Below are 126,391 nucleotides of genomic sequence, written 5' to 3'. Positions count from 1 at the left end.
AATCTCTTGCTTTGCCAGTTGGCAATGAGAGAACGAAATACACCCAATCTGCATTGGAAGGAAACAGATTGAGGTGGTGGTCAATATTTAAGCTGCACTGCATTAAGGAACCTCAACACTGTCCGTGTACAAGTTGTGGAGAGATCAAATGCTGGAGAAGTGTCACGTCACAGGCAAGGACAGAGGCTTCGGCAGATGGGGGGGAACCAAATGGAGCTTTATTAAACAAAAACCAACCAGCAAGACAAAAGGATTTGGACCACAAGGGGTCAAAACAGGGAAGGGAGAATCAGGCGAGAAGAAAGGAATGCAGGGCGTGACAAGAAGTCAGTCATACAGAGAGATGGGACAAGGGAGTTACAAACAGGGAAGTGGAGCCAGGAGTGGGTAGGATCAGAGAAGTGGGAGACCTTGACAGACACAGAGGAACTGCTTAGCAGACATCATAGAACCAGCAGTACTTTGCACCGAAACACTTACATGCTGTTGGAGCCAGTGCAGGTGGACTCACTGATTGTCTGATTGCATGTGAACTGTGACACATTTTTAAAAATCATTTTTACAAAACCACCTTATTATGTCTAGTAATGTGGCCTATTATGATATATGAAAAATTAAGAGCTTAATAACTAATGTATGTTAATGTAAAATGCTAAATTTGTCAGTGGTGTTATTGATATTTTGATGTTTATTTTCAATTTATAATTCAATGCATCTCTATTTAATGACTTTTCAACTAAGATGCTTGTCTTAATAAAGACAATATTTAATCAAAAATAACTCCTTGTCATAATTTTATTATAACACCAGTGATTCCATGTGACACCAGTGATGGAAGTTTATTTTATTTTTCAAAATGCCAAAATTAACGGACAAAATATTAACAAAGATCAAATTTCTATGTTAATTAGCTACTTTGTTCTTCTGGTAATTCATCTCATTAACATCAGCCACTGGTGTCACAGGTAAAGCGCAAATATTTAAAATAAGACCTGAACATGGACATGCAGTATAAGCGAATGCTAGGGGCACCTTCCATTCACAGGGGGTGCCTGGGTACCCAAAGGGTAGAGGGGGGATGCTAATTTTAAACTTTTACTGTATTTATGTAGAGTTCTGCTGCTCTTACAGTCACAGTGACTTCTGCAGAAAAGAGCTTCTCAGAGCTCAAATTTATTAAAACCTAAGATCTACAATAATGTAAAAGCATCACAGTGGACTCTCCGTAATAAGTGTAAGTCAGGAGGTCTCACGTCAGTTGTTTTATGAAGATAGATGATAGATGAAGTTGCTGCAGGAAAGGTAGACTGAGTAAGAATAGATCAATCATGCATTTTGCACTGGGGTTTGTGCAGTATTAATACAGTTCTTTCATTTATGTATTTTATATTTATAAATCTTTCCTATGTTTGTGTTGGTTTCTTTACTGTAGTAGTCTTTACAATATTTTTTATTTAGATTAGTACGTTTTATGTCTGTGCACTGTTTTCTTTAATATTTTGTTATGTGCAATAACATTTTTTATATTGTAATCATAATTGTCCACTTTATTCTTATCCAGTTTTTATTTTGTGTTTATAAAATAAAAGCTCAAAGACATGCAGTTATTCAGTTTGTGTCTGAGTGCATGAACACAAGGGCGAGGGGGTGAATGGGGCAGCAACCCAAAGGGAAATAGCTGCAGTAAAATCCTCCCTAGGGCAACAAATCGGTTATGGCTGGTCCTGCATTACACGAGTCACATGCTGAAATTATGTAGAAATATAATATACTATATTAAGCAGGCCAGTAATGCCAGTGACAAAATATTGTTTCACATTAACAATGGATTCTGAAATGTTGAAATTTCATTGTGTGATGAGTTGTTCTTGTGCGTACATGATAAAAAGTCAAACAAATCACGTGGGAAATGTGTTATTTGGTCACACATCAATTGCACATGCTGATTCTTGGAGCCGTGTCTGACATTTTAAGCATGTCTTTAGGTCCTGCCACCACTGTGACATGATTCGCCACTCCACATGGGGAATGACCAAAATATGACATTTCCGTAGATGGTTCCCAAGTCTCTTCGAAGTTTTCAGTGTGGTTTCAGTTTAAGGTTGTACTTTCTGAGTAATATTTACTTCATATGATGGTATTTACTACTCTGCATGTTTTCCTTTTTTTTTAAAAAAAAAAAAAAAAGGATTATTTTCGTGTTGTTGTCGTGGCCGTTTTTGTATTGAAGATTAATCGCTTATTAGAAGCTGCATTTCCATTAGGAATCCAGGAATTAAGAATCTTGTTGGAATCATACAAAGTTTTACAGAAGTATGTCTCTAGTGTGAAAACCTGCAGAACCTTTTGACCAATATTGCCTGGTACTTTTAAGCTTTTGAATGCAGATATTTAAGTCCCAGGCACATGTGAGACGTCTCTGCTCATGAATGTCTCCTTCTTTATGGTTCTCTCTGAGCAAAGAGTCATGTCACGTTGTTTTAATCTGCCCTCTTTCAGTTCTCCTGTTTGCTATAATTACTATAAATAAAGATAATATAAAACACATTTGGAAACATGTGGTTTAATGTAATCTAGCTGTTTCGTAATGGAAAATAAAACAAAATGCACATGTAGCCCTGCTGGTTTTTTTATGAGGGAAAAACAGTATTGTTGTGGTTTGAGATTTCTTGGGAGGTCAACGTTTCACTCATATTTGAGAGAGCAGAGGGGCTCTTCCTGGCTGCATAGTTAAGGCTTTTGGTGTTTTCATGTGGCTCTTGGCAGATGAAATCGGTGTAAAGCCATTTGTAATGTCAGTAAAAGGCCCAAGAGAAGCCTGAGTTTTTAGTAGGGAAGGAATAGTCACATTAGCTGGTCCACTGGTACCGGCAGGGACAGCATTGACATGGAAATCTAACTGCAAACCATTAGAAGCTCCTGGCTCTACAGGATCCATGGCATTCTGATTGTACGAGTAGTATCAGGATTCCAAGCCCACTAGTGAGTCTGAAGATCTAAGCTGGGTTGAGGTCATACATGCTCTTCAGTAGAGGTCCTGTCATCTCATGATGAAATGTTTTGAGCTTACAGTGTGTATCTCCATATGTTTGTGTTCACACATACGCACAAATAGATGTCATTCCACAATTAATGGACCATCCCATTTCTTCCTCAATCAGTGCAGATCTGGAGGATAAACACATGTAAGCAGATGAGATATCAGCGTCCAACTCAATCATTTTATGCGTCTGATTGGTGATTAAAGTCCCATCATCAAGGTAGGTCCATGAAGCCAAAATAAACCCTGATAAATATCACAGTAATTGCAAACCCTGGAGGCCATTTCCACTCCTTCTGTTCTGCATCCAAGAACCAGGCAGCTGTTTAAAAAAAAAATCAAAAGCCTCATTGTTTCTCAAAGTTTTTATCGCCGTTCAGAGACGCTGGTTATTTTGCCAGAAAGCATTCCAACTAAAACAAAGACTACAGCATTTATCCTCTAAATGAATTAGCACTCTGGTACACAGTAACTTAGCAGAACCCAATGTGCCGGTAATGAAAACATCAAGCAAAGAGAAGACAGACATTCTATTTATTACAAAAGAAAGGAAACTGGAAATGCATTATTTTTTATTTAGGTTTAAGAAGATCAAAGTAAGCTCATTAGAAAGTGGATTGGACAGACATTGTGTCGCTCCCTTTCCAATATAAGCTAAGAGTTTTCTTTGATGAGTTATTTTGGAAGACTTTGCGTTGGTTTTTAAAACCAAATTATGTCACAAGTAAGACTGGCTTTGCTATGGAGGGGTACTTGTCTTGGTGAAATCCTTACAGCATGGGGTGGGGGCAGGCAGTTTCACTTCTGTGGGCCAAATCCCACTTATTGTCAGATGAGATACTTGTTCATCTCCATATCGGGCCTGTGTTGGTTTTGTTTCTCCATGGTGTTGATTCCGTGGTTTGCAGAATTTTCACCAATGCTTTCAGAGTACTCACTCTTTCATGAACAGTAATATAAGTACAGGATGGTATAACTGATCAGTTACAATCCTGACAGTAACACTTTATATGAATGCCTTGTCCTTAAGAATCTATGAACACATTAGTAACACATATAATGCATTCATAAATCATTATAAACATGGATACAAATATTTTGACAATGGAACAACAAATTGTAGCCATGTGTATTGTGCATTATGAATGCATTATGATGCTCTCATCTATAATGCACTATATATACCTTCATAATGCATTATAATAGTCAGTATAAGAATTAATAAAGCATTGCAACATCTTCTATTGACAGTCATAAGGCATTATAGTGCTAATTATAATACTTCTTAAGCTCCAGTGAAGCCGTCATCTACAATGCATGCAGAGGGAGAGGCTGGCAAGGTGGGGTAAGAAACCCAATAATTTTGACTGTCCGCTTTGACAGGAGCCAAGGAGAAATAATTGTGAAAACTGCAGTCACTTACGCAGGGCCTGTGTTTAGGCAGAGCGCGTCGCTGCGCATCCCCGTGTACGGAGACGGGGCCGGTGGTCCACGGATGATGACATATCCTGCCAGCACGAGCGAGTGATTCAACAAGAGGCTTCTGTGGGGCAGATGGATCACTAATCGCCCTCCGTGTGAGTCAGCTCTCCTGAGCCTAAACCACTCTTCTCCATTACCTGCCGAGACACTGAGTCTCCACTTAAAGATAATATTTTGTTGAAACAATATGCGCATGCAACAGTTTTTAATTATGATTTATTATGATCCCCATTTTCATTGTATTTGTTCTAGGCCAGAAGCATTAAACCTGAAACGATACAATACATTAATGTTAAATAGCAGAGTTACAGTACAGAGAGAATTAATGCTGAAATCCAGTACAGAGAGAAATATATAGTGTGTCTGTATATGTCTGTGTGTCCTTTGATTTGTGTGTGTGTGTGTGTGTGTGTGTGTGTGTGTGTGTGTGTGTGTTTGGGGGTGTGTGAGAGACACAGAGGAGTAACATAATCACGTGTGATGAGTCTCTCCCAACAAAGGAGTATTTATGCTGCAGATGAGGCTGCATTTTTCCGAGTGACAGACTGGAATGTCCTCTTGCTCAACCGCCCTGCTCCTCAGTGAATGATGGCTGGCTGGGGCCCCTGGCACTGCTGCGCCCGCAGTGCTTACTGCCGTTTCACACCTGAAGCTTTATGGCACTGGGGGCGGGAGTAATGGTGGGGGGGGGGGGGGGGGCTGGGGGACTTGGCCTGCCGTCAGAAGTGTTGCAGCTTGAAGTTTACAAAGCTCAGGGAGTGGTTTGAGGGCTCCAGCATGATATGCCAGGAGAATTACAGCCCTCTTCAGCTTGTCAGAAGGAAAAATATGGCCCCATAGCAAACGTACTATGCCTTTAAATTATATAGAGAATAATAGAAACAAGAAACGATATATTGATATAAAGGTCATCAGAAGGTCAGAAGGAGCAGAACCACCCTTTGGCTTCAGAAGAGCTGGAGTCCCTCGTGGAATGCCGCCAGACAGGCCCTGAACTGCGTGTAGTGGGACATTGGACCAGCCGTCAAGAACGAAAGCCTCCAGGCCTTTGAGGGATGAGGGATGTGGAACTCTACTGTTCAGTTTGTGCTTGTGAACCTCCCATAAAATGTCAGTGATTTTTTGATCTCATAACCAGGGAAGGGAGGCCATGGAATTTGGTGTCTGACTTGATGGTTTCATGACTCTTCATTTTATTACTATATTGTTACTCTTCATTTCATGCCATTGTCATGTTTACATTTGTTTTTTATTAATATGCTCTCGCATCTCTGCACAATATGTTAAAATTTGCAACTGTAAATATCAGAACTGGGCACTGGTTGGCGCCACATTGTCTTGTCTTATTCCATTGTCCTGCAACAGCTGCACATGTTAGCACACACACGCACTTCATGTCCTTCTAGGGTGCGTTTCCCAAAACTATGTTAGCAACTATGTTAGCAACTACGTTAACTACGTTAGCAACTTGCGTGGTTCGAACTATGTAAGTACGACGCAGGTGTTTCCCGAAACCATAGTTCAAACTACAGAAGTCCCAACTAACTAATGTGATTCAAACTACTGTGGTACGATGGTTTTGGAAAACAGTCGTACTTCGGATGTTGGTTAGTTCGAACTACCATAGTACGATGCATCGTTGATGCTAACTTCCGTCGTTGTTTTGGGAAATGATTCGCTGTTTAGCTTTGTAGTCCTGTGCTGTTATTTTTAGCACCATGGTCCTGGAGTAATGTTGTTTCATTTCACTGTGTACTGTACCGATTGTATATAGTAAAAAGTCAATAGAGTTGATGTGAGTTGACTTGACTCTTGAGTTTCTTTAGCGGTATTCATGGGTGTATTACCAACTGGGAATAAGTGAACATCATAGGAAAACATTGTTTTCTTGGACCTTTCAAATGGCCTCATATTCTTTGGTTATTAAATATCTCGACAATGGAATCATTGGACACGATGATTCCTGCAAGATGGCTGCCCATACCAACAGACATTGTGGCCTGAAAGCATCGTTTCACTTTCTCCAAAGATAAACCCAAACGTACATAGGAAAATAGACTGAATTATCTCAGTTGTTTCCTAAGTGGTAGTCCATGCATGAATTCCAGATTTGTGAAGCTCACGACATTTAGTTTGTCTTGATGCAATCGTTGTTAATTCAGTTCTGTGGTGATTTTTGTTGCTGTATTTTTATGGTGTTTCGCAACTAACCAGTTAAGTCCATCCCCACTGGCGAGCTTCTCATTCACCACTTCTCATTGTCCATGCAATTTGATACACGCTGTCATGATATGTGACACTCTGCCACCTGACACATTAATCAATTTGGAGTTTTTGAGACCAGGGCTATAGGTTGGATTCTGACTGTTTGGCATCTTTGGAAATCTGTTAGTTGCTACATTTTGCACTGAAAATTTGCAAGTACTGATTTTCAACAGGGTTCACCAGAGAGTTTGGGCCCCATGAAAGTATGGTTCTGATTTAATTACATTGGACCCTCAACACAGACTAAAATTTTTAGTGTTCCTGTCACACAGCGCCCTTTGTAATCATCCATAATCGCCCCCCCCCCCCCCCCCCCCCCCCCATGATTATCAAACCCCTTTCCTCTTTTGTAGCTGACACATACTGCTAATTTTCATTTAGCCTAACCTAATAGCTGAAATTGCTGTTCGGATTTAATTACAGCTAAGTTAAAATACTTTTCATGTGGTACTTAGGTTGTTTTCTGTCATGTAACCCTGTGACAGAGGTTGGTCCACAGGTGGGTCACAGGCCGCTTAAGAAACTGAGAAGAAATCCTTCGATGGTGGAAGAGTAAGCGTTCCACCAGTAGGGCGCGCCATTTACCCTGTGGCTGCCTGTCTGTGGGCGCGGAGCGAACTAAATGAAAGTTACGCGCTCCTTGCAACTTGGGTTCAGACACCTTCGTCTCGTGTGCAGTATTTATTAAAAACTTCTCAAGGACTCCTTTACGGGACTATTCATGCTGGTTTGAAGGCTCGGCTTCTCCTTCGACATTGGAATAATGTAGTCTCCGCAGCCAAACGGCCGCAATATGATGGGTCAGTGTAACAGCGTTTAAATTAATAAGAAAACCAGCACTGTTGTAAGAAACAATGGGCAAGTTCAATTCGAAACACGGTAAGAACCGGAGTCTGCGACTCGGTAACAAATTGCATCCTAAAACTACATGCTCAGAATTTTAAAAATTGAATTTTCTTTAGAATAATTGTTTTTTTATGTTTTTCTTTTTTGCACCACTGGGATAAGCCTGCAAACGCAGGGAAAACCCCGAAGGTGAGAATTATTGAATTGTTACCAACTTAAGAAGCGTCTTGACAGAAAAACTGTTGGTGTTACAAGCGGATGACTGCTTCTTTCCAGGGGACAGTTTCGTTGCGGGCGCGTCCGTGTCCCGGAGAGGCGAGGAGGACAGCGAGGGGCGCAGAGTCAGGGACAAGCAGGTAAGACGGCCGGAGTCACCGGCCCCGTCTCTGTACGCGGGGATGCGCAGCGACGCGCTCTGCCTAAACACAGACCTTGTGTAAGTGACTGTGGTTTTCACAATTATTACACATTAGTATTGCGTGGGGGAAAAAAATGACATACTTGGAAATTTTAAATTCTGACTTTTTAAAGTTAATTGAAAATGTCCTTGTTTTATTTGCTCTGTTTATTTTTCCGCATGCAGTCGTGTTATCGTGTGCAACTTTATAATTTGTGTTTCATAATGCAGTCGTTTTTAGTTTTTTTTTTTTTGCCTTCTTGCCTGCGTTTCTTACGAATGTATTTCGTGTAGATTTTGAACGAGGTTTGCATTTATAGTTTTCCACAAGTAGGCCTTTTTGCTGTCTGCGTAATGGAGATTATCATCCATATTATGAAAATGTAAATTGTAAAAAATATAACTATACATTGTGATCCTAATAGTAAAGATTGTAAAAATAATATATATTTTTTAAATCCCCACCGCGTATATGGGATGTGTTTCCAAGTGGTTCAGCGAGCGCCTACCTAATGAAAATCAATTCGTGGCATACTGTGTTATTAATAGTTAATACATGCAGTGCAATTATGTAATGAGTTGCGTTAGGCTATATTCTTTATGGCTTTGGTGGAAAGCAAAACAAGTCGAACAAGTTTTTAAAGGAAAAACAACATGTCTATGAAAAAATGACAAGCCTGTTTGTTAGACGTGCTGTGTGTGAACCAATCAATTTTTCCTCGTTTACAAAGAACAGCTTTTGAAAATCTAGGAGGTTCTCTGAATGTCGTGGTGTGGACCCGCTGCAGGTCCATACTGGCTACTTGTGGATGTTAATCCAACAGTAAGCTTTCATCAGACACACACCAAAAGCATTTTCAATGCAAAATTTGCTGGGACGATTGTGATTTTCACTGTGCTGGAACAGATAACATGATGATTTTCAAGACGTCTTATCCTAAAACAGGGCTTAGAATTGTTTTCCTTTTCCCCAAAAACGCATAATTCTATGCAAGGCCAATTGTGCATTGAGCTAAATGAGTACTGGGTGGGGTAGAAGCTGAGAGCTGCTGTACCAAACCACCTGGGTCGGATCCTCTCTTTGCCCAAATTGATGGGCATGATATGGCTAAGTGGGTTAGCACTGTGTGCTCATGTTCAGAAGGTTTTCAGTTTGAATCCCTTGGCTGGCAGAATGATTTTTATACTACACTTTGGGGCGCTGTGCAGTTTAGTACTATAGTACACTGCATCGGTGATTGGATGGCTGTTGGTTCAAATCCCAAAGTCAGTGGAATGTTTTCACCATTTGGTCCTTGAGCAAGACCCATAACCCCCAGTTGCCCCGGGATTGTCTCATGCTGTCTCATGGTGAAAATCATCTGCTAAATACATTTTTTTGTTTTTAAGTTGGGGGGGGGGTGTCTTGATTGTGATTCAGATAGAACCTGCTGAATGTCTTGGGCTGGTGACAATCTAGTAAATGAGGCTTTGGGGAATGGAAGGATGAAAGTGTCTCTGAGACCTATCTGCGTTTGACAGTCTGTCCCTGCAGCTGTCACACAGGGGGCTGGAGTGGACTGCGCTCCCCAGCTCACGCTCAGCTGGCCCCCCCTCTCCCTGCCAGGCATCACCCCCGCCTTTCTCTGGCGGCAGAAGTGGAGGTTCACGGATTTCTGGTTCAAGTTACTTGGCATTTGAAGGTCTGGAGTGAAGGCTATCCCACCTACCCATTTGTTCCTGCTTTTGTTTCTCGGCTGGGTTCAGGCCCCAAGGGGGGTTGGGACATTGGTGGTGGTGGCGGCGGGGGAGGGTTCTGTGATATGGGCCCCAGGCCAAAAACCTCCTACGAAAATGCTTGTAAACCAGGATAATGACAGGATAAATGGGTGATTAAAGCAGTCATTTCAGAGGTAGAGGTAGAGATTTAATCAGAACCAGAGTGATAGAGCCTCTTCTTATAAGCCTGGGGGGGGGGGGGTTGAGGTAATGGACTGTATGGGCGTAGTGAGGAAGGGGTGTTCAAGGGGCTCAGAAGTTCCTGAAGGTACTTTGACCGAGAGGGTTAGTGCGGTGCCACAGCTCATACACACACTGCAAGCACCGATGCGATGCGCACGACTGAGCCGGTGGCAAGGGAGAGTCTGCCCTACCTATGGAGGACATTCCTATTGTCCATGGTCTGTTTCAAACTGTAAACTCGGCATGTGCAAATTAATGGCATTATCATTGTTTTTCTGCCTTTCCCCTTATATTACCTAAAAAAGATCTTCCATGAATCTCTGCATGTTTTGCAACAAGAAACAAATGTGCTTCACAACTCACAGGGAAAGGGGTGATTACAGAAACAGATTGGCAATGATATTAGAACATGAAAAGTTTTATTCTAACGGTACAGAGATTTTCTCCCCTGAGCTGTGGCGATAAATGCTTGATTAAAAGTGGCAGAGATCTGTACTGACCCGTGCATTAAACGCAATGAATGACTTTGTTTCTTTCGACTCAGTGGGTTGCAAAAATGTTTCTGAATGATTTTATATTCTAAGCCAGTCCTCTGAAACAGCCACATGGTGATACCTGCAGCTCATAGACTTGTAGCATGTGTCACATCTTGATTAAAAGCCTTGCAGTGATATCAATTAGAAAAATTGTAACAGTACAGGCTTCTGGTAACCTGCAGACATGCAGTAAGTTTCCAGGTGCTTAGTCAGCTAAGATGCCCCAGCCAGCTCCGGTTCCATCTCGCACAAGCGCTACAGTCCCTGTCGTGTGCATAGCTGTCATCTAATGACGTAGCATCAGATCAAAACCCTGTCTGCCTCTCCTGTCTAACCTGCCAGAGGTATGTGCACCTTTACTCACCGAACAACCCGAGAGCTCTTCTCATCATGACATTTTTAATGAAATTCTAAACCAGCTGCAGCTCATGAAGACTGATTGATGACTTATTTTCTGGCAAAAGGTAGGATCTTTACTAGTTCTTGATAGGTTTCCAGGGTTTCTATAATTATTCCGTATGAGTATTCATGTATCAGGCACCAAAGACTTTCTAGGAAAGCTGCAAGATTGTAACCTTTGGGTGCATTTTTTTAATGCCTCGTGTTTTTAAGAGCTCTTCATTTCACAACACAGAAAGCACTTCTATGAAATCAAGCCCCGTACATGAGGTCAGATAGCAGAAAATGCAACTGTTTCATGAAGCAAAGCAGTGTAATCTTGTGCCAAAGTAGTTAGAGTAACACAAATTATTCTACTGAACGTCTAAGACCTTTGTTGAAGGTAAAAAAAAAGTACTTCAACCTCTACAGGTATGTTTCTCAATAGTCCTTTTCTTTGCCACAAGGTTCAGTTATTAGCTAAGATCTGCGAGTCACCAAAGCAAATTTGTCTCTGACATAAAAATGGCTTCTGTTTGGCTGCTGGGCGATTTTTCATTTATTTCAAGTCATTTTTTCATAGTCACATTCTCAATTGTAGACCTGATTTGGTCTGCATTGATCGCTGCTCACACGGTCCTGCAACTATACCTTAAACAGGACATTCCTGCCTTGGAAAGGGTGCAATGTAGGGCTACGAGAATGATTCCTGGTCTAAGAGGAATGTCTTATGAGGAGAGGTTAGCTGAGCTGAATCTGTTTAGCCTCGAGCAAAGGAGACTAAGGGGGGACATGATCCAGGTATATAAGATTCTAACAGGTCTGGATGCTGTTCAACCGAATGGCTATTTCAATATTAAATACTAGAACTTGTGGCTATAAGTGGAAATTAGCGGGAGAACATTTTAAAATGGATTTGAGGAAGCACTTCTTTACACAGCGTGTAGTTAGAGTATGGAATAGTCTTCCTGCTAGTGTAGCGCAAGCTAAAACCCTGGGTTGCTTTAAATCAGAGATAGATAAGATTTTAGCAACACTGAGCTATTAGTTAAGTTCTCCCCAAACGAGCTTGATGGGCCGAACGGCCTCCTCTCATTCGTAAATTTCTTATGTTCTTATGTTCTAGGTTTGTAAGCCTGCAGGGTCAGGGGTCGGGGGTCAAAGTTGAAAAGTTAGCTTCCAGGAGCAGCTTCCTGTGAATCTGTCAATATGGGGTCCGGGGAGCTTCAGAGATACGCAGAGGGTTTGTGCTTTGCAGTGTATTAGCATGTATTTTTCCACCGCAGTTGATGCCTTTAATATAGATATTTTTGGATCTTTCCAAAAGCCAGCAACACATTGCACGTAGGTTTTCAAAGTTGAAAGAACTTAACGTGCCAACCAGACAGACTGGCATTTCCAGGGAAATGAGTTATGGATACTCAGACGATTCATAGTTCTGTTTTGTCAGGGAGGCTCGCGTACATTGGATTCCTCAGCTGCCTGGCTTTGACTTCAGAGTACCGAGACCTGAGTTATTAGGCATCTCTGATATTACTGGAGCCAAAGTGGAGGTACAGCAGGATAGAAGATGAGGGAGACCGGTGAGAGGCCATGGAAAACTAGGATCTGAAGACGTAAAGAGTGGGCAAGTCAGCTCCTGGCCCTCTGGATCAGGTGGCCGAGGGGCATGGATGGGATGCTAGTTATTCCGGAACATTCACTACGAAGAAGGAGCTGTGGTACTGAAAGGAATCGTGCGGGAAGATGCTAACACTGAAAGGAGGTCTTTAGTTCAGGTGCCTATGGATTGTGGCAAAACAGAATAACACAATGCGAGCATGAGATGCCAGTTAAATTAAATTTCTTGTTTTGGAGGGAGTTTGAATACCCGTTTTTATTCCATCCCCGCTGCCCTCAACATTTGTTATTAAAATTAACCGCAGCCATAATTTCCGCAGTGCTCACACAACACTTGCACAGTTAAGCGTTTAACCTTGTTTCTAGTTTAGCCTAAGATGAGCTTTTCCTGTTCACTGAATGTAAGGTAAGCACTTCTTCCAGGCTTTGCTATTTTGTCTTGCTCAATGCCAAGGATTTTTCATGAGGGGAGTCTTTGCCCGGGGTGTGACCCCTTTCCCCTACTTTTTCACTCAGGCCTGGTCCAATATGATGAAATTCAGTCCCTTCAGGCTTTGCTGTACCGATCCCTCAAATTAAATTTGAGAGTCTAAGCCCCTTGGTACCTGGAACAAATATGGTTTCTGCTCCCTTCAGCCCATAACGTACATCTGCACTTCAGTGAAAGGAACTCAGTAATTTAGCAGCATTTTCTCTGGAAAGGAGATCCCGCTAAGCGTTCGGCTAGAGCCTCAAATCAGTCCGTTTCACCTCGATCCCGCTTCTCCTGTTCCAACGTGCCCTCCTGTGCAGATGTGAGCTGCATTTCCCAGCCGTGTGTTAAAAGACCAGGCGACTGTACTTTACCTTTCGTCAGCGTCGCCCTCGCTGTCAGCCATTCCACATACTCTGGCGGCCACTGATCCGTGTAACGTGTGTGACTGAACCTGCCCATCGGCATCGGATGGGGCCGTCAGACTTGGTGGAGGGGGCTTCTGTGGAAAGGAGCGAGGATGTGAGTGAAAAGCCTCTGGCCGACTTCCAGGACAGCGAGGTCTTTCAACACGGCTACATCACACATCTGCTCCTGGTTTGGACTTTTTGGGGGGGGGGGGGGCGTGGACATGTAGACACTTTGAAACGTGACCCTAATAAGTGTACGTGCATGTGAGGGGCTCAGGGTCTGGTTTTTTATAAGGCTGTGTGTGCCTACATCACACAGTGTGTGTGTGCGAGTGTGTGTTTGTGCATGCATGTGTTTGTGCTTGTCTGCATTTGTGCATGTATTTGTGCATGCATGTATTTCTGCATGCGTGTGTTTGTGCTTGTCTGCATTTGTGCATGTATTTGTGCATGCATGTATTTGTGCTTGAGTTTGCACATGCGTGTGTGCTGTATGTGTTTGTGCATGCATGTGTTTGTGCATGCGTGTATTTCTAAATGCGCGTGTGTTTGTGCATGCTGGTGGTTTGTGCATGCGTGTGTTTGTGCCTGCTGGTATTTGTGCATGCGTGTGTTTGTGCCTGCTGGTGTTTGTGCATGCATGTGTTTGCGCATGCGTGTATTTCTAAATGCGCGTGTTTGTGCATGCTGGTGTTTGTGCATGCGTGTTTGTGCCTGCTGGTGGTTTGTGCATGCGTGTGTTTGTGTATGCTGGTGGTTTGTGCATGCGTGTGTTTGTGCATGTGTGTGTTTGTGTATGCTGGTGGTTTGTGCATGTGTGTGTTTCTGCATGCTGGTGTTTGTGCATGTGTGTGCGTGGCACTTTGATGCTGCTGGCCCGCCGCCAAAGACGGCTTGCTGACGGGATTCATGCTCAGCCGGACACTGCAGCTGGAATGAGATCCGGCAGGTTAAAAAGACAACATTCATCGCTGCGACTGCTTAGGCCATCAGGCTGCAGAACATCGCTCCCACGCCCGCTGTCAAACGTGTTGTGCTGCAGTCACACCTGCTTTTTATGGGCTTTACATTTTGGCTGCACTTTGGCCTGCTTGGAGGAGGCGTTCTACACATGTAGCAGAAACATAAAAAACACCTACAGTGAACACAAAGGGAGATTTAAGGCTGCTTACACAATAACACACCCTACACAGTAATGATGTAGTTAGCTAGCTGTATATAGGTGTTAGGCATTATTAGTCACCTTTGAATGCTTTAGCTGGTTTTAATGGCAGTCTGTCGTCCTTCTTTGCTTTGTAAGTGCTCTAAGCTGCAGAAAGAGCAGCAGCCAAAGCATCTCTTTGATGTATTTTTGGTGTTTTTTTTCTATGGCAGGTAATGACTGTTTATTTAGTCATTTTTCAGTTTTTCCATATAGCAGTTTTTAGGCTATTGTGTCTAATTCTTTTAAAATTTATACTTGGCTTCCATGCCCATGTATACAATAGTTATAAAATTCCCACACAATTCCCACAGACATGCAGCATATTAGTCGAGGCCTTTTCATAAGTCTTTGGCAGAACAAAGTCATTTTTAGGACGTCTCAGATTCTTTGTGGCATCCATGAGGAACGTATAAGAAGATCAGTGTGTGAGTGCCATATGTGATGATCGTTATTAGCATATTTCGCCATTTTCTGTTGCCAGATGTTATCAGAAGAAAAAAAACGAGTATCGAGCCATGCTACTGTGATATCATCAGGCACCACAGCATTGTTTATGAAATTCCGAAGTATTGCGACACACAGCATACAGGATTTGTTCAGTGTGAGTGACTTCCCAGTATTAAATGTGTGTAGCTGGTGTGAGATCGATGACCGCAGATATGCAGCGTGATAAGGAAGTCTCCTGTACTATAGTCCCTGAGGCAGAGCCTCAGGTCTGTCTCACAGCACCCCCTGCAGGTGAGAGGTGAGACTTCAGTAAGGTGTCTTGAAAAGTTCTGAGTCAAGAACACTTCACAACACTTTATTCCCCCAATGGAATTCCCCGTGAAAAAGTTCCAGACAAACTTTCCAGTACAATTCAGGTGGCACTTTCCGCTGGTCTGGAAAGGATGCTTGACCATTTAAGTAAATTATTGTTTTTTGTACGTACAGTGGGGGCGGCATGGTGGTGCAGTGGTTAGCACTGTTGCCTCACACCTCTGGGACCTGGGTTCGAGTCTCTGCCTGGGTCACGTGTGTGTGGAGTTTGCAGGTTCTCCCCATGTCGTCGTGGGGTTTCCTCCGGGTACTCCGGTTTCCCCCCACAATCCAAAAACATGCTGAGGCTAATTGGAGTTGCTAAATTCCCCATAGGAGTGCATGCGTGAGTGAATGGTGTGTGAGTGTGCCCTGCGATGGGCTGGCCCCCCATCCTGGTTTGTTCCCTGCCTCGTGCCCATTGCTTCCGGGATAGGCTCCGGACCCCCCGTGACCCAGTAGGATAAGCGGTTTGGAAAATGGATGGATGGATGGATGTACATACAGTCTGGTCTGTGCATCGAGCACACGGCCTGTTTCATAGCAGCTGATAAGTCTCCCGGTGATTGAGGCTTTGCCTTTCACCAGGGTCCGAGCAGGCAGGCCTGAGCATGTTACCATGGAACCCACTGTTACTTTAGCAGACGTGACAGCCATCAGGATGGCGTTATATTACTGTGATACATGCCTCTCAGATCCAGTACCCATCTTACGTCCCACAAGCCCCCGGCGAATACCGGTGTTTGGCCTGGGAGTCGACTACTCCTTACGATGACATTTTGTTTAACGCAAGAAAAACAGAATTCCGCCGGCTGCCAGCAATTAGTGTCAGGCGCAGTGACGCTTTTGCGTTCGTGGATGTTTTCCTTCCAGAGGATTTTGAATTAGAATGATGAGCGCTGGAGGAAGGGAGTAACCCTGCCAGAGGGATGCGGAGGATTCCCTTCTCTGCCATGTGACTCCGGTCCGTCAAAGCAATGCAGGGCGGCCCGGGGAGGGTTAATGCTGCCGCAGCTTCCCCGCTGTTTATTGCGGCAGGAATTAAAATAGCCAGAGTCCAGGGCTCAGAGCAGACGTTTCTGGCTGGGCCCCCTGGATCCACGTCTGCGTTTGATCTGCCGCTTGGCCCAGCCAAGTCAAACACAGGGAAGCTCAAAAGGTTGTTACATTCTAGGGTGTTTGGTGTGGTTCCTCATAAACTCCCAGCTCAGCTATGCCTCTCTTCCAAAACGGAATTTGTTGCGAGGACCATTCAAAGCCCTGCCTGATTTTCATAAATCACGCCTGGACAAGCTCTCGGTTAGTGGTACCGAGTACATTGCGCTTGAGGCTTGAGTAAAAACATACAAGAGTATCCATCTGTCGTCCGATGGTGTCCAATGAGATGCAGAAAATGAGTATCTATCGTGTGCCTCCTGCTCTGCTTATGCCTGAACCTGAATGGTTTGGCCCGTCCAGTATAATGTAGAGCTGACCACACATTAACACAGACAGAGAAATGAAGACACGTGGCATGTATCTGTACTGTGCTTCACATATTAAAGTCAAGAGACCTTCCCAAGGAAAAGAAAACAGTGAATGGTCTAGCGGTACCTCTACCCACCGACTTACTGCTGGAGCTTTGTGGCTCACATCACCGAACATCCACATCAGAGAAGAACACCCAGGACATATGTTTTGGATCCAAGGCTTCAGAGTGAGAGTCAGGGACATTGCTGGCTTTCAGTACAGCCCTCTCACTATGTCATTCTCAGTGCTTGGATCTCAGTTTTCAACTTCTAATGGAACCGAGATCATCACTGGATGAAACAAGCTGTTATTGGTTCATTTAGTGCAATCCATCACAGGGCATGCACTCACACACAAGCATAGACTGTGGGCAAGTTAGAAACCCTGTTCATTTAAGTGCAGGTACTGTGTATGTTTTTGAATTTTGGGAGGAAACTTGAGCACCCAGAGAAAAGCCATTCAAACGAGCAAAGAACTTGCAAACTCTACACAGAGTCTCGGGGGCAGGAATGGAGCCCCCGGAGAGAATGTGGTCTCATGTGTTTGCGTTTGTTCATTATACCTGCTGTTACCCTGCGGTGTCCGCTTGCTGTGTTTGTACTGAGTGTCCTAACACCTATCTCACATTTTGGGTAAATTCAGAAGAGAATGAAATCTGGCAACAATTTCTAGGGTGTTTTTGCAGGAAGGAAAAGGCTGAAAGTGGGTCTTAAGTTTTTAAAGCTTCCTGGATTCAAGTGAGGTTTCTTTAAGAGAGGCGTAATACTTATGGTTTGAAACGTCCATGAAAATGGGGCCATATTAATAGTTTTGTAAGTAGCGGATGGTTCCTTTGAACTGGTTGTTAACAGTGAGTTCATATTACAAACAAAAAGTTTATTGGTATAAGTTTTCTTCCAGCATTTCAGGTTTCATACTTCAAGGCTATAAATTTCACGTTGTAATAGGTTTTCCTTCATAATCCATTTCTTATGTTTCAAGCCTCTTTTTACTTGTATGACAGTTTTTAAGCATCTTGGAATACAACTTTTTTTGAAAGGTGGGTTTGAAAATTTTGAGGCACTCATGAACACAAATGGCTAACAGGTGTCTTTACACATCTGAGTCCTGCACTTCACTGTCAAATGGACTGTGATTTTTGGTGTTTTTAAGACCCTGGTTTTAATAAGACATCCCGATTTCTTTTTCTACTTCAGGATTTCCTGAGCAAATAAATGACTTTTGGAAGATAAGGTCCAAGATGGATTATTCAGTTTTACCTTTTTGAACTGCATAAAAACGGTTTCAGCATAATTTGGGACATTTATTATTTTACAGAACATGTTTACCGTAAAAAACTGCACACATTTATGGAGCTCGTTTAACAAAAGTTACATTGCACAAACAGAGAAAGAGCTGCACGAATGAATGCATTGCAGTTATTTATGCATAATGCTGCATTATTTCTTTGATATAAATGTACAGTAAGACGGCAGACATAGCATAGCAGGACGCGAGATGCGGAGCCTCCGATTTACCCAGTCAGATTCTAATTGGATGCTTAGTTAATCTGCCATTCCAAGCTAATCGCGTCATAAATGTGAGGACAAGAGGAAACGCATTAACACCATGGACGAGCCCTCCCAGGTTCCTGTCCCGATTATTGGGTGTTGGCGACAGGGACTACCGCCCGCCCAGTGCAAAAAGTTCTGGCAGGATGTTGGGGCCCAGGACAGGGCCAGCTGCCTCCCACTATGGCCCCCTGCCCCCCCGGGGCCCAGCCCCTGTCCCCAGTTCCACGGGCCGTCACATCTGAAAGCAGTTAGACTCTGAAACGGACTGGCAGCATCAAACGCCAAGCTGGCTCACCTCCTCCTGCACAGCGAATTCCTCGCAGATGGGGAACAGCACAGTCTCGCCCTTTGTTACCCAATCCCGCGCCTCCGCACCCCAGGCAAGCAAATAAATAAATAACCCAGTATTGGCACTGAGCCCCCGCCAGATGTGGACACGCCATTGCTCCCCCATTCCCACATTTTATGGCTTGATAACGGCGCCATGATTCCGGCCCCCTCGTGTTCGCGATCAGCTCTGGACCCCAGCTTGCCGTAACCCCTGTCTGACTTCAGGATCTCTGCCTGAGGTGCTCTGCGCCCACATCTATGTGTTTGGTGTCCATCTTTAATGTCAACATCCTGCAGCTTCACTTCACCGTAGGGGGGTGCTGAGGACCCTGGAAGGGGGGTGGGGGGGCATAAAGGCTCTGACATGGCATGAAAGGCTCCAGTGTTTCCCTGAAAGAAGTCCCCTTGTCTCATTTCTTTCCACGAGCCCCTGTGCTTCAAAGGCTGTGGCTTGTCGTTTATGAGGCGTTTTTGGGCAGCATGTTTACCCAGAGGGTAATTAAAAATAAACAGCGAGCCTGCTGCCTCTGGAGGTATAGGAAAGTCTGTAGTGCCCACCCGTCTGCCACCATGAAGAGCAGGCAGGTGGGGGCCTTTCGGCATGTTTATTAGCATGGGATTCTATCTGCTGCTCCTATAGTGAAGGCTGTTAATAAACTGCATGGAAATAATCATAGTCCTCCTGCCTGAGCACATCTCTAATCCACTGTGATCCTGCTCCTCCCTGATCTCCTCTAAGGTCCACTGTGATCCTGCTCCTCCCTGATCTCCTCTTCAGCCCACTGTGATCCTGCTCCTCCCTGATCTCCTCTTCAGCCCACTGTGATCCTGCTCCTTCCTGATCTCCTCCTAGGCCACTGTGATCCTGCTCCTCCCTGATCTCCTCTTCAGCCCACTGTGATCCTGCTCCTTCCTGATCTCCTCCTAGGCCCACTGTGATCCTGCTCCTCCCTGATCTCCTCTTCAGCCCACTGTGATCCTGCTCCTTCCTGATCTCCTCCTAGGCCACTGTGATCCTGCTCCTTTCTGATCTCCTCTAAGATCCATTGTGATTCTGCTCCTTCCTGATCTCCTCCTAGGCCCACTGTGATCCTGCTCCTTCCTGATCTCCTCTCAGGCCTACTGAGGGCCTGCTCATTCCTAATCATCTCCAAGGTGTGGACCTTATTCATCACGATGTCATTCTCTTAGTTATTGAAGAACTAGTAGGCACACACAGTGTAACTGGGGAGAAAGAGCAGAATCAGATGAAAGTTGAAATTTTAAGATAAGAATAAGATTTTTGGACTATGTTGGAAAATGAAGAGGTATTTCCATTCTGCTGCAGCTTGGTAGGATGGACTCCGCACGGCTTTTGCGGCGGCTTTAATGGCCGCTCACACACGTGCGTTTTGCGCCCCTGTGCCCACACTCACAGCTGCCCTGTACTCCGCGCCACTTCACGCACCATTAGCTGTAAATATGCTGCTGTCTCCAATAACTGCTTTTCTTATCTATGGCAGCCGTGTGTAACTACTGTGAGGCAGTGATCTGCAGCCAGTATGTCCTGGGAACCGGGGAGTTGGTGCGGAGGGCTGCTTTCTGCCTGCCGGCGTCCCACAGATCGCTCTGCACCCCGTTCTCTCCCTTGATAACGTTCCAGTGTGCCACCACTGGGAACGCTCTGGTATCCCCTTCCCCCTGCTGGTCATTTTTCTGTCTCCCCTTCCACCTTTGCCGGGACTAATGATCCGGGGGTCCAGGACTTAGAGGGTAACTTGGGGAATTTCAGGTGGGGGGCCAGAAGTAGGGGTGCATTCCTGTCAGGGGCGAACAGCTCTTCCCCCACAGATGCTGTGTCACGCCTCAGCGTGACAGCGAGGTTCACAGGAAGTGACTGAGAGTGAATGGCTTATGAAGGGGGGGTGGGGGTCTATAACAAAGCCTGAAGAAACCAGCCATAAATGCTGGTGAGTCAGCAGCCGAAAATGGCGGGAACCATGTACCAATTGACTGCTTTTATAGGACAGGATCAGGCTTCGTTGGTGTGTGTGTGTGTGTGTGTGTGTGTGTGTCTGTGTGTCCAAATGTCCATAGTGTAATAAAAACCTTTTATTTTGACATTGTGGAGACCATTTTTCAGGTGCTCAAAATTCCGAAAGTCTCGTATTTTGTTAGGTTAAGGTTAGGGCTGGGTGGGGGTTAAGATTGTCATGTTGGGATTAGAGTTTACCCCATAGAAATGAATGGAAAGTCCCCACAAAGATATAATTTAAAACCTGTCTGTGTGTGTGTGTGTGTGTGTGTGTGTGTGTATGCGTATGTGTGCGCGTGTGTGTTGACTATGTGAAGCATCTTGGCTGGAAATTACTCAGTAAGGTATCGGTTAGCCAAGTAAGATGTGCTAATGGTCGACTGAAAAAATACATGGGTGTGATGAATGGTTCCTGCAAACGCTCACACGCCATTCTCACACACTCTCACACCATTCTCACACGCTCACACACTCACACGCTCACACACCATTCTCACACACTCACACACCATTCTCACACGCTCACACACTAACACACCATTCTCACACGCTCACACACTCACACGCCATTCTCACACGCTCACACCCCATTCTCACACACTCACACGCCATTCTCACACGCTCACACGCCATTCTCACACACTCTCACACCATTCTCACACGCTCACACACCATTCTCACACACTCACACGCCATTCTCACACGCTCACACACTCACACACCATTCTCACACACTCTCACACCATTCTCACACTCTCACACCATTCTCACACACTCTCACACCATTCTCACACACTCTCACACCATTCTCACACGCTCACACACCATTCTCACACACTCACACACCATTCACACCTACGGGCAATGTAGTGATGCCAGAGAGCCTAAGCATGTTTTTGGACTGTGGGGGGGAACCCACATGGCGACCCGAGGAGAACATGCAAACATCACACATGGAACCCTGGCAGAGACTCTAACGCTGCTGTGAGGCAACAGTGCTGCCCACTGCGCTGCCAGCATGAAGATCATTTCAACTTAATTTTCTTTGACTGCCTAAGACTTTTGCACAGTGTTGTGTATGAGCTGGGGTTTGCATTAGTGCTGCAACGCGGTGTGGTGCTGCTGTAGAGGCTTCAAACAGACTGAAACAGCAGCTTCTGCAGGGCAGCTGAAGCTGGTTCAGTGGGAGAGACTCTGCTGTGCTGCCTGAGATTTTATTCAATACAAATTGAATAAAAGCACAAATAAATAACAGGATAAAAGTAAATGGTGGTTCTCTTCACATGGACTGTTGGAGCATGTCAAGGAAATCGATTCGCCCGAAACCTGCAATTTTCTTCATGGTTTAGAAGAGCGGCGATTTGCAGAAAGCGAAGCACACATGCGAGCACTTTTGCTGGGGAGACCGAGATGCTCCGCAGGGCAGCATTGCAAACTGTCCCTCCATCATGTCAGCCATGCGGAGTGGCGCCCCCCGGTGGCCGCCAGACACTTCTTTAGCACCGATGGCTAATTAAGAGCTGAGTTCGGCACACCCCACCTTCTAGCTCCTCCCCCCACCAGCCCCTCCAGCACTCCCTCTCCCAGCCACTGCACCACATCCCCCCCCCCCCCCCCCCCAAAAAGAAAAAAAAAAATCTCACATCTGGTTTTGTGTGCAAGGCCAGGTCTCCCCTGGAATTAAGGGCTTTTGTTTCCAAGCCGTTTCACTCCTCCAGTCACTCCGAGCTGTAATGAAGACGGCGTTTGCTTATTTAAAGGGCTGCTCCCCCTCTCCTCTATACCACATCCAGGCTCGGGACAATGGTCCTTTTTTTCCGAGCTGCTACTGAAGCCTTTTTCCTCAATGGCCACAGAGAGTATGGAATCATCCCCTGCCACCCGAAGCTCGATTGGGCGCCATGCTGTGTCACCCACAGTACCTAGTACCTAGTACATTCTTCCAGCAGTCTGTTACGGAACCTTCACACCCTCCTTCAGCTTCAAAGTTTGTTATAAAAAAAAAAACCCCATGCAGGAATATCGCCCATTTGGAAGCTCCCTGTATCCTCCAGTGTGTTTCAAGAGTGCAGTCAGTGGTGCCTCTGTTTGCAAAGCATTGTGGGATATTGTATATGAGCCACTGGGCTGCAGGAAAACAGGCCTCATTCACAGCATCTTCCACAGCCACACCGCACCGCCAGTGTAACTCACTGACATCATATCCTGGATTTTCTTCAGCTAGCTGTCTGGGCGACACTCTCTTCCTGTCAAACCCCCTTCTGAGGCTCTGGTAATGCTAAGCAGCGTGGGGGCACCATCACTCCCCCCCCCTCCCCCTCGCTGTAAACACTGCCATTGGCCGCTCTTGTTCTTGTGCAACAAAACACTGTCATAAAAAGTAAAAGCAAATAAAAACGGCCGATAATGATAATGAAAGAAAATGCCCCAAAGAGCTTAATGAAGGCTGACTCCTGCTAAGCAGATTTCTTCATACGCCGTAATGAAAAGTAAATGTGGAATTAAAGGGACGGAAGGCTTAGAGTGGAAGATCCTGTCCCAGTTATGCCTATAAGGGAGCAATTGTCAGTATCCTTAACAGCTGTAAGGCTCTTTGGAGTGGGGAATATAAAGTCCGCAGCTCAGTTCATGTTCATTTGTAAGAATTCATAAACAACACATCCATTTGCCATTGTGATGACGTGCCGACAATTCAGAGATCTACGGCGTCCAAAGACACTCATTTGCGACATGATTGAAGTCTGTTGTACCTTTAATCTAAATTCCTGCAGGATTGGGCAAATAAAGTGACTATTCTTGTGGGGGTGGGGGGTCAGTCTGACCCCCCCCCCCCCAGGGATGGAGCCCCCTTGGTTGTCCTCCCAGATCAGCATGCTGCCCGGGCAGGATGTCAGGTGAGAGGAAGTGAGGGAGAACAAAGCAGGGCTGTGTTCTGTAGCACTGGCGGGCTGGGGGGATGATGGGGAGGGTTCATGTCACTGGGCCCCCCACCCCCACTGGTAACCTTACGCCACATGAAAGGCAGGCAGGCAGGCGGGCGGCTGGAGGCCGCAGAGGCGCCTTGGCAGTGTGGGCCCCGTGGAGCCGGGATGCCGTCAGCATGCCACCCTCCTCCGGCCCTTTGTTCTCCGCTTATCTGTCAGGGGGCTCCCTACCCCCCCCCCCCCCCCCCATTTCGTTTACCTGATTATTACGATGCATCAAATGCCTGCATTTTTTTGCAGTTACGATATTTTCTGCTACAGATCTGGAAGCATAAACGTTTTTGCTGACTGCTGGTCCTCGTGTGATTTGCTTGTGTCTTGTTCTTGGTGACCCCCCCACCCCCCCCCCCCCTGCCCAGCCAGGGGGTGTTTTCCTTCTGCATGTTCTGACCTTTGGATGCTGTCTTGCATTTTTTCTGCCTTTAAGCGATAAGGGGCAGAGATAAAGCCCTCGGCTGATGTCCAGGAACGCTTGTGGTGAGCAGATCCTAAGTAGATTTGCTTTGTCTGATGGGAGATTTGAGGCGACACGGTCATGTGGGGGGGGGGGGGGGGGGGGGGGGGGGGAGTGGGGGGGGCACAGGTGTGTGGCTTTGAATCAAGGAAACACACATGGCTTAATAACAACAACAAAAAAGGAAATGATGCCTTCAGACTGGGCTCTTAGGTAATGACACATTTAGTTCATTAAACCTGTGGGATGTGCGTTTGGACTCCCTGGCACAGCCCTGCAGCCGATGTGGGTTTATAGGCAGGGGAGCACATGTGACCCAGGCCTCTGCGTTTATGGTGTGGGGGGGGCACACAGCTGGCAGCCATGCCTGCCGCCCGTGCGATAGGCAGACCTGCTCTGCCCGCGGACTCGTCGGCCCGGCCCCCCCTCCGGCAGACGGTGGGAGTGTCGATAACTCACACGCCACCCACCGAGAGGGACCCGCAGGTGCTCACTCTCTCACGGCGTGCAGATGCGGGCCGAGCCTCGGGTTTCGAATGGAGAGAGACGCCATGGACCGGCGCTGTCCTGTGGGAAGCGCGTTTGGGCCGCAACGCAGAAGCTGATCTGTACTGAGTCCGGCGGATGTGTATCCACTGGGTTGGTGCCGGCGTCTCTTTACTCCACAGGTGCAGACTGTGAAACATAACCCCTGGATTTTGCTCAGAATCCACGCAGATCCCAGCTCAGGTGCTGCTTGGACCGCTGCCTGGGAGGTCCTGACTCTGAAACTTGTTCACTACTGATTCTTCCAGGCGCCCTGGCCCCACTGCTCACTCACACGCACCAGGCCTTGCTCTCTGCTGGTGGCCGGGCTCCAGTATCTCCCCAAAGTCCCTCCAAGCAGGAAGTATCACTTCTCCAGTAACTGGCCTTCCAGGTCCCAGTATTGTTGTTACACTGGAAAGAGGAAAGGGAGGTAATCAGGGACGCAGTAGGTCAGGTATTTGGGTGCCTTCAAAGTCAAGCTTCTCTATTTTGCTTTCATCAATCACTAAACCCTTGAGAGGCCATGCAAAGGATCTTGGGGCTTCTCACAGGCGTGCTGATGATAAAATGATTTGCATAAGCAAATGTGGAATGCTGGAAGCCAGAATTGTGATTTACTCAGCATATGTCTGTAGTTTTGGCCAAGGGGCTGCATACATTTAAGACAATAATTTTAGCATTCAGTATTATAGTACAAAGCACTAAATTAAAACTGAGTGTTTGCGGAACCACATTATCTTAATAGCAGTAGCAGTGGGAGTTATGGTAGCCGGACTGTAGAAGTTTTGTTTTGTAAGTAATAGTTGTAATATCCTGTAGTTATTGTAATTGTTGCTGTGGCACAGCTATTTGTAGGAGCTGGTGTGCATTATGGGTGCAGTAATGGTAGTTGGTGCGTGGTGTTGGTGGTGCTTGTGATCGCAGAGCCTCTTTGTGAGGGTCTGTTATGGAGACATAATGATCCACAGAGACTGATAGGGAGCATATGGCTGTCTTGGATCTCTGTCGAACCCGGAACTCACTTTAAAGCTTTGGCAGCAGCAGTGATCTTTTGACCCAGACAGTGACACACAAGAGCACTGCAGATGTTCAAAGCCTCCCGGTGCCCTCATCTCCTGGCCCACTCGGGGCAAAGTGCCTTCCCTGCAAGTGTTTATTTACTCTGCTTCTCTCTCTCTCTCTCTCTCTCTCTCTCGCTTTCCAGGATCTAAGCAGACAGCTGAGGGATGGGGGGCAGTTCGCAGGCCATGACTGCCCCCTAGAGGGTAAGTACAAACCCGTAGCTTCCGATTTTGGGGAGCAGTGAGATTGTTGTTTTGTTGTAAATTCCTATATTAGTTTCTCAGACCTTCTCTGCTCTTTCAGTTGTATGACTTTTGTATCTTATTTGCATAAACTACGTCACCCTGGTCCAGATCTGTGTATGACCCAGGAGAGATGAATCTCGGTGTGGTTCACAGTGGCGATGCGGCCGGAGAAAGGGGAGAGGAGCGACAGCTACCCGCAATACCTCCATTCCGATGACGGAGGACGCCACCCACCGCGGGACCTGAGCAAATGCTCTGGGAAGAGGAGCACCAACTTGGATGTGAGAGCATTACTACAATCCCAGCCATCACTTAATGACACAGGAACGCTTGGCAAATTTCTCAAATGTCCGACACTATAGGCAATTTAGAGACACCATTAGCCTAACCGTAGATCTTTGGACTGCGGGGGGGGAGACTGGAGTACCCAGGGACATGGGGAGAACAAAGACTCCACAGACACAGATTCGAACTCCCGACCCTGGGGGTGTGAGGCCTCTGCTCCTCCCCTCCATCCTACTCAGTCAGACTCAGTTTTGTGTAGACGTGCATTTTTGTCTCAAAACAAAAGAAACTGGTGAAAATACGAGGAAGACTCTGGAGTCAGTGTGTCAGGCATTAAAGGTCAGCGGCGTAGCTCCGCTCTCGGTGTGCTGGAACGCGTGTCCTTTGGAAGTGTGTCACAGAGGGACGCGTCTCTCCCGTTTCTGTGACAACAGGAAATGGAGAACGACGCCCTGTTGGAAGATGACAGTAGGCAGGAGTGGGTTTTCACCCTCTACGACTTTGACAACAGCGGCAGAGTTACCAAGGAGGTGATGAGTCGGCTTCAAGCGTGTCGACGGGACATAAGAGAGCCTGAGCGGAATGGCTGGTCTGCTAGCAGCCTGATGCCAGCCTGATATGTGTCTGTGCGTCCGTAGGGCTGCGTGTCCGTGTTTCTGTGAGTCTGCGCGCGTGTCCATATGCTTGTGCTTCTCCCTGGCACAGGACATGTCCAGCCTGATGCACACCATCTACGACGTGGTGGACGCCTCCCTCAGCCACCCACCCAGCAGCCACTGCAAGACGCTGCGTGTGAAGCTGACCGTCACGCCCTCGCCGGGCGTCCGCCGCAGGGACCCCCTGCAGCACGGGCGCAGGTCCGCAGAGCGCGGCGCTGCCACTAACTCACACTACTCTGCATGTACAGGGCAGCTCTGTCTTCAGCATGAGAGACTGGGGTTCGAGTCCCACCACGGAGTGCCTACAGACAGCAAACGCCAACGTACATCTACTGCATGTACCCAGATGCTCAGTATACACTCCTCCATTGCTGCAGTCACTCTTCACTCTTTGTAATATGCTAAGTTTGCATTATGATGCCTTTTTCATGTCAGTCGTAATGTTATGGATAAACGGCATCTTAAGCTACTGTACAAGTCACAGTTTAATACCCTATAGAGCAAAAACTGAGCATCGGAATAAATAACAGGGGGGGTGGGGGGATGTAACTCCCAAATAATCAAAACTGGGCAATACAGCCCCCTAGCCCCCCCAAATGCCGTTGAGACTGAGTAATGTCACTCTAAGTAACATCATCAAGTGATGTTGGAACATCCGTTAATCACTGGGGTGTGGTGGTTCCATGCTGCCTTTGGAATCTCTCTGTTCCCCCTCACTGACTTCCTCACCCCCCCCTTAGATGGAGATGCAGGGCGCTGTCGAGCTGAGGACCACCTGGACAGCGGGCGCTGCTCCGACCGCAGGCACTCGGCCTTTTTGAGGTCAGCAGGAGCTTCTGCGGTCGTCACTGGGTTCAGCTCTTCCTCTACTGATTATCGCATCAGTCAGAACCCTGTTGGTGTGTTGGAATATTCATGCTGTCTCAGAGGGAGCCGAACTCGCAGGCAGAGCCGTCAGTGGTCTGCATGACATCATGTGATGGGTGCTTAGCTCATCATTTGCGTACATGTCTGTGTGTCACCAAACATCAGTGGAAAAACCACTGGTTTTCAGAGCCTATTTACTTCTGGACGAAATTCTTTAAGATACGCAGACTCACTGCCTCTGCTCATTGCAGGGGTCACAGTGTGGACTCGCCTGTAAGCCCGGAAGGGAAGCACTACTGCGTGGATGAGAACACCGAGAGGAGAAACCACTACCTAGACCTGGCTGGGATAGAGAACTACACCTCCAGGTTTGATGGAGGTGAGCCAGTCGTGGCCTGTAATGCCACTGTACTGTAAGTCCGACAGAGGAAACTGCAAGTGACCCTTGATTTTTATAAAGAATCAATATTTGATCCAGTGCTTTGCACGTGTGAAGATCAAAAATAACATTTCATGGACAGACTGATGGCTGAGAATGTCAGATGGCGTGTAAGTAGATGCTAAAATGGAGCTCATGTACGCAGTGGAAGCAGAGAAAGGAGGAAAGATGTAAAGAGGAATGTGCCTGGTGCTGGGTCCAGTCATGTGATCTCCAGCCCTCCCCCCACAGAGACCCCTCACCTACAGTCCCAGCAGGAGCAGCACGGGCAGCCCCCGCATCCTGCCCCCCAGCGCCGCTCACATCTCCTAGGCGACAGCTGCCCCAGCGCGGAGCCCCAGAGGGGGCTGGCCCAGTTCCTGCGGTCACCCAGGGGGAGCTCCAAATCGACAGGGGGCGGGGGGCGGCCAGCTAGGTGCCATAGTCACCATGGGCCACATGGGGGCGGCCCAGCCCCCAGACACCAGTCTCCCCAGCAGCCGCAGCCTCACCCCCTGCAGCACAGCCACAGCCGGAGGCTCCGCACCAGGGCCAAAGAGGCCCCCTCCCCCGGGAGGCAGCCCCCACCCATCTTTCCCAGCAGCCCCAGCATCCCGGTGACCCAGCGTCATGAGCACCACCACCACCACGAACACCACCACCACCACCATTACCACCACTACCCTCATACCTGAGCCACCCTGGGCACTTTCAGCCGGTCGCCTCGCCCTTCTGCTCATGACCGTCCTCCATGCTGCTCAGGATCAGCAATTACGTACCGGGAAGGTGATTTTTTGCCTGATATGAATGTCGGTCAAAATGTAAATGAGAAGGAGATGGTGTTGTTCTCCAAAGGACTATCCCGTTTTCAGAAATAGGCTCCGCTGTTCAGTAATACCAGAGGAACTCTCTCTCTCTCTCTCAGACTCCTTCAGTACACAGTCGTGTTCTGAGCAGCAAATGTAATGTTATGTCTCTTGGTTTGTCTTTTAATGTAATCCAGAGGAAATGTAACTCAGAGTGGGTTCCAGTTCTGTGGACGCTGGTGTGTTTGTCCGTGCGCTGGCATGAGTGGAGCTATGTCTGATGAAGCGTGTCATGTTAATTTGCATGATGTGACTGTTAAAATGAGTGGCGCTTTTCGTGTGGTCGTGACTGTGGGTGGTGATTTGTGTGGGTGGAGCTATGTGTGACATCATGGTCACATCAGTGCTGATTTGTGTTGTGTGGTGAAGCTTGGTATGACGTAATGTTGCTGTTGATCTGGCCAAAGAAACCATGGGACTGTAAGATCCAAGTCCCAATAGCTGCTAAAAGAGTTTTATCTTCGCTTTTTCCGTGGGAACGTGAGAAAAAGTTTGAGTGAAAAGTTACAGCATTTCTTTTGTTAAACAGTTTGTGACTGCATGAATGTTAAAAGCGGGCGCTGTCTGACGTATCAGATCGCATTCTGCACACTTTGCTTGTAGGAAACTTTGTCTGCTGGTTCTCTAAGCGTCTGCTGCTACAGTTACGCGGCGCGTGCGTTTGAAGTTTCTACGCTAAACGTTTTGCACTGCAGGTGATACAAGTCAAACACGCCCAGATTAGCAATGCGATATCTTATTTTAAGGTTAATCTTTATGGTAGCCTATATTATAATATTATTCAGCTACAAATTAACTTATTTGACAGACACGTCAAATTCATTAGGGAAGATAATAAGAGGCATTCATCAGTCGTACAAATATACAAGTCAACAGAAAGTAATTTAACAAAAGGCAAGTCAGTTATATTTTATACAAATTTGTAAACTACTGCCTCTATTGTTTTAATGATCCTTTAACTGTTCTTCCCGGTCGCGGATGTGTCCCGTGATTTTTTTGGAGATTTTACTATGACACCGTGGTTTTTTAAATACAGGGCTCTCGGATAACCTCATCAACCTCGACACATACCGGAAACCTGACAGCACGTTATCTGGGCCTGAAAGCCTTGCGAGCAGCGAAGTGCTTGACGCTGCGCCTCTTACTGGGGGTTCTTGGAAAGCAAGGCGGCCAAAGCTCCGGCTTGGTGCTCCGTGGTGCCGATCGGCAGGCTGCTCTCTCCCACATCGGACACTGTATCACTCAGGTGTATGTCGATGTACTACCTGCGTTCCGTATTGTTTTCTCTGTGCTCTAGATGTCATATACTTTGCATGGCATGTCTTTTGTGCTAAATGATCAATATTGATTTAAATAACGATTTGAGTTTAAAATTGGAATTGATTCGGAATGTCTTAGGTTAACGTATATTAGATGGGTGTACATTTGTTATACACACCTTTATATTTCACTGGTGTCTCTGAGTCCGTATCTGTTAATTGTCTCAGCTCCGACTAACTAATTAAGTAAAACCCTTCCCGACTCCCGTACGTCGGTCTGGCGAATCGATCGTCACTGACCAGTACTGCTGATGAGAGGATGGAGCTGCGTGTGAGGATGCTGTCCAGCCCCGGGGGCCACTCCTGCGCCCGATGGACTGTACAATGTCCCCTCAGGATTTTCTTCTTTCTACATTTCTTTTCACCACTGCTATGTTTAAAAACATAGGATCTTTGTGTATAAAATCTGTATAAATATACATATATTGCAGTATGCAATGTATAATGTGTATCTTTTAATGTTTTTACATATGCATGGGTTATGTTTCATTTTATATATTGTAATAAATTCGTATTTTCTATTGAAAGTACCCTTACGTTTACCTGGCAAATATTTACTTGCAGGGTGGCACAGTGGCGCAGGGACCTGGGTTCGAGTCTCCGTCATGTGGCCGTGTCGTCGTGGGGGGGGGGGGGTCCTTTAGGTACTCCCGTTTCCCCACGGTCTAAAACATGCTGAGGTTATTCGGAGTTACCAAATTACTCATGGGTACGCATGCGTGAGTGACTGGTTTGTGAGTGTGCCCTGCGGTGGGGTGGCGCCGTATCCAGGGTTGTTGCCTGCATTGCGGTCATAGGCTCTAGATGCTCCGCAACTCTGAACAGGGCAAGCGGCTTCAGGAAAAGGGATGGATGTTCATTTGTCCTCAAAAATAGGTGGCCCAAAAATATAGTTGGAGCCATACAACTGAATGTAATTCGCTACGGGCGCTTTTATAGGAAACGTACTCCTATTACCTCCTGGTAACTTTGTTGCAAAGGTTTGTGTGTTAAATGTAAATATTGGTACACTACTGGCCTCTAGTGGTCAATAAAAGCAGTGACGCACTAGGAAGAAGAGAAAACATGTTGAAACAATCTTTCAGTCTTCACAGTCTACGTTATGTTCGGATAAACAACTTGACAAAAATATATTGAGACTAGAACTACGGGTTAAATTCGAAACCTGCAGAATTAAATAATCTTGAAGTTCTTTATGAGTTCCTATGACCAGTAACACGCAAAATCCCGATGGTTTCTGCTACCTCTGACAACAGCAAGACAACAATCCCTTTCGTAATACCTGTACCCATTGGGGGGTGTATGTGCCTTTGGGCTTGATGGTCCATCCCCTTCAGGTGCTCCAGGTTTCTCCATAAATCCGACAGAGGAAAAAGACTGAAATTGGTTTGAGTGAGATTTCCACATCGTCCACAGTATGATGGCATGCGCCTGGCAATGAACCAGCCCCCCCAGGGTTACACTTATCTTGGGTCCTCTGACCCTTGCAGTGGGCTTCAGGTGAACCTGTACATCAGTTATTAGATGGAGGTGTCGCTTTGTGACTGCAGGTGAGGGTGACCAGCGTTAATTTTATTTTAAGGTGACCTGAGGTCATGAATCTGGTAAAATTGTGAAAACCAGACATTACACTCATTTTTAATCATACTACGTTGACTTTGAATATGATTAATAAAATGTAATCACAAGCCCCTGTCTGTAGACCAAATGTAGTAAGACAGCACATGCCCTTGACTGTCAGTGTAAGTAATGACAAATATGACATTGGATACACACGATAAGTAAGGAAGGAGCAGCTCGGGCATTTCAGATCGATTGATCTTGTCAGCTGTTAGTTTTACTTTGATATTGTTTTTGCGGACAGTCCTGTGGCAGATCTGTCTGTCATCGGCAGGGGTGACACCAGGCTGAGGGTGTAGATTTAGGTATGGATGCTTGGGGTACGTGGCTGCCAATATTTGTGGGGGTACCGTGTGTGTTTTGGGGGACGAGGAGGGGATGGGGGGCTGATTTAGATCCTACCAATGTTGCACCCAAACCTACAGCAGGCCCCTGTCGACAGTTTCGTATTCTTTGCCTTTCGGCACATAAGGGTGGATTTATTTTTTTAAGATCCTAAATTTTCTGCAGTTTTATTAGATTTTGACATATTTCTCCAGCTGGGTCAGTCAAAATTGTCTTTTTGGCTGGGAAACTCAAAGTATGAAAAAGAATGACAATGTACTTTATAATAAGAGGACTGTAAGTTCATTCATCGTTGGTCATTAAAAATATCACCTGCACTGATCTGGGCTTGAATGAATGATACAAGCTTCACATACATTTTCTTTAATGCATGTCTTAGACCATGTGATGAGAAGCTAGTTGTCCTGATTATTTTGTTTTGTTTTTCAGCCTCATACTGGTTAATTGTTATGGTTTAGGGACTCAGCCCAGTTATGCAGAAGGTTTTTAGGGGTTACACTGTGAACAGCAGGTCAGAAATAGAGTGTCCGTATGTGACCGACTGGCTGAAGGCAGAGGACAGCTGCCTCTAGGAATAGCTCCTTTTTCACCTCCCTGAAGAGCAAGAGAGGGGGCTAGAAGTGACAGGGCACTCCCTAAACACAAGCACAGAGTGAGGTCCGGAGAGAGACGGAGACGTGTGCGGGGACACAGCGGGAGAGATGTGCTTAGTCACACCCTGAGTGTGTCACACGGGAGCCTCAACTGACTGCAGGGGGTGGGGTTAGGGTGGGGTGGGCCGAGGAAGAGGGAGAGGCTGACTGCTGCTTGGGGACGACAAGTCCGGGGCCACCATGAAGACTCTGAAGTTCCTCGCCGCGGAAAGTTTTGCGCGGGGTGGCTCCCACTCGGCCAAGAGCATTGGCTTCCTGTCGCACAACCTGTACCCGCTGCTGTTCAAGGCCGCCTACTTGCACGAGCGGCCGCAATTGCTGCATGCACTGGTGCAGGCCTGGCCGCTGGTCCAGCTGGACATGCATCGGCTGCTGGGCCGCACTGCGGACTGCGGTGAGGACCTGACGGAGCGCACATGCCGCTGCTGCCTGGAAGCGCTGCTCTATGGTCTGCGTGACCACGTCCTAAGCTCCGGTGCCACCTACGCCAAGAGCCTGCGTTCTGTTGACCTGACGGGGCTCCGTGACGTTGAGCGGCAGCACTGCCCCTGTGGACGCACGCTGGGCCGCTGGGGACGCACACAGCTCGCCGCCCGCATGTGCCTGGAAGCGCTGGTGAGCTCGCAGAAGGGAAGCGAAGACCCGATGCAGCCTGTGGACATAAGGCTCAATGCGTTCGTCACGGGCCGTAGCTACGAGGAGGTGAGCCATGCGCTAGCGCTGAGGGTGCACTCACCACTGCGGCTCTCCTGCGTCGCCCTGCGCACCGACTCCCTCAGCCTCAAGCAACTGGCCTACGTGATGCGGCTGGCCGAGCCGCCCGCCCTGCGCCGCCTGGAGGTCGTCCACAACGTGCACCTGGAGGCCCCGCACCTGGAACAGCTGCTGTTACGGGTGCCTTTCTGTGAGCTCTGCTCCCTCACGCTGCCAGCGCGAGCCCTGGACGTCCGGCGCCTTGGACCTGGGGACGAGGGGTTGCTGGGCACCATCGGCGAGCTGCTGAGCCGCCTGAAGCAGCTCACGGAGCTCTACCTGGCCTTCTCCACCCTGACCGGGCACCTCAGGAGGCTGCTAAGGTGGGCTTCGGTCCACCTTGATGATGCGTAATGTGTGCGGCTGGGTCACTTTGTAGTTTTTTTTATCACAAAGCGAGGTCGACCCCTGATTTACAGCTCTGTCATGGGTGAGGCAGTGTGGATGGGACCACAAGTGAGTTATACTCCCATAGGAGTGAGATTTAGGAAATGCCTTTAAATATTATTTCATTGTGTTTTGTTGCATAATGTAACTATAATTACTACGAACACACTTTAAATTTGGAGTCTTTAGAGGGTCTCATGAGTAGGATAGTGCCAGCATTGTATTTTAAACTACAAAACATATGTCTCCAGCCATCCTGTGATGGGCTAGAATCCTGTCCAGCGTGTCCCCTACAGTCCCGTGATGAGCTGGCATCCTAACCAGGGTGTCCGCAGCTTTGCCGTGGTGGGCTCTGGGCTCATTGAAACCCTTCTGTGGAATAGTGCCTAAAGAGACCAGATGAATGGTCGTATGGATAAAGCATAATAACACTGATAAACTACACAATGCTCTGTATAATCAAAGAAAACTAACCTGTACTGAAAATAATATATGATCAGATTTCAGGTTTCAAGGTTTCAAAGGTTTATTGTCATATGTGGGATGTACTGGTACAAAGTTCAATTAAATTCTTACTTGAATGCCTTCTTGCACACTATAAGCAGGCAACAACCAGCATGTAGTGCAACAATACAATAAGCAGTGCAACATTACAATGACACAAACTGTACAGTATATATAAACAACAAAACACTAACAGACAGGATATATACGGTATTATATGGATCACAGAAATAAGCCAGTAGTAAAGTGTCAAAGTGTCACAGTGATATATTTCAATAAAGTGCACGTGAGTTCAAAACAAAAGTATTTATTACAACATACTTGAGCAAAGAGCAAAACACTGCTACCAGCAAAGTGACCATGCAGAGAAGTAATGTCCAAGGCAGTAGGTAACTTCAGTACTCATACTAACATACATCCATCCATCCATTTTCCAAACCGCTTATCCTACTGGGTCACGGGGGGTCCGGAGCCTATCCCGGAAGCAATGGGCACGAGGCTGGGCACACTCACACACCATTCACTCACACATGCACTTCTACGGGCAATTTAGCAAGTCCAATTAGCCTCAGCATGTTTTTGGACTGTGGGGGGAAACCGGAGTACCCAGAGGAAACCCCACGACGACACGGGGAGAACATGCAAACTCCACACACATGTAACCCAGGCAGAGATTCAAACCCGGGTCCCAGAGGTGTGAGGCAACAGTGCTAACCACTGCACCACCATTCCGCCCCTACTAACATACAATAACGGTATAATTATAATAATGGTAACATGACAGTGCAGTAGAACAGCACCAATGATCAATCACCAGTTTGACGCTTGTTAAGCAGTCACTATGTAAAAAGCTCTCCCTAAATCTCATAGTGCATGACGTGATGGTTCACAGTCATTTAGAAAAGTTCTAAAGCTGGATGACTGGGGTCCTTCACTGAGCTGCGTGCTTTTCTGAGGCAGCGCGAGGTATGAATGTCCTGGATTCCTGGAAGCTCAGTGCCAAGGAATTTTTGAGCTCTTTCCACAACCCTTTGTAGAGCTTTCCTGGTCTCTCTGAAACAGCCGCCATACCAGGATGTAATGCATCCAGTCAGGAGGGACTCTACAGGAGAAGTGTCTGCAGGCACCTAAGGAAGTGAAGGCGTTGGTGGACCTTCTTGATAAACTCCGGTGTGTGACTTGAGGCTATCGGTGAGGGTTACCCCCAGAAATCTGAAGCTGACCCTCTCCACAACATCTCCTCCGATGTACATGGGGGCACGTGCTACATCTCGTCTGGGAAAGTCAATGACCAGCTCCTTGGACTTGCTGACATTCAGAGAGATGCTGTTGTCCTCACATCAGACTGCCAGAGACCTAACTTCTTCTCTGTAAGCTGTCTCATCATTGTTGGTGGTTAGATGATAGAGTTGGTGATGCTTGATGATAGAGTTGGAGCTGTGTCTGGCCACCCAGTCGTGTCTGTCCAGGGAGCAGAACATTGGACTTAGAACTCTTCCCACAGTGCTAGTATTGAGAACCAAGGTGGAGGAGGTAGTTCTGCCAATGCGCAACAGCTATGAGGAAATCCAGTGTCCAGTTGCACAGAGTAGCACTGAAACCTGGTTCAAATAACTTCTGGCTTAGCTTGGAAGGGATCACTGTGCTAAATGCAGAACTGTAATCCAGAAATACCAGCCTAGCATAATAGTTTTTATTTTCCAGGGGGACAGAGTGGCATAAAGGATACGGCATCTTCAGTCAACCTGTTGTGACGCTAGACAAACTGCAAAGGCTTTAAGATCTCTGGTGCAATGCTTCTGGTATGTCCCAAAACCAGCCTATGAAAGCACCTCATTGCGATGGGAGCAAGACAAACTGGACAGAAGTTTCTTCGGTACTGGAATCATGGTGGTGTTCTTGAGAGAGGTGGAAACTCTTGAATTGCAGGAACTTCAGGGTCTTCATGGAGGCTCCTGTTGAAAAATTTCAGTGAAAACACCTGCTAACTGGTCACTGGAAGAATTTAGAATGCAGCCGGAAATTCCATCGGGTGCTGCTGATGTACGGATATTAACGTGGCTGAATGTTCCCCTAACATTGTCAAGTGAGATAGAGGCAAAACTGGTGTTGTGTAGCCCTGCGGGAGCTTGTGTTGGAGGGTCTGTATTTCAGAGCTCAAAGTGACTATAAAAGTCAGGAAGTGATGGACCAATAACCAAGTGAAGGTGACGGCAGATTGTAATCCGTTATTATCTGGATTCCCTGCCACATCGAACGCGTGTCTTTTGCACAGGTGAACTCGGGTTCTAGCTCAGTGTTATATTTGCGTTTTGTGCATTTAATGGCTTTCTGGAGATTCCACTCCATAGTGAAACACATTATTGCAAACCTGCTTCCTAGTTTCACACTAATAAGTGAGAAAAGCAATTGATGTCTAGGGAGGTAGTTTGGCTGTCTGTGCCTTTGGTTGGACGGGGGGCAGGTGGGGTTGATGTCAGACCTCTTGCATCAGAAGGTGTCACACACTTCCAGACAAATGTGCATCTGCCAGTTTTTCGGCGCAAAAGGGTCAGCGATGCAGCAAAATAATATGAAGTACAGTCTTGCTTCACTGCTAGTGTTACCTGACGTGTATTGGTACATCCACTCCATCATATATGTATGTTACTAACCAAAGAAATGGTGATACCACATGGTTCAGTGCAACAGGTTTTGGGACCAGACTGTGCTCCTGGGCAAAAAAATGGGCCAAAGCCAAAATTTCCTGCTCAAATTCCAGATTTGAAACTATATTTAATTAAACATTATCCACAAACTAACCAATAAATATTTTTGAACTATTCATCAACTCTTTAAAGCCATTAACATTGAGTGGAACGTTGACTCTTCTTTTTGTAAAGGGCAGTTTGTTCTGTTCTTTTTCCGTTAGGAATTTCATGCGACAAAGCATCAGTGCATGTCCTGTTTATCTACAACACTTAAGGAAATCAACAGAAAAAAAAGCAGTTTAATCCCTGCGAATGTCCTGACCGATTATTTACTGTCGAGACCATTAAAAGCTCAATGTTTTGCAATTTCCAGTTTGGCCCCTTGTTTTGCACACACACAGGTCGCCTGATGAGCCGTGTCAAGTCGTGGTTTTTAGTCAAGTTGCTTAATGACACTGCGTGTGCTTGTCCAGCCCCCTGGAGACCCCCCTACGGTGCCTGGAACTGGCCAACTGCAGCCTGAACAGCGCCGACATGGTGTACCTGTCTAATAGCCTGCACGCCGAGCACCTGGTCAGCCTGGACCTGAGCGGCCACGCCCTGGCCGACGCTTTCCCCAACCCCTTCCTTAAGCTGCTGCGCCGCTGTTCGGGGACCCTGGCCAGCCTGACCCTGGAGGAGTGCGGCCTGGAGGAGCAGCACCTGGAGCTGTTGGCGAGGGCCCTGGCGCCCTGCCGCACCCTGCGCCAGCTCAAGCTCCTGGGCAACCCACTGAGCTCACGGGCCCTGAACGTCCTCCTCGCCGGCCTGGCCATGCACCGCAGCCTGCGCTATGTGGAGCTGCCGGTGCCACGCGAGTGTTACCCCCGCTGACGCCGCCTACCCACTGGACGAGGCCGAGCTGGTAAAGTACGACCGCACGCGGTTCGAGGAGGCACGGGCAGAGCAGCTGGCACTCCTGCAGCAGGAGGGCCGCCCCGACGTGGAGGTGTGCACTCCGCTGCTAGGTGCCTACGACCCAGACATCAACGAGACCAGCAACGAGCTCGGCATGCAGATGTTGCATTCCTTCCAGGACATCCTGGGTAACTTCATGGACACCATAACGGCCCAAAAGTAAGCCAGTAGGGGGCGTGATGGTTATGCACTTCGAAAGCTAAAAACACTTAAGCTGAATTGATCCAGTCAAATATCGGACTGTATAAATGGAGATCGTATCTCAGTCACTGTGCATGAGTCTTTATTTAGATACGACCAAAATTGTCCGGTACAAAGGACAATTTTAGATAAATACTTTTTACAATACTTCTTAGATAAAAAGTAAACAAACGATACGACTTCAAAATTGCAGGGTCGCGCTGCACTAAGATGATGCCCCCACTAGGGGTGTAGAACAAATTTTAAACTGAAAGGAAAAAGTCTTGGAAAGTCTTGTGGTTTTCTTAAGGTTTTAAGGAGTCCTATAGGACATTTACTTGTAAGAAAAATTTACCTATAAAGTCACATAATAAAATGACACAAAATGACGATAATGTATGGTTTGCCAGTATTTCTCCCAAGCCAGGACCTTGATTATAAATAACAGTGACATTGGCTTGTTCAGAACAAACCAATGCAGAACTGAATAGAAAGCTGGGTGCAGATACAGACAAGGTCAGCTATTTGATTGGCTCTGCGGTCTCATGCAGCGCGGACAGACCACCTGCTGGGATTCCAGCCCTTACGGTCACCGTCCTCAGCCGTTTATTCCCCCACGGCTCTGTCTGCCAAGACACTCAGCAACATTCTGCTCTGCGGTGACGTAAAACCACCATTCAACAAGGTGGCTTCAGTGCGGATTTCATTCCGTCAAGGGCGATTCCACTGAAGGTCGTCATCACTTTTAAGGATGGGGAATGACATTTCTTGAAGCTAATCCAGCGTTACCCATACCTCTGTTGGTGCACCCAACCTAACTCAGGTATCTGCTAAACTCCACTACCAGGCTCTGATTAAACTACATAACAGATCTTCAAGCCCATAATTAATTAATGCAGGTTAAATTAAATATATGGCGATGCTAGACTCTGGGATAAATTTCAGAACAAGCAAGAAAACTTCAATGTCCCGTAACGGGCAGGAAAAAGGCAGTAGAGACAGAGTGAGAATAGCTTTAATGGTCACACATCTCAGACCAAGATACAGGTTAGATATCGCAAGAGGGGGAAAGATGCACAGACAGAGGAGGAATGCCACATCTGAGCTGCTATTTCTTCTGCCAGTCCTCACGCTCTTTCCTCTCCCTGACGACCTCCTTCAGGTAGGGCTCCAAGTACCGCACGTCCTGCGAGAGATCACATGACACTTTAGGGAACAGAGTTAAATCCTCCACAAGAATGTCTAATGCGAAACGGGCACATCCCCATCGCATTGGGAAACCTGGGTGGCTCTCGCATACCTAATCCTGTTCGCTATGAGAGTCCAGGAATATTTGGAGTTAAGGACCTTGCTCATGGGTCCAGCAGTGATATGATTACACTGTCACTGACGGGATTCAAACCACCAGCCTTCTGGACATAGGTACAAATGCCAAATCAACTAAGCTACGCGCCACCTAATTGAACTGCTCTAAAAAGAAGCCAGTCTGCTGTAATTGGTATAATAGCAGGCCACGACTTACAGTGAAGAACAGCACTGTACAAAGTCACTGCTGTGACTGACATCCTACTACTAACTCTCTGGTGATATTTAGCCATAGTTAAAATAACAGGGAAGGACTTGTTGCTGTGAAGCAGCTAATATTCTCAGCACTATTTCAATTACATATTTTGTCATTACCCATTGCAGCTTTTTCAAGCCTTTCCTGGAAATGGTTTAGTACATTCGGACACATACTGATGGTTCTTTTTTATACAATATTTAAAAGCCACATAGGGATATGGTTGGGGTGTTTCAAGAATTCCACCAATCAGATTGCACTGTACCTCTTCATATTTAACCCACTGGTTCTTGGGCAAAATTTGGTGCTTCATGGACAAGTCCAGGGCACGTTTAATGCGGAAAATCCTTTCGTTATAAAGGTTCTCCGGTAATCTCTTGACGGCCTCATGCACGTCGCGATCCTCATGAAGCACGTCATCCCGCATCAACCCTGAAACGAGTCCAGTTCAGCTCCATGCAAGGAAACTTTCACAAGCATGATGTGATGTCCCAAAATGCGCAGCGAGGATTTCAAGGAACATAAGCAAGCTTACCGATTTTGTTGAATCCAGCAGCGTTGTAATACCATTTGTGGAAGGCAGTAAGCAATCGGCCACTGGAAGCTACAGATAACAGACGTTTAGTAAATCTGAGTTCACTGGATTCATTTTGTATCAAGATGCCATGGCATCTGCAGCTGGCGAGGGATCATGGTTGTTGCTGACATATTTTCAACACACACACACACACACACACACACACACACACACACACACACACACACAGAGTTAGCACCTTGTCAGAAAGTCAGGCTAACACGACGAGATACTGACACAAGCTAAAATAAAATAAACGGCTGCTTATGCATTCAATTTGTGCCTGGAAAACATTAACATCAACTATCTGACAAAACGTTACGACCAGTGCTTGTTCACTGTCAAAAACCATCGCGCTGTTTCTAGGGCACGGTAGAGGACACACATATCCAATGCGGACTGCTGCCAACGGCAATACCGCTGCCACCGCACCACGACGTACGTGTTTCGACAAACTACAGTACGCTATTCAATCACGCACGTAGCCACAATATTTCAATCACATTCAAACTCAAAACCTTACGGAGAAGAATATCACCTGGTACTTTCGACGCCATCTTGATGTATGATTTGACAGCGCGCAGAATTGTGGGATCACTGACGCAACGACGGCTGCTGCTAGGGGACATTTCCGCTTATAAACCAAGCCATAGGTGTGTGGTGCTTGGAGTGTTTTAATCACCGACCAATTGATATAAAGATCACCAAGTTAAACCAAGTATGTAATAATGCATTTATGGACTGACGCTGAGTGAAAACCATTGTTTTCAATCCATTGTTGAAATGACGAACAATCTCCAATGACAAAGTTTATTCTGAGCTGGAGCATAAAAAGTCTTTTTTCAGTTAAAAGACTCTTCAGTCATTTATGTTTAGATAAATAGTTAATATATATTTAAGTTTAATTTTTAACCAATATTCATAGGATCTAGATCTCTTAGGTTTCAGCTTTATGATGTATTCCTGATTTAATACTGCTTTGAACAACGGAGCATTTTGTTTAGTGCATATAGTCAATGTTAATGTAAACTGCTCATGACAAAAGCACACCAGTGCGAAAACAATGAGGAATGCAATCAGTATTGGAATTAACAACTTATTTTATTGTATAAATTATAACTTAATAGATCATCATTCCTGAACCATTAGGTGGTTTATCTAGATTAATAAAGTTGAACATTCTTTCTTCAGGTTTTATATTTCGTTTCCACAGTTAAGCCCATAAACCTGTAAGTCACACTTAATCTTTGAAAGTGAAGAAAAAATACTATTGTGATCATCATCATGTGTCATTTCAGACACAATATTTTAAAAGTGCATGAAGACATTGTACACAAAGGTTTTAAAAACAATCAGTCTGTTCTGGAGGTAAATGGCTGGAAATGTAGCAGTAAAACTGCAAGCATTGCTTAAACTGACAGCCCTTATTAGCTAAAATAATTATTAAATGTAACTGAAAAAAACCCAACATGGTAGCCACATAGCTGGTCCAACACTCTTTAATTTTACAGAAGAAAACAATCCTTAAACGTCTGACCTTACTTACTAACTTATTTACACATTAACATTTCCTACTGACATACAAATGGGAGAGAAACAGCTGGTTTTAAAATTACAGGGTCTTCTGAAACAGCTCAAAGTCCTCCAAGGTTGCTTTTGCCACGTCAGAGCAGAAGACCCGGTCTGGCAGGGACACGAAGCAGTGCAGGGAAATGTAACTGGGCTTTGCCGGGTCATACTGGGCCCTTTGTAGGTACTGGAGGAACAGGTGTCTCTCCCGGATCCGAAGAAGCCTTGAATTGAAAACCTAGGCATGTAAACACAAAGGCTGTAAAGTCAGAAAGGGTTAAAAAAAAAGTGTATTAAGAGCCCAACATCTCTCCGTGTTCTGCAGACCTGGGGGAATTTGGTGATGAGAGCGTGAGGGATGCCCATCGTGTTGTGGACATAGTTAAAGATCTCAGTCAGCTTCTTTTTGTTAGCAGTGAGCACCTTAGGGACTGCGGTGACAATATGCTGGATTTCATTGGGACGGAAGCCCAGCTCCAGCTCACAGACCTGAGGGGGGGGGGGGGGGGGGGGGAATGGCATCAGACAGGGTGGAAAGAACCAAAAGAAACAAGGACAGGAAGTGGAAAAGATGCCTCAGACCTTCAGGTTCTCCTTCACTGGTTCCAAACTCCTACACAGCAGCCCTGGAAGACGAACCACAAGGTTTCTGGTCTAAAAAAAACACATAAAAATAGTTACCATCCATTACTGCTTTGAGGAAAAGTGTAAGCAACAACAATTAGACTGTTAGCTAACTGAGTGAAGCAACTTAGATTACACTTTTTAAATCATTAATTAGTGTGTCTGATGCAGACGAAAAGCTTTCAGTTCCATAATATCATCTGCTGAAATGTACTGCATGGGATGGTAACTTCTCCCGAAACCCAGCAAGAAAATGAGAAACTTCATAGTGCAACTAAGAAGTCTCAGAAGAGTTGTAGCTTGGCTGCACTGTGGTCAGCGACTCTCTAGTCCAGGGGTGTCATACTCCAGTCCTGGGGGGCCAGAGCCCTGCACAGTTTCTGGGTTTCCCCTCATTTAACACACCTGATTCACCTCCTCGTGCTAATTACCACACAGCTCTTGAGCTGAATCATTTGTGGTAGAATAGGAAAGAACTGAGCTACACAGGGCTCCGGCCCCCCAGGACTGGAGTTTGACACCGCTGCACTAGTCTATTAAAAAGGCTTCAAAAAGGATTGGCATCTGCCTCCTGCGACCCTGCGCTGGGCAAGGAGCTATGGGCGCTGGGCAAGGAGCTATGGGCGCTGGGCAAGGAGCTATGGGCGCTGGGTGGCTGGTTTGAAGCTTCCACTCTTACCTTCTCTGTGCTGAGGCCCAGTGTTTGCTGGTAGAAGTTCAAGCGGTTGTCAAGCCTCTCAATGCTGAAATTGAGTAAATAAGGGGCTTTGGACACCATGGTTGCTACAGACTCCCGGCTGAACTTCTTGGACCTCAGGTATGTGGCCCTTTAATTGAGGGAAAACAAATGGGGGGATGACAAAATTAAATATGATGTTGAATAATATTGATATTGAACTCAGGCCATCAGACTGCTGAACCGGAACTGAACACAATCCCCCCCCCACACACACACATACACATCTGTACATCTGTATATAATATTTATTGTTATTTATTGCCTCCCAACTCCATTACTCTTCTATACTACGGCATTTTTGCACAGCATTTTTGCACATATAACCTTCGCTGCTACCATACGGTAACTTAAATACTGTATCCAGACTGATTCCACCGTTAATTTGCACTGTCTTGTCTTGCCAATCTGCACTGTTATGCTGTCCTGTCTGCACTTATGATGTCGCTCTGTCTTTGTCCTGCTCTGTGTTGCACCATGGTCCTGGAGAAACGTTATCTCATTTCTCTATATACTGTGTGTATGGTTGAAATGACAATAAAACCTACTTGATTTGACTACTTGACTTGACTTGAAAGAAGATACCAAACATACACACACAACACAAACACAATCCCTGAGAAGCAGAGTGCGCCGTGCCTCACACACCGCATTTGCAGAAGCTAATGGAGCCCACCTGGCTCGAAGGTTCTCCAGGCCCTCTGTGAGGATGAAAGGGTTATGGGTGATGAAGGTCCCAAGCCGTGAGTCTCCCACACCCACGTCCTTCAGGAAAAGCAGCCGGTCCTTCACGTCGGCATGGAAATCCAGCCGAAGCAGCATGGATCCAACATTGGGCCTCTGCTCCAACTTGCTCAGGTTAACACCTTGAAGCACATACACAGGTGTCAAAACGCAACACAGCAAATCCATTCAAAGGTTACCATGACAGCGCAGCTAATGGGTACAAACCTGCACTTAAGATTCTGTCGTCAGGTAAAATACACCCATTTTAAACGGTAACTGTCAAATATTCTCCTGCAGGCATACAAGTATCTAAATCAAATAGAAATTAAATTTATAATAAACATAATAAAACAGGAGAGAGAGAGTTTAAAATTATCATCGCCGAATAGTTCATCTACATTAAAGTCCCACTTTTAGATACCTAACTTCAGCAGCTGCTGCAGCGTCTCTGATCGGTCGACGTAATCCCCGAGAGAGACGGAGACGGTGGGCAGGGCCGGTGCGGCGTGAATCTGCACAGCCTCCTCCTCACTGATCTCCTCAAAGGGAGCAAGGGGCGGGGAACCATCCAGATCTGAACAGGCGAGAAGCAGAGAATGACATGTCACCGATTAGGAGGTGGAGGCCAGGAGAGCATTTCAATCACGAGCAGATCCGGGGTTTTTACTGTCAATAAACTCTTTTATTTTAAAAGTTCTGCAAAGCTGATGTTCAAGTACAGCAATAATAAGCATAATAAATGATGTCTGACATACTCCGGCAACATTCTTATAATGTAAGGTCACGTCGTGTTTCTTAACTGCATGTATACCATCTGCTAATTTATTACTATTCTTGTACTTAAATATTTATTTCTGTGACATTACAATATTCTGTTTTTCAGGGTATTTGTGTACCGTTTGAATTTATTTACACTAAATTGTCTTTGCACTTTATCCGTTTGGATATTTATTTTCGTCTGCGAACTGTGTTGTCACTGCTATATTTACCATCATTTCCCCTTGGGATCAAAAAAGTTCATCTTAATCTTAATGCAGAATATCCACGCTTTATCATGTATGAAAATGTTCCAATGGCAGTGCACTTACCCAACAGGGGTGCCTGGCTGTCAGAAAGGGGGAGCGTGCCAAACAGTGACTGCTTGGATATGAGGCCAGTTTGGGCAGGGTCAGCAGGAAGCTGCTGGTTATCTCGGCCTGCAAGGGTAACGCCGGTCGTGTCGCTATACTGGCACACTGTCACTTTCCAGGTCTCAGTTTGGGGAGGTTTATGGAAACGCCCAGTGATACCAACAGGCCATGCTGGACCGCAGGCGGGTCTAGCAGCAAATGTACTCTGAGGGATGCTGGAAAACTGTACATTGGCTGAGTGCAGAAATCTTGCGCTCTGCTGCAGATCCGAGCACAATTTCCTCACACCAAGGAAAAAACTGCATTTCTTGCACAGGTGAAGACCACCAAGTGCCATGAGGAAATCTCTAGAACAGAAATATTACATCAGAAAACGAAATAACTTAATAATAATTAATAAACCTGATTTCTCATTCAAGTTTCAGCTTTTTCTTTAAATTAAAGAAATTTATTATCAAACAAGTACTCCATCCGTGTATTTATAATTGGCGAAACGCGTATAAATTTCTGGATTATGCGGGTCTATGGATGTATAATGGGCCGTCGCGTTTGAACATAATACTTACGTATCCATGTTTATCTAATCAGAATCAAAATCAGAATCTGCACTGCCACACGACCAAAGCCGGTGGAAATTAATTATGTGTGAGACAAAACGGAAAAAAACATTACGTTCTTGATATGACATATTTAACTTTACAGTTATTATACAGACAAATCCTTTTCAGATACTTAGCTAGAAAACCATATATTCAAATCTATTTTCATTTCGGGAACGCATTTAAAAGGCCGTATTTATTTACGACTTGTTTACTAGCAGCCCTCGATCACAACACTGACTTGCTAGTTACTTTAGCTTTACCATGTAAAAAACACCCGTACAAGCGGAAAAAAATGTCATTGCGTCAGAAGCGTGCGCTGCATAATTTTACTTCATTTGGCCAAAAAAGAGAGTAAGAATTATATATTCGTCGTGAAGTGAACACCACTGCCCATCCTGTGTCGACCGAACCCATAAAGTTACCTGAAAATCCTTGTAACGCCGCTGAAACCAGCGACACTCACCTTTGCGACAGCGGCGCCGAGCAGTCAGTCAGACCCATGTGGCGCCCAGGAGGCGTTCATTACCGGGTCATACCAAATGGAGTCAGGATAGAGGGGTTCACCTTTACCAAGACCAAAGAAACAATCAACAAGACAAAAGCCTCTTTAGATTACGTTTAGCACTGCTAAAATTTTGTAAGAAATAATGTGATTATGGTAATTGCATTAATGTTTTGGAATCCCAGTCTGGATTACTTGAGCGCTGTTGTCTCTTATCCCCCCGCAAGTACATCAAATGGCATTGCCGTTTCCAGGCTAATTGACACGGGGCTTAGCGGATGACAGACCCTGACCTAAGTGACTGGTGTGCCGGGGGGTTGTGAAGGGCTGACTGGGGAAGCTGAGCGACGATGGCGTCCGCCTTGGGGTCCCGGACGCTGAGCAAAGATGATGTCAACTACAGGCTGCATTTCCGCATGATCAACGAGCAGCAAGTAGAGGACATCACTATCGAGTTCTTCTATAAGCCACACACGATTACTTTGCTGACTTTCACCGTGGTCAGCCTGATGTACTTCGCGTTTACCAGGTACGCGATACCGCCCCTGGAGGGCTTAGCTGGCTTAGGTGGACATGTGGGTTCTAGGGGTGGGTTTGTGTTTGCCAGCTAGGTGCGCCCTGCCGCTGTGGAGGAGACGGGGTAAACATGTTGTTGAAGTCAGTAATTTTACTTGATGGTTGTACTGGTGCTCGGATGTCCATTATACCTTTTGACTACCATATTTCTGTCTCTCTTCCCCCTTCTTTCACGACACCGTGTTGCATCGAGTGCTGGGTCCCGCCTTCCTGCCCTGCCATCCGAGTTCCGCTTTTCAGACTCTGTGTTTTGCCTTCCACACTGTCGGATTGCCCGAAGAGTGTGGAAAGTACGTCTTTGCCATCGATACCACGCGTGCAGTACTTTCCATCTCTACGAGTGGTTATTTCTTAAACACGTCAGTGTGTTATTCGCATTAATAACACGGTCGGAATAGAAACATTTCTCCTTTCATCGCGAATTCATCTGGTTCCTCTCCAGCGTCTCAGAAATAAAACCCCCTCACTTAGTGTCTATTTCACTGAGCACATGGCTTAGTGTTTTTATTTTATAATTATAAGTTATAGGTTGGATGACGCGCAGGGATGTTAATGGGGCTATTTTTGGGACTAGTTAATATTTCTAGACAAAGACAAGCCATTAAAGCGAACAGCGAAGGAATTGGCATTTGTTATGCAAGGAGGATATGTACTGAAAGCCGGAGATGGTTGTTACCTGACCGATCACATGTTCAGTTGTGAAGTAACCGGCCCTCGGTAACAGTGAGTACGGCCCTAATAGTGTAGGATGCCGACCGGCAGTCGACATGTTGGGGAGGATGGAGGTGTGGGGATTGCAGTACCATTTTAAACGTTATGTGGCGTTGTCTGCAGCGCTGATTGCTTCTTTTAACTCGGAACTAACGTTATTTTCAGTATGTATGAACCTGCCGAATTGTTTGTGGTCTGGTGCCAAACATGAATTATAGGACAAAAATGACAAGACCTACGGATAAACCTTTAACAGGACATGCACGTGTACAACTAAGTATACAATATAAATTACAGATTAACAGAATACAACAACATCAACAGAGCACATTATGCAAAACGTTTTAAGATAATAAATAACATAATAAAATAACACACATTTGGTCACTGTTATAGTACAAATGAACCAATAGTGTAATTTGAGCATGGAGGTAAAAAGGCAGGCAAGAGAGGAAGGGATTTGTCCCTGGATGAGTGGATGTTACCTGGGTGTTGCGTTTCTGAGGTTCTAGGTGAGTTTAGGAGTTGGATGGCTGTGGGGTAGGAGTGGTGGGGATGTCGTGATGATGTCGTTATGATGTCGTGATGCACTTGTACCTTGTCTGATGGCAGTTTGGGGAAGAAGTGACTCTCTGGGTGGGTGGGATCAGCAGCAATCTTCTTAGCTTCCTAGCCATGGCGTTGACCAGGATGTTTAGTGTTGGCGGCTGACAGCCTGTGATCTTCTCAGCTGTTCAGACCACACGTTGTAACCTGGTCATGGAGAGGGTGGAGGCAGCAGGAAACTGGATGGTGATGGAGGATGTCACAACACTCTCTGTGATGGCAAAGTAGAAATTCTGCAGTGTGCATTTTGGAGATATTGAGCTTCTTGATTTGACGTAGCGAGAATAGTGTTTTCTGGACTTTTTTGGTGATGGAGGTGACATGCATGTTCCACATCAGTGTGTCGGTGATGGTGGGTCCCCAGGAATTTGATTGACTCCTGTCTGGCTGTTACTATCCAGGGGGCGGCAGGCAAAGGGTTTAGTGGCAGACATTTCCACTGTCTTGACCACATTGAGTCCCAGACAACGCTGCCCTGGGGGGATCCTGTGCTGAAGGTTAAGGGCCAGATGGGTGGGGGCTCAGCCTTGCATACTGCTTCACATGAACTGTAGCTTATTATCATATCTGACTGTGACCTTTTTTGGGAGGTACACGTCTTCACAGAAGGAGATGTATGATGTCACAGTGTTGGGAGTTTAGGGGAGGGTCTGTACGTGGCTGACATACTTAGCAAGGCGGCTAACATGCTTAGCAAGTTTAGAAATGTAATAAAGCTGTGTGTGTGTGTGTGAAGGTGGGGGGGGGTTATATACCACCCCACAATATAATCCTCAGTGTTATGAGAATTTATACGTACAATCAAAATATTGAAAATATAAAAAATCATCTGCTTTTGTTTGGTTACTTATGGTTGGGTAGGGGTTAAGGTCGTCATAGTAGGGGGTTGGGGTTTTGCCCATAGAAATGAAAGGAGAGTCCCCACGAAAATGTACATACCTAATCTCTCTGCGTGTCTGTGTCTGTGTGTGAGAGAGGGGGAGAGGGATGGCGAGCAGTAATGAACTTTCATCCCCTCATTGTGTAAATGGTTATAGGAAATGGGTAGATTTTTGAAGGATTATTATATATCCATCCATCCATTCCCCAGCAGAGTGTATTCCAGGCGGCTCACTGCACAGGCAGGGGTTCACGCTGCACAGGGTGCCATCTCTCACAGTCACCCCCTACAGGCAGTGCAGGAAGGCCGCTTGCAGCCTGACTGCATGTCTTTGCACTGCAGGAGGACACTGGGACAACATGCGCAATGCAATCTCCCACAGCAGGGCGGCTGTCTGCCTTGGCTGATTTACGCTGTAGCATACCTTTTCCTACGGCAGGGATGATGCAGACCCTGACAGCAACCTCCGTGTCGGCCTCATCCTGGTGGTGTCCTTCTTCCTGGTTATCAGCACCCTCGCCTTCCCAAACGGTATGTTATATGCAGCCAGTCACACCTGCGTCTTATGTAAAGCCCTGGCGTACTGCTCTGAGGACCGGTCCTCCTTTTCTCCTCTTTCAGGTCCGTTCACTCGACCTCACCCGGCGATATGGCGGATGGTTTTTGGTAAGTCTTCGTATGAACTCCACCAGCCGAATCTGTCTTTCTGACTCTCGTGTCCAGTCAGGAAATTATGGTGCGAATCTTGCGTCACGTGACGTCATTAACGGAATGTGACCGAGATTGTGTAGATCGGGTGGTATTCGAAGGCAGGGGCCTCAGCGGCCGATTCTGATAGGGCAGCACTGTTTAACCCACGTGGCAGGAAGTTCAAACCATGAAGTGTGAGAAGCAAAGTGTGAAAAGCATTCTTCCGGAAGGGTGACTAGCCAGACCACCTGCGTTCCCCGTCAGGTCTGAGTGTCCTGTACTTCCTGTTCCTGGTCTTCCTCATCTTCCTGAACTGGGACCAGGTGAAGACCTTGATGTACTGGCTGGATCCCGATCTGCGCTATGCCACCCGCGAGGCAGACGTCATGGTGAGCACCCCCCCCCCCCACCCACTGCTAAAAGGAGATGGTTGCAGGTGTATGACTGTGCCATTTACTCTGATCTTTGCCGAAATCACCTTTCCTTTGCCTTGTAGCCTTTCCGGAAATTTCTCAGCTATGCCTCCATACCTGTGTTCCCCCAAAGGGATTATGAGGCATTTGAGAAAAGCAGTTAAATAATCGTCATATTTAGTGATGTTTTCAGACACGCGGGCCTGTTTAAATGCTCTGTGTACCTCTCTTAGCGTGGTGGGATTTTAGTTGAATGAGAAAAATACTTTTACACTGACTCCTCATGACATTAAATCACATTAAGATGGTGAGTTTTGAACCTCCAAGCCTCAGTGCCAGGGGTATAATCCCATGAAATATGATTAACATGCATACAGAGATAATCCCAACTTTCCGTAAGAGGCTTCTAAAAGGACAGAGCAACTGGCTAGCTGTGAACTGCAGGCTGCCCTGGTAACCGTTGCCATGGATGAGTAACAGTCGGCGTTTAAGGCTGTTAATCTCCCTGGCTGCATCCAGTACAGGCATCTATGGCTGTTTAACCACGCAAATCGGTGAATACAGCTGTGTAGAACTTCTTACTTTCAAAGGGGACAGTTTCCCATGAGACATATTAGCTTAGATTCTTACTTTTTCTGTGGGCTCATCAAAGAAATCAAGTATTGATTTGCATGAGTAGCTCAAAAAGTCGTCACCGGCTGGTCAAGTGTGTTTCTGCCCTGTTGCCCAAAACCACTTCTGCAAATTAATACATTTTGTTGAACATTCTCTTCAGTCCCCTATTTAGAATATCCTTTAATCATGCCTCACTTATAGGGTTGGGGACGGTTGAACTTGGATTCAGCAGTACATTAATGTGGGTCATGTGACCCTGTTGTCCTGCTCACCTGCCTACTCTGAGTAGGAAGTGGGAAGGTGGGGTGGGATTGACTCCCAAAAATTAAAAAAACAATTTGTTGGCAGTGGTGGCTTAATGGTTAGGGAAGCGTACTCGTAATTGCAAGATTTGCTGGCCGGGGATTCGAACCTGCAGGCACCACTGAGGTACCCTGAGCAAGGTACCGTCCCCCAAGCACTGCTCCCCGGGCGCTGAATTAGCTGCCCCCTGCTATGTCACACTGTCACATGTGGGTTAAATGCAGAGGACACATTCTGTTGTTGTGCTCTGTGTGCTGTGGTGTGTCAACAATGACAATTAATCACTAAATTCAAATTCAGAAATTCCGTGTATGGTCCCGCCCACTCTTCCTGCAGGAATATGCCGTGAACTGTCATGTGATCACCTGGGAGCGAATCCTGAGCCACTTTGATATCTTTGCCTTTGGTCACTTCTGGGGCTGGGGCATGAAGGCTCTGCTCATTCGCAGCTATGGCCTCTGCTGGACCATCAGCATCACCTGGGAGCTCACCGAGGTACAGGGAGCCAAGGGCCGGGACTGGGGACCTGGGGGGCCGTGGGTGGGCTGGGTAACTGCAAGGGGTAGCTCCTGAACTGGAGGGCCAGTTAGGGTAGGAGAAGGAGATTAAAAAAAACACATTGACTTAACGACCATGACAGTGAGAGCACCTGCTCTGTTAGAAGAGAGGTGTCTGTCTTTCTGCCAGAGGTTCACAGATGATGTGAGTCCTCACATATTCTACCATTACATTGCATGCAGACATACAGTACTGTGCAAAAGTCTTAGGCAGGCAAAGAAAATGATGTTCAGATTATCCTCGTGTTTGTGTGAAACTATGATATGATGCCTGTCAAAGTGTGTCAGTTTAGCCGTTTCAGAACCTCTGCTAAAATCATCCTGGTATTTGCAGCGACCGTCCAGTGCAGCCATGTATTTTTTGACTTGGCCACTAGCACACCTCATACAGCTAGTCAATCTCTCACTGACTTTTTAAACCAACATATTTAATTATTTAATCGAGCTGTTGGTGAAATTTAACAAAATCTTTGAACGGCTGAGGTGCCCCTGAGGAGAAGTTTGGGAACTGAAGTGGTGTTCATCTAGCTATCCAACTAGATATCAGTAACTTTTTAGAAAACAGAAGAAATCGTTAGTAGTTTTTATTGTGTTACACTTAATTTGCACATGTTCTAATGTTAAATTGTGTTTTTTGTTCTAAGCCAAAGTACACTTGCAATACAGATAAGCATTTCTTTGGACTGCCTAACACTGTCGCACTGTACTGTAATTTTCCAGTGATGCTAAATGCCTGTGTTTTCCCTGTGCCATCTGTCTGCCTGATACCATGAGTTTATGTCCCAGAATCTGTGTTTGTGTTTGTGTCTGTGTGTGTGTGTGTATGTGCGTGTGTGTGTTTCCCTTTGAGTAATAAATAAGTGAATTTATGATCAAATGATTCTACCAAACGTAGTCAAAGGACTGATAAATGGGATGTTGATGTTGCTAGATGCACAATGAGTCATCAGTCCTGTAAAACACAGAAACACACACACACACACAGAAACACACACCCCGACATGGTTACTGCCGCGAGCACCCTATCTCTGCTGGGCCTTTGCCGGTCAGCAGTTCACTGGTCAGTCCCATGGACAGAGCTGCAGCTCCTGCTACATTTACTGCAAGACGGGCCTGGGACAGCCCCCCCCCCCCAACAGTGCCGGCAGCTGCTGGCTGTTCTTTGCTTTTCTTCGTTCCCTAGCAACAAGGAAGCAGCCATGTCTGACGCCTTGCCCACACGTGGAAGCGCTTAGCGTGATAGCTGGTCCCTGCTGGCGGGAAGGCTGCAGCCGCGACTGCTCGAGAGAACCACCTCATGGGAGGGAACTTTCCAGCTGTCCTCTGACAAAAGCTTTATATAAGGCGACAAATCTACAGAATGAGCTAAGCAGAGGGAATTTCCAGGAAGCGTCCTGCTTTTGGATCTGTGCCTGTGTCGCTCGGCCTGTGTGTCCGTATGTTTACCTGTTAAAACTGCATGATACTCGTTAAAACTGCATGAAGGACAGCAGTTTCCAAGGAAACCAGAGGGCCTGCTGGTTTTGTGTTGCATTATTTTTTTTTCCCCAAACCAGGTCAGCGCAAATCATGCCCTACAGCCAACTAAAATGCAAGCCACGCCCGGCAACTCTAACAAACCGCGCCCCCACGACACTGACGAAACGTCAAGACTGATTTCATTGGCTGACAGAATGAGAGCACTGATCCAAATTGTAGCGCTGAATGCATCTCGCAGTCCTGCTTTCATCTTTGATAGACAGATCCTTTATTCATCCTGAAATAAAGCTGAAAGCTGAAATTCTAACCAACAACGAAGGTTATTCCGGCTAAGAATAACTCTGTTTGATTAGCAACAACTCACAATTTTAGCTCCGATATGAAAGATAGGGCTAATACTTTAATTTGGGTTTTATCGTTTTATGATCACTGATAACTAGCTAACCTTAAGTGGAATGGCTTTATCCTCATCCCACCCAGAACAAACATCTTCTTCTAAAGGATGTTGTGTGTTCTAAGATCTGAGATCATCAAGAGAAGAATTACTCATGCAACCAACATTTATTTATTTATTTAAAGGGCCATTTACAATTCTGACATTGTAATGTCATTGAAGACTAATGTCAGTTTGTCTTGGCACAGAAAAGAATTTGATACTGGGGAGGAGGGGGCAGCTTCATTTAACCCCCCCTACCTTCCTACGCCCCTATGATCGTTTATTATTCTTCACGTCACAAACAATCACATCTGTCTTAAACTGTGCTGCTAACCCTGTAATAACTTCCACATTTGTGTGACACTTCGTATCCGCACTAGCTGTCATCGGATTCCTACAGTTAGCCAGTGAATTCCAGCTTGAGGTTTCTGCAGAGTTAGTTGGTTGTGCTGGGTGTGGTTTGCGCTGAAACTGGTTTGGGAAAGAAAATGAGGGTTTTGGGTGACCAGCCTGCATTTCTTTGGGTGAGCTGGGGCCAGGTGGGGGGCCTCCGCTGCCCAGCAGCGGGTGAGCCTTTCTTGGGGCCACGCCTGGCTTTCAGCAGCCTTAACCTCTCGCCTCCTCCAGCTATTCTTCATGCACCTGCTGCCCAACTTCGCCGAGTGCTGGTGGGACCAGGTGATTCTAGACATCCTGCTTTGCAATGGTGGAGGCATCTGGCTGGGCATGACGGTGTGTCGCTTCCTGGAGATCCGCACGTACCACTGGGCCAGCATCAAGTAGGTCCCGCGGGGCCCTGGAGGAGGCTCTCTCCGCTGCCCGCTCGGCACATAGCGAGTCTCAGGTCACCCTAATCTGCCTTTGGCCTCTGTGACTGAATCGTGCAGTGAGACAAGAAGCCAAGGAGGGAATGTATGGAGAAGCTAGTCTGGCAATCGGTGCTGATTTACAGGAACAGGTTTCAGTGGCACACCGAGCAGGCCAGCCCATATTAATGTCAGGAAACAAAGGCCGACCTTTGGCACACTAGTTGTACACTAGAATAACTATATGTTTTATCTAGGCATAGGATTAAGTCGGTGTCTTTCAATCAGTGTGCTGTGCGTGTGTGTGAGCGATACAAACATAAACACACTAAATAAAATAAGTTTACATATAAATAGCAAAATTATAAATGACTTTAGACAAAGAAAAAGCTTTGTGTATAAAGCACCTTTTTTTCATTTAATTGCCCAATAGGCTGTTAGTGCACTTGTCACATGATCAAATGCAGCCAAGAATAAGCCCTACAACTGACACCCATTCATGTACATTACCCTGCAGTAAAAAGACAAGATCATGGACAAATTGAGTCAACTGGTTAAGAGCAATGTGTTAATGTGGTAAAGTAGTATGTGTTAATCAGTGGTGGACTAATACATGGCATACTAATGCATCACATATACACACGTCACAAGTAAGTAGTAAGTCCTAACCGTCAAGTCATGGGTAATCTTTAAGTAACTTTGCGATCAATCTTGGTGATTGACCTGTTGACTGCGATTGACCAGGTGCAACCACTGCTATACATGAACACATACATAAGTTGTGAGCAGTAAAGTTACGGTAACGGAATAAAGCTTTAAACCAGCACTGCAGAGTTTAGCCTCCTGACGCTACCCCTGAAATGTGACTATTACTAATATAATGTCTTCAAGAGCACTGAGTCTTGAGTCATAAAACCTGAGATTCGAGTCAGACTTGAATCATGTCATGTGATTCGATTTGCTAAGCTCTGTTTCATCTGAGATATTTGTTATTTGCATCAGTCTGGAATCTTGTTCCTTGTCATGTAGGTTAGCCAGTTCAGGCCTCAGAGAAAATGCCACGCTTGTACTTGCACTGTTATTCTTTTAGCCATTTCTGTTATTCTCCCGTGTGCGACTGTGCTTGTGATTATCACTGTGTGTTTGTGTGCTTAGGGACATCCACACCACCACAGGGAAGTTGAAACGTGCAGTGTTGCAGTTCACACCCGCCAGCTGGACTTACGTGCGATGGTTTGACCCCAAGTCCTCCTTCCAGAGGGTGGCAGGCATCTATCTCTTCATGATCGTCTGGCAGGTGAGCCAAGTCAACCACCCTGTAGGCAGGCAGTGGGGGGGCGGGTATGCTGTGAATAGCAGATGGGTCTGGATACTGCTATCCTGAAGGTTTCTTAATAATTTTTATTAATTTTGGAGATACTGGGAGGTTTGGATAATGTTGAGGGAGTTTGTTGGGGGGTGGGGGGTAGTGGCAATGGTGTGAAGAGGCAAAGCAAGTTGACAGAGATTCCTTTGGGAATGGTATACAGATCTAGATCAGTGATGCTTCTTCTAACAGGCTGATTTGTCATAGCCCTATAAGGTTTACACATCCTGGTCCTTGTCATAGCCCTATAAGGTTTACACATCCTGGTCCTTGTCATAGCCCTATAAGGTTTACACATCCTGGTCCTTGACATAGCCCTATAAGGTTTACACATCCTGGTCCTTGTCATAGCCCTATAAGGTTTACACATCCTGGTCCTTGTCATAGCCCTATAAGGTTTACACATCCTGGTCCTTGTCATAGCCCTATAAGGTTTACACATCCTGGTCCTTGACATAGCCCTATAAGGTTTACACATCCTGGTCCTTGTCATAGCCCTATAAGGTTTACACATCCTGGTCCTTGTCATAGCCCTATAAGGTTTACACATCCTGGTCCTTGTCATAGCCCTATAAGGTTTACACATCCTGGTCCTTGACATAGCCCTATAAGGTTTACACATCCTGGTCCTTGTCATAGCCCTATAAGGTTTACACATCCTGGTCCTTGACATAGCCCTATAAGGTTTACACATCCTGGTCCTTGTCATAGCCCTATAAGGTTTACACATCCTGGTCCTTGTCATAGCCCTATAAGGTTTACACATCCTGGTCCTTGTCATAGCCCTATAAGGTTTACACATCCTGGTCCTTGTCATAGCCCTATAAGGTTTACACATCCTGGTCCTTGACATAGCCCTATAAGGTTTACACATCCTGGTCCTTGACATAGCCCTATAAGGTTTACACATCCTGGTCCTTGTCATAGCCCTATAAGGTTTACACATCCAGGTCCTTGTCATAGCCCTATAAGGTTTACACATCCTGGTCCTTGACATAGCCCTATAAGGTTTACACATCCTGGTCCTTGACATAGCCCTATAAGGTTTACACATCCTGGTCCTTGTCATAGCCCTATAAGGTTTACACATCCTGGTCCTTGTCATAGCCCTATAAGGTTTACACATCCTGGTCCTTGTCATAGCCCTATAAGGTTTACACATCCTGGTCCTTGACATAGCCCTATAAGGTTTACACATCCTGGTCCTTGTCATAGCCCTATAAGGTTTACACATCCTGGTCCTCGACATAGCCCTATAAGGTTTACACATCCTGGTCCTCGACATAGCCCTATAAGGTTTACACATCCTGGTCCTTCAATGCTAGTGCAGAAAAGAAAAGCTGTGGTGCAGTGAGGACCAGAACATCATGTTGATTATGAGGACTGGAGTTCCTGACCAGCATTACGCCAGTGGTGACTGAGCAAAGTCAGCCAGGAGTAAAACCTGTCTCACTGCCTGGCGATGTGGGCAGCGGGACAGAGAGCATTGCTTCACTGACCGTGTCTGACGGAGCCGTATCGGCTAGCTATAAAATGCTATCGGTGCTGTCAGCAGTACTGCAGTTCATCAGAGGGTCAGTAGGCGGTGCTGTCACTCACCTGCTGGCTGAGCAGGCCACATGTCAGGCTGTCTCTAGCCCCCTCCCCCTTACCAACATGTTTCAGCATGGTAAAGTCATTGAAGCAGAAACGGACAAATCCGTCAGCAGAAAGACGCATTGGTCTGCATGTGTACATAAGAGACTCACTCTTGCTATTTAGAGAGGAGCAAGCATTGCTTATCTTGAGGAATGACTGTAGAACCTCCCTCATCTTTACCAGCATAGATCAGTGCTAGTCAGAAGTTCAGCTCATGAGCAGAGCACGTTGAAAATGTGGTTGGCTGGTCACATGGTGCATTTAAAGAAGAAGAGTAGTTGAAGAGTTTAATTTACTGCTTGTGTCCCTCGTCTGCCAGGGGAATGGTGGGGAGCTCTGGGGCATCCACAGTAATGTACTCTACCTCCCCGCAGCTTACGGAGCTCAACACCTTCTTCCTGAAACACATCTTCGTATTCCAAGCGTCTCATGCCCTTAGCTGGTGCCGCATCCTCTTCGTTGGGGTCATCACCGCCCCCACTGTGAGGTGAGTTCCTGGGTGCTGCCACTAGGGGTCGCCAGAGTCAGCACTGTCTGAAGCAAAGGTCTCAAGATCAGTAATGGGGGTTGCAAGAATGCTTACGTTAATCACTGATGTGGGGTGATGTCAGGATTTTTTATTTTTCTTTCGTAAATGCATAATGGTCTGTTTTTAAAAGGGGGTTTTCTAAAATCTGGTTATCGTTTTAGACTCAGGTGAATTGGTGCAAACATTTTGTACTGGAAAGTTGTAATGGTAACACTTTACTTGATGGGGCAGAAATACTTGTTTGTGGTTAATTAATACATAAGTAATAGCATAATACTATATTTTTTGTGCCCTGTCAAGTAACGTTTTACTGTTATAGTTTGCTAATCAGTCACTCGAATTTAGCAAAATCTGCTAAATCAGAATGAATATTTTCCATTACAGCTTAAAAAACAGACAAAACACTTTTTCTAGATCCTGTTACTCCTCTACTGCTATCAGACAAAAACACAATGCAGGCTACTATGGAAAGCTGTCCTGTTTTCTGGTCCATTTTACATCCTGAAAGCAATGAACGAGCGCCTTACAGGACCCCCCCCAAGGGTCCATTTGAGCTGTCCTTTACTGTGAAGTAAACCTAGAGCACTTTATGTTCACAATAAACAGATTAAGTGAACATCAACACAGACCTGAAGCGAACCACATTGAGACCATCTCCCGAGGTGGTCTCAGTTTGATTCATTTCTGGGGGGTCTGAGATGTACATATATGCAGAACAAATGTTGATTAAACGCTGAAAGGGACCAAGTGTGAAAACACCCCCCTAAAAGTATGTAATAGTGATTGAGGGCTTGGCTGTGGATGTCTGTCTGGCCCTGCTGTCTGCTTTGGGCTGCAAGTGTGTGTCATGTATGAGCTGAAGTTCAGACGATCTCTGTACTCTGTGGTTCTTTTGCAGGCAGTATTACGCATACCTGACGGACACGCAGTGCAAGCGAGTGGGAACGCAGTGCTGGGTGTTCGGGTGAGCTCCTCTCACTGGCGCAGGGCCATGCTGACCAATCACGGGCTCCTGCACTTATGTCACGCTTGCATTCATTGGCCCCCGACGAGACATTTAAGGAGGATCCCAAAGATGAAATGGGGGAGGGTGGTTTGCGGGGAGACCAGGAGCTACGTCCAGGTTCACCATCCCTAAAATCTACCCTGTCAAGTGCGTGTGTCTGTCTGTGTCTGTTTGTGTATGATGGACGTCTTCAGCGTGTCTCTCTTTAATTTTAACACAAAGCGTCTCCTTTACTTCAGTAAGAATGATTAGCAAACACACACAGGAACCTCTCTCTTGCTTTCTGATTGGCCGTGGCCTTGTTTGTCTGTCCATGGTCCCGCCCCTCGCAGCAGCTCCCTCACATCCCGTGGGCCAGTTGGCACGATACATTTTTAGTGTGACATGCGGTTCAGCCCCGGGCTGCCGTTCAGAGCCGGGGCGTCCTTCTGGTGAGCGGGCCGGCCTTTCATTGGAGTGTTTAAGCTGCCATGGTCCTTGCCCGCTTGCTGGACCTGCATATGTGCGCGTGCGGGACTGCAGTGCCCTTATCCTTGCCTGAGTCTCCCCAACTCCCCTCTAGGGCCATTGCCTTCTTGGAAGCCCTGGTCTGCATCAAGTTCGGTCAGGACCTGTTCTCCAAAACGCAGATCCTTTATGTCATCCTCTGGCTTCTGTGTGTGGTAAGCTGTTCCTCTCCACTCCTCTTCCTCAAGTCTTGCTCTCCTTCACTCTATCCTTCCTGGACGGTAGTAGACGGAGACGGCGGTAGTTCTCAGACTTGCTTGCGACCATTTCCTCATGTCAAGCCTCATCTCCTCTTGCCTCGTTTCTCCAGGCTTTCATCACCTTCCTCTGCCTCTATGGGATGGTGTGGTACGCGGAGAAATACGGACCGAAGAGGCCGAAGGTAAGACCCCCTACCCTGCCCAATGGAGCATGCCTTACTGATGACCTGTGGCTCATCTGGAAACCCAAGAAGATGGAGATTTACTGCCACCGTATCACCTGCTGAGTAAAATGCCTGGATCATTCAGGTCAGGCGTCATTTGCCATTTCAGACCCTGTCAGAGTGTGAAGACAGCAGCTACACTAACTCCTGCGACCATGCCCCCACCATCTCCAAGGGTAACGTGAAACGACACCCCCCCACCCCCCCCACAGCTCTTCGACCGTGACCTGTGCTCCCCTCGCCCCTGAGGACCACCAACCCCTGCAGTTCCTCTCTGATCCGTCTGTATGATAGGAAAATGGCGGAGCCGGATTGGTGATTTGGTACATCTTTCCTGTTTGGTCTTTTTTTTCCCAGGCGATAAAGAGTCTGTGAGCGGTCCACCCTCATCACGGAAGAGGAAGGGATCGGGGAAGAAGAAGACCAGCAATGGCCTGGGGGGCAAGAAGTAGCAGGAGCCTGCAGATATAGGGGAGGGAGAAGAGTGACCACAAGTGACAGACCTGCAGCAAGGACAAGGGCTAATTGTCGTATTTTTAGGGGAGTGGGCCACCGAAACACAGAATTGGGCCTTGACCATACGAACACCTGGGGCCAGTATTACAGGGTGTCACCCTGCCAACATTACCGTTCTCTATCCCCCATTGTGGGGCTTAAATAGGGGGAACCCCCACTTCCAGACACACAGGCAACAATGCACTAACTAAACACCCACCCCCAGGCAGTCAGTCAGCTGGCTTCCCTGTCTGTACTCATGCAAATTCTAAATGCATCCTGCGCTCTGGCTAAATAAGGCCTGGAATGTAAGCAGGAAGCAGCCCCAGCGAGCTGTGTGTGTGACCGGCATGTTTATGGGTTACCGTGGTGACAGGACGCCATCTGTGCACATGGTGTGTCTGGCTGGCCCAAGGTGGGGGGGGGTTCAGATCATTTTGGCCCCCCAGGCCCATTTCTCGCCAGCCCCTCTCAACATTCCCCCCCCGTGACAAATAGACACATTTTATTTAAAAAAATTCTTAACGGTTTATTTACAGCAAAAATTTCTGCAGGATTGTTCACTCTCCTCCTCATCTGAGCGGTCGTCCCCGTGGCCGTGATCACGTGGCCTGTCTGTTTTATCTCTCCCCCACCCCTTAACCCCCCCCTTAAACCTGTGTGTGTGTTTGTCTGTCTATGAATAAGCCCTCCCGTGGACTTGAGTGTCCTCACTGCCGCATTCCCTCTGACCTGGCGAGACTAATGGCAGGTTATCATAATGTCTGTCTGTCTTTCGCACTTCTGGGCAAAATCCCTGGGCCTTTCACTCCCCTGGGTGTTGGGGCCACTTTTCTGAGGCCAGATGTGGAGCCTCAGTCTTTTTGTGGATGGGGGGGCCCGGCACAGAGATGCAGTTGGAGCACTTATGCCCTTTGTCCATTAGTAGTGCACATATGGGACAAATTTATCAAACTTTTGCACCAGTAATATTCATACATTCCCCAGTACTAACATGTATGTCCTGTGCAAATTCAAAAGGAAAAAACTAAGTTTACAGCTTGTTTTTAACCTTAATTTTTATTCCATGTTAAAAATGGGTATAAATTTAGCAAAGTGTAAACTCCCCCCCCCCCCCCCCCCATTTATTTTTCATTTCCTGTGTGGTACGGTTATCTCAAAGCGATGTGGGTTTTTTTTTGTTTTTTTTGCATGGTTATGTAATGTTACAGGATAAAGAGATTACTATTTGCATGTGTTTTTGTATTAGCAGGTATCTGTATGTTAATCACTAATGTCTGTCATGTGATACATGTTTTGTGCCTGATGGGAAGATGATGTGTCTTATGGTTCCCCACACCGTGTGATCCCCGTTAGTCTTCCCACATTATGTGTGAGGTCACCCCGTATTGTAATCGCCTTTGCTATATTCACAAGAGGCCATTTTGCTGAGTGGCGCCGGGCATCACGGACAGGCAGGTGACATTACCGAGGGCGAACAGGCTGATTGCCCTCCCAGGCCTCAGCAGTGACGTGTCCCAAGCCTGCACGTGTCCTTTAACTGCCTTGCTCAGTATGAAGAGAATGTTATTCGCAGCTGTGACAATGTTAGTGTTATTCCTACAAAGGATCGAAGCACAGCGATGAAGTGGTTGGCATTTAAATACAGTGAGTGAGAGAGAGACTGAATGAGAGTGAATGTAGGACTGTTTGGACATTATGCCCTATGACTGAAGAACAGGGAGCGGAGACCCTTTAAAAAGATTTCTTTGTATTTCTGGTATTTTAACGAGAGACGGCTGCATTGGATATGCAAGTGGCACTATTTTATAGGTAGGAAAAAGGACAACAAAAAAACTGTATGAAATTAACCAGTATGTTTGCTGGTGGGCATTTGTGTAAAAATACCTGGAGTGTGTACAGATGCATTTGTAATACGTGACCCTGACTTTTGAATAAATACTGTAAACACTGTGCTGGTATCTGTTCTGTTGAATTACACAATACGGCAGCTTGTGTTTTAGTGTGAGCTAACCTCTGCATGTGATTTTAAAGTTCATGTGCTGTAATTGTTCAATATGGATTATGCTTCAGGGCACTTAGCATCAGACATGTGGTCATATAAAGGATTCAGCAGGATCTGGCTAGTTTTTAAATAATGGGATTTTAAAGTAAAACTTACCCCGTAGCGATTGTCATGTACTGAGCATATCTGACCAGCAGGGGGAAGCAGAAAGCCATCCTGCAACATTAGGCCAGTCTGATGGTACTTAGATCATTTGGTCTCTTTCGCTGATGAGGTTGGGGGGGGGCTCCACAGGTGGTACAGGAGGCCAAGGAACTATGTATGTTGCTTGGATGGTCTCACTTTTTGCCGTCATGCTCCTCTGGACAATGGTACAGGGGGGTGACTAAGTTGCCCATGACAACAGAATGGGCTAAGTTTTGGGGGGGTCAGGTGGGGGAGTCAATGCCCTCCTTTCCTACAGAAAACAAACTATTGTAGGGATGCAGATTTAGTCACAGAAGCAAGGAGCAACATTCATCACATCCGTAAAGGTGGGGGAGGGAATGTTCCGTCATGGGGGGTTTGACAGCCTGAAAGGCCTGTGTTTAAGCATTGATGCCATCCATTAAAATGCATAACTCGTAGATCTGACAGCATCCTTTGAGTTACAAGACAAAGTGAAGAGTCTATAAATTACTGGTATCATATTGCAGTATACAAAGCAAAAAGGAAATAGTAACTTTTAATACCACCTTAAAATAGTTTGAGCCTCTGGAATAAACAGGTCTGTCGCAGAGTGTAAAATGTTAAAATTAATTTTAAATAATCCAGATGACTCGTCCCGGTTGCCCCCGCCGCCCCACTCACTGGCCATGACCAGAAGCGGGTATATGTTTCGATTGATACATAAACATTTTAAAACAAATCACTCTGACATAATGATTTTATTATTGATTATTCACCAGAGCCGTGAAACAGTAATTGTGCGACGGGGCCTGGGAAGGTAACGTTAAGCGCGAATCCCCCGCAATCTGTTTATGCCGATTGCTGGCTTTCATGCCGGGGTGGATGATAAGGGGGGTGAGGTCGCCTTGCGGTTCCTGCTGGCGGGATGGGGACGACGCGGCGCCCCGGGCCAGGCCGGCACGGCCCTTCCCCTCGGACTGGACACGCGTGTCGCCGTCCCCGCCTTGACGGTCATTCCTCCGCCCGATCCCCATCCCAGCAGCGCTCCGCTCCGCTCTCTATGCAGGGCGCACATCGTCGCCATCCCCCTTCTATTCTCCCTGCCTCCTTCTCTTTTCTTTGCCTTCTCGTCTTTCGCACGGCGTCCCCCTCTCTCTCGCTACAACGTCCTCCGCCAGTGCGTTACTGCCTTTCCCCCCGCGGAAGATGGCGGTCGGGATGCAGACGAGGAGACTGAGGAGCAGCCGCATACCCCGCCGGACGCGTTAGGAGAGCCGGGCTTCGCGCTCACAGACATGGCTTTTCGGGGCTGCTTTTCGCCACACTCGCCGATTTACTTGCCGCAATCCGGCTGGCCTTTTTAGGAGGGATCTGGTGCACTTTGTCGAAACTCGCTGCCGCCGTCGGAGGCGATAGTTCGCCGATCCTACCGGAGGGCTGGAGGGGGGAGGACAAAAAGTGGATAAAAATGTCAGATACGAAGGTAAAAGTTGCAGTTCGTGTCCGGCCGATGAATCGGAGAGGTAAGTGATTCGATCGTGCATCTTGATGCCCTAAATCGGGGAGCGATTCGCAAACTTAACTGCCCGTTATTGACTTTTTTTTCATCAAACTGCGTAATTGTAGTAACATCTATCTGGCTACTTTTTCCGACTGCGGGTTTGCAGATGTTTAGTGTTTTAGTAGCAATGCTTGTAGTTGCTTTAAAAATAATATATATAAAAAAAGTTGGAGTGCAAAGTTGCGAATCAGGTGCACAAGGCAGTGCTTTTGAGCCGAGCTGTTAACACTTTGCTCTGAAACTGCAGAGATTGAGCTCAACACAAAATGTGTCTTGGAGATGGAAGACAACCAAACCATCCTGCACCCGCCGCCCTCCAATGCCAAGGGAGAAAACAGGTAAAAATGCCATTTTAAATAACACTTTCAGTGGTGATCCTTTAATGTCCATGCTTGGGGAGTTGCTGCTCCTTGTGTTTTGCTTTGTGATTTTATGGGTGTGCTAGATTTTGAGAGTAGGAGCGTCCTGAGCTTCTTTTCTGCCGTGTCATTTAGTGGGTATGGAATGCTAGCTGCTTTTCTTTTTTACCATCTGGGCAGTAGCGTTGCAGCCCGGATCAGTGAAGGGCGTCTCTTTTGGAAATGACAGTATTAATAAGCGATCTCTGAACCCAGGGCCCTTCAAGGCTCCTTTGGGGGAGCCGTCAGCCCGGCCTTCGGTTCCTCAGCGCCCAGCTTTTCCTTTAGCTGTCCGGTTGACGGTGTAACCTCGAGAGATCTCTCCTCTTCGCGATTGGCCATGACCTCTATGAGCCCTGTGCTGGCTTGGGCTGGAGATGTAAACAAGGCAACTGGACTCTTCTGGGGGGGTTAGAAAAGAGGAGAGATAGAAACAAATGTCTGGGTGCCAGCCAACATTCCGATGCAACTGGCTGTAAAAATAGGGTATGATGGGATATGATGGGAGACTATGGCGGCCGGTGACAGTGCAGCCGGGCCAGATATATGCGTCTGTTTGCGAATTAATTGCACAAAGTTAATGTAATTTTTTGTATTTGTTTCCGTAAGTTACCGGTGCGTAATAAACAACGGGAGAACAGCTCTTGTTCACCGTGGTGTGATATCCAGACTAAATACATCTATATTGTTTATCATGTCCTACCCCAATGGAAGAGATTCATTAAACGAATGAAGGATTGTAATGTCCTTAATCTCTGTCCTTTTTGATTCCTATGTAAAGGGCTTATGACACGAAGCTGTTTGGTAGAACATTCTTATGAGGTTCCGCTTATGGTTATTTCCTCAGTTTTTCTCTGTACGGTTGTTAGCTTAGTGCCGAGTAATAATTTGTTGGTAATTTACATCGCCCTGGGTTTCGCTGTGTCTAGCTAACTAGTTTGTCGAAGTCTTAGAGTGTTGTTCTTGGAAACGGCTTCTTAGGGGTGGATATCGTGGCAGCACATGTCATTTATGTGAGAAAGTCATACAGCATAAAGTATGATTGCATTTTTTTTGTTTAAGTTGTCAAATGGCTTTTACTTGCCCCCTCAGTTTCCTTTACATCTGACCTGCAGTTATAGCGTTTGCTGGCTTTTTGTGTTAAGCGTTGAGGATTTGGTCGTGTGTATTATGACTATCAGCATGTAATAGTAGAAACCTTAGAGACTTTCCGAAAGTTTTGCTGGTTATAATATGTAAATTCTCCTCGCCGCACTCTAGTGTTTTACAGCGATTGCTCGCTGTTGCCAGCGTCGGCTGAGATTTCCCCTTGGCTTCTTCTAAATGCTTTCCTTAGTATGTCATCACCTGTCCTGTATGCCGTCCGCTGGTGTTCCAGACCCACTTTGCTCATATCTGTGTAATGTCAGACACGGTTACAAGCCACTTGCTGTTGCCATGGTGAATCCATTGTCAGGATCTTGGCGCCCTCAGGCTGCCCGTGTCTCTTCGTGCTGTTCCTCCGTCCTGCCCCCGCACCAATCAATCCTGCTATGAGGGGGACCCATTTCCCATCAAGCACTGCGATGGGACAGAAGTTGCCAGAACGGAAGGCCTCCACTTGTAACGGCACTCTTCATGAGGCCGGGCGCCTGTATGGGCTCCCCTGCTCCCAGTGGGCTGCTCTCGGCCAGGCCAGGGACGTGTAATGGCTATCCAAGGCTGAGCCACGGACTCCTCTGTAGCTACCCCACCCTTATTTCCTTTTGTGGCAACTGAGTTGTTGTTTTGTATCCTTGAATAAAAAATGCGGACACTCAAGACCCAATAAAAAAAAGCCTCTAGCAAAGCAGGTTCTCATCCAGGCTCTTATGAAAGAGGAAGTAATTTAATCTGCAGGGTACAATATAACGCATTTCATTCTGTGAAATAACTGTAAATAGTCATCTTCTAATGATCACCTTGTTAGTTTCTGGCCAAAGCCACGTTGGCGGCTTTTAACTGTGGTCATGGTTGGAACAGTCTTGTTCTGTCAAGTCTAAACAGTCAAGCCGGCGAGTGTAATTACCAGATTATATCAAAACAAGTTCTGCTGTGAATAAAGAGACCAACCCGAAAGCCACTTCTGTCATCATTTTGGAAGATATTGTCGGACAAACACAGGGTTATTTAGGCAGGTAGCCGCCTCCTATGGCATTGTGGGATGTGGAGTTCTAGAAGTGGAGCAGCCATTTCCCCCGGACTGTCCTCGTTTTGCCATAGGCCTTAGATGTGCATGTTTCAAGCAGGAAATCAAGGCAGGAGATGGAGAGGCTGGGGGGAGATGTGACTCCACAATGCCTGTCCTTGTGCTGAGTCTGCAGAGGATTGCTGCACTGAGTCTGCCAGTTGCTTCTGTCCCTTGTCAGGGTCGATGAGTCTGCAGGTTTGGTTGTTTGCGGGGTTTCATCCAGCTTCCATCTTTGTCAAGACTGCACCGCTATTTGCCGACTAGCATGAATATTCCATCGATTCCACCACATGATCTTCACTGTTGTCTTGGCCAGCTGACATTTAATCAGTTTGATTGCTTTTTTCTTTTTTTACACGTAGAATGAAATTTTCAGATCTGTTTAAATAATAATAATCATCCGTATGTTTGTAATTCTCGCCTAGTGTGTAGCAAGAGTTCTGCTTGAAATCTCCGCTTCTTGAATACCTTTGATCACTGTTGCATAGAGAGTGATGGCTCTGATTGATTATCTCGCGCATGATCTTTTTGGTGAGGGTGGTAAACGTTTGGGGGGGGGGGGGGTGTTCGGTTTACAGTGGGTTTCTGGACTGCAGCAAAGTGGATGGATGAATGCTGCTGTCATTAGGGCTGCCGCTAAGTATTTTTACCGAATGACTGATTGATCTAAACGAGTAATTTTCCTCCAGATAGGCCATTTAATTTAAGTTCATTTTATTTTGAAAACAACAAACTGCATGTTATTGCAGGGCTTCAGATAATGGATGCTGGCGTTTGAAACAAAAAGCAAATTAACAGGATGTCTAAAATATTAAAGACACGCGTACTGTGACGCCCAAAAGTTAGTAATATGTGTAAATTCGGCGTATCCTTTTGCTTTTTAAATTCGATTAGCACGTCACATGCGACTTAAGTCGGTAAGCAATAAACACTGAAGTCAAGGAAGGGACAGCTCAGCAAGCACGTCTTTTAAAAGAGAAGATATTGTGGATAAACAAGGTGAAAAGAAGATGGTGGTGTGGTGGTACTTTTCGCTATTAAAGTCGGGCACTTTTATAAATATAGTTTTCATTTTTATTACGGTTCACAAATTATTTTTATTTATTTAGAGTCCGTCTTCATTTCAGTTTTAATTTACTAAAGTAACACTGGTCCCGACGAGCCCCGTGCGCATGAACACACACTGGCACCATCAATCCACGTGGAATAAGCCCTGATTTTAGCCTAAACATTTTCTCAAACATTTATTCAATGGAAATTTTAAGGGAGCAGGCAGACAATATTCTGGCTTTAATATGTGTTTTAAGTATATTTAGCAGCTACAACGACAAAAGAAATTTTAATGCTCTCTGTAATTTAATAAACATGAATAGACAACACTTGGTGGTTTTGATAATCATGACACACACTGGCAGTCAGAGGTGGACATTTCAGGTCCAGACAGTATAAATCTAGACCAAGATTTTGTTTCGACCAACCAGTTGAGTACTCTGTGACTGTGACTCTTGATGACTCTCGTGATTATTGCTTACCTGGTTTTATGACAAATGTGGTAGTGTTTTACTCTACACTAGATGGGAAGACCCCATCATATGAAGCTATTGAAGCAATGTGGGGTCTGGTAGGTGGCAAGGAGATGGTTTGACATGAGGAAGAGGTTGGATATGATGGGTGAGGTTTCCAGCATACAAGTAGTCAATGTCACTTTCAAGAAATCTAGAACAAACAGGGAACATTCAGAGTCGTGTGTAGTGTAGGGCTGGTATAGGTGTGGGTTGGGTGGATGGGATCTTATGCTCTGCTGATGTAAACTTATTAGGTGGTGTGAGAAGGTTGGCAGAGCCTTCTGCAGTGAGAACCTGTAGAACACTCACTTGACAAAGATACAGAGCCCACCGTATCCACCAGGCTTTAAATTCCAGCAGATTGTTCTACTTGAATTTAATTGCTAGAAGCATACCATCCTGTGAAGTCAAATGTTTGAACCGAGTGGTGTTATTCCAATAGCTGGCAGGTCAACAAGAGGGTTGCAAAGGGGTGGAACTTTCCATGAGAAGAAAGGTTGCAAAGGGGTGGAACGTTTCCAGAAACTTTCCACGGGAAGTTAAGCTGGGGAAATTTGGAAATATTGAACTCCACACAGGTTGTGATATATGGCAAAGAAAGCAAACTGAATAATACAACACTGGATATAACTTATAAGCAGTGTTTTTTGATGCATATGCTTATTATGGGGTGTTTTTACACATACAGGCACCCACTTCACAGTTACCCATAAGCACTTGTTTGCAAAATAATATAACTATTCCCTTCCTTCACTGTGGAAAGTTTAATAACTATTTAATAACTATTAGCAGAACGATTAGCAATCTTTGTAAATAAGTTTTGAGAGGTTGGAGTAGCGTTTAGTGGAAAATCCTGCTAAACAAAGCGCAAGGACCTGTGTGAGACAACGCGGGTAATTTGAAAAATTACTCTTTTTGGAGTTGCTAGCTTGGGCGACTTTTTTCGCACTTGCTACAGCTTGTGTTACATGAGGGACTGCTATCACAACAAAGTAGGGATGTAACGATACACGATTCGATACGATTCACGATCCTGAGTTCACGATACGATTCTCTCACGAATTTTTTAGCAGAATGAGCTGCAGACAGATTTATTCAATAATATTCCTTATTTGTCTTTTTAAACTGTGCAAAACGTATCCTCTTCTTAACAGTGTAACTGAAATTGAATAAAATACTGTTTAAAAAAATCCCAAATCAAAATAAGAAAAAAAAAATCTTCAAATAAATATACTAAGGCTTGCACATGCAGCTTTTTAGCATGCTTTGCCCTTTTAATAATCTTCGCTCTGGTGGTGGTGAGTTGAGCTCACTGTGGTGCCGGTGGACATGCTGAAGCATGTTTGTTGTGCTACTTGTGTATGTTATCAGTCTTTTACAGTGTTTGCATGCAGTTTTTGTCTTGTCTCTGCTTTTCTCGCCGTTTTCGTTTGTGTTTACCGGAAAGCTAAAAAGCTGCCACACCACCGATTTAAGATCAGGCGGTGCGTCCATCCATCCATTTCCTGAACCCCCTTAATCCCAATTGGGGTCGCGGGGGGGGACTGGAGCCCATCACAGGAACCAGGGGCGCAGTCGGGAACCAACCCCGCGCAGTCGCCTACACACCACAGTGCGCACACACTCGGCAGCTGTGTATCGGAATCGGATCGGAACTGTAAAAATGTGGATCGGCCCATACCTAGAGGAGATGGAGCCCTTGGATTTCACTAACACTCTCGCTCTGTGTGGCATCACGAGAGCTGCCTGGCCACGAAGGAACCTCCTCCAGGCGTCCTTTGTGAGCAGCTGCCGCCTGCCGCCGGAGTTTTTCTACTCCGTGCCGTCCAACGCCGCGGCAAAGAGAGAGCACCATTGTTCCACTCTTTTCCAAAGGCGGGTGGCAAACACACGAGATCTGTGGCGCAGAGGTACTGGGTTTGAAGGAAGTGGAGCAGGCCGGCCTTTAATGGGGGCCTCGTCTGGCAGGGAAGAAGATGCACTTCCATGAGTATCATCTGAAGCAGTCAGTGTTTATTCTTGTCCAACCGCATGTAGCTGGCATAGCTAGGAAGTTTGGGCTAGACGAAAGGATGGGGTGATCTTTTCTAGACAAAAGGATGGGGTGATCTTTTCTAGACAAAAGGATGGGGTGATCTTTTCTAGACAAAAGGATGGGGTGATCTTTTCTAGACAAAAGGATGGGGTGATCTTTTCTAGACGAAAGGATGGGGTGATCTTTTCTAGACGAAAGGATGGGGTGATCTTTTCTAGACGAAAGGATGGGGTGATCTTTTCTAGACGAAAGGATGGGGTGCCTCTGAAGTTGCTCAAATCTGGTCCAGCAACTTTCATCTGATAACTTTCATTGGATAGCAAGGTTTTGTTAATGGTGCTGTTATGTGGTCTGATCTTCTACTGTTCATGCAGCAGTAACTCTGGGATTTGGAAGCCTTTGCTGGTTCATAAGAGAATTTTTCTGTTTTATTTGTCCTGAAAAAAGCTTATTATTATTTTTTTCTTTGAGATCCTCAAGTAGAGGATCCCCTAGCGTTAGCTGTCGGACAAGCAGTATGCAGCTCTTCTTGAGAGCTTAACCACAAGCAGGAGAGGAAACCTTATGGGGTCAGTCTGGTGGGAAAATCCGGCTCGTGGGGCACCCTCCAGCGAGTGCCGCGATGACGGCTGTGTCCGTTGAGCAGTTCGGCTGGCCCGGGACTCGGCAGGCAGCGCCAGGCATGTTGCTAGCCTTGCCTTATCTGTGAGATCATAGTCAGAACGTGTCTTTGCTGGGTCGCTGAGCTGTCTTGGTGCCACACTAAGCTGCCCTAGGCACCCCAGGGAGAGTGGTATTTCCCTCGGCCTGACCTCGGCATTTCAAACTCTCAGAAAGATGTACGATTGCATCTTGTTTCTGCCTGATATAGACCTAATATGTCTGTTCAGGCAGCCCTGCCCCGATGAGTCATTTTCCCTTCCTTCACTGTGGAAAGTGATGAGACCAGAAGTAACTCTGATATGGAGGGGAGGGGGGGGGTAGGTCTAGCACTCTCTCTCTCTCTGTTCTATCTGTTCATGGGCCCAACAGATACATCCTCCCCCTAGAGGCACTTTGCAGAATTACAGGCACCCTCAGCTTACCTAATTGCCTGGATTGGGTCCAGCCCAGGTGTGTTTATGCTGTCCACTTCATGCTTGAGTGAACTCACACTTCTTAGCTTGACAAACCTCATTTTGTGTTGTGGGGCTTTTTGTTGCTTTTGTTTATAGATTTCCCTTCTTGACCTAGATTTTGGGTTTTCCCCTTTTGTTTAACACAGTGTAACTTTGTATGCCATGTGTGGGCGGCAGGTCACATGACGAAGGTCAGATTCATGCTACCTGTGTGGCGTTTGATGCTGTTTCCTGCATGACCCCCGCATGGGATCGTGCCAATATCCACATGGCACTGAGGAGCAGAATGACGTAGCTCCCGCACCCCCACCCCCTCCCCAAAGTCTTTATGCAAACGCTGGCCAGGACAAGAGGCCCCGGAGATCCGTCGTCGTGGATATTTCCATGACCCGATGGGCTGGGTGTCGTCAGCCGGGCCGGAATCGGCGCAGTGGGCAAATTCGGTCTCTGGCACGTCCAGCCGAGTGGCTGCTGAGCTCAGACTGCAAGCGGTGATACTCAGCAGGTCGCCAAGGGCTGATTACTGCCGTTTGTGTGGCATGGCAGTCAGACAGGCGGGCCCGGCAGGGAATGGTTATCTGGTGCTCACTCCAAGTGTCGTTGGACCCGTAGAAGAAACTGGTATGGGTGTGTAAGGCATTAATTTGACGGGTATGCATGGGAAAGGAACCAGGCTGTTACAGTGTAGAATAAATGAGTGTATAGATGAGGCACACCCAGGAACAGCGGCCTGCTGCCTGCTAACATGCAACGCCTTCTGCCAGCGATTCTGTCTGGAGCTAATTTGTCAGTTTTTTTTTTTTTTTTGTTCCCAGTCGACTGCTCACGGGTTCCTCACACGGTTTCTGATCCAGAGGGTCTGGTGAAGCAGCTCTCCTTGGGCTGCACCAGGTCCCTCAGGGAGGTTTTTTACTTTTGGGGACCCTTTTGTAAAATAAATGTTCCTCTCAGGATTTAATCCATCTGCCCCGGTTAAACCTCCCTGCAGACCATATTTCAGCACGATGTTGAGGGTCCTGCTAAGTTATCACGCTGTTCCCCATTGTGCCCGCCTGGCCCTTCTCGGAGGTCCCGTTCCATCTCAACCTAGTTGCTAGGTTCTGGACAAAAGTTCAACGTGGGATTTTAATGCCACTCTGATCCCACGTCCAGCATTACAACACGGGTGCCAATTTTTTTTTTTCCCTACCGCTCCCCCATCCCTCTGGGATGATAATGGAATAACGGAGCTTCTCACTGCTGTGATCTTAGAAAGCTGTTTATATGGAAGCATCATGCACTTAGGAGCCACACCTGGTAAATCGATGGGGAACCTTTTCCGAGAAGCACAGGTCCTTTGACAGTGTGGCGGGTGCGGACGACCAGCCGGTCCCTAGAGGGCGCCTGTCACCGGACGCTTGTGTAAAAACCAGCTGTTGCAGTGGACACAACGTCATTAGGGGTAGAAGCGTCCGTCGAGTGCTGAGAAAAATGAGCGGTTTTGATACCCAGGCCACGGCGAGAAGATCCCTGCTGAGAAGTGTGAGCAGAAGGGGCCACGACCCTGAGGGCAGAGCAGCCTTCCCTCTCGGCTCGGGTCCCGGATGGCAGAGCTTGTCCGAATTTAATGCTGCCCGCACGCCTCAGGGATGACGCTGTGTTTTCGCCGGTGCGGTTTGGTTTTTATTGAAGCCGTTTCGGGGCTGCTGAGCGAGGTGAGATGGGAAGCTGGTCAGGGCCTGCGCTGGGCCGCGGTTCCTGCCTCTCCCTTGTGGCTCCTGCTGCTCTTTCTACATGCCCCTGTAGTAGGAGATACTCCAGCTTCATGGTCAGGTATGAAAGTTCTGTTTTGATCGCCTGGGACGGACGTGGCGACCTTGGGCATGTCTGCATGCTGATATGACAGAGAGCGTAGAGCAGCTAGTGAGAGCCCCCCACCCTGTCCGTCAAGTGAAGTGGGAGCTATACTGCCCCCCCAGCTTACGACTGGAATGTGAGCCCTGTCACCTTCCTTGGGTTTCCCTCCTGCTCTCCACCCTCCCTGGCTCTAGTGCTTTCTTCGGTGCTGCGGTCTCCATGCCGGATGCTCTCCGGCCTGTCTAGCATGGCCCCTGTGTGCAGGTCACTCAGTGACACCTGATAATGTAAAACCTTTTTAAAAAAATCCATGTTTTTTTTTTAATAACCTATTTGAGGTTTTCTGTAAATTTAAATGACCTTTAAATTAAAACTCTATATTGGATGTTTGCACTTTGAACACTTTGTGCCCCCTAAAAAAATGTAACTGATCAACAAAAAAATTTCACTGCATGTCCTTTCATAGGAGCACATTCATTAGATGGCAGGTGATAGCAGGTGTACAGGGAGCTGGATGCTGATGAAGCAACATGCACAGCGAGTGTCCCCAGTGTGCCGTAGGCCTGTCAGGGGAGCGACATACCGGTGGTGAAATGCGACCCCGCAGCCTGTGGGCAGGCAGCCTGTCCAGAGTGCAGCCTGTCGCTTCAGGTGTAATCCCGATCGGATCGCGCCCGGACAGAATTCCCGCCGCCCGTCTGCCTGCCAGGATTCCTGGGGCTTTCGTTTCATGGCCACCTGACACGCGCACAAGCACAAACATATATTCATGCACACACACACACACACACATTCTCGAATGAAGGCATACACACACACATATTGTCAAACGAAGGCATACACACACACACTCAAGCCATATACACACGCAAACTCAGATGAAGGCATATATTGGCACACACGTACATGGTTTTATGGTTAAAATTGTTTGAACTTCCCTTTGACTCGCATTTATTACTTACCAGTTGTAACCCACAAACCACCAAAACTCTCAAACGGACGACAAAACTGGTGAAAAACAAGGTCTGATTATTCTTTAGGCCATATGTAGAATTCATTTTCTAAAAAGTGTGTCTTGTTGGGGCAGATGTCGTGGACATGGCTGTGTAAGCCTTGGGAATGAGAAATGTCAGGATGGAGACCTGTCACTAATCAGCATGGTGTCCACCATCGGGGATTACACCAAGATGTACATGAGAACGGGCTTATTCCAGTAAATCTGCTAACTGCGCACTGTGAAGTGGCGACCTTCACTGTGGCCCATGTTTGTAAACTCTCCTTAATGTTTAGATATGATTATAGTGTCATCTTTTCGTTGTCATCTGCTCCTGCTGGCTGACTGTAACCCAGAGTGATGTGACTCTGGGTGACCACGGTGTGTGTGTAAATAAGAGTGTGCTGAACCCAGCCTGTGAGAAACCACTAACCCGTGTCTCGCCGGTCGCTTATGGCCCGACATTCGAGCCACTGACCAGGACCTTTCCGTCCAGATGATGACACGTCAGCGAGTCGGACAAGGGCAAGCGGGTCAAATGGGAAGGAAGCTGCGGAAAGAGGCGGCTCGTATGCCAGGGGTGAGCTAGAGAGCAGATAGGCCGCCACACTGGCAGTGATTTTCCACTTTTACTGGCCTTTTCACAACATTTCAGTTAAATCTCTTATTTAAGTGACGGAATGAAATACAAATATTTATCAGGAGTGTGAAATGTTATCTTTTTTTTGGAGGGGGCGGGCAGGGGAAACTCCCCATCACACAGCTGCTGGAATCTGTGGGATGGATATGGTCACTGCTTATGTGCTATAGATGGGCAGGATGGCCAATGGGTGCGACCCTCTGTGGAGAGAATGGGGTGGAACCTGGACTGCAGAGAAGTAAGCCAGGCCTCTGAGAAGCAGCATTCTGCTCCTGCGCCTCCATCCTTTCCTCATGTGGCCTGGGCTCTGTGGAGCAGCCTTCTCCTCCTGCACCTCCATCTTCTCCTCATATGGCCGGAGCTCTGAGGAGCGGCCTTATCTTCCTCCTGCGCCTCCATCCTCTCCTCTTATGGCCAGAGCTCTGAGGAGCGTGCCTTCTTCTCCTGCACCTCCATCTTCTCCTCATATGGCCTGGGCTCTGAGGAGCAGCCTTCTCCCCCTACGCCTCCATCCTCTCCCTATGCAATTATGTCTGCAGAGGCAGCGGAAATAAATCCTCTTTGATCTCATTGTGAGAAAACGCGGCTGTCTTACGGAAAGGGTCGGAATGAGGCCGGTGGAGGGATGGGGTTACTGTGCTGGGGTGTTGGTAATCTTGTCACGGAGCTATTTTATTCTGTAACTGGCTCTGAAATAAGATTGTGGGAAAGGAGAGCCCAAACGTGAGAGGAGGAGGAGGAGGAGGAGGAGATGCAGGAGGAGGCAGGTGAAATGTATCTCTCATCTATACATGACCATCAGGTCGTTTCTGTTGCAGCACACATACTGTTCACTTTCAGGGGTCTTTGATTTATTCTGGTTCAGCACCAGCGGTTACTAATTACGCTGTAGTACAGGCTCAGTGAGCCTCATTCATGTTTAGTACAAGCAGCAAAAATGCCTCTGACACGCTATTGAAATGTTCACTGCTGGTTTACATCATATGTTCCTACGTGTCAGCAGGTCTCATAATAGTTGTTAGGGTTTTGGGGTTAGTTTTAGGACTTTTTTTTGGTAGTTTGAAACAAGGTATGCAGGATGCTAAATTTCACTTGGAGAGTGGTACAATAATGCAGCGGAGATTCCAGGGCTAGCTTGGAACTGATGGCAAGGAGGCAGATCAACAAGGTGGGCCAGTATATCCAGGGTCGATATTTGTGTGTGGAGGTTATGTTGTGGTCTGTGTTGGGTTCTTTATTGGAGGTGTGGCAGCGACAGACAATGCCAGAAGGGCTATTGGGCTTGTGGACCAAGAGTGAGAGACCCAGCTGTGTGAACCTGGGTAAATTCCGTAGCCTTTTGTGGTAACGCCACCCTTTCTCAGGCAGCTTTCTGCTCAGATACCTCCGTCCCGTGGGCCAGGCCACTGGAGAGACACAGTAGCTCTGGATAAAATCGCTTGGGACGGAGATGGCTGAAGTCAAGCTTGTAATTATCTCACTATCTGCTGTATCGCTGTCCTCTCATTTCCTTTCTGCTATCCCTCAATCTTCAGTGCTCTTTCACAGACCCCAAGGGTTTCTCACTTTGCTGTGAGCCTAATGTTCTGTGACAGGGGTGACTCGTGTCCCGGAGAACCTGGATCTGTGGGGCCAGCAGCAGGTTTTTCATGCCCTGCTGCCTCGTGTTTAATGGAAAAAAAATGGCAACTGAAAGGTGAAGTCTAGGTCATTCTGTGACCATTTTTAAAGTCTGTATTAAAACGTTTTGAGTAGTTTATGACATTGTACTCTCGTATTTGCCGTTTTTGTAGATTTGCGATGCGTCATTTTTCACAGTGAGAATTCCCGTCTTAAATTTGCAAACTCTTTAGTTGTTTGGGCAAACTTCAGCTCTGAGTCCTAAACTGTGTAGAAGTGCCTAAATGTGGTGGTGACCAGAGGTGAAATTTAGGCAGAAATACCTCTTGACTGTATCAGTCAATCTGAACCTCAGTGATGGATTTATGCAATTTGGTTTTGTTTAAGGGTTATCGACTATGCTAACATAGGGTTAGCATACCCAGAGGATACAAAGGGGGGCTGGGGATCTCCTGGGATCTTCTCAGCCCAGAGGGAGAGATCTGGGAACTTTGCGGTTCGACTGGAGACTATTCTGCAGCAAGTTTGACAGGGGTTAGAAAAAAAAAATGCAAAGGAAAAGCCTTCCTCCAGTTGCTTGTTGATTTTGTTCCTACAGCGGAAGGTGTTGACTGTTGCTGATAATGCTGCTCTATTCCCTGAAGGCACATTGGGGCGAGGGCGGGGTCCTGTTTGTGTGCCGCTGATCTGTTATTGTGGTCATGTGATATATAACAGAAATGTTACCAGTGTAAGAAAAAGTTTGTGAACCCTATCTGGATTTCTGCATGAATGGCTCCTAAAATGTGATCTGACCTTCATCTAGACCAATGTCATAATTATAATTGGCAATTAATCAATTAACATCCAGCATCTTACATTTCCATGTCGGTGATGAGAAAAAGTGTGTGAGCACTTTTTAGGTAGCTAGTGGAACCTCCTTCACTGGCAGCAGCGTCTACCAAATTCAGACCTGAGCAGTGATTTGCTGGTTCCTATATACAGAACTGTTTGAGTTTTAGGGGGGATTAATTGCCCGTTTCAGGTCACAACATGGCAGATCAAGGAGACTGGGCTCAGAACTTTCCGATCATTCTAAAGTCTATAAGTATGACATTTACTCTAGTCATTTACTCACCTTTGCATTGCTGTTGTCTTGCATGCATCTACTTCTGATGAGTTTTATATCACAGATGAATGTCCTCATATTTTTCTGTAGAACCTGGATTTGTTGGGCTCTCAATGAGAGCAAAGCAGTCTTTCAGGCTCTGATAGAACAAAGCAGTCAAACACCATTATTCCTCCACATTTCGCGGCTGGGGTAATGTTTCAGGCTTTGGAATGCAGTGTGTTAGTTTCTCCAGACGTGCAAAAAGTTCAGCTTTTATCTCCTCACAGAACATTGTTTCAGTGCTGCTGAACATCCAGATGGTCTGTAGCAAACTTGAGATGGACAGCAGTTTTTTTTGGAGAGCAGTGGTTTCCTCCATGGCAGCCTGTCATGAAAATCACTGTTTTTCAGTGTTTTCTTATGGCAGATTCATGAACACTAGGCCTGTCACAGTTATTAAATATTCGCCTGACCGTGATTATTTTTAGCATAATCGCTAGAATCGTCTCCATTCATCTGTATGAAAATGGCTTGATGATACAGAACTGTTATATTTCTATCACTATTTCCATATAGTTTTCTACCGTGTAATGTTTGACTAGCGCTGGTTTAATTAACCAAATTCACCAATCCCTGCTTCTAAAACGCCATACATGCGCAGCTTTATACTTAATGGCAAATATTACAACGGTGCCCGATTTGTACCACTTCGTTTTTCAGGACCCAACCTGATCCCGTTAATATTTCTTTTCACTACGTCGGGTTAATTTTACCATGGCTTTTGAACGATCTCCACCATTCCAGAATAGGATATTCAGTCAGAAATTTCGATTTTGGATTCGTTATGTTCTCTGTCTAATAAAAAGTTCTGCATAGCGCCTGCACTTTCGTCGGAGTGCGTGTTTATAGGTCTAGTTACGGTGGGATGACTGTACGTGTCCCTGACGGCGACCACTATTATGCTGCAACAGTCGTTATATTATGGACAACTAGAGAAATGTATGTTATTTTTACATTTATTTCCGATCCCATTGTTATGTAGTGAGATACCTGGTACACAAGTACGCATTTTATTTATACACGTTTCTTCTTGTAGCAGCGTAAATGTATTTTATGTGCATTCGCGCTGTTATGAGAATTACCTTGTATTTTAATCTTTACGTGGCTAATTTGTAGTTATTTTGCGGTATAAATGCTAAAATGCACACCGATTTCTTCTCATAACAGGGCAATTACACGTAAAATAAGTATTTGTATATATCACGAAAGCGTACTTGAGTACCGGTTATGTGCAGCCCGGGATATAAATCTAGCTGAAACAAGCACAAAATATGGCAAACTTCATTTTTCGGTTTAGAGTGAACGAAAGCTATAAGTATACCAAAATAATGTCATTGGATAGCAGCAATTTTAACTGATGTAAATATAAACTAACATGTCAGATATGGCCGTGATATTTATGTAATCGTATTGATCGGGATTTTTTGCTTAGTCGGATAACTTGTCAGATTTAAGGCACATCGGTTTAAATAGATTATATCTTGGTTCACTTATATTTACTCCAGACCAGCTTAATTTCAGTAAATTATCCGACTCACTTTGCTGTAAACGTACACAATATGAGTAGCAGTAAAATGGCAGGATGAATGGATAGGCCGGTGCAGACATGCCAGGTAAAATCGGTTAGTAACAACACTAACTATTTATATTGAGGCATTTAACTTCTTATTTGTATTTTATATCATATCTGTATGACATACTCTAGGCTGTTTTATAAAATGAACAGAAGAAGAAAAATAATCGCAATTATTTGTATGACAATTAATCGTCAGCTAAAATTGCATGATCGTGACAGCCTTAATGAACAGACATTATCAGTTGCAGGAGATGTCTGCAGACCCTTGGCTGTTACCCTGGGCTTTTTTGTTGGAAACCTCCCCCTTAGAGAGAGTAGCAACTCTGTTGAATTCCTCCATTTGTAACTGTGCTGAATTGCTCCGTTTGTCCTCATCTCCCTGACCGGCCTGGTGGAGCCCCATGTCATTAGCAATTCTTCTGAACATTAATGACTCTCCTTCACAGGTCCTTTGAAGTTTGTCTTCAACCTTAATCCCCAGCATTCTAGGTTCTCAGTTTTTCCATCATAACCTTTGTTGTTTTTCATTATCATGCACATGAGTTTGCTGAATACGATTATTCGTTTAGACTACAAATAGAATCCTGAAAAATAAACCGTAATATTATATAGGTCTGCGTAATATATTGTCTGTATGCAGAATAATCACATCGCATTTATTGCTGCAGCTTTGTCTGTTGTGGCGATACCAACTTATTTGACAACATAGATAAGTTCTGTTTGGCTATAATTTATTTTGGTTGATTTCGTCTCCTTTTTGTTTTATGAAAAGCACAACGTTACTCATGAAAATTTCACATCGCAATGCGATACTGCGAAGCCATAAAAAATACATATTTATTACTCGGATGGAGATTAGATCACATTTTACTAATCATGCATGTAAAAGTTCAGCTAATTTTAATGAAACATTTTGTCACAACTATACATTGTACAGGTATTTAAAGTAAAGTATAGTATTAAATTACAGGATTAAATAATCATGGATGACACTCATTCAGGTAGTGGGACAGGGGGGGGGGTGTGAAATGCACATGGATCTCTGGGGTACTTACAGCTGTCAGCTGTACTTGTTGCCATGGCAGCGACCCAAGCAGAGTGCATCAGTCTACAGAGTGACTGGAAGTCCAGGGGTCAAAGTTCAAAGGGCACTTTTACATAGCAGGTCACAGTCAAACACATGTCAGGCTAGCATATGCTGCAGTGTACAGCCATCCAAGTCTCCCAGAATCCTCAGCGTCCTGGTGATGGGATCATCTGGTGTGTTTGTGCTCCTGTTTGCTCAGGAGCCATATAGTATTGACTGATTTATATTGTTGTTTTTGGTGTTTGCTGTAAATGTGAATGTGGACTCTATCCCTTATCAAACACCACAGCCCCCCCTGCAAACGTTCCACAAGGGAGAGGAGTAATCTGCAAAAATGGAGGGTTGAGAGAAGGGTAGTGATTGTCCCAAACAAAAAAACAAATTTTTTCTTATCAGGTAACCAGTGTTGCAAATAAAATTATGCAGGGGCAATTTAGGTAGAAATTACAGCCAAGAGTAATTATTGCGATTAAAAGAAATTCTTCGGAATAGTAATTGTATACGTCCATGGCCAGTGTGGCAGGGAGCCTGGACCCCATCCCAGAAAGTTCAGGAAAGAAGGCAGGGGACTCCCTGGCTGGGATGCCGTTCCATTACAAGCCAACCAAGGAACACACACGGTCACAAACATGGTTTCTGTAACGTTCTCTGTCCTGTTCAGAGAAGATGTTTTATGAGCTGTAGACTCATGAACACTTGTCGCTGCTTGGGCGTTGCCCACTTCAGGTGGGGTCTTCATTCTAGACGTGCAGAGACCTGTCCTGGGCTTTTGTGTGATCGTGTCATTTGGAATATGGCAAAGTCCAGAGCCAGAGGTGCCTGTAATCTTGGAATGATTAGCACAGGCTCTCCTTTATTTGTCATTCTTCTACAGTCTTTCTACCGCATCCTTCTCATCCCCCCTTCTTTGACTGTGGTACATGGACAGCCCCGTCCTGTAAGAATAAACCCACCTAGGGCTCTGGGGTATCACCGGACGGCCCCCTCCTGTAAGAATAAACCCACCTAGGGCTCTGGGGTATCACCGGACGGCCCCCTCCTGTAAGAATAAACCCACCTAGGGCTCTGGGGTATCACCGGACGGCCCCCTCCTGTAAGAATAAACCCACCTAGGGCTCTGGGGTATCACCGGACGGCCCCCTCCTGTAAGAATAAACCCACCTAGGGCTCTGGGGTATCACCGGACGGCCCCCTCCTGTAAGAATAAACCCACGTGTGACTCTGGGGTATCACTGTACAGCCCTGTATGAAGAGGGTGTGCTCTGTGCTGGGAAACCTCAGGGTAGCCTCAGGTACAGGCAGTCTTATCTGATTGCTTGCCAAAAGCTTTACCTGTCCAGCACATGTAAGAGCAGAGTATGTGGTCAAAACCATGTGTGTAATGCCAGTGTCGCACTGTCACTAAAAAGATGCTGACAGACAGTGATAAGACTCGTTTCTAAATTTGAAGTTTGGGTCAGCCGGGTTGAGGATGCCCCCATCGTAACAAGTGCCGCTGACACTGAGACTCTGCCCTGGTGCCACCGTGACCGATATTGGCCCTGAGTTTCCACAGATAGCTTGGTTAGTTGGTATGGAGTGATATGGAGTGATGCGAGCAGCCCAAGCGCCTGCTGGGAGCTTGCAGCCATCCACTGTTTCCCTCCATGCACACATGGACATAGTGTTACAAACACGTCCCTATCGAACTCTGAGCAGCCCGTGCTGTAAATATATACAATAGCTAAGCTGTGAGTACACCTCCAGCGCATAAAGGATGGAGCATAAAGGTGACGCATTAGATGTCTGAACCGAGGACGTGGCGAGGGCCCCGGTCCTCGTGAAGGCCAGGCGGGGCTGAGGATCAGGCGAACCGCTGAGATTGGTAGCAGGACACTGAATAGAGGGCAGTTTGTGAATCTGACCATTCCCATTGAGGCAGGCAGCTCTTTGTATAGATGTAATCATGTCTCCATTGGATTAAAACCTCCTGTGCAGTTTATGAGATGAGACTTTATCTCAGTGACGTTTCACAGTTCTCTGCACTGTAGTGGAGTGATTCCCCCCTCTGTCGTCTATCATTAATATTGGAAGGAAGACGCCTGCTACATTACTGCTTGCCCTCAAATTCCAGTCAAACCTCAATGGCAGCTTTTTAAGGGTCCCTTTTGAGTCCCTCTCCATGCAGGGTTAATGTTTACAGCATCCAGGCCATTTCCTTATGTCGCGTGGATCCCAAAGGCACCTGTCACTCCAGGGTCGGGGTCTGGGGGGGGTGGCAAGTTGCAGAACAGAGTGATTCCAGATTCTTCCGTAAGAAGTCAGTATTCTGTTAGGCGGTCTGGCCCTGAGCTGCAGTTTGTGTGTGTGTGTGTGTGTGTGTGTGTGTGTGTGTGTGTGTGTGTGTGTGTGTGAGATGCCTCAGAATCTTGCTGTCTGATTATTAATGACCCAGACCCCCCTTTGTCTGTCTCTAGCTCTGAGTGGTAGGACAGAGGACATGTGTTTGTGTTTAAGGTCACCTCAGAATGGTTTCTTGTCTTCCGCTTTGGTACATTGTTGTGGGCAGTGAGAGAGAGAGAGGGGATGTGGGTGTGACTTCATTTTTGACTGTCCATTTCAGCCCCAGGTCCCCCACCACTTTTGCCAGTCTGTAAACGGCTGCTCGTCGCGGTGTTCAGCTGTGCTCAGAGTGTCCTGGTGTCCTTGAGGGCTGTCATTACCTCTCTGAATGTGGTCTCTTAAAGAGGAGGTTTATGTAAACACAGTAGTGGGGTCGGCAGCTGTGCCCTTAGCGGTGACCGACCTCGGGTCTCTTGTTGCAGCGGGAGCACCTTGTTACTATAGAAACCAAAAGTATATGTATGAGCCCCCAAGAACAGAGGAGCGTTTCCTGACGTTATGAAGCGATTTGTGAAGTTGACGATCTGTTGGTCCTCTGTCTGCCATGCGCCCCTCGTCTTTTCGGGCTACATCTGCTGTGGCTGTGGTGGGATGTGTGTGGCTGCGTGATGGGCTGCTGTCTGCCCCTAACCCGGCACTGTCGGTAGTATGGAGGGGCAGGGAAACCTGCGCACCGGGCCTGGGGGCTTCGGGGGAAAACTGACTCATGCAGCACTCAAACTAAGCTGGGGGTCGGGGGCGGTGGGGGCATGTTTAAAGGTGTTTTAGTGACATTTCATACAATACAACACAGAGTGACCTACCTGACACATATGGAGCTGCAGGGAGCTTCATGTTTCCTGTAAAATAAAGCACCTGCAGGGCTGAGGGTTTGATTCCCACCCCGGGGGTGTTTAAGGGTAGTTCACATGCCCAGCTTGCAAAACATTTCCTCCCATGGTTCAAATGTAGATCGGATGGTTTGGATCCAGCTACCTGCTGTGCATGGGAGACAGTGTTGACAAATGTTGCGCAGGACCCAAGTGCTGTACCATCTCACAATATCTGAGACGGAGGCTCTGTGCTGTGTCACTGTATCCTGGACATAGGTGTTGTACCGTCTCGCGGTATCTGGACGCTGTGCCGTCTCTCTCTATTGCTTTTTTGTACCCTCATTAGTTTCAGTGTCCGGCTTCACAGGCTGAGGAGGACATCCTCCAGGCTGGAGCAAGGCCTCATTAGGGAGGGATGCTAGATGGAAATGGGAAGAAGAACAAGCCCCACCTCCAACCACAGCCAGCCTCCGGGTCCTCTAATCCCTCCCTGAAGGAGTGGTGTTATTTTCCAGACAGCAAGCCACCCCACAACCCCCCATCCCGTTGACACAACTGAGCTCCTTGACCACTGATTACCAAATAGTTTCCCCCAGTATTGTGACCTCTCCTGGCCCCTGACGCCATTGGGGGGTTGAGGGGGGTGTTCCGGCAGGATGAATAAACTAGTGAATGGGCAAATGACAGAACGCATGAATGGGTGAGCAGCTGAATGGGACAGTTTCTACTGGCAGTAGATGCCTGTGACCCAGAGCAGCTGTGTTCCTCTCGCAGTGAGCTCCCCTTCGTCAGCGTGGTACAGCCCTCGCACGTGTTAAATCACTATCAGACAACAGTATTAGAGACCACTGCAATGACTATAACATATGTTACTAGATGTCCCAAATGTCTGTTGCATCCTGCTGTGTCCCAGGATGCTCTGTTTCCTGAACATTTTCGCTCTTCTTTGTCCCTTTCCGCATGCTCCTGGTCCACTTTGCTGAACTCGTCTCGCCTCCGCCGCCTGCATGTCTCCTCTCCATTTGGCCAGGAAACAGCCCAAGGTAAGCGTCTCCCAAGTCTCTCTTGACTGTCATGACTTGCCGGGAGGGGTTTGGCTGCCAGTTCTCTGCTATTAATCTGCCCACTAGAGTCCCTCCTCTTCTCTGAAACGGTAGACGTTTGTCACCACAGACGATACGGATGGTCTCAGGTGGCTGTTCCCTCCAGGCCCGTCTGTCACCTGCAGACGTTACCCATAATGCACGCACACACAAGGTGATTTAAGTTTCAGTGCTTTAGACGGCACCGGCATATAGTGACACTGCTTTGCACTTTTGACTTGTGGTTTAGTTATTACAATAAGGATTACCTTGCATTGTCATTAACCCCATGGGAACTGGGTTAAACTAGGGAGCAATTGACACCGTGAGATGATCCCACCTGCTGTGGGCTTCCAGGCCTTATCACGGTGATGGTAAGCGGCTCGGGGCAGCAGGGTGGGGTTTTCTTTCTTCAACAATGGAGAGTGCAGGTCTAGGTTGGAGCCTGGCTGCTGTCCCTTTAAGCCGCATTAGCGGTGGGCTCATTGTTATTTTGTACTCCCACCCAGAGCTCACTTATCAGGACCACGATGTTCTCCTGACTGTGCTTTTTCGGTACAGTGTGGTTTTTAGAGACCTTTTTTTAGTGTTGTCCTGATGATGGGAACCTATCTGCTGCTGGAGTTGGTCCAGATTCCATTAAGGTGCTGCTGCAGATGGATGAGCGATGTTTTCAGAAGACTGAAGAGGATTGGGGGATCTCTCTTGGGGTTTCCCCTCCCAACCTTAATCCAGTGTAATGAAATGCACAATACGTAATTGGGGACCTCTAGCTGATTGTAGGGATGGTGCAAATCTTGGGCGCCTACTTTTTCTAGCTGGTACTTGGATGGACCGGGTCCCGCCCATACTTTTTTAATCATGATTGCTGACCTGGGCTGTTCTCGGTGAAATACTGCGAGATAGTCAGCAACACTGGTAGCCAGCTGATGCCCATCTATCCCAGCATCCCCAGTGCCGGAACCCGCCTGCCAGGCTGAACATGCTGGTGCGCTTAATACACGGCTGAGGAGAAATATCTTGTTGGATGACATGGGGAGGAGTGGCCCAAACAAAAAGAGATCAGGGCCCACCATGGTGGCTTGGGAGCCTTACTGATCCTGGGCTTTGGGAGTTCTGGTCCTCATCTATTTTATAGAAAGTTGAAAGCATAAATGTTTTATTTATACGTTTTACAAGGTGCCTTGAATTTCTCTGGGTGACATTTCTGCCAACGGCTTTTTTGCCTTTCATGTGGAAGAAAGTTCTGGAAGCCTCATGCTTACTTGGGGAAGCCATCTTGTATCGTCAGCTTCGGGATGCACTTGGCCTCCACTGTCCCTGTCCACCCTTCTGCCCGGGCAGCTGGTGGCCCCCTTCGGTCCCGGGCAGTGGGCTCTCCCGCATGAGGCTCTATTCGCCCAGCAGGACACCCAGCTGGCAGGGAGGCATGCAGGTGATGGTTGCTTGGGAAACAGCGTCTCGCCTCAGATGTCTTTCACCGTTGATTCATGAGTTAATTAAGCAGTTTACACTCCCCCCTCCAGCAATCAACCACCCACGAAGAGCACCAGTTTGTCACCTAGGCTTGCTGCTGGTTGTTTCCACTTCTGACTGGAGCTGCGTCCAGCCCTGTCACAGAACTACAGTGCACTTGTACTTCAGAAACGGGGACAGAACATGCACTCAGTGGCCACTTCATTAGGTACACCTAGCTAATATCAAGTGTGTCCACTTTGAAGGCAGACAAGATTTTCTGCACACCCTGTTGCACTGAGCGATTATTTATTTTTGCATTCGTGGCCTTCCTATTGTCCTTCAGAGGTTCAGCCATTCATCTGTGACCTCTCCTTAATGGCTTTCAGGCATACACTGCCACGCTGAACTTCTGAAGAATACAAACATCCGATGACAAAGAAGGAGGGTCATTTAGTCCGGGACTAACTGGACGCGCTGGACTAACTGGAGAGACGACGAGATTCGGGAACTTCTGTCACTAGTACTGCAAACAAATTTTTCCACAGATTTCCACTTTTTCCATCATGTCCCGCCTCCTGCATGCTCAACCCAGGTGCCACCCCTTGTCTAATCCAGTCGGAGTATTTCCAGTAAACGTGAGCACATCTGACATTGGCAATATCTGGTTTTGTGGCGCTTGAAACGGGAACTCCAGAAAAAGCCTGGGCTTGATTCTCCGAAAAATATCTGGAGTTCATGTGCGAAAATGGCTCTATTAACAAGGTGGTTTCAGCTATAGAACTAGTGTTGATTGGATGTTTCTTGTTCATCACACCATGACCCTGTCTGGGTGCTTAATGGCTTCACTTTCATACATTTGATTCGCTGTTTGGAGAAGCAGGCTATATGCATTAGCATATACCTTATATACTGGTCACTGAATGTAAACAGTAATGGAAAAACAATGTGGACTTGTAGGGAGTAAAACTACTGGCTTTCTGTCCCTCGTGGGAAAAGAAGACATCCTTAAACGTCTTTTTGGCATCCTGGTATGATTTTGAAGATTTTTTTTTCTCAAGTTGCTAATTCCTAAACAGGCTCACTTTAGGACTACCTACGTTTTTTTGATCATCACAGCAAAGAAAATGCTATTGGGTATTCTGAAGACCAGACAGGATGCAGAACTTTCCGGAGGAATACTGCCCATTATGGGTGCCAAGTCACTCATCTTAAGTGATGTTGATGTAATGTTGATTGCTTCAGGATTTTTTCCTCTGATGGACTCATATTAGAGAGTTGCGTCTTGGTCTGTTTGTTGGTGAGACTTTCCTCTGGGCTTAATGTGACCGCGGCGTTTGAGCCTCACACTGTCTGGCTTTGCTGCTGGCCTGAAACATCTGACCATGGGCCTGCTTTCCATTTGGCAGCGTTCTTCCATGATCCTGTGCGGCGTGCTGGCAGTCGCCCTGTCTTTGGAAGCCATGCTGAAGTTCTGCCCTGCTGATGTTTGCTTCCCTTTCATCGGCTTGGCTTAAGTCTCTGCTCGTGTCTCCGGAAGGCCCGTCTGGTGCCATGAACGTATCCCTCTGACAGAGTCTTTGCCTCCGTGTAGACAGGGATGCCCCAGCAGAGTGGGAGGAGCTTCTCAGCCTGACGTTTTCTCTTCTCTGCAGGTGTTCGCCTTTGATTACTGCTTCTGGTCCATGGATGAGTCCAACGTCCCCAAATATGCAGGTGAGTCCCCCATCCCCCGGCACTGCCCCCACACGGCTCAGCAAGACACCCGTTGATGTTCCCCACCCCCCTGAAGTTGCATGAATGCCGCCCTTTCGCAGATATGTGAACTGCCCCTTGTGCTCTTTCAGTCGTGTTATGCAGATAAATTGAACAGGAGAATGAATGAGGGGAGGTTTCACTCTCTGGTGATCCATGGTCCAAACCCATGCTGATAAATCCGGTGCCTTGGATAGTTACCTAATCAGAAGGCTGCCCAATCTGACGGCCTTGCCAGCAGAATACTAATCAGGCTCCAAAAATGGGGGTGTGAGCTACTGGCTTTCTGTCCCAGGAATCTACATCACTGACGACAGCAGTTTGAGTAGCAAGGAGGTGATCATTCAGTCGATTCATGCTGAGTCTGTGGGGGTCTGGGGGGGTATGGTGGTCTGATTAGTGACAGTCAGGGGTACTCTGTCACTCAGTGAGATTTGGGAGTACACTGGCCTGCTCTATGAGTATCAGGGGTACACCTTCTGGTCAGTGAGGATTGGGGGTGTCAGTAAAGATTGGTGATACTCCGGTCAGTCAGTGAGGGCCGGGGGCACTACGGTCAGTCAGTGAGGGTCGGTGGCACTACGGTCCGTCAGTGAGGGTCGGTGGCACTACGGTCAGTCAGTGAGGGTCGGTGGCACTACGGTCCGTCAGTGAGGGCCGGTGGCACTACGGTCAGTCAGTGAGGGTCGGTGGCACTACGGTCAGTCAGTGAGGGCCGGGGGCACTCCGGTCAGTCAGTGAGGGTCGGTGGCACTACGGTCAGTCAGTGAGGGTCGGTGGCACTACGGTCCGTCAGTGAGGGCCGGTGGTACACTGCTCCTCTGTCCCTGATTTAAAACTGTAAATTCTTGTTCATCCTGCTTCCTCCATTCCCTCATGCCTCAATGTTTCTCCCATTGCTGGACCTTGCTGCTCCCAGTGTGACATACAGGCATCTCTGTGTTAATGTTCTCCTTGGACAGGGTTCATGGAAGCACTTTTCAGGAGCTGCAGGCCGGGGGGGTGGGGGGGATTGGTCAGCAGCTGCCGGGCTGTGCGGATGTTTTCAGATAGGTAATAAACACAAATATAAACACGGCATGTGACTGGCATACAGCACAGGAACAGGGTGGCGTGTACCTGCTCTCAGAAAGGAAAGTCAGTGGCTTCACCCTTAGCCTGCATCAGGTGCTGGTGGTGGGGGGGGTGTCACTCTATATTTAGTTCTTTAACAGCTGTCCACTCACCACAGGCCACTTGGGCGTGACATCAGCATCTCTCAAGGAGGCTGTAATGATTGGGGGGGGGGGTGTTCATAAAGTCTTGCACTGGGCCACAGAATTGATGCATGGCTACATTAGCTGTGGGGAGTCGTCGTCCTCATATTCCTTATTCACTTTTATATCTTTAGCAGATACTTTTGTCCAAAGTGAGGATCCGAGTGCAGGATTAGCCAGACGTCGGGTGCAGTTGGGGTTTAGGGTCTTGCTCAAGGGCCCAAGGGTGATATGATTCCTTTGCCAGACATGGGATTAGAACTCACACAAGCATGGGTAGCATGCTGAAACGCACACTGCATTTTCTAAGCATCAGCTGCAGTACCATTTGATATTTCTCAGTGTCCTAATTCAGAAACTGCCCAAGCCATAGGACTCTGTGAATGACCACAAACCTGCCGCACATTCAGGCTCGATTCGGGCCGTGTTGCCCAGCCTGTGCAGGAGAACAGCTTCGCAAACCCGACATATGAGCATCACTGGTAGTGACAAAAAAAACACAGCTTGATTATCAGGTGACAACTTTTGGGGAGAGTGACGCTGTCCGACCGCACAGTAAATGTGCTTTTCCATCACACCAGGTAGCGTACTTTCCCTTTTCCGTCGACTTCCAGTCGAGTACCAGTACCGAAAGTTCCATTGCCCAAAGTATCAAAGTGGATGAGGTACTTTGGGGTGGGATTTGCAAATGATTTCTTTGTCGATTTGGTTATGCAAATATCCTGCTTCTAAGCACAATACAAGTGCCGTCTTGAAAAAAGTTACAGGCTCAGAAAACAACTATAGACAAAGTAAAAAAAAAAATAATAATTTCCCGACCCACAGATGGCTCACATTTTTGCTCCCTCCTAACTCGCTGCTAAACGGTCCCCATTTTTGCTCCCTCCTAACTCCCTGCTAGACGGTCCCCATTTTTGCTCCCTCCTAACTCCCTACCAGACTGTCCACATTTTTTGCTCCCTGCTAACTTCCTACCAGACTGTCCACATTTTTGCTCCCTCCTAGCTCCCTACTGGGACTTGAGAGGGAGCAACAACATGGACTGTCTGCAAGTCCCTGAGAACCGGTTTGGGAAAGCAGGCCACCGTGGTGAAGGCTCCGGAGCCGAGGCAAAAAGGTGACAAAGCAAAGAGAGTGTGATTGGCTGGGGAAGGTTCATAGCTGGGAAGTCCAACTCTGCTCTTCAGGAGCCACAGTGGTCCAACCTGAGCTCCTAATCATAACGCAGAAGTAATTATCTGTACCGTAAATGGCTTCAGCTGCTGGTGTTTCTGTCTGTTTGCTTTATGTGTCAAAAGGCCAGCACTGGAGCGTAACAGCAAAAGAAAGCATTTTTACTCTTGAGATCTGGACTTAGCTGGGAATAGAGTTGTAAGTTCTTCTCTGAGGAATGCTGCCCCCAGGGAGGGGGTCTCATAAATGTCAGATCTCTGCTCTCTTTGATCCTGACTGTGTATTTAATTACCGAGATGGTTGAGGGTCAGCTCCCAAGGGACGGAAATAGCTGGAAGGGTTTTAGCTGGCCTCCTGGGGACTCTGTCCTGTCTCACAGCCTCCAGGTGTAGCAGCATGTCTGTAAGGAGGAGGTGGCGAAACAGAAGGGGGTTAGTGGTAACTGGATGTTTATAGAGTGATAGTATTGATTTAGTGTTTTGGGAACGTCGCTCTGCTTTTCTGTGACTGCAAGGTGCCCGTGTTGATGTATCGTTTCTTGTGATTGTCTTATTTCATCTTCACTTTTACATTGTCGTCTCTTGACTGTTCTTGGTACCATCCTCTGACTGAAGGCTTCATCCACCTGTTTTATAGGTCAGGAGGTTGTGTACCAGTGTCTTGGGGAAGGAATTCTTGAAAATGCCTTTCAAGGATACAACGCCTGCATCTTCGCCTACGGACAAACAGGTACCTCTGTCCTGAGCATTGTTCCCGTAACACTGGTATAATCAGCGGAAATTACAAATGTACTGTTTGCTATTTTCTCGGCTGATTCCAATTTCCAATTTTTTTCCAAGTGTGACTGGCTGATACCGATTTTTTTGCAGATTCCGATTTTCTTTCTAAGAACTATAATTGACAGCATCTACAAACGAAAATCATCTTTTCTTCAATACAAATTTTTTTTTTCGTATTAAAAGAAATAGCTAAACTTTACAATTTCCCAAACTACAAGTTACAGGATCTTCTCTCACTTAAACAAGTCCCAAAATAAAGTGCTCTGTGACTGGAAAGAGGTACAAATAACAATGAACTGAAAATGAGTTGCTGTACACCCAACTTCATATTTTACTTTACCAAGCAAGAGCTGCTACTGCAGATTTAAATAACAAAACAAATGTCAGTTACTTATATAATTTTCTAATATGCTTAAATTCACCAGATAACTCAACATTGATATTTTTTAAGTTTTTTTTTTTTAACTAGTCTTAAAATAGGACATAGTTTGTGCACATCCAGATAAAACGAAAGTGTACTATTCTCTTCCAAGTAATAATAGGTGCAGGGTAATATTAATACAAACATCGCATGTTATGCACATACAATTCTTACATTGCTAGTAAACTAGATTAAGATCAGACTTTCATACCTTCATTCTTTGTGGACATTTAGCACAGGGGATTAAAGTTTCGCAAAAAAAAAAATTTTACTTTCGTAGGAAAACACCTTATCTAGCTTTGCAGCTTTAATGATTATTCCTTTTCAAAATGATCTAGTACATGTTTAATAATCAGTTTATCGTCGATATTTCACCATGTTTTCCTGGTGGTTCCCTCGTATTTCAAATTGCAAGCTTTGCGTCATCTTCACTCATAGTGAAGAACTTCCAAGCGTGTGGCTGTGGGGCTATTGCCCGCACCGCTGTGCGTACTGTGTGACATGTGGCGCATGCATAAAAGGGATCGGTTCAGTATTGGAAATATAGGAGACTGACCAGTTGGTCTCCAGTCCGGACTGAGCATGCTGAAAATCAGCCAATTCTGGTTCCTGGCCGGTCGATCCGTGCATCTCTAGCAGAAATGCCGTTTCAGCACAATTCTGCTGCTGGTCCTCGTGCATGTGAGCCGTTCCCAGTGGCTAGGTCCCATTCATCCATCCATCCATCCATCCATCCATCCATCCATCCATCCATTGGCGGGGGCAGCAGTCTAAGCAGGAAAACCCAGACTTCCCTCTCCCCAGCCACTTCATCCAGCTCCTCCGGAGGAATCCCGAGGCATTCCCAGGCCAGCTGAGAGACATAGTCTCTCCAGCATGTCCTGGGTCTTCCCCGGGGCCTCCTCCCAGTGGGACATGTTCGGAACACCTCACCAGGGAGGCGTCCAGGAGGCATCCTAACCAAATGCCCGAGCCACCTCATCTGGCTCCTCTCAATGCAGAGGAGCAGCGGCTCTACTCTGAGTCCCTCCAAGATGACGAGCTCCTCACCCTATCTCAAAGGGAGAGACCAGCCACCCTGCGGAGGAGCAGCGGCTCTACCCTGAGTCCCTCCCAGATTACCGCTGGGTCCCCAGCGTCATAATAGCTGTCAACCTTGAGTCATGTCCCATGTTCGATTGCTTTTAGTTGTTGGCCGCGTACATACAGTATGTTTCTGACGCTGGGCTGCCGCTGCAGACGCTTTACTTGTTAAGAGGATAATTCAAAAACTGTGTTGTATGGGTGAGGAATTGGAAGTGATTGCATTTTGACCAACAGCACTGTGCAGCGCTGCATTGTGATAGCAAAAAAATGGGCAGTTTTGATTCATGATCCCATTAAGACAACTCAGTTTTTTTTAGAGATGGACTGATCTACATTTTTTCAGCTTCACTCCGACTCTGATACACAACTGCTGATGCTGATGCAGATTCCAATACAGTAGCTTTTTTTACTTTAATATGTTAGTATAAAGATATATTTATTATATTTTCTGTTATTTGCTATTTTACTTGAACCAGTATTCCTCTTTTACTTTTTGACCATGCAGCTGTGCGTTTGATTTACTATTTCAGGGGCACGTTACACTAAATTATGCTTTAGTTTAGTGTCACCAGCGCGGCCATAGCTGAACAGTGTTGTGCCAACAATGCAAAAATGGTGGGTTCACATCCCAGGGAGCCGACACAAATTATAACCTTTCCCTTTACTGTCGCTTTGGATGAAAGCCATAGGTAAATGTAAATGAGTTTAATAAACAGTTTTCAATGTATATGGAATGTTCTAGAAACGAACAGGTGTAGTTTAAGACCTAGACATCACAAGAAAGACTCCGTTCAGGTGAAAACGCATCATTTTTTTCACATTTCCAGGTGACCCCTGAAGTACTTGCGTAAATTGTACAGGTTGGTGAGTGTGGAAGGAAATATGATTTAGGTGGGCGGAGCAGGTGATGTGGCTGTCCAGCAAATACAGTGATTCTGACAGCACTTTCAAGTTTTGATTTTGAACTTGCCAGGCTTATGGCTCAGACATTGGGTAGAGTGTCCGTTGAAGGAGTTTGTTTATAGGAGAGACCTACGAAATGAAAAATGAGGAAATATTCATTCACATAAACTCTGGAGCAGGTAGAAATGAAGCAGTTTGTGGAAGCTTTGCTGGAGGTCTTGAGTAGCCATTAAGTGTCCACTTGCCTTTAGCAAGATATTCTGATACAATTCATAATGACTGTAAGAGCCCTCACACCCTGTGGAGGGTCAGGAGCAGCTTCATATAATGCTGTGTTTCCCGATCCAGTCCTTGGGGAACCACAGACGGCCCAGGTTTTTGTTCCCTCTCAGCTCCCATCCAGACAGTTCACATTTCTGGGAGCTCGGAGGGAGCAAAAATGTGGACTGTCTGTGGATCCACGAGGACCGGATTCAGAAACACTGCTCTGATTCTCTGATTCTCATTCTTGGCAGGCTCTGGGAAGTCCTTTTCCATGATGGGCAGTGTGGACCAGCCGGGTCTGATTCCCCGGCTCTGCTGCAGGCTCTTCGAGAGGGTCTCACAGAACTGCAGCGAGACTCTCTCTTTCAAAGTGGAGGTGTCCTACATGGAGATCTACAACGAGAAGGTCCGGGATCTGCTGGACCCCAAAGGGTGAGAGATCTGTCAGGAGCGTGCATTCTGACAACGCAGACGTCACACACTGAGACCCACTTAGAAGTGGGCTTGTGCTTTACCAAGGCATCAATGAAGCGGAAATAGAGCATGCCGTAATATATACTTACCTTTCATGCGCAGCAGCAGTCATACAGAAAACTATCCGAGGTTTTCAAATGCTGTGTTATGATGGGCCTGTAGCAAAAGCAACAGGTCTAACTTAAGTTTCTTTGCATTTATGCGACCAGACAGCTTGCATAAATGCAATAAAAAAAACGGTTATTATTTATTGTTGCTGTTTCATTGTTGCTCTTTGTTGATGTTGCTGCCGTCATCATCATTAGGGGATCCAGTCGATGTGGACTTCAGGCAGCCTTATATACAGCTTTTTTCTCAGATTGTCTTCTGTTTGGTTCTGTAGGTTTTCCAAATGCATGTGGATTCATTTGATAATTGAGTCTGTCCCCCTTGCTGCTGATCTACCTCTTGCCTTCAACTCTTCTAAGCATTCTGGTTCTCCTTGAGACAGGAGTTGAAGCACAATCATTTCTTAAAGCAACAGGTTTTTTTTTTTATAGAGAGTGAATAAATACTGATGTATGCTGATAATTTAATAAACAGCTTCACTCTGTGTAGCTTTAAGTAAGAACTGGCAGAGGCCTTGGTGAATTGCACCATGCGTGGGGCTCATTGCACGCTTTTCTCTTTCATGCAGTTTTGCATTTTTCCGGAAGACTGCCTTTGGCAGAGGTACCTTTAATAAAGATTTGTGTAAAGAGCAGAGGCAGGAGCTGAGGAAGGAAAAACTTAGGAGAGACTGAAGTAGCTGTTTATCTGGAGAACGTATATTGGTGACATGTCTGAGGGTATTCCTGTGTGCTGTGGTCTTTGTTCTGTACAGTAATCGGGGATCGTGTCTGAGGGTATTCCTGTTTGCTGTGGTCTTTGTTCTGTACGGAGTTCAGAGGGTTATGTCTGATCATATGCCAAAGCACTGCAGCCTCCTGAGTGTGAGCTCCAGAGCTCCAGGGGCCTGTTCAGATACTTCATCAGTTCTCCGGCTCTGCACCTTTGGCCATCTGCCGGATGGCCCAGGCAACATGGTGTCAGCAGTGTGAACTATGAAAAGCAAGCAACGCTTATACCCCTCCCACTTAGTCTGTTATTGGTTGTGGCCGGAGGAAGGTGGGAGCAGTTTCCTGTTTCCTGATTGGATCTGGAGGGTCGGGGTTGGGGAGCCTCAGTTCTCCTGGCTGTAGCCATATCTGACCTTCAGTGTCATTCATGGTCTGGCTTTTCTAGACAGCTGGTGATCATTGTTAATGCCCTTCATGCACCTAGTGCAGGATCTCACTGTGGACAGGCTGAAGACACTGGAGGTCTGATGTAGATGTAGCTTGTGCGTCTGCCACTGCTATGTGCTGCAATAAAAGCTTGACATTTTGTAATCAAATCAGACCAAAGCCTGCTTTTTCAAGCAGCCAGTCCAAAGGGCGTCATGTAATCTAGTTCTCCCTGCCTCCAGAGGGCGCTGATGGGCCTGTTACGAGGGCTCAACATCCTGCAGTAAATCAGGGGAAAAGCATAAAGCTGTAGATAGAATGAGGTAATCCTGACCTTTAGTCACCATGACAACAGTGCCCTGCAGAGGGTGAGGCTGGGGGGGGGGGGCGCACCACTGTAATCATGCATTAATGTGGAAAAGGTTGAGTGGCAGCACATGTATCTGTGCCTCTCCATCCCCCTCTCATACCTTGATCCCTCCCTCTCTCCCTCAGGGGCCGCCAGTCCCTGAAAGTCCGAGAGCACAAGGTCCTGGGACCCTACGTGGACGGGCTCTCGCAGCTGGCCGTCACCAACTTTGAGGTGGGTCAGGGACTCCCCTCTCACTCCCATTCACAGTCTGAACCCTGAAAACGTACCACTGCGTGTGCTGTGCACAGAACCCGATATTATACTCGCTACACATTTCCTGTTTGCTGTCAGTGAGCATAAAATAAGAGAATAGCATGTTCTTTGTTTGACAAATGGAGGGCAGTGTTACATGCACCTGAGAGTACTGAGGATGCGGCAGAGCTGACAGCAGAAAGACAGCAGGCCTGTGAGCAGCAGCAGAGTGGCTGTCAGGCCCACTGGAGCACAACCCCGTGACTCACTGTAATCTGACACTCAGAATCGACCCATTGTCCCGCGCACTTGTGTGTAGCGCTCCCCCTTTCCCATTAGCATAGCCGTGCATCTGCGCCATGCCGCCATTGGCTGGACTCCTGTTCCATCCTGGCAGCACGCAGGCTAATGAACGGTGATGTAACGTGAGGATGTAAATTAGAAATGAGCCTGCGAAACACCTGTAGGAGAGAGCAGCGTCCAACCTGCTGTTCTGAGATCAGTAACATGAGCAGGTGCTCCCTCTGCAGTGACCTCACCTGCCTGTTTCCATAGTGATAGGCTGTGATTGATAGTGCTGCTCCCACCCCCTCAGGACATCGAGTCGCTGATGTCAGAGGGGAACAAATCTCGCACGGTCGCCGCTACCAACATGAACGAGGAAAGCAGCCGGTCGCACGCCGTCTTCAGCATCATTGTCACACAGACACTCTACGACCTTCAGTCTGGGGTGAGCCGAGGCCTCCTGTCATGTGACACAACACCTGCATTTTCATTGGTCAAACATCAGCCTGAGCTGTTGGGAAACTGATGACTACATTGGTCATTTTGGACCATTGGGTGATCAATTAATATGCTCTCGGACAGTCGGGCATTAATACTGAGCTCCCCTAGCAGACTGAGTATGTTACAGACGGACCCAGTGTTGGTTTACAGACATTCAGATTTTTTACACTTACAAATGAGTAGTGAAATGCCAAATGAAGCTTCATGAACCATTTGCTGTATTTTTTTACCCCACTAGGTGGTGCTATTTGCTTTGGGGCATTCTTTTTTGAACAGATAGCACCATCTAGTGGGGTCGGAAGATACAACAAGTGGTTCATGAAGCTTCATATGGTCATCAGTACTAATGAGCCAGATGTGACTTGACTTCATGTTCTCTCAGATTAGCTGTGGCAAACCAGGAAATCTATGCAGCGTAACTTGAACTGCCCGCAAGCAGGATACAGATTCGCTAAAGTAATTATACGTGTCAGACGTTTGCTACCTCTAGTCAGTGAAAAAGAGGCCCCTTTGGCTGTTGTCATGGAGTGGTGTCCCCTGCCTCTGAACGCGAGGCTGGCTTGGTCGGGGCAGCTCTCATGTGGGTGGCTGTCCACAGAACTCGGGCGAGAAGGTGAGCAAAGTGAGCCTGGTGGACCTGGCGGGGAGCGAGCGCGTGTCCAAGACGGGGGCGGCGGGCGAGAGACTAAAGGAGGGCAGCAACATCAACAAGTGAGTGTGGTGCTGTGGAGGAGGGGTATCAGGGCACCCTGGGGAGGGGGCGGGGTCGCCTCCACGCCGGCCACCTCACCGCGCCTCTGCACCCTGCAGGTCCCTGACAACCTTGGGCTGCGTCATCTCTGCTCTGGCAGACCAGTCTGCAGGGAAGGGGAAGCCTAAGTTTGTACCTTACAGGGACTCTGTCCTCACCTGGCTGCTCAAGGTAGGGGGGTGTGGGGGACTGCGGGGGGGCATGCATGCATGTGTACAGTGCGGCATGTGTGGATCCACAGCACCCGGCTGCTGGAAGTGTCCTCAGGACCGTTTTGTAGAACTTTCCGTACGTCCTGCCCAAGGTGAGATGGAGCTGTTAATGGGGCAGCTGGTGATTATGCCCCTGCTGCTGGTCCTTCTGTTGGGTAGTATGACCAGTATCTGGAGTGGGGGGGGGGGGGGGGGCTTTCTGCTGATGAGTAAGCGTAAGCCGGAGGTGTGGCAGAGCTGGGTCGACACGCACACATGCACACACACACGCGCACGGTGTCCTCGTTTGCACAGGACAACCTCGGGGGCAACAGCAAGACTGCGATGATCGCCACGGTGAGCCCGGCAGCCGACAACTACGAGGAGACGCTCTCCACTCTGCGCTACGCCGACCGGGCCAAGAGGATCGTCAACCACGCCGTGGTCAACGAGGACCCCAACGCCCGCATCATCCGCGAGCTGCGCGAGGAGGTGGAGAAGCTGAAGGAGCAGCTATCCCAGGCTGAGGTGGGGCCCAGCAGAGCGAAGGTGGTGGAGGGGGGTGAGGAATGATGGGAAGGGGCGGGAAGGGTTAATGGCTGCCGTATCTCAGTCCCTGAAGGCCCCAGAGCTGCAGGAGAAGCTGCAGGAATCGGAGAAGCTGATCCAGGAGATGACCATCACCTGGGAGGAGAAGCTGAGGAAGACTGAGGAAATCGCGCAGGTGGGCTTCCTTCATCAGAGCAGCGCCGGTCTCACTGGAGAGCTTCCAGACCTTAATGGGACCGACTAGAAACACCAGTGGCAAAGAAAGCTGGCCAGTCGTCTCTCCCCAGATTAATTGACATTTTAAATAAATACTAATTGTGAGAGGAGATGCTCTTCACAAGCCAGGGCCATAGTGGTTAGGAGCACCGTCCTACCCAGAAAGTTGCAGGTTCTATTCCCAGCAGGTTTCATAGCTGAATGTGTCCTGCACTAGCGAGGCAGAGTAGTGCAGTGCATTACACACAGTTATGTTTGTAATACAGTTCACAGGTACTGCAGTTCACTGTAATCATATGAACGAATTTTAACTACCTTTGCCTGGCTAGTATACCTAGTCCCTAGTCACTCAGCCAGTGGCTGTTTTTATTTGGCCTATCAGATGGTGACATCCTATATATCCCAGCCCCCCTGTGTCAGCAGAGTCGCGGCCCCAACTCGTGTCTGTAACAGGCACCGTGGCAGGATGCAGTCACCCGCAGCCGCGTCACATGGGTGCCGCCTGCTCTTCTGTCCCCGAGGACACGGGAGTCTGACAAACTCTCCCATATATTGGGTGTTAAAAGACACAGCGGCCTTTTTCACATTTTTTAACAGCACCTTTATTAATAGACACCAGACCCATCATTTGCAAAGATTATTTTCAGAGATGGGAATTAAGATAAATTCTCCTCGGGTGAATTCTGGGAGCAGGAGACGCGGCCGTGTGGAGCTGAGCACCAAGCTGGAACAGGCCTGATTCCTAGTGCTGAAAAGCAGTCATGGTTTTAAAATGCGTATTAATGTCCATGGCAACGGTTCAAAAGTGAAGATCAAGCCTTTAGGCCTTGAAAGGTATTTCAAAGTTGTTTTTGTCTGTCTGTCTGTCTGTCTAAAGGAACGGCAGAAGCAGCTGGAGAGCATGGGGATTTCCTTGGAGTCGTCGGGGATCAAGGTTGGGGAGGACAAGTGCTTCCTTGTCAACTTGAACGCTGACCCCGCCCTGAACGAGCTCCTGGTCTACTACCTGAAGGTGAGCGTCCTGGACGTCAGCTGCGTACCAGTTTGACGTGTCTCTGACCTCACATCCCCCATCCCCACCCTCGTGTCCGAAGGGGAGGTGCTGCATGGCCACTGGCCCTTTATTTCCCTGGAAAACGTGCTGCCTGCCCAGCGGAGTCATCATTCATAGGGCCACTGGCTTCATCTCATCTGAGCTTCCGTGTGTGTCCAGTGAATCTTCCAGAGTCCATCTCTGGGGGTGTCTATGTGAACAGAAGCCTCTGTGTCACTGAGCGGCTGGGCTGCGAAGACCCTGCATACCCAGCATGCACCAGGCGTCCCAGGAAGGAGGAGAGTAGGGGGGACCTGCTGCTTCCTGTCTGGTGACACGCTGTTGCTCAGTCCCACTTGGCCATTTTGTCAACCAAAGCTCGTCTCATGTCTTCAGTCTCATCAGTTCAGCTGTTTTGGCACCATGGAGTGTTTTTGCCATCTTCCAGAACATTCCGAGCTCGATAAGTAATGATTTTAGAAAATGAAGTCTGCAGTAAAACTGGGGTTGAGCTCAGCCATAGGACAGACTTTTCACTAAAGCCCCCCGCACCTATGTTGACTTGCGCTGCAGCATAAAAATTATGTTTTAAAATCGGCATGTAAGACACGTCTAGCTTTGAGAATGACGGGGGCTCTGGCCTTCGGTGACCAGACGCAGATTTGGCCAAGCTGAAGATGAAGGGAGTCAGAACATTTCATCTGGAACAATAGAGCCATAAAAATGACAAGATTGCTATCAGACCCTGCAGACGACACTGTTCTCTTCATCATTAGGCTTGTTTAAAATGCAGTGCGTGCAGCAAAAAGCCCAGCTTTAGCATGAAGAGTTCTACATCTCCATGATGAAGATGATGAATGCTGAGATCCGCTCACAGTTTTCTTGCATCCTTGCAGACATACAAAACTGGCTTCTGCTTTTTTGTATTTTTTTTCCCCACAATGCACCGCAGATCTCGGTATCCCAGCATGCATAGTTTTCCTGTGTGTTTCCTGCTGTCTTTCCTTGGCATCCCTGTCCTCTGTTTGGTCAACGCCCCCGTTTCCTCTCTCACCCCTCATGTTACGTGGCTGTTCCCCACCCCGCCCAGAACATGCCTTACAAACGCTTAAAGCCTTTTTTACTTTATGACGGATGAGTTCCCAAGAATCCTCTGGAGAACCTTGACCCTCAAAGGAAAGTTGTCTAGTTTATTTAGGGAAATGTGCACTAACTCTCCTTGTGTCCCGCGTGGAGATGGTGGAGATGGTGGAGATGGTCTGGCTGGTTGGTGGCGCTGTCGCGTCTCTCTGCTCCCTCTCCTTGAATAATTACCCGGCACTTGCATAGACGGCTACAGGAAGCGCCCTGGAGCAGCCAATCAGTGATGGAGTCGTGCTGCTTACAGGTCTGCCTTGACCTGTACTTGCTGCATCAGCATTTAAGTGGGACAGTCACTGCGGGCTCTTTATTTGTATGATTGCTGTTAATTATCTGCTTTTAGAAGCGCATAATTCGGATGATCACAGTCCCCAGGTGATTATGCAATGTGGGCCATTCCCTGCTATTTGTTATCGAACATGACCCTTCTTGTCACATGAGGCATTATTTATAACCCCCTCCCGTCCTAGGAGCACACGTTGGTGGGGGCCGACACCTCCCAAGACATCCAGCTGTTCGGCATCGGGATCCTGCCGGAGCACTGCGTGCTGGACATGAGCCCGGACGGGGACGTGACCCTCACCCCCATGGAGAATGCCAGGTACGCTCTGCAGGGGGCGCTGTGTGGCACAGCGAGGACCTTACCGCGCTGCGTTAGAGCAGGGCACTTGGGCACAGCTGCTCCAATACACTGACCTGCTGTGGGTTGAGTAAGATAAAGATGGCACTTAAAATCATGCATGCATCTTCCAAAACTGCACCTCCTCTGCAGGGTCACAGGGTCTGCAGCCTGGTGGCTGTCTGGGCGCAATCATGGCTGTGAGAATAATCATCATAATGTTTTACACTGTATAATGCGATTCTGCGCAGTGTGGAGTGTTTGGTCATGTCAGTCAGGGTATGTTAGTCCATCTCACAGTCCGTCTGTGTCTTAAAACGCTTGTCTGTGAGATATTCAGTAACCACCCACTTCCCATCCTAAAGATAATATGCCCAGAATGGTGACTGGTCCATGTTTCCCATCATTGTGGCTGCCAGTTACTGACCTGGTGTGTGCTTGCATGTGTGTGTGTCCACAGGACCTGTGTGAACGGCACTGTGATCTACTCCACGACTCACCTGTGGCACGGAGACCGCATCCTGTGGGGAAACAACCACTTCTTCAGGTACCAACTGGGCTCCTCTCCGCTTATCTGCAGATTTGCCAAACTAATACCTGCTAATTAATACTAAGAATTGCTGCACATATTACCCTACTAGCTGCATAATGAAACATTTGCGTTTGCAACAGCCAAGCGACAGCACTGGTTCTCCTGCAGGATTAGTTACTCTGTTTCGTCTGCATCCAGGGTCAGTCTGCCCAAGAGGAAGAGGCGGGACCGCTTGAAGGAAGCGGACAGGGGCTCTCCGCGAGACAGTCTGGTGGAGCAGGATGTGGAGACGGCCAGCGAGGCCTCGTCCGAACAGGACTACAGCTATGAGTTTGCCCAGACGGAGGTCATGATGAAGGCCCTGGGGAACAATGGTACGACCTGGCTGCACCTTCATCACGACCATCATCATCATCATCATCTTCTGTTCTTAACTACTGACCTATTTGAGCTGCTCTCTTTTTGACAGACACGCACAAACAAGCTAATTAACGGTTCTTAAAAAATGAAAAAGGGAAGAAAACAGCTGTTATTATTGACAGGAAGAGGGGCCTGTTTGTTTTGTGAGGACATCCCCATGTCTGTCCGTCACTCACGCACACACACACACACACACACACACTCACACATGCTCGTATCTCCAAGGCTGCCTCTGTCAGCGTCTGTCCTCATCTTGACGTCGATGTTGGCAGCTTTGAACGGTTCCTCTCTGAGAGATGATAGTAATAAAGGACTTTCTGCCCCTTAGCTCCTTTACCTCATATTTCACACCTTATTCCTTTTTAATTGTTGCGAAACCCTGAAACAATGTGCTCTTCCACTTTCTTCTCAACTCCCTCCTCTCCTGTCTTCCTCTCCCATTCCTATTCTCTCCTTTCTACCTCTCCTGTCCTCTCCCCTCCCACTCTCCCCTGTTCCTCCCCCTGTCCTTCCCCTCCTCTCTGCCCCCTCTTCTCTCCCCTCCCCCCTCCTCTCTTCCTCCCTCTCCTATCCTATCCTCTCTATTTATTCTCCTCTCCCCTCCCCTTCTCCTTTCTTCCTCCCTCTCTCCTATCCTTTTCTCTCTGCCCCCTCTCCTCTCTTCTTCCCACTCTCCTATCCTGTCTTCTTTGCCCCCTCTTCTCTCCTCTCCCCCCTCCCTCTCTGTCCCTCCTTTTCTTCCACAACCTCACAACATCCTTTCACTTCCCAGTCACTATGGGCCTGTTCACGCCTGGTATTAACATGTATCCTGGGTGAGCCCATCGCAAGTAGACAGCGCTAATTACAGGTGGTCAGGGTATGGCCGCATTCTTACTGCAGTGTGAATGCAAACGTGTCCAGGGCCTCACTGAAGGACGGCCTACTCAGCTGACGTCCTCATTTGGGGGGATGTACTTGTATACCCATTAAACACATCAGCGATATTTAACACATGATTTTTCATCAGCACGTCTGTCAGTGCAGAGTGGGCCATTATGTACTAATCTGCATTGGAAACGGCAACACATCTATTTCCCTACAACACAAACAAACAAATACAACCCGGACTTTCCACTCAACTCCACTTTTTCTTTTAGTACCTGGAAACAAAAGTATCTACCACGTTTTCCGGAATTTGTCACCTACCAACAATTAGTCTGAAACTATGACATTGGGAAAGAACAGCTCCTCCCAATAGTCTGTTCTTAAATATAAAATCAATATATCAAACCACAGTTTACTACCATCTCCACTTGTAGTAGAAATTAAAAAACATAACTGACCTAAAGAAAAATCTCTCAAAATAATACAAACTAAATTAGTTTGAATCTACTGGGAAGTTGGTTTTTATCGGACTGTCGCAACCCATTCGCATGGAAGCATCAAAGTGCGTAAGTTCCGGGAAAAATAAATTGTGTAAGAAGCGATTTGTTAAAGGTCTTTTGGGAATTTGCACAGATCGTATTTAATGTGCACTTTGATGAAGCTTCCTTATTTGTGTCAAAACTGCTCTACGCTTTAATATTGGTGAACTGTGCCGGTAAAAGTTACATTAACGTAAAATTAAAGTGGGTAGATAACGTTCAGTGGTCTAGAAAATGGATGTCAGTAGAAACATAAAATAATAGTGTGATTGTTTATATAGTTTTATATTGGACTGTCTGGGGGGCTTGAACTCCTGCTCAAATTCATTTACACTCCAGGAAAACAATGAACCACTTCCTTGAAATTTTGACACATCTTGAGCTTGGCTTAATGGTTAGGGACGCGCACTTGTAATTGAATGATTGTAGGTTCGAATCCCCGACCAGCAAGGCACCACAGAGGTACTCTGAGCAAGGTACCGTCCCCAAGCACTGCTCCCCGGGCGCTGAATTAGCTGTATAATAATAATAAAATAATAAATAAATAAAATAATAAAAGCCGAAATATTATCATATGGCAACCAAAATAATGCATTACAGGCTGAACCCTTTACCCTTGAATAGAACAGTAGTAGCCTGTCGTAGGTGTTTCTTAGTTTTGAAAGACGTTTTTAACACATACATTTGTACTGTGTTGAGACAGTATGAGAATGTATGAATATGAAGTTGATATAGAAGTTTACATATTATACATAGAAGACAAACATTGTGAAATTTAATACATTTTATGGAATTATTTAAAACCAAAAGGACACATTAATTATTGAAATATGTCTTCATTTACTTATTTATAGATATATTTACTTATTTCATTTTGGGTATTATGGCGTTCATTACAAACATCGTAGGCGGTTTGTTTACCCTGGAATGCGTCTATAGTTTTGGATGTTTTCTGTTAATGTTCAGCAGACTCTGCATATGGAAGTAATTTATGTGCTTATTTAAATAAGTTGCGGGAAACTGAGATCCGGTTAAAGCTGGTCAGTCCAGACGCATGTTAATGTCAGGTGTGAACGGGCGTATTTAGTGATGTCCGCTTGTGATCAGATCACCCAGGATGCATGTCAGGCTCTATTCACACCTGGTATTATCTCCCTGATCTCCGCCCCCCCCCCCCCCCCAGATGTGACACCCTCAGTTACCTTTGGCTTCCTGTCTCGTCCTCTGGCTCTTTCTCTCTGCTAGTGTAAGGAGTGTCCTGTCAATGTCGCATCACACAGACAGGCCCGAGTTTGCATCAGGTCTGTGAGCCACAGCGGTCGGCTCAGTGTCAGACAGGACATGCCTCTCCCTTCGCTTCTCCCTCGCTGGGCTCTTTCCAGATGCTCTCCCTTTGAGGGGATTTATGTTTTCAGCCAGACGGCCCACTGTGATGTATGTGCTCCTTTTGGGCAGATGTATTTTGTTAGATTGGAGGCCAGTAGTGGACTTGGATCCATTAGCAGATAAGCAGAGTAGCTTCTCTGGGCGGGAGGCAGGTCTGGGGCCTACAGCTGCACTGCGACTGGGCCGTCCACCAACTACCTTAGTGTTTGTACACACTAGTCCGCTTTTACGCCTTTCTCTCACGGTCTTTCTTCAGTATCTGTCTCTCTCAGGCCATTTTACTGCTTTACTGCAAGTGAAGCACATTATGTCTTTATTTGTCACACTTTTTTATCAGTGATATTTGTAGAAATGCAGTGAATCTATTCATGCTGAATGTGACACTGAAGTGTGTGTGTCTGTCTGTCTTCCAGCTTGCAGAGGCTGTGACCTTCTACTCTCCACTTATCCTTCTCCTCCCGCTGTCTTGTGGCCGCTCTCTCTGCCAACTCTTTCCCATAATCCTCTTCTGTGTGACCCCAACCCCCACGCCCCTGTCAGACCCTATGCAGAACGTGGTCCAGATGCTGGAGAAGCAGTACCTGGAGGAGAAGCGCACGGCCCTGGAGGAACAGCGCATCATGTACGAGCGCGAGCTGGAGTCGCTACGGCAACAGCTGTCGCCTGAGCGGCCGCCCGCCCACCTGCGCTGCGGCGCTGACCGCCTGGCCTTCCCCACCCACGTGGGCCATGGCAAGATCCGACTGTGGTCTGAGGAACGGTGAGCATGTGGCGTCATGGCGACCAGCGGCCCGTGGAGGTGGCGATCCTGAGTGACGCGCCGTGTCCTTCCGCCAGGGACGAGCTGTTCCGGCAGAGCCTGTCCCGGCTGCGCGAGCAGGTGGTGAGGGCCAACTCACTGGTGCGGGAGGCCAACTTCCTGGCGGAGGAGATGAGCAAGCTGACGGACTACCAGGTCACCCTGCAGATCCCCGCTGCCAACCTCAGCGCCAACCGCAAAGTGCGTCTCTCCAGTGGGCCGGACCGACCCAGCCCACTCTGCCAGTCACCTTAATTCTTATCACACCTGTCCCTTCTATCTGATCTCCTTCACCAAGTTGTTAATGTCGACACACGCACACACACACTTTCTCTGGACAGGCTTAGGGAAGGCCTCCATTAGGGCCTAAATGGACAGATTCCCGCAGCAGACAGCATGTGGAGAATCGTCTGTCTAATTACTGATAGTCTGACCCGCTGACAGCAGTAAATGAGGGAGCTCAGCCACCCTGCTGGCTTGGGCCGTACCTCAGGGCTCCTTAGCCATCACCACCGTGTGCAGATTGAGGTTCCGACCTTACACTGGGGTTCTCATGGTTATGATAGCAACATGCTAATGGCTCGTGTGATCAGCTGAGTTAGGCTGACACTCTGAGCTACTTCAGGTATTACAAACTGCATTAAAACTGAATGGCTGCTGTGCTTGGATGAATAGTTCAGTTCTCACGCATTGGCTGGTTTGTTTCCCTGACTGAAAGACTCATCCTGCTGTTTAATATTAGCGTTAGTGACACATGCATGATTGTAGGAGACTGACCAATCAGCACACAGTAAGAAATCAGTGCTGTAGTGAAATCTGGGTCCTTTTAATTGACGTGGTAGTTTACAAACCCTGTCCTAACTCAACGTTTCCTCTCTGAAATGGAGTATCTGGTCACCCTTGTTAAGTAAGATTAAGTAACCACGTTAACAGCTCATCAAATCAGTTAAGCAGCTCCCTGCTAACGGCCCATGTGATCTTCATCGTAGTGAGGTGAATGCGCTCCTTTCCGTTTTGCCGTTTGTCTGTGTTGCTCTGGGCCGCTGCTGATGCCCGACCAGCTTTGTTTATACGTTTTGACGCTGCGTATTTGCTCCTAAATGAATCTCTTTGCTGCATCTGTGTGCGCACGTGTGCTCTCTGTCCAGCGGGGGGCCATCGTGAGCGAGCCCGCCATCCAGGTGCGGCGTCGGGGCAGAGGGACACAAGTCTGGACCATCGAGAAGCTGGAGAACAAGCTAGTGGACATGCGGGACCACTACCAGGAATGGAAGGAAGGGGTAGAAGACGTGGTAGGACTCCGCGAGCGTGTTAGCGAGTGCAAGGATGTCGGCGATGGTCGCCCAGGAATGACCACAACTTCCTTCTGCGTGTCTCTCACAGTACAGCAAGCTGAACAACAAACGCGGGGACCCTTTCTACGAGGCCCAGGAGAACCACAACCTCATTGGCGTTGCCAACGTCTTCCTCGAGTGCCTTTTTCACGACATCAAGCTGCAGTATGCTGTTCCCATCATCAGCCAGCAGGGGGAGGTAGAGAGACTTTAAATGCTTGTGACGTCTTTCAGTTAGTATTTCCGTCAGTGTTTTTCATTTGTGGTCAGCACCTTGGTCTGTGTCACGTCGAAGCTTCTTCAAAATATGTGTGTTTACATATGACTGAGAATTCTTTGCTTTTTGAGTGTGAGTATATATGTACTGGCATATTGGCCTACATTAGGTCTGGGTCTGTCTTGATAAAACTTCACATTTGTCCCCCATTTCAAAAGCACTGATTTGTACACATTTTTGGTCTTTTTTATGGTCATACTTTAATTTTGTTAGTTTTCATCTGATTTGCTTACCTTTGAGGATAGAGTTGAGGGAAACCCGAAGGCAAGCCCCCCCCTTCTGCTGGGACAGGTTTAAAGAAACCTTCCCCACAGTGACAGTGGTTTCAGAAAAGCCAGATGCTGTACAGATGCCTCCTTGAAACTATGGTTTGGATTTTTTTTATCAGTTGGATTAAACAGAAGAACGTATGACAGCAGAAGCACTTTTCATCTGTTCATGTTTAGGGTCCAAGTGTGGAGCAGGTCCATCTGCATATGTGTGTGGAGCAGGTCCATCTGCATATGTGTGTGGAGCAGGTCCATCTGCATATGTGTGTGGAGCAGGTCCATCTGCATATGCGTGTGGAGCAGGTCCATCTGCATATGCGTGTGGAGCAGGTCCATCTGCATATGCGTGTGGAGCAGGTCCATCTGCATATGCGTGTGGAGCAGGTCCATCTGCATATGCGTGTGGAGCAGGTCCATCTGCATATGCGTGTGGAGCAGGTCCATCTGCATATGCGTGTGGAGCAGGTCCATCTGCATATGCGTGTGGAGCAGGTCCATCTGCATATGCGTGTGGAGCAGGTCCATCTGCATATGCGTGTGGAGCAGGTCCATCTGCATATGCGTGTGGAGCAGGTCCATCTGCATATGCGTGTGGAGCAGGTCCATCTGCATATGCGTGTGGAGCAGGTCCATCTGCATCTGCGTGTGGAGCAGGTCCATCTGCATCTGCGTGTGGAGCAGGTCCATCTGCATATGCCATATACACAGCTCCATATACATCCGTGTATGCATGTCTGCTGCGTGCCGCGCATGCTGACCGGCGTGTCGCCCAGGTTGCAGGCCGTCTGCACGTGGAGCTGATGCGGGTCGGCGGCGCCGTTCCTGAGCGTCTGTCTGGGGGGGATGACTCGTCGGAGAACTCCAGTGAGAGCGGCAGCTACGAGGTCATGGACAGCAACGGGGAGGTGGTGCACATGGCCAGGAAGCTGACCTGCAGGGTACGGCTGGCTGCACAGCGATATGCATACTGTCACACCCATAGCACCTCACTGTCTACAGTCCCACAACCTCCTCGTCTCCCCCCCCCAAAGGTGCGGATTAAAGAAGCCACCGGCCTTCCTCTAGACCTGTCCAACTTCGTCTTCTGTCAGTATACCTTCTGGGAGCAGGCGGAGCCCACTGTGGCCCCGCCCATGGTCAGCCCAGACATGCCCACTCCCCGCACGCCAGACTCCCAGTTCACCGTTCGCTTCGACCACTGCACGGTTAGTGGTGTGGCCAGTTTGGGGAACAAATGGGGTGCGCGACCTTTGATCTTTCACGTGGTCGGTGTGCCTTGGGACGCAGCAGCGTGATTGGTTCTCTCTGCGTCTCCCCCCCAGGATTACATCGCTCACGTGACGGAGGAGTTCCTGGAGTTCATCTCCGAGGGCGCCCTGGCCATCGAGGTGTGGGGCCACCGCTGTGCGGGAAACGGCCGCTCCCAGTTCGAGGTAGATGCTCTGCAGGCCAAGAGCAGGACCCTCAGAGACCGGTACGCCCCTCACACTCGCAGGGCTGTGGCCCGTTTAAACAGCAACCTGAACCACTTCAATACCAGTTAAATCCTGTAGAAGCAGCGCGGAACACCACAAACGCACTTTATTAATAGGACCCTGTATAAGACCCTGAATGCATGCAGCTGCGCCAGTAAACACCTGTCCAGTGCAGCTGGATTTTGTTTGCTGCTTGTGTACAACAGCCTTTCACGCGTACACATGGTTATAGAGGCAACTCATACTTACAAACACACTGCCATGAAGCCGATTCTTCGAAAACACTGGACAGCTACAGCAGTTGGAGGTGCAGTACAGTACCGCATGTACTTACTTTTTACTTTGTTATTATTGTCAGGTACTGCACTATTATTTTTCCTACTTAGACACAGGCTTAGGGATCGGCTTTCGTTTGTAGCCTGGGGACTGCTTGCATGCTCTTTCCCTCGCACGCACACGAGCACCCCCGAACGCTACCCCCCACTCAGGTGGAGTGAAGTTTCCCGCCGCGTAGAGCTCTGGGTGTCCATCCAAGAGCTGAACGAGCAGGGCGAGTACTCCGCTGTGGAGCTGTACCCCTCCAAGGATCTCAGCACCGGGGGCGTCTTCCAGCTCAGACAGGTCTGTGCCACCTCTGGGGTCCTGCTGGTGTTCAGGTGCCACCTACAGCTGTGTCATTGCGTGTGTGTGTGTGTGTGTGTGTGACTGTGCGTGTTCGTATGTCCAGGGTCACTCTCGGAGGCTTCAGGTCAGCGTGAAGCCAGTGCACCAGTCCGGTACTCTCCCTCTGCTGGTGGAGGCCATCCTGTCCATCTCCATTGGCTGCGTATCTGTGCGCTCCACCAAACTGCAGAGACCTCTGGACAGCTACCAGGTGAGGAACGAGGTCCCGCCCGGCCGCGGCCTCCCGTCCAATCTGAGGCACGCACTCCGTTTGGTCGCTAAGTGCTTCTTACAGAATTCCACATTCAGAGGAATTCCATTGGCCACCGAATGCTTCCTTCATAATTCTCATGGACTGGGGGAGCGTGTCCTGCAATGAGAATTGTCCTGCAATCTCATTCAGAATGTTCCTAAAAGTCAGAGGAACATTAATATTGCTGTTATCGCTGCTTGGTATTTATTTAGAAAGTTGCGTTTTCTATGCCAATATGAATCGGCGTGATGGACCATGCTGATCACAAGATTACATCCAGGGGAAATAAATGAAAACCAAGCAGAATGTTTAACTTGCACTAGAAATATTGCTGAACTTGTTATATTTTATTGACAGCAATAATTAAAATATTATCATCAACCTTTCAAATCCTTTCTGGAATCCTTAGTTACCAAAACACTTAAAGCAAACAGCAAACAAATCACTCGGTGCTGCAGCCCATACAAGTCATGTCTGAAATGGCTACTGTGTTACCTTTTGAGTTTTAGTCCTTAAGAAGGTCCTTTCTCCCAGGCTACTCTCATCATTCAGTGGGATTACTCAAGGGGTGATTCAGGTTTAGCATCCTGCTAAAGGCCAGCACCCTGTATGAGGCAAGGACCTTAACCACTGCTCCGCCAACTGGGCCATTTTGAGAACTGAAGCTCCTCGTAGTGGCAGCATGGGTTCAAAACCTATCTGTGCCGCATCACCTGTCCATCATGTGTACATATGAACAAAGGTAACACCCCCTCCCCAGACTGGAGAGAAAAAATATGACACTTACTGTTACGCAGTGGCGATAGTCAAAATACAAACAGCATTAAACACAACCGTGAGCAGGCATGTTTTTATTACAAAGAAGGCTGTTATTTATATTTATGGTGCAGTTTGCTTCACTCAGTGACCACAGGAAGGGAGAATCTTCCAATCTTGTTCAATCTGTGGGCCGCAGGGCAAACTGCAGCTCAAACCCCGTCCTTTTTGTGCACGTTGGCGTGAGAAGGGAGCTTCGAGAATAAACCTGTGGCCCATGCTGAGCTTGTGTGTGCAGGAGAGCGCAGGGCTGTTAGCGCCCAGGGCGACGCAGACGCGTAAATCCGCATCATCCTTTGCCTCTGAACCCTGGTCTCGTTCTCTCTCCAGAAGGAGGAGAGTATCGACATGGATAGTTACCAGGTACTGGCTTGGTCCGCTGCTGCTGCCGTCAAAACCGCGGGAGCATGATGGGAACTCGCTGCTGATCATGTGCTTTCAAACGGGGGGGGGGGGCACCAGCGGACGGGGAGGGGGGGGGGTGGTAATAACACCTTCAGTATAACACTTCATGCTTGCTCCTACTCACTACAGTGCTCGTGTGTCCGAAGTGAATGAATTTCACATCACATTGCGACATGTGGATCCCAGAGCATCACCAAACCCCGATTTTTCTCTGAATCGGATCCATCCCGTTTTGGTTCTGCTGGATCCTGGCCCACACCACAGCGGTCCACTGTAGGATTCCTCACGCTGCTTTAAGTCATCGGTTTTCTGGGTGTTGAGGTCGTCAAGTTGGTGACTTTTTTTTCATTAACAGAAGGCAAAAGAGTTTGTTTTTTTTTTTTTTTTTTTAACATCTCGCATTCCCATCACCCCCCAAGCCTCAATGGTCCAAAGGAGCCCGTCGCTCCTCAGCTTCCTCTTTGGATTCATTCGCTAACTGGCCGCCTGCTTCCTGCCGACAAACAGCCCTGGGAATAAAAGCCCCTTTGTAGGTCACATGATCAGTGCATGGCTGCATGACTCATTTGCATGGGGGGGGGTGGGGGAGAGGGGGTGCAGAGAGCACAATGCAAAGGGAATCTGTTTGTTTGCCCCGAGCTCGTCCCCTCAGCACAGGCACTTTCACCCGATTACTTACGGCTGGAGTGTTAGCAGCCGGTTCCTGTCCAATCACAGGCAAACCCCCCCCCCCCCCCCCCCCCCCCCCCCCCCACCATGACTCACTTTGCCTAATGAGGAGAAAGTGACTCAGGGGAGTGGCGGGCCTTTGTGCCAACTCAGGGTCATTATCCAGCTTCCCAGGGCCCTGTAGTTGAACATGTACTTCCATAATCTGAAATTAGAACTTTAAGTCCGGTAAAGAAAGACTGATCCTTTAATGTGAGTCTGAGGGTGACTCTCCGGAGGGCAGTGACCAGACACCGTCGTGTGACTGAGCCTGTGGGTGCCCCCCCCCCCAAAGCCCGGCTGGCCGTGGCCTCTCTCCCACCGTTGCCCCTGTTCTGACTCATCCCGGCGCTCCCCCCCCCCCCCCCCCAGGAGGAGGACCTGAATTGTGTGCGTGAGCGCTGGTCGGAGGCCCTCATCAAGCGCAGGGAGTACCTGGATGACCAGATCAAGAGGATCATCAACAAGCATGGTCAGTGCAGGGGCCTCGCTGGCCCTTACTGACTGTCTCGGGCCCCTTGATTGGTTTATTTGGGTTGTGATTGACGGCGGACAGTAACCCCCCCCACGTTTAAGGAAAGGCCCCAGATACGGTCCAGCAAAGCACATGACAGCCGGTTGTATGTTTTCTACTCTGTTTCCTGAGCGTTGTCTTACTCCTGCCACCATCTCTTTTTCCCTCCCTGCTATGACCCCTCCCCCAGAGAAATCCGAGGAGGACATTGAGCGGGAGGCGCGGCTGGTGGAGCAGTGGGTGGGGCTGACGGAGGAGAGGAATGCCGTACTGGTGCCGGCAGCTGGCAGCGGCATCCCCGGCGCCCCGGCGCACTGGTGGGTCTCGTCGCCCTTTGGTCTGACACTGTGCCCCCCCCCCCCCCCCCCCCCCACAGGCATATGTGGTGACTCAGTCCTGACAAGAATAGGGGTCACATTTCTCCAGGTGATATTAAGAGGCAGTGTTTAGACATGCCTGCGCATGACTGTTATACCTTTTAATGTTGTTAAGTGAAGGTTAAGAATCTGGTAAAAACAGACCTCAGATCAGGTAAGATTTAGACCAAGGCAATCGGTACGTTTACATGCACGGCCAAGTCGAGCTACGGTTATAGCTCAGCTACGCCGTTTAACGGGACTACTGTCCTTGTCCAACTCCGCTACGATCGGTGGCGATACGGCTCCTTTCAGCTTGTTAATATTGGGCGTTTTCTGGTTGACCTATTATGCCACAGACGTAAAAAATAATAAAAATTAATATTAATGGATGCGTGGACAAATGAAGTGACAAACTTTAATTGGGATCTGGTCAGAACAGATACAAGAAGATCTGGGTGGCGTGACAAGAAGTAAAATACTTTGTGTAATATACTATGGAAGCACAGTATTGGAAAGTTTTCATATTATAATGTGATTCTGTTATAATAAATATTGGGGGGTTTATGAAACAAAACATGGGTTCAGCATAAATTTCTCACAAACCCGTCAACAGCAGGGATGTAAATGATTATGATTGTCTTGGAGAAGACATGCAGCACTCGGAGGTAAACTTTAAGCTGATTCTTAAATACGTACTAGGTAATCCTGAAAAGGAATAATCATTAAAATATTAAAATCGCAAAACTTGGGGGGGGGGGGACTGTGTGTAGCATGCGCAGAGTGCCTAGGCCAGTTTGAGTTCGATTGAACGTCTACATGCAGGAGTAAATGAACTCTCAATCACATTATCTGGGTGTCTTGGTCTGACTTCGAGAAATTCGATTTTGTACAATTTCAGTCAAACGAACATAGTAACATGTATTTTAAAAGTGCGCTTTTAGTCGGACTGACCCTAAAATTCTATTTTCTTAGTGTGCCTGTGAACATACTGACTGTGGTACCATTTAATACCCCCCACAGTCACTCTTCTGAGACTTGCGGTGCCCTCTACTGGCAGAATGGTGAACTCCACGTGCTCATTATATGTTTATGATGCACCTTTCAATAGAAGGCCGGTCCTGTTCGCCCCTCGCAGTCATTTGTTGTCCTGCGATGACGATTTGTTCCCACCACAGGACACCCAGTGCCGGCATGGAGGCGCACATTCCTGTGCTTTTCCTGGACCTCAACGGTAAGATGCCTCGTTACTCTAGTGACGAAATCTGTCTCCATTCCTGTCGGCGAGTCACGCTTTCCGCAGCACCCCACTCTGCTTCAACAAGCCTGTCTTTTTCTCTCTGCCCCCCCCAGCAGGCGATCTGACGGTGAATGGTCAGCTGAGTGGCCCCCCCACTGCTGGGTTAAACTCCATCCTGCCCAAAGAGCACGGCAGCCCTTTCTTCTACCTCCCAATTATCCGGCACAGCGACAACGAGGTAATGCACCATGACTCTGCGCTGCCACCTTCAGGCAGAAATGTGGCACGGCAGCTCTGCGTTTTTTATCACAGATTTAGTAAATTTGCATCTATGCATTTAACAGAATGACATACATACAGTATAAATTTATCAACAAGTAAGAAGTGAAGCTTCGAAACCCTAGCCAGTGTCCTGCAACTGTGCTGCTGTTGGTTGGTTTGTCATTGGTGATGTCATTGGTTCCTATTGGTTGAACCAGGCAGTGACATCACTGTTGCGTGGGGCCTCCCCCAGGTATCTGCTGTCTGCTCCTGGGACTCGTCCATCCATGACTCTGTCCACCTGAACCGCGTCACTTCACCCAACGAGCGCATCTACCTGATCGTCAAGGCGACAGTGCAGCTCAGCCACCCGGCCTCCATGGAGCTGGTGCTGCGCAAGAGGATCGCAGTGAACATCTACAACAAGCAGAGCTTCACCCAGAGCCTGAAGAGGCGCATGTCGCTGAAGAACATGCTGTATTCCTGCGGCGTGACCTACGAGATCGTCTCCAACATACCAAAGGTGCCGTCTGCACAACACACCCTGTCTTTTTATGTTCCTGCCTCTGTCTCTCCATCTGTGCCCCCCTCACCTCCTCCACCTCCATGCCCTCAACCAGGCATCAGAGGAGCCAGAGGAGAGGGAGACGCTGGCCTTGATGGCGGCGCGAGGCGGGCCAGAAGGAGCTCAGGACGGGGAGACGTACATCGAGAAGTATACACGAGGGGTCCTGGAGGTGGAGAACATCCTGAGTCTGGAGAGGCTGCGGCAGGTGGGCCCCCCCCCCCCAACACGCACGCGCACACACACACACACACACACACACACACACACACACACACACACACACACACACACACACACACACACAGAGCTCCACACAGATCACACTCCCTAATGGACAGGACCTCTGAAGACTTATTTAGGGGCTTCATTATCCTGTTAGTGGCAGTCTGTGTCTCAGGAGGTTAGGGTACTATGCCTCTGATCAGAAGGTCGTTGGTTCAAATCCCAGGGTCCCAAAATTGATGTCACCGGTTAGGCCCCTGAAGAAGACCCTTAAACACCAAATGCCCAAGGGACTCTCTGAGACTGCTTTCTCAAAATAATAATAATAATGCACATTGTTTAGATAAAAGCGGCAGAATAAAATAAGCATATGCAGTGTTGGTAAGTCACACATACAGAGATTTATGCAGGTTGTATAGCTTGGGGCTTTATTCTCCCCAAGTTAGTTTCAGTGACGTAGCGCCCAGCCTGTCAGACCCTTTCCTGTGGGCACTGAGCCCTCGCTGTGTCTCTCCGCAGGCAGTCACCGTGAAGGAGGCCCTGGCAGCCAAAGGCAGACACATGCGGCGCAGCGTCAGCACACCCAACGTCCAGAACGTAAGAGGCCCCAGCGCCTGCTGGTCAGGCCTCCATTCACAGATCGGTGGTCCTGACTGAGCAGGGCTGTGCCACAGCCGTTGTGGTTTTAGTTGGCATCGGGCAGGAGATGTGTACTGACCGCACATGCCGACCTTTCAGGCCTCGTGCAGCAGGATCGACCTGACCACCTGCGACGATGAGGATTTCAAGGTATTGCCTCCTTGGTGAGTGAACCCATTTCATTCAGGCGAGCTGCGCGGTACGGCTAAAGTTCACAGCGGCTGCCTCTGCCTCCTACCCCCAGGGACGCTGTGAGAGCCAGCCGGACTTTCCAGACGCGTGTCTGCAGGAAGGCGCACTCTGCGGGACTGCGACCAAGGAATCACCCCTGAAGAGTAAGGACAACCAAGGTAGGTGCCAGCCTCCTGGCAGAATGTTCTACATGGCTGTTCGATCCCAGCTCTGTCCCAGTGGCTTATAGGATTGAATCCCATTCTGCTCTCCAGTCAGCTGCGGTTCTTTGTTTATGGTTATCAGTTTTATGAAATGAAGAGGGTGGTGTAGGTATTTGATTTGCAGTGGTCATACCATCATAGTGTGTGGTGGTCTTAAGGCCTGTCCACACACTCTGTGTCTGCAAACGTGATGCGAATGGCGTAATGACTGCTGGGGAAAGCTTCAGCATCTCAAAGGTTTGTGTCTGTGCAGTCGGTTTCGTGTCACGCTGGTCCTCAACCACTGCATGTGTTAGATACAGTCAGAAAAACACAACGAAGATGGACCCGTTTGAAGAGCATCTACAATATGCGAAGAAGTTACACCGAGTTATAAAGACCCAAATTTGAAATCCAAAGTAAAATCTGACAGGACATGCGGCTGAGCCAGACTTTGTTGTAGTTCTCGAAGGATTTCTTCTTTTGTAATAGATAATTCAAACTGTATAACTGTTTGATACCTTTACAGTTGAGAATTGTTTAGTATAGTTTTGTTTTAGATATTTATATTTTATGATTCTGATACCTGTTTACCGGCTGTTTACACAGACGATATATTTCGGTGTATTTTAAACCCAAGAATATGAACACATCGTATAATAAATTCTAATGCTGTTTTACTTTAAAATGTAATCGTTCGGAGGTCGTCTTTGTGTTGCTGTCTCTTACCGTGGCAGTTTACCTTGTCTGGGAAAAAAAAAATGATCGTGTGCAGTCAGTGCAGCACGTTTGTCTGTCCGCGGTATATTTGCCTGTTGCGAAGAGCCTGATGTTAATCAGCGTAAAGTGAGAGCCAGCATTTCCAGTTCCTCAACAGTATTGTGCTTTCGTTCTTCCACGCCTTCTGCACATGTGCGAAATGTGCGGGCGTGGCCGTAAAAAGCATGAACGGCTCCGTGTGCGGATTGTGTGTGTGTGTGTGTGTGTGGAAAAGTACGCGCAGGCCTTCGTGATGGTACATGCTGTGGTTTACGGCGCTGAGACGCCGTGCTTTTATGGCTCTGTGCTTCACGGCAGTCTGTGCTCCCGCGAGATGCTTGTACGTGGTGTGATGTTGGCATCGCTGCACCTGCAGGCTCAGTCCCGGAGAGCCCCACGCTTCACTCCAGCCCCTTCAAGGCCCTCTCCTCCCAGCCACCCAAATTCCTCAAGGCCTTGATGCCTCTGAAGGAAGAGAATAAGGCCAAGAAGTTACTGGAGGCCCGGCCACTGTTGGGCCAGGAGGTACCAAACGCACCCCCGTCCCCTGCTTTATCCACTCCCCCTCCCTCTGTCCCTCCAGCACACACACACACACACACTGCCCAGGTTTTAACAGGTTCAGATGTCCCCACACTACCCAGTGACGGTTCTCCAGCAGGGTGCCTTCAGCCCCCTAACCCTAACCCTCCTGGCTACGCTAAATGTGCACGCAGACTGACCAGGCTTTGTAGATGACGTCATGATGAGGTTTGGAGACACACCCGCTGCTGGATGCCGTACCTCTGAGCTGTGCTCAGCCCGCATGATTGGCGCCGCACAAGCATGAAAATATTAACCAGAAATGTACAAAATGTACAAATTTAAATGAATGTCAAGGACCAAGCAGTGAGAGCTTGTTAAATACAGTGATACGGGCACCAGGGCGGGCGTGCCCTATTGCCGTGTTTAAATGGCCGCAGTTTGTACCTTTTTTTACTCTCCGTTAAGGATGCGACTGTGTGCATGCATCACGCGCCATCGACCGCATGAACTCCACCCCATGTATGTGCTGTTTGTTTTAATCCTGTTAACCTCTCCTGCCGTCGCCCATCTGTGTCACATCTGCCGTTCTTGTTGTTGTCTTGACCCCGTTGCAGAGCATGCGCCGTCTCGTGGAAAACGCTGCGCCGGCCCCTCACTGCCCCCGGCGACGGCCCAGGGCGGAGAGTGAGGGCCGCAGCAGCAGGCAGCTCAGTCTCAGTAACACACACCAACACACCACTGTAAGTTCCAGCTGATTTACACTGCCCCCTGCTGCTGGGGCTCTGTAATTACCACACAGCCATTCCTCCCCGGACCTCTTGCATGGTAGCAAATATTTGAAATGGTTGTTAGAATATTATACATTTAAGGTTGGCTTGAATGGATTACAGGCAGACCCAGGTTACAATCGAGGTCCGTTGCCTAAGTCTTTGTCGAATTTGTGGATAAGTCAAAAAAAAATAATGCAGTACATAATAATAATAATTATACTGCTGTTTTCACGTGTGTCACAAAGTAGTGCATGAGTTCATTATTACGTATCATTGTATTTAAGTAAAATTTTTTATATCACATGTTCTTAACTTGGGGACTGGCTGTAACACATTTTTGCATAATAAGAAAAGTTACTTCCCGGCACAGTTAAACCTGTGGGTTATTTGGAGAGTTAATTTAAATTGGATCTGCCTGAGCTGCCTCCCTCGTCCTGCCCCCCCCCTCCACCCACCCCACCCAAGTGTCAGTCCTGTCTACACTCATTCACCCCCTCTTACCACTGACACCGTGTCTCTACCTCGCTCCACCCGCTGGGGGCACTGAAGTGTATTCTGCAGTTTGTCCTTAAGACGGTTGACCAGCCAGGTCACTTCCTGAGTGTTTAAAAACCACCAGGCAGATGTCTGTCAGACAAATTATTCTGCATTCTGGCATCATTTATGCCATGAATGTGAAACCCTGCAAATATGCTGGCAAGAACTGAGGATGTAGTTCCAATGCCATGTAATTATCACGCATAAAAGTGAATAATTTCAATTTTCAACTTCAAGAATAGTCCACATTAAACAAAAGGTCAGTTTTCTTTAGAGGGGAGAGTCAGCATACCAGGGACACAAATTCAGCACCTAAATGTGACCCTGCCCCCCCAGGCTGTGATGGTATGAGCTGATCTTGCACCACTGTACCCATTACAACACGGCCTCCCTGTTAGCTAATGTGCCCCCTGCTTCATGTTGTCTTGGGCCCCATCGCCACTATGTGAGCCAGGATTCCGAGGAGGAGACTGACGTGGACACGCCCTCCGGTCAGCCGGCCCGCCTGGGAGTGGATTTCTGCTCGCCAGAGTTCCAGCAATTCCAGCCCTACGTGCCGGAAAGCTTTGCCGACTTCGATGTGTACAACGCCAGCCTGGAGTGCTCGTCCGCGGCAGTGCCCCCTGGTGGCGGGGCCGGGGCGGCAGGCTGTGAGAAAGTGGTGTCGCGGAGCCCCACAGTCAGCAGCTGCACCAGCGGCTACTTCTCCCACAGCGGCTCCAACGTGACGCTGTCTGATGCAGCCTTCACCGCCAGTGACAGCCTGGACCAGCTGAGTGCACCCGGGCGTGACCTGCAGGATGAGCGCACCTTGCTCCACACCAAAAGTGCCTCGGGGGGAGACTGGCTGAGCACTGGCCACACGCCCCCACCCCATAGCCAGCACCTCTCAGCCACCCCACCATCCCCGTCCCCCACCAGCACGGGTGGCCCCCCGGATGTGCCCGGGCAGTGCAGTCTCAGCATCAGCCAGGAGTTCACGGACTTCCAGGGTGCTGAAGAGGGCATAGCCGCGGATAGCTGGCAGTCCACAGCAGGCGGGAGCTCGGGGCACCATGCCACCGGGACCATGGTGCAGCGGCAGCTGCACAACGGCAAGGAGACTCGCATGCGCCCGGCCTCTCCCATGTGCCAGCCTGACGCGTTTGCGGACGAGCCTGGCCGGGCGGCGGGGTGGTCCAGCGGGGACGAGGGCTTGCCGGCTGCCCAGCTCCCAGACTGGATGGCCCCCGGGGAGCCAGTGTGGGTGGGCAAAAAGAGCGGCATAGTGCACTATGTGGGCGGGGTGGAGTTTGCCCCAGGCATCTGGGTGGGCGTGGAGCTGGACCTCCCAGCCGGTGAGTGTTCATGTGATCGTTATGTCATTCGAGTCCCTCTGAGACTAACTATGCAGCCACCACTCAGCATCTCGATAAATACATCTGATACGTCTGTGTGTGTTTAAGTGTATATAGAATGGATGACACATCTGATAGATTAAAGTTTGAAAATAAGATTTACTACACATTTAAAGCTCAGTAAGGCTGGCAGCCACGATTCAACACCCCACTGCTAAATGGTGAACTGAGCTCGTGTCAGTGATGGCGTGCACAGTGACCTCGCCTCTCCCTGTCCACAGGCAAGCACAACGGCACGGTGCAGGGTCGGGTGTACTTCCGCTGCCCGGCTGGCCGCGGCATCTTCGTCAAGCCCTCCCGGCTGTCCCGGGACTGCCCGTCCATGTGTGACGGGGACAGCAGCACAGCCTCCCGCTCATCCAGGCCCCACGCAAAGCACCGCAGTGCCACCCTGCCCACCCGGCGAGCAGAGGAAAGGACAGGGGTTCGGCGGGGGGTTCGAGAAGGGGCTCAGAACCGCCGCACGTCCTGGAATAGCTGAACAGCAGTATTCCGGCGTCATTGCCACCGCCATTTTGCACTCCAGTGTAGTCGAGTCACATGATATATCTACTCAATGTGTTTTTTTTCTTTTTCTTTTTTTTTAAACAGATCTTAATTTTATAAAAATGTATTCAAGTGAATCTGTTTGTTCGAATGTGTTAAATAGAATGCAGTGTTTATTTACACACAGACTGATGCGGGGCTTCCACAGTTTTTTTTTTTTTTTTACTTTGACACAAGTGTTATAGTTTCCTGCAAGAGATTTTGAGTCCGAACCACAACATCCTTTGAGGGGGAGGCGATACTTCCTGAGCAAATGGAACGTGCTGCTGTTTGCCTGTCATTGCTGGTGGCTCGAGTCTTTGAAAGTATGAATCACCAAAGACCTGATGTCTCATATCTGCTGTCCCATTGATGACAAAGTTTGCGTGGTTGTGTGCGAAGCATTGTCCGGTATCTGTGTATAAACACACACACACACACACACACACACACACACGTTCAGATCATAACTTCCGATCCAGCTTCAGTGATGAATCGTCACCTAGATCCAGCTGACCACTGTGTGGCCGGTCGCTAATGCGCCTGAAGAGGTCTCTCCAAATCTGGTTTTCGTCCTCGTCCCCCTGGACCATTAAACACTGCAAAAAAAACTTGAGATGGCTGATTTAGTCTGATGGCTTTGTTGCCTGACAGTCCCGTCGCTACGGAAACACAAGGGGTTCTTGACTGTTGCATGGATGTTCCCTGAAGCCAGGCTCAACCATGTGTGCGCCGTGTCCATCATACGTGTCAAGTCATTGTAGCACTGAGGTGGCGAGGTGCTGTGGGTGAAATGCCGTTCAGCTGCTACCGAGTGACAAACTATGATGTCATCATGATGTCATAAAAGGTACTCATGTCTATAAATTTACAGTTGTGGGATTTTGGCAATTATGTCTTCTGGAGAAGGGCAAAATCAGGAAATGTTCGTAATGTCCACATGTATGAGGGTGTGTGTGTGCCTGTTTTATATTCAGAACTATGTAAAATCTTCTGCACTCTGCTTAAAACTAATATTTTTGGATGAATTATTTTGGTGTAAAGATCTGTGGAAGCGAATATACAGAAGAATGATTGGTTGGCTTGGTATAGCGTTTAACAAATAGTTTGAGGGGAAATGCCCTGTACTTTTAAATAAGAGAGAGAGAGAAACTGCTCTCCTGGGTGAGGACTTGTAAATAAAGCCCTATGGCAGTGTTTCCTAACCAGGTCCTCGGGGATCTGCAGACAATCCATGTGGACTGTCTGGCAGGGAGCTGGGAGGGAGCAAAAATGTGGGCTGCTGGGAGGGAGCAAAAATGTGGGCTGTCTGGCAGGGGGCTGGGAGGGAGCAAAAATGTGTACCGTCAGTGGGCCTCCGAGAATCATGTTGGGGAAACACTGCCCTATCGGAAAATAGTGTTTACTATATTATAATGTACAGAACTGTAATTTATAAGATATCAGTCAACTGTATTTAATTGATGCAGAAGTCTTTTAGAATACAGAACGTTTACAATCCAAAGAGTACTGGTTTTATTTGCTTCCCTCCATTATGTATTAACATATAAGCACATTGCAAACACACAGCAGAAGCTGTATGTAATCGGTTCCATAAGTTCATGTCATAAATATATATAATATATGTAGGGATTGACATAACTGGTACGCATTCATTTTTAAAAGCGATGCGTGCGGCAATCGATTGTTGTAACAGCGTGAATGTGTAAGTATTTTATCTGCTTTTGCGCCGATATGACAAGAAATTATCGTGCATTTTAACCTTTATATGGTAATTCGTACTTCATTTGCGGTATAGAGGTTAAAATGCACGATAATTTCTTGTCATAGCGCAAATGCACAACTGTCACGCTGTTACAACAATCGATTGCCGCACGTGTCGCTTTTAAAGATTAATGTGTACTTGCGTGACAGTTATATGTCAGTCCCTGTATAAAAGGTACATTGTGTGATGTGCAAATAACGCGCACTGCATCAGTGGAATATCTACAGTTAATTTAAGAGTCAAATTTTTCAAGGCTGTTTTCCTCATACGCAGGTAACGTTAACTGACGGAGCCTCAGTTTGCGGTGATATTTATTATCTTTAGCTGTCTTCAGTAAGTCTTCAGTAAATCTGAAGTATACCGTAGTACATACTATAAAATGACATATTATATAATACGTAATGTTACATAAAATTGCTTTTAATAAAAGCATATCCAAAGCATTTTTGTGGAAAAAATACTCATACTCAACACACATTTATGGTATTAACAGCCTACTCCTAGTCATTGTCCCTACTATACACTTTGACTTGGTCCCTTCAGAACATTCGCCTGTTTCTTTCTTTCTTTTTTCTTGTTATAATCACTCCTGTATTACTTTGGACTGGTGTTTATGATCAGGCCCTGGAGAAAGGTTAACTTTAGTTTTTTTGCGAATTGAAGCAGGTTTATTTGTAATATCTCCCTTTGATTTGACAAAATGCACAGTTCCTGAAGATTAAAAGAATCCACATAGAATAATGCTGCCACTACTACACTCCATAGTGATCATTTTAACAGGGGTTCATTCTTGAAAGGGACAAGTTCCAAGCAGATACAAAAAATGGTGCATGTGATGTTCTGGGATACAGTACACGTTAAGCTAGTATTCAGTGTTCGTAGCTGACAGGTTGAATGCAGAAGAAATGGAATAAAGATCCAAATCATTATGGTCAGACGACTGAGTCAGAGCTTCTACGAAATGGCACAGTTTGAAGAGTGCCTACAGTCAGCCATGCTGAGTACTTACTCAGAGAGGTTCGTGGAGGAAAAAACTATGATCCACCAATACACTTTCAGGAAAAAAAGGTAAATATTTGTACCTTTGCTTCTCACTTTGGCTATACCCTTCTACTTGTAACTTTTAAGGTACAGAAATTAACTCTGAGGAACATCCCAAAGGTAGAAACAGCATTAATGTACCGTCAATGGTGCAGAAATGTTCCTCAGTTTCAGTACCTTAAAAGGTACAATTACCTACAGCTAAGGGTACAATTAACAGACCCTTGAGGGTACAGTCCCAGGGGCAAGCAAAGGTACAAATTTTTATCCTTTTTCCTGACAGTGTAGAGTGTTGGCTGGCCAAGACTTGGATGTGAACTAAAGCTATCAAATCTGGTACAAAACAACATAAGTGTTAAAGTGTTAAATCGCATAAACGGCAAATAATTCTGATGATGATCATGGGAGTGTGTCAGAACACACAGGGTATTCAGCTCTGCAGCATATGGTGCTGCCCAGCCACAAGTCCATCGGAGTGCCCATGCTACAATCTGAGGCATCTACAATGGGCACGCAAGCATCATAACTGGAGCTTGGGTCAACTGAAGACATTTGCCTGGTCCAGTGGATTCTAAAAGATTAGGTCTAGGAACCCTCTACCTACAATATGTTTACGTTTGATTACAACGACATTTTGTCAAGTTCCTGTGCACACACTGGGGGTCACGGACCTCTGGTTGCTGTCTCTTGCTGTACTTTGGTTTTTAATCCCAATTATTTTTTTAAACTCCGTATCTGCCTGAACGCGAGCACTCTGTTAGCTCTGTCTGAATGCGGATTTTTTGCATAGTGCTTTGGATTTGCAGAATAAACAGTGCCCTTGGGTATATTCTCTTTGTCCTGTTTTGTTACAACATTGATACCATAGAGCAGGGGGCAGGGGTGGCGAACCTGACCCATGGATAGCCGCTGTGGGCGGGGTTTTTGGGATGACCTCTCAATGAGCCAATAATTGTGGGTCCCCAGGACTGGAGAACCACTGATTTATTATTGGGTGACTGATGTAGTGATGGCCTAATGGTTAGGGACGTGCACTTGTAAGCAAAAGGTTGCTGGTTTAATCCCCAGCCGGCAGTGTGCCTTCTCCAGGCACATTAGCTGCCCCCTGCTATGTCATGATGTCACATATGGGTTAAATGCAGGGGACACATTGTGCTGTGGTGTGTCAATGGCAACAAGTTTTGGACTTGCTGAGGAAATGCGACCATCACATAACATATGGTAAGACTACAATTACACTAACTAATTAGTCAGTGCCACCAAGATGAAAAGTACAATCGGCATCCTTTTAACCAAGAGTCAAAACGGCTGCAAAATATATGCATGTACAAAATCATTTGCATATACGTACTAAAATATTTAGAAATCTGTGTGAAGCAATGAGAAATTATGTTCTGTTGCAGAAGTGACATTGTGGTGTGGAGATTACACTTGTTGTTTTACTAATGTTAATTGACATCTGAGAAACTGCAATGGGCTGTCCCCCCATCCTGGGTTGTTCCCTGCCTCGTGCCCATTGCCTCCGGGATAGGCTCCGGACCCCCCGCGACCTAGTAGGATAAGCGGTTTGGAAAATGGATGGATGGATGGACGGACATCTGAGAAATGCTCCAAAGCAATCGAGAAAATCTGTAGTAAGATTTATTGGGCTGCCATCTAACCACCAGATGTCACTGTGAGGCGACATTTCGAACGTTTCGAAAGATCGAATCTTCTTTCCTACCGATTATTTCAACTGCTTCTACCTTCCAAAGCCCCGTTTATAACTTCACTGCAAGCCACGCAGCTAGTTAGTTATTTTTTGTTGGTTATACAGTGTTTCTGTTCCGACGGAACTTCATTTCCTCACATGCGCGCTCTCGGATATTTGAAGACAGAGCGCGGGGTGTGATGGTATATTGGAGGACTGAGCGCCGGAGTACTGACAGGACTCTATCCGGCGCCTCGGTATAGAGCAGTGATTAGAACCTAACCATGGCGGCCACAGGAGGAGGGAAAATCAGAACCAGGAGGTATCACATCGCTTCTAAACCGTACTCAAAAGGTAACCAGGTAAGTTGAACGCGCGGCTTTCGATAACTTAATGTCGTTACGGTCACAGTGGCGTACTTTGGTGGGGACTGCAGCTGTGTCGCTTGTTCTTTTTTCCCGCGGAGACGCGGCGCGGCCTGGTCGTGCCGCTCGGCTTTTCGGGCCTGTGTTCCCTGGCCGACGCGAGCGGCTCGGCTGTCTCGTCGGGGAAGGGATACCGGCCCGGCGACTCTGGAGAAAAACGCCTGTGTTTTAAAGGACGCAGCAGTGTGGCGGTTTTAGCAGCCCCTCTCGGTCTCCGCCGCGGTCGACGTATTTCGAACAGGGGTGCTTGTGCCAGTGTGGCCACGTTAGCCTAGCCTAGCTTAGCCTAGCCTAGCCGCCGGTTGTTCGTCGGGAGTTTGCTCGGACGATGGCGGGTTGTCGACACACCGAGTGGGGAAGTATAGTCGTATGTGAGGGAAACTGGACCGGGTCCAGGCCCCACATGGGTGACGGGATCCGACGGTCCGCAGCCCGGCCCCCACGACATTATTTGACCAGACAGCGAGG

The 126,391-nt window shown here is 47.4% G+C and overlaps 7 protein-coding genes across 18 annotated transcripts in view; 5 read left to right on the top strand and 2 right to left on the bottom strand.

The window, feature by feature from the left end:
• The first annotated feature begins 7,393 nt into the window (after positions 1-7,393).
• On the top strand, positions 7,394-31,013 carry LOC125719262 (protein naked cuticle homolog 2-like). Its single transcript, XM_048993880.1, is given in 11 exon segments — positions 7,394-7,666; positions 7,796-7,822; positions 7,910-7,989; positions 25,966-26,026; positions 26,222-26,349; positions 26,788-26,883; positions 27,059-27,190; positions 27,192-27,210; positions 27,753-27,834; positions 28,131-28,258; positions 28,550-31,013. Coding segments are annotated over 11 exon segments (1,221 nt in total). The 5' UTR covers positions 7,394-7,641; the 3' UTR covers positions 28,993-31,013.
• A 2,037-nt stretch (positions 31,014-33,050) lies between these two features.
• On the top strand, positions 33,051-38,966 carry lrrc14b (leucine rich repeat containing 14B). The gene is given in 3 exon segments (XM_048993977.1): positions 33,051-34,176; positions 37,908-38,304; positions 38,306-38,966. Coding segments are annotated over 3 exon segments (1,542 nt in total). The 5' UTR covers positions 33,051-33,280; the 3' UTR covers positions 38,555-38,966.
• Positions 38,967-39,568: 602 nt separating this feature from the next.
• LOC125719317 (cytochrome b-c1 complex subunit 7) lies at positions 39,569-41,353 on the bottom strand. Its single transcript, XM_048993978.1, has 4 exons — positions 41,248-41,353; positions 40,668-40,736; positions 40,398-40,564; positions 39,569-39,757 (listed from the first exon to the last, which is right to left on the bottom strand). The coding sequence occupies exons 1-4, from the start codon at positions 41,336-41,338 to the stop codon at positions 39,680-39,682; spliced, it is 405 nt and encodes a 134-aa protein (XP_048849935.1). The 5' UTR covers positions 41,339-41,353; the 3' UTR covers positions 39,569-39,679.
• A 438-nt stretch (positions 41,354-41,791) lies between these two features.
• On the bottom strand, positions 41,792-46,611 carry mterf3 (mitochondrial transcription termination factor 3). Of its 4 annotated transcripts, none has more exons than XM_048994270.1 (8): positions 46,560-46,611; positions 45,453-45,841; positions 44,786-44,938; positions 44,315-44,504; positions 43,582-43,729; positions 42,861-42,932; positions 42,606-42,767; positions 41,792-42,516 (listed from the first exon to the last, which is right to left on the bottom strand). In XM_048994270.1, the coding sequence occupies exons 1-8, from the start codon at positions 46,595-46,597 to the stop codon at positions 42,322-42,324; spliced, it is 1,347 nt and encodes a 448-aa protein (XP_048850227.1). In that variant the 5' UTR covers positions 46,598-46,611; the 3' UTR covers positions 41,792-42,321. The 4 variants fall into 4 exon arrangements, with proteins under 4 accessions (XP_048850227.1, XP_048850228.1, XP_048850229.1 ...); XM_048994271.1 differs by having other exon boundaries at positions 46,061-46,594; XM_048994272.1 differs by having other exon boundaries at positions 46,519-46,579.
• Positions 46,612-46,765: 154 nt separating this feature from the next.
• Positions 46,766-62,588, top strand: LOC125719291 (phosphatidylserine synthase 1). Its single transcript, XM_048993945.1, has 13 exons — positions 46,766-47,127; positions 49,811-49,902; positions 49,993-50,037; positions 50,326-50,450; positions 51,729-51,887; positions 54,492-54,643; positions 55,826-55,967; positions 58,049-58,161; positions 59,102-59,167; positions 59,772-59,871; positions 60,027-60,098; positions 60,250-60,316; positions 60,498-62,588. Exons 1-13 carry the CDS (start codon positions 46,949-46,951, stop codon positions 60,590-60,592), a joined length of 1,407 nt encoding a protein of 468 aa, XP_048849902.1. The 5' UTR covers positions 46,766-46,948; the 3' UTR covers positions 60,593-62,588.
• Positions 62,589-63,601: 1,013 nt separating this feature from the next.
• kif13a (kinesin family member 13A) lies at positions 63,602-122,506 on the top strand. 7 transcript variants are annotated; one of them, XM_048993459.1, is made up of 39 exons: positions 63,602-64,331; positions 64,617-64,707; positions 84,822-84,834; positions 87,984-88,044; positions 91,149-91,241; positions 94,217-94,397; positions 96,179-96,266; positions 96,883-97,017; positions 97,672-97,784; positions 97,884-97,995; positions 98,331-98,543; positions 98,629-98,739; positions 99,658-99,792; positions 101,424-101,554; positions 102,033-102,119; positions 102,303-102,478; positions 105,857-106,076; positions 106,154-106,316; positions 107,264-107,407; positions 107,499-107,648; positions 108,769-108,933; positions 109,027-109,200; positions 109,318-109,469; positions 109,959-110,091; positions 110,198-110,344; positions 111,533-111,565; positions 112,688-112,787; positions 113,020-113,146; positions 114,364-114,419; positions 114,542-114,663; positions 114,940-115,209; positions 115,307-115,459; positions 115,996-116,073; positions 116,215-116,265; positions 116,360-116,465; positions 117,625-117,773; positions 118,388-118,513; positions 119,535-120,417; positions 120,699-122,506. In XM_048993459.1, exons 1-39 carry the CDS (start codon positions 64,277-64,279, stop codon positions 120,956-120,958), a joined length of 5,757 nt encoding a protein of 1,918 aa, XP_048849416.1. In that variant the 5' UTR covers positions 63,602-64,276; the 3' UTR covers positions 120,959-122,506. The 7 variants fall into 7 exon arrangements, with proteins under 7 accessions (XP_048849416.1, XP_048849415.1, XP_048849417.1 ...); XM_048993458.1 differs by having other exon boundaries at positions 114,539-114,663; XM_048993460.1 differs by lacking the exon at positions 111,533-111,565 and having other exon boundaries at positions 114,539-114,663.
• Positions 122,507-125,549: 3,043 nt separating this feature from the next.
• Positions 125,550-126,391, top strand: part of nup153 (nucleoporin 153) — a 15,336-nt gene continuing 14,494 nt past the window's right edge. For 2 of the 3 annotated variants that reach the window (XM_048993631.1, XM_048993630.1), the window contains exon 1: positions 125,550-125,860. In XM_048993631.1, the coding sequence (XP_048849588.1) occupies positions 125,783-125,860 (78 nt within the window). In that variant the 5' untranslated portion in view covers positions 125,550-125,782. The remainder of the gene's footprint in view (positions 125,861-126,391) is intronic. The other variant, XM_048993629.1, reaches the window with a different exon arrangement.

The sequence above is a fragment of the Brienomyrus brachyistius genome, chromosome 23, assembly GCF_023856365.1.
Source record: "Brienomyrus brachyistius isolate T26 chromosome 23, BBRACH_0.4, whole genome shotgun sequence".
In the NCBI taxonomy this organism is placed as follows: domain Eukaryota; kingdom Metazoa; phylum Chordata; class Actinopteri; order Osteoglossiformes; family Mormyridae; genus Brienomyrus; species Brienomyrus brachyistius.
The sequence above is the reverse complement of the archived record's forward strand: the minus strand, read 5'-3'. Positions and strand labels throughout refer to the sequence as shown.

Coding starts and splice junctions, on each gene's coding strand:
- LOC125719317 (XM_048993978.1), bottom strand. CDS start 41,338: ATGTCCCCTAGCAGCAGCCGTCGTTGCGTCAGTGATCCCACAATTCTG. Junction 40,737..41,247: donor GATGGCGTCGAAAGTACCAG/GTGATATTCTTC, acceptor TGTTATCTGTAG/CTTCCAGTGGCCGATTGCTT. Junction 39,758..40,397: donor AGTGGGTTAAATATGAAGAG/GTACAGTGCAAT, acceptor GATCTCTCGCAG/GACGTGCGGTACTTGGAGCC.
- mterf3 (XM_048994270.1), bottom strand. CDS start 46,597: ATGGGTCTGACTGACTGCTCGGCGCCGCTGTCGCAAAG. Junction 44,939..45,452: donor CAGCCAGGCACCCCTGTTGG/GTAAGTGCACTG, acceptor TCGCCTGTTCAG/ATCTGGATGGTTCCCCGCCC. Junction 42,933..43,581: donor TGGGCCTCAGCACAGAGAAG/GTAAGAGTGGAA, acceptor TGTTTTTTTTAG/ACCAGAAACCTTGTGGTTCG.
- LOC125719291 (XM_048993945.1), top strand. CDS start 46,949: ATGGCGTCCGCCTTGGGGTCCCGGACGCTGAGCAAAGATGATGTCAAC. Junction 50,038..50,325: donor GATATGGCGGATGGTTTTTG/GTAAGTCTTCGT, acceptor GTTCCCCGTCAG/GTCTGAGTGTCCTGTACTTC. Junction 55,968..58,048: donor TCTTCATGATCGTCTGGCAG/GTGAGCCAAGTC, acceptor ACCTCCCCGCAG/CTTACGGAGCTCAACACCTT.
- kif13a (XM_048993458.1), top strand. CDS start 64,277: ATGTCAGATACGAAGGTAAAAGTTGCAGTTCGTGTCCGGCCGATGAAT. Junction 112,788..113,019: donor GAGGATCATCAACAAGCATG/GTCAGTGCAGGG, acceptor CCCCTCCCCCAG/AGAAATCCGAGGAGGACATT. Junction 117,774..118,387: donor GGCCACTGTTGGGCCAGGAG/GTACCAAACGCA, acceptor ACCCCGTTGCAG/AGCATGCGCCGTCTCGTGGA.